Below are 144,179 nucleotides of genomic sequence, written 5' to 3'. Positions count from 1 at the left end.
CGGTGGATAAGAGAGAGAGCTAGTATCAACCAATTATCCGGCGTACGTGAGCCATGAAGCTTCCTTCCCATTACAGATCATGGCCTCATCGAATCCAATTTATCACGCATCCCTTCCTAAATTGCAGTCTTTGAGATCAAGGCATTGAGAGAGAGAGAGAAGAGGGAGGGAGAGATAGGGTCATAAGGGGAGAGGATAGGCACTAGGGGTTCAAGGTTTCGGAGCGTAAGATGTAAGGGGACAGGAGCGAAGGGAGGAGAGAGACCCTTCCCCTTGTCAGTTGCCTTAACATTCCTCTCGGCCTTCTCTCCGGCATCGTCTTCGGCCTTTTTCCTACCTCTCGACCTGAGGTTGCCAAGTCTCCCCAATTTCACCGAAGGCTAGCTCTTATTGAACTTCGCTTTTTTGTGAAAGTATCCTCGTTTCAAATATCAACCGAAAATTCATCGAAAACCTTCGGATAATTGGGGCACACCGTGAACGGTAAACTTTGCCTTATCAATCCCAACATTCCGTAAATATGAATGCAGGGCATTGAAATGCATTGCATAAGAATATTTATGAGCTTAAATTCATTATTCTTGAAATGAAAATACACAACCCTGGTAACTTTTCACTGGAAAATTATTTACTTATAAAGTACTTGAGAATGACGCCTCAGCGTCGGAACGCGCCGTACCAATAAATAATTTTTAAATAATAATTTGAAGAGTTACCAGGGTTGTGCATTTTCATTTCAACATGGATTTTTACATAGTAAATGCCGAATCGATTGAATTCATTATTCTTTATTGAAGTGTCGGAGAAAAAGATCGTCAAACAAAATTTTTGGTAAATTCGAGCTGTCAGTGCTACTTAGTGCTGATTACATGTGCCTTGATTGTATGCTAATCTTGAAAGATTGCAAAGAATCACTCTCATGTGCTCCTGAATATGTCTTACATCTTGTTGCCACGAATATGTGCTCTAATTTTTAAATGTAATTTCTATCATTGATGTGGTCTTAAGAAAAAGAGTTCCAAACAACATTTTTTGGCAAATTCGAGCTGTCAGTGCTATTTGGTACGGATGGCACGTATCTAACTGTTATCTTACTCGAGCGCAAATAATTCTTCTAATGTGATATTACATGTGTCTTACATCTTGTTGCCCCGAACATATCCTGTAATATTTCTTGCCAAAACTGTGCCAAGAGACATTGGAGCTTTAGCATTAATTTCTGGAGAGAAATTATTTCTATTGATTCTGAAGTATATAATTCTCAATTATTGATTTAATGAACACAATTGCGAATGTAGATCGTAACTATCTACCTCTAAAAGAAAGTAAAATTTCCTATTAAAATGGAAGTAAAGCAAGGTCTCCTTGGGGTAGTTTTGATCCAAACGAAAGCTTCCTAGAAGGTACTGATAAATATACGACTTGCAAACGTAAATATTTTTTTCAGAAGTTTCTTGCCAGTTTATGTCAAACTGATATCAATTCTTGAGCTACGTATCACTCCATCTTCAGGACTAATCGAAATAATTATTGCCTAACCTGCCTAAATCTGCACAACGGAATTCATGGTCTCAAGCCAACCCAGGAGTTTATGTTGAACTCAATACATGGATGCAAGGCAGAGAGGCGTTGTACGTATTGTAGGCTGAACACTTGTAGCAGTGGTTAATATTATCCGATTTGAAAAAAAATTTGTGTGCGAGATCCTTATACCATTTCGCAACTTTCCCACGCAGGGCAAATTTGATCAGGAAAAAAAACCTTTTTTCGGCCCACCCTACTGAACACCTCTCAATGCTGATTGACTTGTTTCTCCTATGACTTTCACGTTTAGATCGCTTCTTTGCTAATGAATGAGTTATAATCTGATGAATCATCTCTGAAGATCGTAGGTACTACGTTCTGATTACGTTGAAATTAATGCAATTATTCTTGGTGCACTTTCAAAATAGCATTTTTCTTACGTCTCATGCACACATAGCCTAGGTGCCGCTACGCAATTTCAGAGGAAATCCATAGTTCCTTCGTAAGTACGTGTTTAGGTTTAAGCTACTCAGTGATTTTTGAAAATGAATCGAACCATTTTGTGTAATTAATGCTCCAATTTATGTATATTTCAATATATACATCGGAATCGATGGATTTTCATGCCTTTTTAAATCATTCTAAGGGCTACTCTTAATAGTTAATTTCCCTATTCAGAGATATGTAGTTCATTAAATTGTCATATGTACTATTCAGGAATACTTGGCTATAAATCATGTTACCTACCCAAATAATTCGATAAATTAAAAATATGTTGAATTTACAGACATTTATTTATTGATTGGTTTAGAATTTATGTAAAATTACTTAGCTTTTACTTTTTCCTTAAAACTTTTAGCAAATTCCACCATGATCAACTGAAAAAATCTCTTTCCGATCAAATCGCCGTTAATTTATATGGTTTCATTCGAAAATATCTTTATGTTTTCTGGAATGCGTCTTTATTGTACTTAGTTAATGCATAGAAAAGGATTTCCAATAGCGCGAAATAAGCGAAATAGAATTTATTACGGGATACTTATATTAAAGCAGAACGTGAAATATTTTGGGGAATAGAAGAATAATTATTGGAACTAAAAAACATAAAAATTGACACGTCGTAATGGGGATGGATGGCAAATTAAGAAAAAGAATGGTCTAAACCGTTGGGGTTCAACGTTGCATTCCAGCCAATATCCCTTAGAAAAGGGCAGGTAAGCACTTGTTGAAATAGTAGGTGAAAAGTAGTAGCCGAGTTGAGAAATTTATTGACTGGATGCTTTAGACATTTTATAAATGATTTTTTTAGGATGATATAAACTTTTTCGAAATTTTTAATGGAATGTTAAAATAAAGTATGACAGAGTTTGATCCAGGCTACTTTGCCATTTAGCCATGATGAACATTTAATTTATTTTATCCAGCAATTCTTAATTACTAAACATTTTCATGTCCTTAATTTATTAAAGGAGGGGATAATAATGCGCTTTCCGATGGTAAACGCGAATCTTTACCGAACGATGTGTCTTTTGTTATATATTAACTTACTTACATTAAAATTATATTTTCAAGGTCTCAGTTGGGTATGTAAATTGTTTTATGTTATTGTAACGTATTTGATGCGTGCTTAAAAATATTTCAAATGTTTAGAAAGGATTTTACCATTGACCATTTACAAATAAAATAGTGAAGCATATTTACCTATTTAAAACATTTTATGGCTTCCTATTTGAAGTAAAAATAAGGAAAAAAATCAGCGTGAGAAAGTATCCTATTTATGACTACCTTCAGCGGTTTTCGGAATGTTGACTGTTTTAGAGCGCTTTTGAGTTTTTCGACCCCTGCTGCTTACGTGAAGTAGTTTAGTAGTAAACAAAACGCTGGACAAAAGAGGTCGGATTGTATAAGGTGTGGGTTAGGCACTAAGGTAGAACTCACAGCTATAGAAAGAGGAGGCGAACGAGCGAGTAAAAGGGGGAGACTGTGAGTTTCGCAAGAGGAGATAAAACGGTGGGACGGTATCTTTCTAAGCGGTTTTCTCTCTCCCCTTCCTCACAGCCCGCCACACGGTCTTGGGGATACATATGTGCTGGCGCTCACTGCAATACACTGATGGATCATATATTGGCTGATGGATGCACCCTTGCCCAATACGCATTTGAGTGGCCTTAGATGAGTCACTACTCGTGCCGCTAACGGTAGAGACCTTCGAATGTTACGTGGAAATGAATGAAAATCAAGGCCCGTGATTGAAATTTATACTCGACATAAATTGAAATCGAAAATTGAAATTTTCAAAGCCTTTTCTCGCGAGTGCAAATGACCCATTGCCAACGTGGGAAATAAATTATTGGTTGGGTACACGTTGACGCGCAAAATACATTTTTTAAGTGGTTAAAATTTAAGCAAAGTGGCTGCTTAGAACAAACTTCTACTCCAAGGACCGGGGACTCTATTACTCTAAGACTCTGTTATGCCCTTTTGGTGGCTAACATGTGCTTACGTTCAAATCTGAATGCCTAGTGAATACTGAATTTGTGTTGTTCGACTTCTGCTCTTTACACATGAAGTGGTAAAGTCGTAAAAAAAGGCAGATGATGAAGAGATTTTGTTAAGTGAGGGTGGTATACTTAGATAGAATACACTTCGGAGGGAATATACGCTAGAAGTTCTGATTGACTGACTACGATGAGATCTTTGCAATAATGCTGTTGTTACGAATGAAAATTTTATTTCCTTTAAATTAAATGCTCACGAGGAAGTTCATGTATCAGCATTTTCATGAAATCTCTTTCAGTACTCATCATCGTCATCATAACTCAACAATCTTAAGATTGGTTTGATGCAGCATTTCTCTCTCTCCTATCCGCTAGTCTTTTCATATCGACGTATTTATTCTCTATTACATCCTTTATAACATTTCTTATGTAACTCATTCGGGGCCTTCAACGATTGTCTTCATCAGGCCATTATGCCTCAAAATGTGGCCAACTAAGTTGTCCAGTCTTCTGCTAAGGTTTTTAGGAGGCTTCTCCTTTCTCCCACTCTTCTTAGCACTTCCTCATTACCAACTATCACTAGCGTCGATTCATTGTATCTACATCAGCATAGGTAACATTTCGAATGATTCGACTCTTGACTTCTCTTCTGCTGTAAACCCACACGTCTTGCTTTCTTCGTATTCAGGTAGCTAATTATTTCAATTTTCCATAGTAATACGGAGGTTGGTGTTTCAATTTTGGCCTGCGCAACAATTTTACGCGTTCTTGTGGTACACACTTCCTCCGAGGCAGTAGCGGACCTAGGTTTGGACCAAGCGGAGAGGAAAAACGGAGATCTGGAGAATTCCCAGTAAAAAGGGGGTTTTGGAGATTTTGGAAATTTAGGATTTTCAAGACTTCAAAATGGGTGTTTTAGGCTTATTCTTTGATAAAAAGACATTTATACTAATCACGCTTAGTAGGTTGTTTTCTGTGTACCAAAGCCTGTAAAATAGGCCCGAAGTTTAAAACTAATTTTTGTTTTAATTCGTTGTAGTAGTTAAATTTACCGGAAAATATAACTAAATCTTCTTCTTCTTCTTCCTTCCAGGATTAGGCTACTAAGCCTCTTCCGGCTCCACATCACCATCTTTTCCTTGGTCTTCCTATACTTCTCTTGCCAAATGGTTGATATTCCATTGCTTGCTTTGGAATTCTTTCATTTGGCATTCGAAGTAAATGTTCTTTCCATCTATGTTTGTATTCTTTTAATTTGTCAGTGACTGCTTGGACACCCAGTTCATCTCTTATTTGAGTGTTTCTTATTTTATCCAATATTGTGCAACCTTTAACTGATCTTAAAAATTTCATTTCTCAACTCAAGAACGGCGTTATCTATTGGTCCACATATAACTAAATACGAGGAATATTCATAAAGTAAGGGTCATAGGAAAACATTTACTCTTATGAAACTAAATTTATTGGCACTTTTATTTAGCTACAAACCTACTTTACTTTTTTACACAATCGCCTTTCACTTCTGACCATTTTTCGTACCGCTGCACCAGCTTCTTTAACCCCTCTGCATCGGAGCAAGCCGCCTGAGAGACGAGCCAATTGATAACGCCGTTCTTGAGTTCTGCTTCGGTTTCGAAGCGTTGTGCGCCGGCCCACCAATACTAATATACTTTGTACTAATATTGCAGAAAGTAACCTCTAAAAATGTCGATATTATCTAGTGCATGTTTCGACCCAATGCGGATCTATGGCAAAGGGGACTATGGCTCCCTTGGCCATAGATCCGCCATTGCTCCGAGGAACTCAGAACGTTGGAAAGCGAAGACGGGCGGGCGAGGAAAAGGGGAGAGAATCTTCTCGCTGGGAAGAGATAAAACGGTTGGTTGGTATCCTTCGGAGAGGGATTCCTTTCCTCTTATTCCCAACCCGCCACACTGACTCGGGGAACACACATGTGCTGGCGCTCTTCCCCTCCCTATCTTCTACCCTCAGAAAAAAAATAGACCCTCCTTCTCTGCCCCTCTACCTCACCCCAACCCCCGGCAGACTGCTTTACTCTTTCTCTCTCGAGTGACGAATCGCATAGCCTGGGAGTCGCTTGCTCTTTCATCATTCCACGTTTGCAGGGAGAGAGCCTTTTCGGAGTCTTCTTTTTATGGCTAAGCTGGTTGTGAAAAGGGGGAGTTTGGAGGGAGAGGACCTGAGAAGCGAAAGGGAAGCGAAAATAGGGGTTTGATGGGGTGGCGTTGGTGAACTTAGAGGGAGGGGAATGTTGTAATGGTAGCGGCGGTAAAGGAGGGAGAGGAAGGGGAGGAGGCAATATCTTCGCTCGCGATAATATGTCAGTTGTCAAGGTTTTCCTTTGCCGTTCTCCTCCTCCCCGTACAGAATTTACCCGCTCCCGCATTTAAACCCGAGAGACCCCAACAGCCATCTCATCCTATATTTCTCTTCGGGGAAACGGAACCTTTTTGGTGTGCGTTTGAAGTGGAAATTAATTATTGCAGCGAGAGTATATCTCTCCACTCGTCTGAATACCTTTGCGTAATTATTTCGGTTCCGCCAATTATCTTCTTTCTTCGTCAGTGCCTCATTACACTGACGCCACGTCTTAAACGCACAAATTCTAACATAGCCACTCACTCGGAGATCAATTATTTAACTGATAAACGAGTCCGTGGAAAATCATTTATTAAAATAATTCATTCTTATAATTAAGATCATTTGAACTTTAATTTATATTTCATTAAATAGTGACCTAAGATAGTAAAAATAATTCGTAATGTAAATTATTATGACTTAAGTCATTATAAGCACACATGATGAAAGATCACGCTGGGTCGAATTTTAATATAATATTGACACTGGTAAAATCTCTGATAAAATCTTTGTAAAGTGTATTTTTATGGAAATGCATGGATTACGATCAAGTAATCAAGCTGGGGAAATATTTTTTTCTGGACAATAAAAAACTTTATCACCTATTTTTATATTTCAAATGGTTTCGAAGAGGGAAATATTAGTCATTAATTTTTAAATGAAATAAATGAAAATTATTCATTAGTCTGGAGCAAGGTCTGGAAGGAGATTTTTCTGGGAAAAAGTAGGTGGGGATTTATTTAAATGCCTCAATTAGAAATAGTGTAAATCACTTGGAAATTGATATATCTAATAGACGATGTAGCACGGTGTGGCGGGATGGTTCTATTTAGTATTTCAAATTTTTCGTATATTTCAATCATTTGAAGCTCACTGCAGTAAGCATTTATTGATGTGAAATATAAAAATAAAGGAAATGGTTCAGTGGCATAATAACGATTGCGCCGATTCGGTTGCCAGCTTGCGAGGTTGATAGAATCCGCTTTTTTGGTCCCTCACATAAATATCTCTCTCTCGCGCCGACTTCATTCTTTGGAGCCATTTCTCCCGAAAAATAACTGCGGCAATCACAAATTCACTACGCCTCATTTACACATTATTTCTGCCAAACAACTGTGAAAATACGTAATAGCCCACTAAAATGCCTCCGTTATACATTTTATTTTATGAAAAAGAACGGAATGCGAGAGAATTGATGTCGCTGCGACTTCAAGCGATGAATAATCCTTGTTATTAAACGCAATGAACCGGAAATGAAAGAGATAAAAACAGCGGGAAAAAATAACGATGCTTCGGTTTGCTAACTCCAATCCCATCAGGAGTAAAATAATGAGGGTGGTGAAGTTATTTTTAGCATGTAGAAAAAAATATAACCCGGTCAGTTATCCGGAGTTCAAAGATTTGCGACGCACACGTATTATTTTATCTCCTTCGACCCGCAGCGTCAGTGATAACAACCGTAAAAATGCTGCAGCGTTGGCTTTCTGAGGATTGGCTAGACATTGAAACGTATGTCATTGATACGAGGTGCATTCACGTTCTAAGGCCGGCGAGTTTATTCAGTTCTAACCGACTACTCACCCGAAAACTATGGAACATGTGTTACTTCTCAATGTAATCTCCCTGCAGGCGTCCACATTTTTCACGATGTCGACGCCATGATTCTATGCCCGTTGGGAAGGAGGAGTATGCTTTGACCGCTGGAAAATTGCCTAAATTGTTTTGGTATGTTGTCACTTGTTGTTCTGCCTTCATTCTATTTCACTTAGCTTCGATGGGGTAAAGTCCTTGCCTGCCAAACCGTTGGTCGCGGGTTCGAATGCCTCCTGGGTAGGTGGTCCCTATTCAGAGCATGAGTGTTTGTGTCGTATCGCGTTAATTCCTCCGTTGTAAACGGCCTATATGTGCTGTTTACGGGGAAGTTAAAAATAAAAAAATAAATGAATTAACCCATAATTCAAAACCCATTGGCAACCTGAGTTGCCAACATTTTTGCTCGTTTTCGAAAATTCCTTTCTCCTCCAATAAGCGTTTTATAATATTAATTGTTTCTTTTCTATGCCCTCTACTCTCTCCTTTGTCAAGCAAGGTCGGCATTTTACCCTGTCATAAAACCTAACCGCATCTACGAGGGAGAGTCTGTGAAGGGCACACAAGTGGTCATTCCCGAGATTGACATTGAAGTGTTCACTTGTGCCTCTCGTGATGTATTCTGTATATTTCTGAATGTTGTTTTAGCATGCCAATACGTACACATTCGTTTAATGCCACTGTGAAAAAGTTTTGCTTTTCGTGTTTTGTACTTGTGATTTATTAAGTGTGGAACTTTGCTGGCAACTCAAGTTACCAGCAAAAAAAACATTGCTCCACTTGCATCGTGTTTAAAAAATTATATTATATTTTCCCGAAATAAGATACCTATGGAGAAGTACATTCTACATTTTGATTGAAAATATAAAAAAATTCTCTGGGCATTACTGGGGTGATATGTCGCACCCACAAACGCACTTTTGAAACATCCATAACTCCATCACCACATGTCACATGAATTTCAATTGGTGCTACACCATAAAATTCAGAAAACGAATGATTTCACGCTGTTGGTGTAAGGAAATCTTTGTTGCTTCAAGCGCCTAACACAGTTTATATTCTAGACGCTGCCAAAAGAGTTATATATCTGTCATACAGTTCAGCCATCTCTGTCACTTATTGATAAAGAGTGCGCGCTCATTTGAACCCTTTATAACCCGGAGCTGATTTTGGTAGAAATTACATTTCATGGTTTCTCATTTAAATAAAGAGAAAAAATTCCACTCTGACATGATTATTGTGGCAGCTGCATATTTCACCTTTAAAATTTACAGCACGAAAAAGCACACAGTTTAAAATTTTCCTCAATAGAGATGAAAATTTACACATTTAAGATGGTACTTAGAAGCAAAATTGGATTATAATGGATTCAAACAATACACATTTCCTATTAGTTTCCAGTCCTGAGCAAAAAAATCGGAAGCCTTAGAAGTCGCATGCACCTCTTATATTGGAGGAAAGAGAAGTGAAGATGGAATGCTCGCATTTGTCGGCTATTGACTGCCCTAACAGCGCTATATAGCGTGTCTTTCCCATTCACTCTTCGTCCCTTTCGTCTAAGAGTGCTGTGCGGAAGGAGGTTTTCCGAGGGGAGAGGTATTTTGGGGATAAAAAGAAGGGAAAGGAAGAACAGAATGGTCGAACACTAATCTCCCACTCACTTCACTTTACCTTCCCATTCCCACCACTTTATACCTCACCTCCTCTGGTGGAATCCTCCGTCGTCACGTATACCCTCCCAACGTTCTTTTCCACACCACCGATTTTTCCTCGCCCTTTCCATTCCACTCCTCTTCCCGCCCTTTCACGTTGCGTCGTCCCTGATGTATTTTTTATACTTTCTCGTCATCCCTCTTCCCCACCTTGCTTCTTCCGATATTTTCACCCTTCTTCAACCATCCTTACGTCTCGTTCTCCTTATTCTTCTCTAATCTCCCCGCTCTTATTGTTAGAAAAAGAAATTCAGTTTTTTTCATATTGATGTACGAGTCTTTTATTGCCCCTATGTCTACCTATTTTTCTTAGATATTTCACATGACTTATACCATTAATTTTAAGAAGAAGAATGTAAGAAGAGAAGTGCAAAGGCTAGCGAGAATGAAAAGTATAAAAAAGTAAGAAAAGAAGTGGTATAAGTAATAGTGAAATATCGAAGAAAACCTATAATGGAGTACCACAAAGTTAATAATGAGTTAGTGAATTTTGCCTATGTCGACTGAATTTATTGATTTATTAATTTACGGATGCTTTTAACGTTGATTTAGTGTTAGAAAAAGAAATTAAGTTTTTTCTCATATCGTTGTGTGATTCTTTTGTTACCCCTTTGTCAAAGCACACCTTGTAATTTAATACTATTTTCTGAAGGAGTTCAGACTCCTAAAACAATAAATGAATTCGTTTATTTACCCTCAGTCACTGTTGTTATACTCCCATCCAACGAATATTTCTTTAGAAGACTTAAGATTCCCTCTCGGCCGGCCGTATTTCTCTACGTTCCTGAAGTATTATTTACTCGTGACAAACTAAGTTATTATCTTGATGTTTCTACGTTTGTTATATAGATTAGAAGGTGGCTTGGTAAGCACGACTTGTGTCTCTTATGCGGATGCTACAATAAAATATAAAGCTACAGTGTGGACTTGAGGTGCTATCGGCTTGGTCCAGTAACCTAGCCTAGAATGCACGATGGAGAGAGGTTTGGTGATTAAGCTGATGGTACATTTGACTGGAAATCGGGATATTTGAAAATTAAAATGATTTATGGTGAATTTTATCCTTAGTCTTTTCAGAGAACACATTATTCAACATCTACTTCTTTTAAAAAAAAAATTGGAGAATTTTTGTTCGGTAAAAAGTAAAAAAATTGAGATGCATAATAATGTTGAAAAGAGTCTATTCTAAAGGCCATGAAAATATAAAGATGAAAACGTAAAGTTTTAAGCGAGTAATATGGACGAAAAAACATCGGGCGGATGTCATGTATTCTCGCTAGTGACTCCACTTCTTTTCTTACTTCCTTCTTCTCCCTCGCCCCTGATTCGCATCTATTTTTCACGCTATCCAGAGGGCGGAGGTGGATTTCCAGTGAAAGGAAATTCGTGGGAAGGGAGCATGGGGAAACGCAGGATGAGGTGCGAGCCCAGCGATAGCCTCAGATGTGTTTTGGAACAGGAAATAAAAGCACTTTGAAGGGAAGATTTTGGTATCGGGTGGGATCTAGGGAGAACCAAATATGTTGAATCGCCATCTTCACAAAATTTCATGGCATTTTACTCCTTGAGTAATAATTTTATCTTTTAACGTCCAATGAAAAATTTTAATGCTTTCAAATTTTGAATAAGCTACGAAGAGAATTTTATAATATAACATTTTTAATATTAGAATACAGAATTATGTAATAATTATATAATTATCTTCGTAGCTAAATAATTCCTGTGCTATAAAGAAATCCATTTTTGTGGTGTTAAAATATTTTGTGGGTTGATGGGTGACATGCTTTTCACTTGACAAGAGTGGCTTTTTTTGTCATATGGATTGAAGAGAACAAACTGCAGTGAATTTTTTAAGTCCCCTAAGAGGAGAAAAGAGTGCCAAGTAGTAGTGTTGTGTATGAGGGATGGGGGTAGCTGTTTGTTTCAAACAGAGAGGAGATTTTAGAGAGACAGATAGGTAAGAGCGATTTCTTTCTGATTTGAAAGGTCTCAGGGAGGAAATAGCTTTTATACCTTCCCGAGAAGTAAATATTCCAAGCCCTTTCCTCACCTATCCCCATTCTTGCTCCCTTCTCTCTTCCCTCCTCATTCTTCTTCCTTTCCTAATCCTCACTTGTGAGTGCCCTTTCTCTCTGTAATCCTCCATGTCCTCTATCACCGATTTTCTCTTCACTTTTTGTAGAAATTCCCCTCTTACATGTACATAAAGAATCATATCTCTTTCTATACGCACTAAAACATATCGGAGACAACCAGTGCTGGGTCCGAAATAAAGCAACCGTTAAGAGGGATGGTTGATTCATAGGGACTCACAGGGTAGTGGATCATATCTTCAGTTTGTTAATTAATTACAAACAAAAGTGCTTTTATAAATTTTGTGAAAAATTAATTTAAAATAATGGATAATTTCATGCTCAATATTCATACAGGAATAACAAGTAGTTTTTTTTTAAATGACTATGAAATTTATTTTTCTTGGTCATGCCACTTTTTGTTTATTTTTTTTCTATAAAATGTTTTAGACTTTCGAAGGACTCAACAGCTTTTTTATATTGCTCCTTGTGTAGATTTTTATACAAATGATCCTAAATTGGTCTAAATGGTGATGGTCAAAGGATTGCAATGGAAACTGGAAAGGATGCCAATAAATTCTCTCGATCGACAGTCAATTGTGGAAAATCACTCTTCTCCAAATCACTCTTAAAAACCTTTTGTGAATTTTAGTGTATCGTGTGAATAGAAACAAACCGAAACACATGCGGTTTAGGTATCGTAAATTTGATTTTACATTTGAATTTATTATATGCTTCCCATGACTGGTTTATATCTCTACTATTTCATGTATGCAGTGGGAGAGATCGCAAATTCACGACTACGTTTCATAGGATTGCACCACCGTGAAATTATTTTAACAAATGCTTAGTTGGATTTAGGTTCAGAATCAATAGTTTTACTATGTACAATTCCTTCCTTGATTTACTATGACAAACATTTCTGAAAACCCTCAGAATAAGACAGGACTACTTAATCGGCTACACCGTGAGGCCTCACGGGCTGATTAAGACTAGCTTTAACACTAGAACCGCGGACGGGACTTTTTTGTCCCATCGCCCTTTTCAAATGTTTGCCATTCATGTAATAGTGGTTTGATCCCTTTGAAATTTACTGAATTTTACTCATTTTTGATGCTCTTTCGAATGGTTGTATAGAAAATATTGTTTGATGTTTGGTTCGCGAGAAAAACGACGATTTACCTAGAACCGCGGGATGGGACTTTTTTGTCCCATCCCGCGGGGAAAACATACAATCTAATTTTTTTTGTGAACTTATTTTGTATTTAGCATAATAACAGTTTATTACGAAGAGGATTGATGGACAGATACCGTTATTCTGCTAGTTAGAAGCGCAGAAGGGAATAATCTGTGCACTGCGCCGGCCGCCTACTCACGCAGCGCCGGCCGCGTCACCTCTGCCCGGCGCGTCTGCAGGTCTGAGCTTGCTGTCAACAACACTTTTGCTGTCAAAATAAGTTTACTGTATTCCTAGTTATACTTAATTAACGATTTAAACATTACCTAAACACGTATTTTGTCCACACAAACCACCAAAAAGCCGTCAATTATACTTAAACATGACAGGATCAACGTATTTTGTCAATGGGACAAAAAAGTCCCATGCCGCGGTTTTGGTGGGGTTGTAAAGTTCAGCGGTTCTAGTGTTAAAGAAAATTGTCTACGAGGACTACTTATTGAGATCCTCATGCCATAATCATGGATCAAGTGATGAAGAAGTCAAGAGAGGAGGAATGATTAGTTGTGCCGAAACAAATTCAGGAGTGCCGACCGATGATGTGGCAAAGGAATTGCTAGCCGACCGTGAAGCGCTTGGAATTGGGTGATATCCTCAGCAAAGTTCGGGTTCGTCCCCACGGCATACCCAAACGTTTTAGTTTCCTGGTGTTTTCATTATATTTCAATTAAAAAAATTGTAACTAAAGAGTAAAAATTTTCACACGTGTATCTTGTGGAAACTTAAGGTGGAAAAATTGTAAAAGGTTAGTTCTATTGTCCATTAGAATGTAAAATACGTAATATGTAATTAAAATACTGGATTGGGAGACGATGATGAATTGTGATTTTGATGACTTGTTATTTGTCGTATGAATTACAAATGTAAGATCTTTAAAATTCATTTCAAAATTCAGTTTAGATCTAAGGTATTGCTAACAGCTGGAATATTTTAAGAGCAATTATGCACCAACAATATAGTCATGTATCGGAAAAAAACTTGCACTGAAATAAAATTATATGTTAGGTGATTCATTAGGAACTTGGAATTGATGAGATTAAGCATGGCATGCGCATATACTTATACCTTTTGTATCTTAAATGTTCCGTCAATATCAGCTTCCAAATCCAGAAACCGTCCTTCTTTTGATTGATTGAGAAATACCCCATTTCGTCCACATTTGTGTCAGATTATTTCTAAACTCATTTAAGGCATCCTAAATATCAATAGTAAAGTATACTTTAAATTTTAAAAAGCATTTGATTTTACCCTGCCCTACTGCCCATACTGAAGGATGTTGAATCATACCCGGAATTAAAATTTATTTACCTCTCCATTGAATTTTCCTCCCACATTTATGCATCCTATCTATAAAATTCTTCCTGTTAAGATTAACCATGTTCATAGAATTGATGAAAACAGAATTTTGCAGGCTGTTACTTTATAATTGTTAACCTTGAGGACTATTTAATTTGCTAGAATGACATCCTTTGTTTTGAAGTGCGTTAAAAAAAATGAGTTTTACCCATACAGAGTTCGCGAAATCGTAGCAATATTGAAACCATGGCGCAAACATAAACATTTATTTAAATTGCAACGAATCCATTATGAAGCATTGGTGTCTCAATAGGGAGCGATATCTCAAGAGGACCCCGAGATTTAAGTATCGTGTTTAACTCTTCTTCCGAACAGGCGAATAATGTTAAGAACGCCCATTACATCGGCGGCTGAACCAAAAAATTATTATGAGTCTGAAAGGAGTGCTTGTTTACGCTCCGCATCCAGGCAACTTGAGAGCTCTCTGTCATACCCTTCCCCCTTATCCCTACCTTGCATATTACATGCATAAATTCATCCTTCGCAAGCCCATCTCACTTGCTCTTACTCATCGCTTCGAATCTTTCCTGTACCTTCTCTTTTTTTTGAGTGGGAAAGGTTTGTCATTATTATAATATTTTAATATGTTCCCAAGAAATGAAAGGAGAGAGAAAAAAAGTTTACGCTTACTTTGAAGCAGGGTGAAGAAGGTGAAAGGATGAAGAACATTGATGAATGGGATGTGGGTAGGAGGGAGGGGAAGGGGAGGGTTGAATAGGTATATATGTGGTGAGGGAGGGTGAAAAAGGGGGATACGATGTGGAGGAGGGGAAAAGAAGTGAAAAGCGATGGGAGGTTCATATATATATATATATATATGTATACCTCCCATCACTTTTCACTTCTTTTTCCCTCCTCCACTTCATTTCCCCCTTTTATATACATATTTTGTTGGCATATTTGAATGAAATTTCAATGTTTATTTTTTTTTGAGTTACCTTGTGCATTGTTGGTTGCTGATTTTTAAAATATAAGTTTCTGCTTTGTGTATTTGCCTACAGAGAATACATGTGTTTTTAAGGTTCAAGCTATTAATTAATTTACATCCTTGAAAAAAACCCCGAGACTACTTTATTCTTTTCTAATATAATATTAAAAATTCATAGATAAGGAAATAAAGGGATAGGAACACACAATAGAAAAAGGACGTGGACAACGGGGCTGTGGTAGATGGAAAAAGCCAGAAATCAGAGGGTAAAAATGCCTAACTGGGACTCTAACTCACATTTTTCCCGTGTGAGATAAAAAAAGAAGTCTTATGAAGAAGAAGGCTTATGTATTTTTAAGGTTCAAGTTATTAATTAATTTCCAACCTTGAAAAACACCCCGAGAAAACATATTTTTCTAATATAATATTAACACATGATAGAACAAGGACGTGGACAATGGTGCTGTGGTAGATGGAAAAAAACAGAAATAAGAGGGTAAAAACGCATGGCTGGGAATCGAACTCACACTAGTCCCACTTTTTGTGAACTTTTGTGAGTTTTTCTTTTTATGTGTCTGTTTTTTAGTGATAGTGACTTGAACTATTAATATTATGTGCTACTTCCATCTTATTTTTCCACAAAATTGTTTGAATTCATATAATATAAATTTATTTTACCTAAGGGACACTAAATGAGGTGGGGCGAAATAGAGAGAAGAGTAGGCGAGGAGGGAGAGGAATACCCTGAAAGCAGTGGGGGGTGAGGGAGATGGGTGGAGAAGGAAGAGGTCGAGCAGGAAACGTGGGGATTTTGATGGTAATGACTTTTCATTTTACGGTCTTTTTCGCGTGTGGCTGTCGGGAGGAGGGTGGGGGACACGAGGGGAGTGGAGGGAAAGGGGTGAGGGAGGATAGAGTGGGGGTATAAGTGTGGAGATTTTCGGAAGGAGGGAAAGTAGGGACCCGAATTTAGTTTACCTCCCCCATCCCTCCCTTCATACCCTTACTGCTTCCGCTTGTCCCATCCTCCCAAATACCGAACCCTTTCCCCACCAAACCTTTCCTATACGACTCATTTTCGGCGATTCTCGTAAAGCCTTGGCCTCTTTTAAACGCTGTCATACCCCCGGATGCGCTTAAGTGAGACAGAGTGAGCCAGATAGGGATTTTTTTTATATTTTCATTGGATGGGGTGAAGGGTAAAGAGCCGTGAGAGAAAGAGGTTTTCGGTAAATGGCGTATTTTCAGTTTTGAAATGTCACCGTAACCGCTCTCCTTGGCGCTGTCTGCGCACCGGTTATCGTCATGGTTTCGCTTGGGATTTCTTAAAAAGGAGAGTCAGCTGGAAAATCGTTCGGGGGAATTCGTATCCTATCTCTCTCTTCCCTGAAATCGTACATATATCACGTGTATTTACAGTTGGATATGAAATATGTGTAAAAGATCCTTCTAATTTAGTTTGCTTCCGCATCTTTAGAATGCATATGAGTATCCTCAAAAAAACATAATTTATAATTTCAAAACTACCAGGAGGGAATCTTTATATATATCACTGCATTGCACGGAGGTATTTTTTTTTTTTTTTTTTTTTTGAGAGGAAAGATGAACTGAGGAAATGATATAGCCATGGAGCGAAGTCATGGCGTATGATTCTATTAGTGAGGATGTTATTCAGCGAGTTGAGTGCTGAATTCATCGTTTCTGAGTAGAAGCCATATGCGGTACGTGTTTCGCTCAATTCTTTATCAACTTCAAGTTAATCGTTCTGCGTTATTTAATTTTATTTTTAACTATCACTTGAGGATATGGTATCCTTGTGTAATCTTTTACGCATGTGAATTGCGAGAATTTTAAATCAGAGTCTGTCCTTTCCTCTCGATCCACTAGGAATCTACTCCCTAACATTTACAATGAACAGTTGCGAGGTATGTACGTTATATTTTTCAGTTACATTCAACTACTTGTACACATTTAAGGGGTTTTGATCGCTGATTGAATTTAAATTTCCGAGGACAACCAACGTTTCAGAGTATGTATTTACCACATGTGCTGTTATTCAGCCTTTTCTTTACTAGTGTGTATCTTTAAAGAGTTTTAATCGCCATTTGAATTAAAATCCCTGAGTATAGATAACGTTTCGATATATATTTAATTCCCATCTAAATGGCTTGTTATAATATTAATCATTCATAAATTCTGTAATGGTGAGCTAAAATTTCCTTGACGAACCGTTTCTTTATTAATATCGTATTTTTTTAAGTTACCTAATATTTGGACATACCAAGACATTAAAAAATCAATCACCACCTTTGGGGTCCTATCTTTTACATTATTATATTTTACACGGTACTAATTACTCTAGGATTCAGAAAACTTCAATTTACGTGGTTACACTTTGTCTTGTAAATCACCAGCGTTTCAACGAATGATTCGTTTATCGCCATCAAGGTGGTGTAACTGGTAGCCTATTTGACTGGTAATTACCAGTCAAATAGGCTACCAGTTACATCGGGATTATAATCGGGAGATCCGGGTTCGAATCCTGGCTAAACCAGTGATTTTTTCCATGGTGAATTTCATCCTTGGTGTATATAGCTTTGCACCTGTGTGCTTTACTGCGTACAAAGTCACTTGTTCTGTGCAGTCATTTGAATGAATAAGTTTGAATCACTCGAATCGAGTCGCCCGTTGAAATGTTGGCGATTTACAACGTTTAAACCCAGTTAAGAGACTGAGAAGACTTCACGAAAATCATTCGTTGCCCGAGAATCATACCAGGCTATAGATAATGGTTTATTTTCAGGTCACACGTAGATTCTACACGCATTCTTCTGTTATTTTTAACTAATTAATATCGTTAATATATTTGCATACATTTTACGTAATTTTCTGACTCCCTCCTTATTATTCGTGAAGTTCATCCTTTTCTTCCTCTCATGCAAGGATTATTTGCTATCTCTTCAATGGGGTTTTGAGATATAAAATAATACTTGAATAAAAAAAACAACGAAATATTAGTTGCTCTTATCAACCGAAACACGCTGTTTTTGTGCCTGAAATATCTACGGGTACTCTCTACTGAATATATAACATTCTGTATACATAACAGAATGTAAATCACATCACCTATGCACAGCAAAAAATTCTAGAATGAAATGTGATTCCTTTATTTTTATTCGAATTCTTGTAGAATAATTACTGAGGTTATATGCAGTTGGGGCTATTAGTAATCACTACATAAACGACGTTGAATTAAATGTTATATACTCCCTTCACATCAAAGCACTCTGGGATAATTTTCAGTCCCTCGTTGTACCCAAAGAATTTTAATTGTGTGACTTCGACAGCTTACTTAGTTGCAACGTAATAGATACCTGGTGATTAAACAGCGGAGTATCGCAAAACAACGTAAGCTCAGAGTTTATCTTCATTTGCCTCGCGATTAACTTTACCTTACTCATCCCTCGACTTCGCTGTGATTTGCTACTCACATTAGGTTTATATCTCAAACATAGGGATATGAATTTTCAAGCCCTGCTTTGGCTAATTAATTGTTACTGATTAACCAAAGCATTATTTAGGCGTTTAATAACGCTTTGAAAGGATGCTTAGGGAACATTTGCCATTTGCGGCATAACTGTGTTTCCCGGTCGGTAAAACCAGGGCACTAAAAGTTACTTAAATGAAGCCCTAATGGAAAGAGGAATGGAGTCCGGATGGCATATTAATAATAACAGCGGGAGTGGAGCCGGATTTTATCTCCGCTTAAGGCCGCATCCCCCGTCACCATTGCCGGGCGAGCGCTTGACGAGCGGCATATCCGACGTTTGCGGCCAACGAGCGAAATGGCCAAAATCCGATAATCGGGGGGGAGGTCTGTTCAGTGAAATCCTGGGCTATTTTAAATAATCCATAAAAGTTTTGCGGTGGTATTACTCACGGCGAATGACTCGCCTGAAACGACTGTCAAATTTCGTCCGGGAGATTCCCGCGCCACGAGTGTAATCCCAGTCTCAGAGGATTGAGTGCGAAGGATAGAATTTTTGGGGAGGGGATTCGTCCCCTTTTAACCACTCTTGCAGGCTGGCTGCTGCATCAGTTCATCCGCGTGCTCTTTTGCTATCAAGCTCGAGGCTCATGAACTTTCATTTCTTTTCAATGTTTGCTTTCCTTCCTCCTCTTGCTTTCTTGATGAATTACTCCGTATTTTTATCATAGTGACACTAAGTCAGTGTCTCATCCAGAAAACGACTATTGCATCTAATGAACTAGTTCATTCACCAATTATATTTTAAATTCTCGAGTTTGATAGAGTGTTAGGAAGAAAAAGACCTTCATTGAGGTTCATTAGAAAAAGACTCTATCAAAGAGATAGTTATTTTCCTCATAAACAATCTTTTCTTACCATATACCGATTTGTTTACATGAAATACGATGTCGACTCTGAGTGAATTATTCTAAATCTATTCTTGTATAATTCTGTCATGATTCCAGCATGCCAAAATAATGCTTTCATTTCTTTTCACTGCTTGCTTTCCTTCCTACTTTTGCTCCCTTGATGAATCATTCCGTTTTTTTTATTATCGTGGCACTAAGCCAACGTCTCATTCAGAAAACGACTCTTGCATCTATCTTATGAACTAGCTTATTAACCAATTATTTTTTTAATTGCCGATTGTTATGGACTGTGGCGAATAGTAAGACCTGTTTTCTACATCTACACATACTACCCCACGAGCAGCCTAAAAAGGCGTGTGGCAGGGGACCAGTCCTTTACATATAATAAGCAAATGCTCCAACGGAACTACGGCTAGTATTTTTTATACCTAGTTCTATCTTGTTTATTATTGTTATTTATCTCGTTCTCAGCCATCCATTCATAGAAACATCCTTTCCCTATGTCTACGCATCTTCGTCACTTTTCTCAATATCCTTGGGAAAAAAAATTTCAACCATCGTTGGCTCTCTCCTTTTTTTGTTGGTTTCCTTCAACGCTATAGAGCATGCCAAAAAATGCTTGATCATGAGCCTAAAGTGTAAGGAAAAAAATAATGATAATTATTGGGTTGATGACAATAGAATTTTCATAATGATACCTCACAAAAACTTCTATATAACTTTAGATTGAGCCTCGATTAATAAAAGAATTCGATAGAAATTTATTTTGTTATTGCTTCCCCGGCTACGCCGCTAACCAAATGCGTTTTTGAACTAACTTTATTTATAATTTTTATTTCCGATTTTTTTCAGGTCTTTGAGTGGTTACTTCCCATACCGAGGGTTGGACGTCGAATTTTGTCCTTGGTGAGTATATTTTTGATTTTTCAATTTTTTCTTGATTCGCTAGAGACCCTGGACTTCCCATGCATTGCCCTTCAAAAGGTTTTTCACTGGTCCTTGTTTTCATATCTTTGAGGGTGAATTTTATATTCAAGCGACTCGCTGAAAAACAGATAAATATGCAATTTAGTGGCATGGAATTATTGTACAGTATTGAAAAAAATTTCTGACACTCGCTGAAATTTGGGACGAGGTTTACGGGATATAACATACTATTTTGCTTAATGCTAGACGGAGCTATGGCACAATTAGGTTTCGGGAAGAAATGACTGCTATTGAACGATAGTTCAACGCTATAAATACATCGTTTGACTATAACTGCATTTGGACTAGGCTCTAAAGATGTGAAGGAATTTTCATAAGGACCTTCAGAACACTTTATGAGACTAATGATATGATGATTTCGTGATTGGTTGTTTGGTTGTTTGGGTTACCATTTCTGGGATGTCCTAGATGAACTGCCTTTGTTCAAAAATTTATGCTGGCAATTGGAGAAAACAAAAAATGTATTGGTTTGTATATTTTATGTAACCTGACATGCATGTATGTGTGTTCCATAGTAGGTTATTTGCCGTCATAATGTTTTTTTTGTTACGTTTCAATGTACTCTCTTTTCGGATCGCATGAGCCACATTTCGTTGATTGATATGAAGCGATGGAAATTTGGGAATAAATATAATGAGAGACATATCTGCAGTTTGACTATAACGAGGCACATAAACTCTTATCCATGTATTATCTAGCTAGAAGTCTGGGTAAATCATTCACGTTGTATAAAATAGAGTGATTTTCAATTTTTCAATATTTTATAGCGCCTAGTTTCGACAAAAATTCAATTTTCAAGTCTCTTAGGCATTTATGCAAGTCTCATATGTGTATTACCTATCCAGGAGTGTGGGTAAATTATTCTCGCCATGTAAAATAGAATGGTTTGTAATTTGCCAATATTTTATATTACCTAGCTTAGACAAAACTAAGCCTTGCCTCACTCCACGCTATCGGTCAAGCAGCTTGGCGGGTGGTGAAATCCTCCGCCAAAAGGAAATGGCCTCCGGTCAGTAGGGCCCTAAAATTGGTAGTGGCGAATGGGCCCAAACCTATATAAAGGAATGCTTGTCCGCGAGCGGTGAGCATTATTTTGCAAGAGCTCTTGTCGAGTGTTTGGCCGTGAGGAGAGCTGCTCCCGGGAGGCGACCAACGGCACCTTTTTTTTGACCACCGCTACCTCTTGCTGCCAGGGTAACATCCCTGTTTCCTACCTCGCCTTTTCCCCGAGTCATTAATTGGTATCGTCACCACCACAGTTCAGTAAGGTGATTTTTTTGTTATTAGATCGCTTTTGTTTGTTACTAAATTTTTGATACTCTGTTCAGCCGTGCCTTCTAATTTTTTGAGCTTTACACTTCTCCGCATCCCCCCGGGCCTCCAAGTACGTTTCAAAACTTTTAATTTTCTTGTCTCTTGAAGACTTGAAAGCGATGCAATGTAACGAAACTATTCCTAATTAAATTTTTTTATAAAAGTGGACTGGGTCTCTATGGTGACCAACTTTTCCGTAGAATTTTTTCCGGCATCTTCCGGGCTGAAGTATTTTGCACGAGCTGTAAGATTACGCAAACTATCGCAGCTAGATAGGAAGCGGAAACAGTCAGGACTCCCCCACAACCCCTGTTACCAAACAAGAACAGAATCCCTCACCCTACCTTCGCTGTAAATGGCATTCTCGATTTACCGACGGGGCATTTAGGTATCGTGGGGTCCTCGCTCGTTGGCGGTTCAGGCGAGAAATCATAGCTTGGCTAATGAGGATTGCGAGCCCATAGCTGGAATGTGTGGTTGGGGCGGAGGAGTTGGACGGCTTTGCTGCAGGAGGATTCGTGGGGGTGTGTAGAGTTAGCTTTTGACATAGCTTCGGCTCAAACGAGGAAAGAGGCGGAGAGTTGAGTGAAAGGCTGGTTGTTCCTCCGATGGGGGTGTGGGGAGACTATTGAGGAGGGACGGAAATTTAGTCGGGTTTGCCGGAGCGTGAGATGCAAAGTAATGCTTAGCATGCCCCTGTTGGGGGGGTTGATGCGACGCTGGGGTTGTCCGGGGGCTATCCATGGAGCACGCCGAGGGTTTTAAGCCGTTGGCAAGGTGGCAGGGAGGGATGTGGGATTTATTGATTGTGTTCACACTTGGCATCGTTCCCCACCTAAGGCTCGTTGACTACCCCTCGTTCTCAGCCATCCATTCATAGATAAATTCTTTCCCTATGTCTACGCACCTTCCTCACTTTTCTCAACATCATAGCCAAAATTGTTTTCAACTGTCGTCGGCTTTATTTTTATTTTTTGGTTTCCTTGACGCTTTCAGGGAAACAAATGTCTTGTATATTGGCTTTGGATAAAATTTTCATATGTAAAAAGGTCGTGGTTTAATAGGAGGTGGTGATGGTTAGTTTCCGTCACACATTCTTTCCCTATGTCTAGGCATCTTCCTCACTTTTCTCAAAATGCCTGCCAATTTTATTTTCCACCGTCATTCGCTCTCTATTTTTATTTGCTGATTTCCTTTAACCTTCCAGTGAGATAAATGACTTATTCTTGGCTTAGGGTAAAATTAGCAAATATTCATTGACGTCTTGATCTATGGAATTCGTGACGCCTTTTCATTTCATCTACCCGAATGGTATTATGGAATGAAAATATTTTGCTTTTAATAATTTTTACAAATTTTCTTTACCTTTTTCCCTTATTTTTATTTTCTAAAAAAGCGTATGTACTTTGAATTAGCTTCATTCTTGCGGTAATATATCTTCTATCATTATCTCGCCTACTTTCCTGCAGTGCATTTCATTTTCTTAGGCCAGTTATTCCCCACCATACATTTTTGTCCGTATTTCATCTGCAATTTGCGCTCTTTCCCTATCACCCCGCCTCCAGGAAAGCTGTCCTTTACTTCCAAAACTCGACCGAGACACACCAATTTCATTTCTGCCCCATCCTTCCCCTTATGCACACAAGCTAACACACTCACTCGCGTTTCACGGTACGCTGAGAATCGTCGCGGCCAATATCTCGCAGCCATGAGGCGAGCCAAGGCAGCGCTGCCGGAGGGGGTGTGTGTGTGTGCAAATTCGTTAAAGCGAGTGGCATGAACTCCACGTCCATTTTTTCAGCGTTTTGGTGGTTTGGCTGTTGACTCCTGTATTATTTTCGGTCTCCGTTCAGCTTCGGGTGAAGGCATTAAGCATAGGAATTCCAGATAGAAAATTGACTTTAGTTCGATGTCGATATCGAGCAGGGTTCTGGTTTCTACTTAACTCATGCATCTTATATAATTATTGTAATGCGCCGCCTGGATAGTTATTCATTGCCACCAGGGGCGGTCTGGGGTTATTGGGGGCCCTCGGCTTGGGCTCGTGATGAGGCCCCTTCGCGGGCCCACCACCGGAAAATTTTAGGAAAATGCGTGACCGAAAAAGGATTTTGACACTATTCTGGCTCTTAAAAACTTGATCAAATTTAATGAAAATTAGCAATTTAGTAAGAAAAAATGAAATGAAATGTGAAAATTTCGCAGCTTAAAAAATTTAATGATACATCATGGTTCTATTATATATTTAGAGAATTTGCTCCTTGAAACTGCCCTGGAATATAAAAAAAAACTTTTAGAATAGCATCACGTTCCTTTCCATCGTCTGGCACCTTTATTTTTTATATAACCTTTTTACACCTAGTATGTTGTAAATGAAACAACGTGGACTTTTATAATACGAAAATACTTTGGTTCAAGTAATCTGACTCTTTATTGATTACACCTTTGATATACGCTTCACGATAGACGCGAGCGTTGTGGGGGCCTCCTAAGCTCGGGGCCCTCGGCGATTGCTAACCTGCCGACCTGGCAAGACCGCCCATGATTGCCACAACAGATATAGCATGCGTGAAGGGTGAGCAACGATGGAATTAAAGTAAGTATTTTCCTAAAAACGTATTTGTGTTTTTAGTTGATACAGTCGCTTGCTTTGTAATTTTCTCCTCTTTTCATCATCAATGCTTGAATGCGGCTGAATGATCTGCAATTAAATAATAGGAGTAATTTGTATAATCATTGCGAAGTATTATAGGTAATATTAATTTTTATTGATGTCTACTGACGTTCATTGGATCGACGACAGCCAACCCCTGAGCCCATAATGGTGATATTGCAATGCATTTTGAAGTTGCTTGCTTTGCTGATATGTATGGCCTTCGCGCTGAGTGAGCGAGCTAGTATAATGCAGGCTTCCGCGTGAGAATGTATGCCTTGGTCTGGCCTAATGATCCGCCCCAATCCGTGTGACGTATGCAGACTCTCGCAACGGATCACCATGGACATATATGCTCTCCATCGACTTCCATCTCATAACTGTTTACCCCAATCAACAACAGCTTAGCTAGCGTGCTGGAGTTCACATATGTGCATCGGTTTATTCACACACACACCATCTTGCAACTTTTGATCGGATTTTATATATTTTGCCATGTCTTAAAAATGCAACCAATCATCGATAACTATTACTTAATAGATCAATCGGCAAAAATATTTAAAATTTTCTCGCATTCGTGTGTCTGGTTACGGTATACAATTTTTATATTAATTCACTCAGAAACAGCATTCTGAATTCCGGAAATAGTTTTTTTTACACCGTCCCACGATTCTGGAAACTATTGCCGCTACCAAATTCTTTCCGTGACGTTTCGTCATGTTTGCTTCAGAGAAAATTGTTTAACCTTTCTTTTACTAATCCTTTCGTTAATTGTCTTTAAAAAGGTTTCACCAATTACGGCCTGGTACTTAAACTTGCTACTTTTGGTTCACATAGGTTGAAAAAAATGGGTGCATTATTTAAATTAACACATAGTTGCCTGAATTTTGATTTATGTACTCTTGATTTTTATTTGCTCGAGTTCAGTGACCGGTGTAAATAAAATTCACGCAACTCATTCATACAATTATGGTGTAGAAGGGCATAGCCTATGATCTTAATCCTATCTAAGCACTTTATTTTATCTCTATTCGCTACATATGGTTATACTCAGCTTTGATTCACTGTTTAATTGGATGAGTGTAAAGGCAGCGATTTAGCCAGGCAATAATCCCATTTTTTCGTTAATTTCTCTTGCTTTGTCTATTAGATATTAAAATGTGCCAATTTTTATTCTCCGTGACTTCAGATGATGTCATCGGGAGATATTTTAGATGGAAGTGGGTCACGAAGCATCTTATTTTTTACGGAAATTAAGATGAAATTATACAGAAGACTAAAACATTTTTGAAAAATGAAATCAGTCATTGAAGGACATTGGAAGGGAGGAAGGGCAAAGAGAGGTATATGGTGAAATATATATAAAGCAGATGATTAAGGATTTAAAACAGATAAATTATGTTAACGTTAAAAGCTTGGATGTAGGAGGATTGAGGGGAGAGCAGCGTCAAACTAAGCAAAACAAACTTTGTTTTGCTTAATCATAATAATGACAAGTGTAAAACTAGATTTTAAGATCAAATCAATTCAAAATCCGAGATTATTTTGCATCAAAAATTTTCGTGTAATTTAAATACGATCATTTCAAGAATACATTGCGATTTTTAAAAAAAGCATTCTATTGATAAAAGTTATCTAATGGGTTTTATTTTCTATCCTTTATACAACGATAATGCTTTTTACAACTACAACTTCCTCCATCTCTCCCTCTCTGTCTATCTTTAAATCACTTGGAAATGCTGAGCAGGGATCATCAGGCTATACTGGACCCAGAGACGGGAGGGATGCTTCGAAAGCATGGCGTCAATGAGGGGTTGTGCGTTTTAGTGTATATGTTCTGGGGTAGTAGTTTGGCGTGGGGAACGGGAGCCGATATGTATGGCGGGATGAACGGAGAACGGGGGGCGCTTTCAGAGGGTTAGATGGAAGGTATATATGGAGACTGGCGATCTATCGCGCGATCTCTCGACGCCTGACGAAAACCCGTGATTCAAATTTGAAGTGCACCTCCATTTAAAAAACGATTCCCGGATCCCATCTTTCCATCTCTTTTTTTCTCTCCACACATTCTAATATATATATGTGTGTGGGTATTTTTTTTTATCTTCCCCCGCCTAGAACCAGAGCGTTTTATATCGTGAGGGGTGGAGGAAGGGATAAATTTTTCTCGGCGCTTCGAAACGTGGAAGAGCGTCGTATATTGGAAGGGGAGAGTCGAGTGGGAGAAAACGAGTTATTGATGGGATCGAGGCATTATCGTTGGGTGATACAAAAAAATTGTGTGCTGATTTTATTTTTATTTTTTGCTTTTTGCGTATCGGAAACATTCCGCTTCATAAGGAATCTCCTCCTCTTTAAAGAAAAAAAAAAACACAACACGGAGACGCTGGCGTCTGAATACAGTCACTTGTGTGTATTCAGAAGTTTTTATTTTTACTATTAAAAAAAAAATTATTCCGATTTTTTATTCGCGCGAGAACAGTTTGGTTCCCTGTGGCGGAGTCACACTCTCTGGCAACGCTTCTGCTGCTGCGAGGGAATATGGTCGGGATGTTATTCGTTGCGAGATGTAATCATTAAACAGCTATATTGGTTTCCGATAAAGAGTTGCCGGGAATAGTGTGAACGCACCAGTGGTTGGGGAGGGACGTCGCTTTATGAAAATGTATTAGTGCTAGAGGACGGTAAACATATTGAGGAAGAAGTAAAGTGACGACTGTATGTTTGCGATGAGGAAATATGATTAACTTGTTTACGTTTCGACACATTCCCACTAAGGACAGCGGTAAAATCATATTCAGCTGAGACTTTTTGAATGAGCGAATCGCAATTGTCTGCTGCATTACTAGAGCTATCAAGGCAATTTCCCCTGGAAGACTTACTTGTGCCAAATCGCAGGTCCGGGCTCAGTGGTATGAAGGCATTACAGTGAAAGAAAAGTATATGTATTCGTATTTTCTAAAAATTTAACTCGTACTTTTAAATTGATGAAAAAAAATTTCTACTGCCAAATATTTATTGCTAAGAGCTGCTGAATTATTAATTGTAATCAATTTCGCTATTTTTCAGAAAACGGCCTGTTTTGCATGTGGTAAATACATTGATTCGTTGTTCACGCGATGGAAAAAATATGACGAAAATAAGCATTATATTGCCGTATAAATTATATTTTTCCAAATCAGCTATTTTGCAAACTACATACATTTGTATATTATACAAATTCTCATCAACCAATACTCATGGTACTACTTTTTGAGGACGAAATTAGTTTTCTTTACAGCTATATCCGCAGAGCGACTCAAGTGCTTCGCTACATTTACGAAAATCATCTCATCACATCAACGGGCTAACCATGTTTCCATCCTCCCATTGCCAATCGTTTTACCACCATTGTGCTTGTTTCGCGATACTTACGATCATCCACTTTCAATGCGGTGTTCCGTTTTTCCATAAAAAGAAAGTTATCCCTCTCTCTTGTGTAAAAGGGAATGGTAATTATTTTTTTGCGTTAGAGGGAGAAGAAATTACGGTCGGTTAAACTGCGATGGGATGAAAAAAATGATATTTCGCGTGTCGCTCATAAAAATGAACGGGAAAACGCTTAAGAATTTGAATAGGGCCGAGGCGGCGAAACCGTGAGGGGTTGACTGGGTTGTGGGAGAGGGTGGAGGGGATGAGAGGGGGTGAATGACTGCGTCGAATGGATGGGTAGCGTGGTTTGGAAAATGGAATGGATATTACGAAGCGGGTCTCTCTCTCTTTTCACATCGTGCGCGCGGCTTGCTGGGTGAACAGGGAAGAAGAGAAAACGCGCCGTGGTAGGCGGTAATGGCTGATGGGGGGTATGTGGGAGATAGAGGGAAAGAGGAGAGAGAAAACTTTTTACTCGTAATCCCTGCACAGAATATTTAACAAAAATTTATCACATATTCGGATGCTACTCAGCCACATATGAGCATTCAATACATTTACTAGTCAATAATCGTTCCTATCGTGCATATATACCAGTATTTAGCGGGAAATTTCTTAAGCAATACAATCAAAACAAGATAAGGTAAAGTGATGCAAGAAAATCTACAGGGAAAATTATAAACTATAATAAAAGAACTCTTAGTTTATATCTTTCATGAATGGAGCTAAAAATACATAAATTATTGATGCTACTTAAGTAGCAACATTGGATTACATTGGGTTTAAGAGCATTTGCCTAAATATTCGGCTACTTTTGGAACTACGTATTTCACAATATTAAAAAAATTTCCATGCGTGTGCATGGGGTTCTTTGGACGCCTTTCAGGGGTGGGAAAGAGAGGAATATAGGGGATGGTTTGGAGAGACACGCAATGAATAAGCCATTTCCCACCCTCTTTCGATTCATCCCCCTCGTCTTTCATCCCCACGCTTCGTCTTCCCTCGTTAACGTGGCGCCATTGACTTAAGTTTTTCTTTTGTTGCGATATCTGCTTTTTTACCACCATCATGCAGTGTGAACGACAGCGTTATGGGTAATTTCTTTGCAGGTGTGTACCTGATCGGTGTTAGATGATATTTTGTCGACCCTGAAAAGCGGGGAAAATTCACTACCGCTCCATCGATTGAAGACAATTTTTAATGAAATGAAGTCATTGTATCATGCGATTAGTAGGTATTATTAAAATTTATTATCTGCTATCTTTGTTTTTGATATGCATAAAAATTACCCCAAATTTCACGTTTGTAAAACGGGGCATAAATGGAGGTTAAATTTATCACTTCGCAATGGTATTATCGATACGCGTTGGGTATTAATTAAACATTATATTATGGGAATATTTTTGTATTAACTTAACTATATTGCTAGAACCACGCGATACAGTTATCGTATGCTTTCCATTCCATGAAATAATTTATTAGCCATTTTTTTCCTCTAATTTAATAAAAACCACCCCTGCAGATTTAGAAATGTATAATTAATTCTTTCCACTTTGAAATTATATTTTCTTGCGTTTAAATATTTTGTGTTTTTTGTATAAAATTACATCTATTCTTACGATCACATCGTATTAAATGAAAAATTCCACATGTGAGAAAATTCATTCAGAAGGTGTATACAGATCAAGTTCTAGATTGGGATAATTATTTTCAGTGTTTTAAATGTGTTAAAAAGCGGATAACTACATAAGTTCGTCTCTTTCGAATCATGTACAGAATTCTGTTCTTTATACTGGTATTTACGAAGTATTCTTTGAGAAATTGACTAACGGTGGAGCTACTAACAATGATGTGAATGAATGTAATTTTACTAAACTTTTTCTATGGTACGATTTGAAATACATTGAAATATATAAACTAGAGAGAAATACTCTGACCGTGTTACAATTTCCTGAACCTTTAAAAGCTCTACTTCCATTCTTGACTACGGTACAAAAGGAAAACGGATCATAGCGACAATATAATAATTAGACCAAGTTCAACCGGTTGGAAGCAATGCAAATTATCGAAAACAATGACATGATTTGAGCTTTTTAGAATTGTATAAACAAGAAAAAAATATACTGAACGCATTATAATTTCTTGATCCTTTAGAAACTCTATTTCTATGGTAAACAGATCTTAGCGACTGCTAAAAAAATAAGACTAAGTTCAACCGGTTGGAAGCAATGCCATCTATCGAAATACAATACTCCTTTCTTCACTCTTTCCTTATTATTCCGCGTCGGCCTATCTTTTCATCTCTGTCTCTCTCTCTTTCTCTCCTTCCATTATTCCCTTCTCTTTCCTACCTTTCCTGTAATTCCACGCTCCGTTGAAGTCGACTCTTTTATCCCTGCCTCCCCCCTCCCCCTTGCCGCTCTTCCTCAAACAGGCCACTTCCGTTCGAAGCCATCCATAAGTGATGGCCGAGGAGTGAGGGGATTGAGGAGGGTGGGTTGGTTTTCCTTCGTGGCCTGGGCAACGAGGGGGGAGGGGTACGGGGAAGGGGATTTCGGGGAATTATTGGAGCAGAGTGTAGTGGTAAAATTAGGGTGAAAGGATTGCTGAAGCAGTGTTACCGAACCTAGGGAATGGTAATGCTGAGTGAGAGAAGTTGATTCGGGCGCAAGTCGTTGAAAAGGTCTCTTTTAGGAAGTAATTTGTGGAAGTTTATTGATTTATACCTCAGTTTGATACCTTTGTTGTAGTTGTAGGAGGCATGGAAATTTTCAGTGGAATGATATATGGTACTTTTTCAAGTGTTAATTCCACTTAATATCTGTGGTGAATGGGTACCTTTTCTAATTTATTTCATCAGCCAGTTTATTCTCGGTTTACAAGTCTTTCATTCTTCTTCACATATACAGGACCTGCAATTTCCTCCACGTTGTATTTTTTTTTTTTAAATATTTCCGGAAACACTTTTAATGCTTTTCCATTTATTAAGAAGCGAAGTTTAATATAACACCCTGTAGTTCAAATATTGGAGTGTTCCATATGTTATCTGGATTTTACTGTAGTAAGTTAAAAATACTTGGTTCTAGAAGTTTTTTCTATTACTTAAGTTCTTTTGGAGAACTCGAATATAGATTTTATCCGAGTGATTAGACACTAAAACGGGCAGTGTGATCGTGCTCCTTTAATGTGTAATGTTATGAATTGCATGATATTTATGGCCATATTTAAGATGCCATGTTCTATGAATGCCATGCGGGAATTGAGCGTTATTAATGGGAGGGTTTCTCTGTGGAGGACTACTCTGAAATGTAGCGCTGGTGCGGGATTACATGTAGCTATCAAATGCAGATTTGGGTCAACATCACCCTCAGTTAACGACCATGCTTGCTGTATATGCGCTTTCCCTGTTGCGATGCAGTTCGGCTGCCGAAATTATGCGTCGTTAGTTAGTCATGCCTAGCTTGCTAAAGTCGTTTAACAAAAAGGGTTTGAAAAGTTATCTTTTCTCCCCATTGTAGATGCAATTCGGTCCATTAACTATTTATTTCGTAGGAGCGCCTGAGTGGTGGGATACATTTAAATAGTGAAAAACATTTTTAACGAAGGTAATAATTTATAATGAAGGTAATTGTTTTTAAAGTGTCCCAAGAGGGAATATTGGACCAGGCTGTCGAAAAAATAAAACAAAGAGTTGGGCAAGGTTAAAAATCAGTGAATAAGGAATTTTTAAATGGTTATTTCCTAAGGTTTAAGCCTTACCCCAAATGACTGCGTAAATGATTTCACAAGTTTTATCAGTGAGCAGTATTTTTAAATAAGGCTGTCGTAGAAGCACCTAAAGAGACAATAGTTTGCATTCAGAATAATTATTCCTCTACTAATACTGCTATTCATGAATTAAATTTGTCCGTCAGAAAGTGGAGACTAATAGGACCTCTATTTCTTTGACTCTCACTGGTACGTTTCAGGGGCATGACCATTACGAGTAATTATAGTTGACTACCATATGAAACACCTTTTTTAGTTTTTAACCCTTATTAATTAGTGGCTTTTTATGTCCTCGTGTCAATATTTTAAATTGATTTTAATGTGTCCTAGTTACTTCCGAGTAATAAATTATCTAGTGCTTAAAGTTACAATCCTTAGGTATTATGTCGAAAATCGGGCCCATCACTGTCGGAAGAACGGTCAAACACATCCAGGTCGTTTTGCCCTTCTCACTCACACCCGCGTCCATAAATTTGTCCAAGCAGCTCAGCATTTCATCAATGCCCGAAGGGGAATGATGAGTTTTCCTTTCGGTGGAGCATGGAACAGACCAGAGCAGAACGTTTTGTGTGCACGAGATGGGAGGTCGGGAGAGGGGGTCGGTGGTAATGAAATGAGAGGCGAACGGAAATTCAGGTGGTAACGAGATTGTGATGTGAGGGTGCGAGCGAACCAAGTATAAGGGCCTTTCGCACAAAGGGGTTAGCTGGGAGAGGAAAGGATGCTGGGGGTTGAAGGGGCTAATATGGCGGAAGTATACGAGGGAAGGGGGAGAGGAGGTTTTATGGGAGACGAGAAAGGAAAGAGAGAAAACTATCATCCCTGGTAGGTTTCTTTGCTATTATTTTTGTCATTTTTCAAATTTCAACACCCGTCCAACCCCGAGAACCACCGGGATGAACCAAGGAAACGTTGAAAGTTTAAAAAAAAGCGCGAATTGGCATTACCCAGTCACCCGGCAAAGAGGAGAAAGGGAGATTGGAAGAAGGGTTGTTTTTGGTGGCGGTGTTTGGTGAATGGAATAAAACGTCAAAACCGAGGGAAATGGAGAGAAAAGCATAAAAGGTAGGGGGGAAGGTTAGAATGGAGAGGATGTGCGTGATGGTGTGTATACAGGAGCAGCAGAGAGAGGGGGAGTTAGTGTTATAAAGAGTTTTGTGTTTGTGGGTTTAGTTGAGTGTGTGAGTGCTGTGTGAGGGCGGTTGGTCAGTCGGAGAAAGGCGGGGAGGTTGGGGATAGCAGCAGCACCAAGCAGTGGGGATGGGTTTAACTAGTCTGGGTGGACTCGTTTGTTTATTTATTCAGCGACGGACGCGGCGAAGCGGGGAGTCAAACTGGACATGGCTTCATTACGTGCCTCCGCGAGAGTCCTACTGCCGCGCCACTCGAACGGGTGGCGCGGGGCTGGTGGGCGGGGGCGGCGAGCGGTTGGCGGTGTTGGAGAGGAGCTCGGGGATAGTGGAGGTGAGCTACGACGGCAAAAGGGATGGATGATCTGTGAGGGATGTGGAGGACGGTTAACGAGTGGCGTGGATGTGCTTCGACGGGTGATATCAAGTGGTTGAGGACATAAGAGGAGGCAGAGAATAAAAAAAGGCATAGGGAGAGATGAAGAGGTATTGAGGAAGAGGGCTAGAGTATGAGAGAGATAGATAGATTATTATATACAAATATGAGAGATAGATAGATTATTATGTTTAAAAGAAATAGATAGATTATTGTATATAAGAGAGATAGATGGATTGTTTATTTTACTGGGACATCGATCCTTAAATATAAACAGTAATATAGCAAAATAATATTTTTTCAATGCTTTAGGAAACACAGAGCAAAATAAATTTTTTATATTTAACTAATAAAAATAAAACAATAAATAAGAATAACAATTATTATCAGTACTACCACAACATATTTAAAATTGAATGCAACTATAATATTTATAGACTGCGCAAAAATGATACCCATTGGCACATCAGTACTGTGGCGTGGATGTGCTTCGACGGGTATTATCAAGCGGTTGCAAGCATAGGAGGTGGGAGAGAATAAAAAAAGCCATAGGGAGAGATGAAGAGGTGCTGAAAGAGGGAGAAAGGGGTAGAGTATTTTGAAAAAGTTGATAGATTATTTATTGTACTAGGACTTTGATCCTTAAAAACAAGCAGTGATATAAATACATTAGTTTTTTAAAGGCCCTAAAGAACACAGAACAAAATAAAAATGTTTATATTTAACAAATATAAAACATGAGTTAAAATGACAAATAATATCATTAATACGACCGTGTAAGAAAACTTAAACGGTACAATAATAATAGACTGCAAAAATGAAACTCATCGGCAGATAAAAATTTCATGAACGTATTTCTCAAATAAACACTTAGGCTGCTCTGAAAATTACTTATATCAAGCTTGAAAGTGTTTCACATTTTAGAGAGAATATGGTTTTGAGAGGAGATGATAAAGTTTGATATATTTAGTCAGGACATTGTCCCAGCTCAGATGCTCTTGTGCAGAGTTTTTATCAGTTCACATATATATTTATAGTGAGTTATTTTCATCATAATGCCGTCGATTTTAGCGTCCTAGGATTTTCTAAAAACATTTTACATTCTTGGAGTGAATTACGAGGACAAAAATAGATATAAATAAAATTGGGAGTATGAAGTAGACTTTTTAATTTTTTGTGGCGTTTATTTTTCAGGAAGATTCATCGGGTTATCCACCGGGTGATAAATTTATTGGGGAACCCGTGAAACCCAGCTACCAGAGAGGGCATGGAATTAAAACGAAAAAATACAAGAATGAAGGATAGGAGAGAGAAGAGCAGAGGTATGAGAAGGTGGAGGAGGCTTAGGCATTCAAAGAGGAGAAAAGTCTCTGAGAGAAAAAGAAGTGTAGAGAAAGGTGGGAAGAGGCAGTATAGGGAGAAGAGAAAGGGCATGCATAAAGAGAGAAAGCTTTGGAAAGAGGGAGAGAAAGAGGAAGAGAGGTCAAAAAGGAGAGGAGGATGTGCAAATACGTTTATGGAAGGGCTGGGTCGTTCCGATGGAGAAATAAATGGTGAATAGATCGCCGGTTGGTTACACTGGGACGAGGGAGCGTTTATTGGGGGAGAGAAGTGGTCGCCTGCCGTGAGTAGATGGAATTAGCGAGGTGCCGGGGACAAGTGTTGACCGTCGAAAGAGGAAAAGCATGGTTAGGGTGGGGATGTTGGTCGAGAGAGAAAGATAGAGAGAGGAAGGGAAGCTGGGGAGTTAAAAATCAAGTGAGTAAAATGGTAGAATTTTTTCTCTGCTTAAAAAATAAAAAAAAATGACCCAAGTGATACCGCTTTGCAGCAGCTGAAAGTTTTGCGGGGTCATTTGGCGTCTGCCGTTGTTATGACTACCGTATTGCTGGTGAAAATATATATCGTTTATTATTCGTGGATTTTAGCCGTTTTGCGTCGTATCTTAGTCGACGTGCCTGAGCGCATTCAGTTCATAACAGAGTTTAAAAAAAAGATCACCCACCACTCATGATTCATCAGTCGGGTTTTTGTGTGACACCATGAGTGCTGGAGCTTATTTTCTGGTGTCAAATGCTAGCTTGAACGTCGCGCAGAAAGCGATAAATGTCCCCGTTGGTGAGTTATAGAACTTAACCTAGCTTTGGCTACTGAGGATTGCCTGGGTAATTGTTATCGATCGATGGTGATTCGTCATCTGAGTTATAAATGGTTTTCAAATGTAATTTTCATCAAATTAACGTGGTTTTCTCAATGGAAAGTGGTTTAATGACAGAATTAAGTACTGTGAAAACATTTTTCACACAAAAATAGCCTCCATTGTTAGATATGCAATTTTTTACGATAGTGTAGTATTCGAAATCTCGTATTGATCACCAAATGTTTACCATAAGTAACGCACGTGATAGTTACATTTGTATTAAAAACAAAATATTTTAAGGCAAAATTCGCTATTTATCACCCACCCATCTATTAGAGTGTGGTATGCCTTACAGTTTGGACGGTCTTAAGCGTGTGCATTATTTGTGTTTGCGTGTATTGGGAGCAAGACTTTCTGTCTTTACTCATCAATCTTAATGGACGACTAGTTTATTGCTTAGGTCGGCGGATGCCTGATTTCTACTCGAATGTTCTTCTTCCCTACCTGTCACTGGCGACGGAGAAGTGGGAAATTTTCCATAGAATAAAAATAAAAATAACGAAAACCTCTACGTAATTTGGTATCATAAAATTCAAGAACATCATGAGGCTATGGATTAATGCATAGTAATAAAAGAAGTATGGGAGCATTAGAAATTGAAAAAAATAGTTTATTGGGCTCGGGGTAGAAATGATGGTTTACTTTTTTTAAGGCATTGATGCATTTATTCTTGCTCTTGGTCATAGTAGTTGGTAGCTGATCATGGTAGTTGGGTTGGAAGTATGGGGAGGAATTTTCTTTCGATCAGCAGAGGGGAAGACAAAATTTATTAGAGGATCTGCGGTAATAAATTGTAGAATCGACCAGCCTGTTTTTGCTAGACCCATCAGCCACCAAATTATTTTTGATATAAAACGTTTTTCTGGTGATCGTAGATGTAAGCTCTTATTTTTTATATTCCACCATTTTCTAGCATAAATAAGAGTAATGATCGAAAATTCTCGATAGAAATTGTTTTCTTTAATCCTTAGTCTATACTTTGCGCTATTTTCGTAAAGATGATTTTGATACATTTTGTGTGCATAGAACATTATTTCATATTTTGTATTTGCTTTTTTATGACGTCTCGAAACCTTGATGCTTGGTCAAGAATCTCAACGGGAAAAAATGTAGCATTCATTAGAGTTCGCTCAAAAATTTACACGCTCTGGAGAAATTTTTATAAAAATACCGAGTATCATAAAAACCCATTCACTACATTATAAAAAATTACCACACTAAACGTGATTCGTGGGGTCGAGTAAGAGTAAGCCATTCATTTGTATGGATATAATTTAAAATATCCTAAGCAGCATGCCGAAAATTCCTCCCTTTTTATGGTTGATGATCTTAATTTTCAAGATGTTTATAGATAATGACTATGCGCCGTAGGTATTTATGCTATTGAAGAGAAGTATTATGCCTTGAAAAAAACCCTCCCGTTAGATGTGTTTCCCCTGCTTATAATTGTGATTGAATTGAGGGAGGAAGGTGAAATTGTTACTCATAATCTTTTATGACGCTTCAATGCCTAGAACTGTTTATGCTTGTATCGCACTTGTCAGAAACTCATGTGCAAGGGGAGTTGAGTGCGACCGCATTTGGGACCGTGGCCTCCGCTAACGCTGCTGCCGCCTCGACTCGACTGGCCGTAGATCACTCACAGTTGGTCATGGCGCGTGACAACTCCGGACAGAACCGAGCTTTGGACCGTAACAAATGATAAATGACCATGAATTTCGACTCAATATGGTCGGCTGCCACCGTGAAAATGCGATCACATCCGATGGGAAAATTTGGACGCTCAAATTAATGAATGTCCGTCTAATTATCCGGGTGGCGACATTATTTAATCGTATCGCTCATATCAGTACATATTCATTACGCGCCGTTAGTGGGAATGGAGTGAATTTATGGGCATAGTGTGGATGCACAAACAGCGCAAACGAAACTCTAGTTTAATCAAGCTAAAGGAGTTGATGTCGAGCACAATTCGATTCGTAACGGCGCGGCCTGCGTGCAACTGGTGATGCATTCATTGTCGTCCCGTTCTAACTATGCTCATGAGTGACGATTTAAGTACAGTAATCATGGAATGTGTTTAAATTTTGCTTATCTATTTATTCATTGGTTGGAGATTGCAAAAATTATTGGTTATCTTTCATATTAACCCATTACAACCCGATGTTGCTTCTAAGCAACATCAAAAATGTATACATTTTACGCTGTATTCAGGAAAGATTTAAACTACGGGTTCTTTTGTGCTGTAAAGTTGAATGACGAAATATGTAGCTGCCACAAAAATTATGATTAAGGAGAAAATATTCACATTTTTACAATGAGAAGGATTGAAATTTAATTTCTCTCAGAAGCAGCCCTGGGTTATAAAGGGTTAAGAAATATATAGGTTTCATCGGTAACTTAGTATTAAAAGGAGGAAAGTATTAAAATCCATATCCCTGCGCCACACATTAATTAAATTACATATAGATTGAATCGAAGCAGACATTGTGTCGTATATATTTTATTTACCCCGTTTACATTATTAATATTAAATGGGAAATTGGCTATTTTGTTTAATGGAGTCAAGTTTTATCTGTGCTCCGTATTACCTTGCTGCGGAAATCGGCAACTAATTGCGGTACTCTGTTAGTCTACTCTCGGCCGCTTTAGGCGTTCATGGCTTAAGTTTTTCAATATAAAGAGTAGGTACCTGGCATAGTCTCATAAATTATGATATCCGCTCATTTATTGCGGTAAGACCAAAGAGGTGAGACCTCATCATTCGTATTATTATTCGCTTTACTTCTCTAACGTTGATTCACTCTATGGTACAACTGGAGATAACGTTGAGTGAAATTTCATTTCTCTCCTTGAAAATGCAAATATACTCACAAGTTTGTGTGGTTCCTTAATTTTCCTGAGAAATTCCGGGTGAACGTCAATATTTCTTTCATTATTACCTATCAAATACATTTAATCTTTTATTTTTGCATCATGAATTATCATAGCCTTTTTTATCTGATTCCCTGCTGACATGTTGACAAGAAATGCCACATATCCGCAATAATTAACATACGAACTATGCATGCACGCCTAAAGCACTCATACATACCTTTCCTTTCCTAGGAGAAATTCAGTGAAACATTTTAGTGTCGAGTGTTTTACATTCTTGACAGAAATTTTGCTCACCTCTGTAGATACATACAGAAATGTGGAGGTTTATGATTCAAATTTAATCTCGCCCTTTAACTTCCAAATTTTATTTCGATGTAATTCGGCTAGTTACAAAGTACTACGTACTCCCGTACCTCCAACAGATTCAATAAGTACGAAAAGTAGATGTGCAATGGGATCATTTCGCAAAAAAAAACAACTCAAAAACGAGTAAATACATGGTTTTAGCCGTGATAGACTTAAAAATGTTAACCATGCGAATGAAATCCGAAATAAATTGACCGAATTACTCCGGAGGATGCCCTTTTAATATGCTGAATCGTTCCCTAATTCCAGAGCCATTCATATATAGAGATGGTTTGTCCGCCCTACTAGTAATTTACGACTCTGGCGAGCATTTGTACTGAACGACGATAATTTTCATCACGTCGCAATTGTAGTAGGTACGTAAACATCCAACAAACCAGGCGGATGCGAAATTAATTTTTATTCGCACCCTTTCTCTCTCTCCTCCCTCTTAACTCCCCTTTCAAACACACTTTGCCGTCGCGGCACAATTTAGGAGCCGGCCGGAGAATCACATTAACAAACACGCTTGCACACACTCTCGCTCGTGCCAATTTCGAGATAGCATTTTAAACCGTCGCGACGTTAACCCCCCCCACCCCAAAATGGTTTTTAAAACGATCGCTTATTTGAGTGGGTAGAGTCGCCCACTCTCTCTCTCACTCTCTCTCTCTCTCACTCTCTCCCTATATGTTTCTCTCACTCTCTCCCTCTCTCTCTCACTCTCTCTTTTCAGCGTTTCTTGCGCTAAATGTGTGTGTCGCGTTTGTGTTTGGGGGCGCGCATGCGCCTTATAAGGCTTTGACTTTTCGGCAATGAGTTTAACTTTTCCAGTGTTTGCCTCCACAATGATCTCTCTTACTCCTTTAATTCTTCTTCCATCTCCCGTGGTCTAATGTGGGTGGGATGTTCTAATGAATAGTTCTCCATGTTTATTACATAAATTCATCGAGGCCTAAATCTGTGACCATTACAATATCAATCCATCCTTGTTAAATAAACATCAACAAACAATATCTCCTTGGCAACAATATTGAAGATCATGATGAGGCCATTTAAGGTCGCCATATGTTTTCCTGAACATCGCACTGCTGTTTATTATACACACCAAATCTTCTGCTTCATTTTTCAGTATATCACTTGAATTCATCGAAGCCTTATTATATGGCCATTACAATATCAATCTATCCTGATTAAGTAAACATGAACATACAAACCTTCCTTGGAAACAATGTTAAAAATAATATTAAAATATCATTTGAGGAGGCCTGCTTGGTAGGAGAAACACCAGGTGTCGGAGATAATTCAGCACTTACAACCCATCCCTAACTCCCGAGTGAAGAAAAGTGTCAGATTAACGACGTTCCTAGTTTTAAATTTTTTTTCGTTTTCTCTGGTCATCCTTCCAAATTCCCAACCCCACCTTTTCCCCAGCAAAGAGTGCGGCCTTGGGGAATTTATTTTCTTTAAACAATATTTAATATCATGTTGGTGAAATTTGCGGTAGCCACATGTTTCTCTGTACAGCGCACTGCATTTTATTATACACACCAATCCTTGCAAAAGCTTTTTCTTACATGGTCCAACAAGCCAACCGACATAAAAAAAATTCATACCCATTAAGACATTTAAGTTAACGCTACCGGATTATTTACTGCCCTTGACATAACATATGCTACTTCTATTTTTGCCAATTTTTTTCATATTTTTATGGCTCCTAAATTACTTCGCCAATTATTATTAATAAATTTGTCTTCCATTCATGACCCATCGGTGATTGACATTGCCCTCGCAGATATTTTAAACAGTCTTCATTTTTTATTAGATGCTATTAATGTGAATGGAAGCTGCCATTGTTATTTTTTTCTTCACATGGTTTTGTATGAAAAATTAAACTTTGTTTTTCCACAAGACGTCGAAGCCATGGTAGTGCACAAATAAAAATATTCTGTGGAAAAACAAAGTTTAATTCTTCATTCAAAATGAGGAAAATTCCATAAAGCCAGAAACCATCAACTTCTTCACATGGATTAATTTCCTGAAAAATAATTTTAAAAAATTATTTATCTTATCCTATCGCTCTCCGTGGGATAGTCATTAATTTCTTTCATTTTACGCATTTGTCCTCAATCCAATCGTCGATTCTCCATCCCCTACCAGCTCTTTTCATTTCTCTACCCAACCCCCTCATCCCGTTCCCTTTTGCGCTCATATCTGCTGCTTTTGCGGACAAAACACCATCGGCATTGAGAGCAGCTGCTGCCCGCAGTCAAATTGCCACCGTTCGGGTACAGCAGCACTGTCGTTCCTTGCGGAATGCCTCTTTCCCCTCCTCCTCTTTGCCGTATCCATGGCAACTACTTGCATCCAGTATTTAAGGTGGCTAGTCTGAATGACTTGGTGTACGTCATTTGAATTTACGTGAAAATTTAGAAATATACCCATCTAATTGCTACTCATCTACCAGCCTCCACTCAAAATAGGCTTTCCGGGATATATTTTCTATCATCCGGATTTCAAACCCAAAATTATTCTTAAAAAACTTGAATATTTATGTAAAGGAATTTACGTGACACTTGTCATACGAAAAAATGTTTAGAAGTATAGAAACTTTGCCCACAAAAAATGCTGATCAATGCTAGAATACGCATGTCGTTTGGACAGACATGTGATATAATGGTCTTCATGACTCAAAAATCGTTATAAAAACAAAAACTATAAATAGGCCCGTCGCTGGACATTTTTGTAAACTGTTCAGCAAGTGAATGCTGTTATTGAAGTCAAATCACGTTAGTTACATAAAATAGCGCTGTGGTCGGCTCAGAAGAAGTTCATTGCAAGTCATGACTTGCTATTACACGGATTGAATTAATTACATTTCGTTCCTTTGTATTCCATTTTTATATCGATGGATGCCGTTTGTAATGAATAATATAATGTGTTGAAATCCGGGCTTCAATAAATTTTCTCACCAAGCTACATTCTCAAAGTTTGTATTCTTTCTATGGTTGTGAAACTTCTTAAAATAAACCTCGAATTACTTTTATTTTGGCAAAGAGAATAAAAAAAACGTTAAAAAATTACTGGTTTGGAATAGCAATACATACAACGCGTAAACTTCCTTTTCAAAAATGTGATACATATGAATTTTACTAGCTTCATGAGTCACTATATGCTCAAGGAAATACTTTTTTAATGTCGGCTTTGCACATCAGTTTATTTTTTCTGTGGAATCCTCCAGATTTATTCTTTTCCGATCATTCTGCAGAATCTTTTCGTGACTGTTTCCCGAATATTTATCTTTCAGCCATAGCTCCTTTTCCAATTATTAATTACTAGCGGGCCACCTGGGGTTGCTCGAGGTGTATAGTGAGATGATAAACCCGACTCCCTCCCCCCGAAGTGTACGCTACAGTTGACACAAAATTGGAGTAAGGTGATGAGCGGAAAACGCTGAACAGCAAAACAATGGAATAACGTTTTCTGTACACCGCGCTCACCTTGTACCCCGCTCCATGACATAGAATCTTATGTGCGTGGGTACGCGCGTATACCAAAAAGGCATTAACGCATATTCCAGCATAAAGATTTGCAGCAAGAGGATTCATAGTGAGGTATAGTATCCTTTGATTTACATTTTCCCTTAGTGTCAAGAGATTTGCCAACCCAACAGGATGTCTAACCACAGATGTTGTATGACGTGACGTTGCTAACTTTAATGAGAACAAGACGCTAATAACGCATCGGATACAACAAGAAGTAGCACTGCAGGATTTGGAAACATGAGATGCATCTGTCTACTAACTATGGTTAAAAACCGTGTAGACGTATGGAAATGCATAGCGGACATACAAACAGACATCCTCTTTTGTACAGGGGAACCCGGGGTGAAACGTTGTGGCGGGACGGAAGAGGGTAAGCGATTTTTAAGTGTGAAAAAAAGCGGCAATAATTATAACTAGTCCAGGTCGGTGTTGCTTAACTTAGAAGCAATACAAATCTGGAATTGCCCCTTGCGCCGAACCTTTTCGCCCTTAAAAAATCGCTTACCCCGTTCCGCCCTGAGTTCCCCTGTGTAGATTTTCCATCTCCATCTGCACATCTTCTTCTCACTTATGCTTTCTCACTTTATGCTTTCTCACTTTATGCTTTCTCGCTTTATTCTTTTCACTGAAGCAAAACACATTTACTACCCTCCCGCAAATTCCCCTCTCTCTTCGTATTTCTTGTGAATTGCACCCATCAGATATGCATTCCTACTCGTAGAGTTTTGTCTCCTTCGACTCCTTTTAATCTGCGGTCTAATGAAATCAACAAAAATATGAGAATCATCGTCATACTCCTGTATGGAGGCGGAATTTCCATTAATGACGTCCTGCTAATTAGTTCGGTGGAGAAACGCATAGCAACAATGCCTCTCTCTCCTCTCGCCAGGTTATTTTAATCGCAGAAGCTTAGCAGAAACTCTGAACAATCCAATAGGGGGATACTTTTCCGGGGATGGAATTAATTATTGTGTAATCAAGGGAAAGATGATTAGTTCTTCGTATTACGAAGCCAGTTAAATTTCACTTGTGGAGTGAACTCCTAGACATGGTAAATAAGGAGACTTTCGTATAGAAATTACAAAATATCATTGGCAGTAGACGATATTTGTTCCAAATATCGTGCAAATTCTAAATAACACGTAACCACCATGTGGCTATTGAGGGAAAAATTTAAAATGTTTCTAATAAAGTTATATGATTTCAATAATTATTGTGAATAATAAAAACAATTAAATTTAATACTCCTTGGTTTAGCAAAGTGTTTTAATTTAAAATCGATAAGTGTGGCTTGAGAGAAGTTGTTCTCCAGGAATTATTGTAATCTCTTTACTCCCTTTCTGCTACTTTCCTATTTTGAATGACATTACTTTTTTTTAATACTTGAAATTCAAGCTACTTTTAAATGAAAATATAATTCTTTTCCGGGATTTGCATTTTCGGCAAACAGCCTATCTACACACGAAAGTTTGATGCATTGCCAGCGACAAGTTGATTTATTGATCTTCTTGCTGCCATAAGGGTTTGTTACCAGAGGAGAGAACGTCCTTGCAACGTTTTCATGAGGAATTATCAACATTTTAACATTATCTCTCGCAGGAGAATTCAATCAAAGCAAAAACAGGTACCAATCCGGATGACCCTGCTCTTCATTGTCGGCTGTAAATAGCCGTCACACCAAATCAATCCCACTCCAATCACGATCGAAAATTAGACCCTTCACGTCAGTCCGAATGGCAGGGTCTCAATCCCCGGTTTGAAAATGAGGACTGAGGTCGGACGGTACCCGAGCGATCCCCGCTAAAATAACACTCGCGCTCGCGGAGATCCATTGATATGAGCATCGCACCGCCACCTGGATTTTCCGGGCCACCCATCACTCATTTCGCGGCGGTGCAAATTCCAAACTCCGCCCGGACGGACGAGAAACCCCCCGAGGCAGCTCCAGTCCTCTTTTTCTCCCCCGTCGCAGGCACACATACATTGTGTGGAGAATCATATTTTCAACTCTCGTTACCGCTCCCGACGATGCGTTCCCATTAGCTGCATAAGCCGTCTCGCTGAGCGTCGACCAAATATCCTTCCCTTCTCTCTGTCCTCGTCCCATACCAGCTCCATACCATATAGCTTCCATCTGACTCAATGGATTGCGACTCTTCCCCCTGCCCCCTCTCCTCTACGTCACTCACACATTCCTCCTTCCCCATCCCATTTACAAAGTCCCCATTCAGCAGACCGTATACCGCGGCCATGTATACGACACGGAATCTCAAACACCCCCTGAGAGTATCCCCCAACCCTCCCGCGTACAGGATTTTTCCTCTCCATCCTTCCTACCTCGAAGTGTTCCAAAAGTACCATTTCAACCGCCTCCTCGTCAGGTCAACGCTTGCGGTCACGTCTCTCCCTTCTATTGCTTTTCATCTATTCGGGCATTCTGATTTCCACTCGCCTCCATACCATTTATCCTGAATAGCTCACGAAAATATAACCATAGCGTGGTTTGCGGCTATGGTGCACTAGCGAGGGTGAGAGGGTGACAAATCCTTGGCGGCCCTGCGGCGATTGTTTCGAGAAATAAAATTGTGGACTAATATATTGCAGATTTATTTATTTAGACATTGTCAGAACTGAATATACTGTAACTTTAAATCGTAAAAAATTGTACCGTTTTGTTTCAGTCATGAGAAATGATCACCTGAATGTTGATTATCATATTTGCATACAATCACATTTATCATATTTGGATCCCTTTGACAACATTGACTGCGGGGCCCTTTGGTAACCAGTGTGCTCCCCTCTTTATGTTTCGAAGCTCTCATATTTGCTCCATTAACTTCCTCTATCACGCGTTGTAATCCTTCCCTTTTTCGATCCTAGTAAGACTTGAGTTACCTATGGTATGGTATTTGGGGGAGGCGACCGACAGCTGAGGTCATTTGCGCCATTAGGGAAGGATAGGGATAGAAGGGTGGAGAGAAACCTGGCGTCGGCATTAGCCTGCTCTTAACGAAAGGCGCCAAGGGGACCACGGCTTAACGTCCGATCCAACGGACGGAGTGTTGCGCTTGAAAATTTCTCCACACAACATTCAAGCAGGGATCGGGTAGTCTTTGAAAATTCTCTTCCACCGCTGGGATTTGAACCCGAGCCCGCCAGGTGGGAAGTCAACACTCTAGCCACCACACCAACCCGATCCCCTTGAGTGACCTATTTTACACGATTCTGTTCGTTTCTCCATTGATATGGAGCATGCATCCCAACTCATGCAACCAATTCCATTAAACTATTTCAATTTTCCTTCGAATCTGCGGCTTAGTTAGCTAAATAAAAAATATCTGCTAGTTTCCGAAATATTCCTGTTCGCATTGGCAGAAAAGCAATTCTCTACTCCTCCACCTCCTCTTTTTTTGTAAGTTTTCCGCCTGACATTTCTACTGGCATTCCTTACATATAATTCCTTGAAATACCGTCCTGCCACAATACCCCGAACGGGTTATCAGGTCCCATTTTGACTTAAAAGATACGGAAAATATGGGCAATAATAAACTCATATGGATCACTCATATGGATGCTTATTTAATGCCAATCTGTGACATTGGGTTTCAGTGCTGCTCTAAAAATAGTTGCGAGCAGAACATGAATTAGCTCTGCCCATCCAAGTCCTACTTTCCTCTGATCACCTCGTTCCTCCATTAGGATGTAGTATGCATTCCAACTCATGCAAACAATTCGACTGCACCCTCTTTCTTCGAATCTGCGGCTTGGTTAGCTAAATTAAAATCTGCTGTTAGTACTCAAAATATTCCTGTTTGCCGCGGCAGAATAGCAAATCCATTATTCTGCTATTCTATCCTGTTGTGTAGTTATGCCACCTGACAATTTTACTGGTATTAATACGGAAAATATGGGCAGCAATGGACTCAAATTGATCACTAACTATGCTTATTAAATTCCAATCTGTGACAGTGTGTTTCAGTGTTGCTCCAAAATTCCTGTATTTTGGCACAAATTGTTTTTCGCGAAACATGAATTTGCTTTGCCCATCCAAGACCTCCTTCCCTCTGATATTCTCGCCTGCCGTCCTCTGCAAAACTCTCATTGCTAATCGCCCTCTCCAGCCCCCTAAGCGTTCTTTCCCATCCCCCTTGTAGCTTTACCGCCGCACCCACCCCTGTGCCTGTCCATAATTTCCCACACTTCCCCCACCCCACGCGCTGCGAATCGTCCCCTGCAGCAGAAGCTCCCCCTTCCCACGCCACATGCCGATTGCAGCGCCGCACCGCTCCCAACTGCCAACCCTCCTCTCCATATTTGCCGAAGCTCTCGTATCTGCTCTATTAACTTCCTCTATGACGCTTTTTAATCCTCCCTTTAACAGCCTTTTTCGATCCAAGTAAGAGTTAAGTTTTATATTTTTTACACGATTCTGTTCGTTTGTCCGTTAAGACGCAAGTAGTATGCATCTACAAAATGTATGCATATTGTTACAAAATTTTTGTTTCTGTAATAGTTCATAAATTGTCTTGTTGATATTCTTGTTTCATTGTAGCTTTTCTTGTTGCGATTTATTACTTTAAAATGTGGTTCGCCAAATATGCAATAGTGTATAAATTGCCTTTTTGATTTTGATGCATCATTGTATCTTCTCTTGTTTCGATTGTATTACCTTAAAAAATGGTCCGCTAAATGCTGGCATATTTGCAGGATATGGAAAATTATTCACTTCTAAATTTATAGAATGCTCATATGAGGCTGAGTAGCCTCCGAGTCATCATCATTAGTCAACAATCCGAAGATTGGTTTGATGCAGCTCTCCTTTCCTCTCTCCTATCCGCGAGCGTTTTCATAGCTACGCTCTGTAACAACCTTTACAACCTGTCGTAACTCATTCGGGACCGTCTTTTGCCCTTCTTCCCTTCCACCCGTCCTACGATTATTTTCATCAGGCCGTCAATACTCAATATGTGGCCAACTACATAAGTCTTATGCTTAATGTTTTTAGAAGAATTCTCTTTTCCCCTTTTCTTCTTCTCAGTTCCTCATTTTGGATGAAAAAAATTAAACTTTTTTCCACGGAATTTTTTTTTTAAACACTACCTTACCTTCCGGTGAGGAGTGCATTGATCCGTCATATTAAACTAATATACTCCTCACCAGAAGATGATGTTAAGCGTCGATACCATGGTAGTGTTTTAATAAAAATTCTGTGGAAAAACAAAGTTTCATTTTTTCTTCTAAAACGTTCAGCGAATTCCTCAAGTATCACCAGAAACCACCATTTACTCATTACTTACTAGGTCGATCCATTTTATCTATGTGGCAAATGTTTCTTCAATATTCTGTGTTGATATTACGAAATAAAATGTTTTTTCCGTCTCCTCTTCTGTCGTCAGTCGCTTCACTCATCCCACGCTCACATTTCCCTCCTACACCTCCCCCTTTTGATACTGCATCCACGGACCTCCCTCCCTCTCCGACTTGTCCGCCCGCCCAACTAGCAGCTGACGAGTGCAACCGGCAGAATTAACCGCCTCGATACAATAGGAGCTCTGGGTTGTTGGGGTTTTCGGGGGTGGGATGGAGGGGGTTGGTAAAGTTTTGGCTTTCGGAAGACAGGCTTTTAGGCGTCGGAAGAGCAGGCCTCTACTCGGGTTTCCCACTGCCTTCCCCGGCTTCCACACGGCAAAACAATGAAAATGGCTGGAGAATAGGGAGTGGAAAATTAAGATGAGTGGAATGGATGAGATAGGATGAAGCAAAACATAACGGGTGAAATCATAGTCTCGTACACGAATATTAAAAAATATCCTCAAGTCGGGCTATGAATATGGGGTCACACACCGCGCATTTAAATGGGTTTACAAAAGTCGCCACTCGCGTCGCTGACGGGCAAAGCAAATTCATACGCAAAATAAGTAATCCAAAATTTACTCCGAAGAAGTATTAACTTCCATCGGGCACTCCACAAGGACTTACAATTGTTTTTTCTCCCTAGTGACTAATATTGTCTTCCATCCACCGAGTTTTTTTTCTGTTATGCGCTAGAATATTACAAAAGAGGATCCTTAAGTCGCCCTCTAAATGTGCTGCCATACACCGCGCATTTAAATGGGTTTACAAAAGTCGCCACTCGCGTCGCTGACGGACCAATTGATCCGAGTTTCACGAGGAAATAAGGTATAATTAGGGGTATAAACCGATATTTATATACAAGATGATGTGATCTATCAAATTCATAACTTTTCAATGAGATTCCTCGTAGTCACAAATATTATACTGCGAAATATTGGAAAAAAGTAGATCGCATTGCACTCATCACTTCGCCGTGGACATTTTTGAAAACCTATTAAAATGCAACCGAAGTGGCAACAGAAATCAGCCTTAATTGGGATGGTATTGGGACCCCTCTATGCAACCCCCTTGGTCTCGTACATCCTGTGGATGATGTTTGCAATAAGTCACGAAGTTAGGTTTGGGTTTGGGGTATATATAGTATTGATAAGAGGGTTTTTCGATCGGGGAGTGTTAGTGAGGAGTGACGGGACAGCTAAACTTGGTAGAGAAATTTCTGGTGAACGCTGCGATTGATGGGCCAAAAAAATAAGCAATGACGGTGACAGATAAAAATTCATGATAAAATCGACGGAGTTAGATCGATAACATTCAAAATGGTCTTAAATGAGCAATGGTGTTGGAAGATACGGAAAGACTGTAATGTAAGAAAATATTCAGGAATGCGGCAATTATAAAAAAGTTATGAGGCGTTAAGACTACTGTTTTCAAAACGATTTCATGAAAAATTTGAAAGCCTGCAAAACGATATAGAATATGATTTGAAGAGACTGGGAGAGAAAAATGGCGGATTGAGGGTGAGCAGAGGGAGTTTTGGGTATGTTCTTTACAGACGAGGGCTCTTAGCGACCTGAAGTACAGCAATGTTGGCTGGGAGACTTAACTTTGGAAACAATCAGAAGAACATACTCATGTATGCTTGTATCTTGACCCAAAAGAAAACTCCGCGACATCATTGGCTGTGAATATCTGGGCTTATGCGCAAAGAAATTACCATCGCCGCAAAAAAAGGTAGAACGCTGAACTTTCAGCATTTGTACGCAATTCTGCCGAAGCTCCATAGGGTCGTGTCATACATCGTTTTACTTATTACTTATTCGACTTTATATAATTAATCATTAAACATTGTTTAAACATAAAAATTTAGCTTCTACGGTCGAAAGAGTGAAGATAAACACGCAAAAAACTATGAGAGACGGTCGTCTCCTTGATCTCGTCACGGGAAAAATATTTGATTGCATTGCACTGTATTTTAATAGAGAGAAAGACATCTTCGCATTAATGTAATTACAAATCACTTTTTTAAATTAAATTTGATCAATTCCTTGATTTTTAAAATGACCGAAAGGTAGATTTCAATTTTTGAGGTCAAGAAGAGTACATGAATATAAGAGTTACGTATACTATCAGTAAAACAATATTTCTAAACTTTCCGTCTAAGGAAATGTTGATATTGTTCCTCTAACTTAAAATAAACAAAAAAAGAAGAAAATATTCGTTTTGGTTGTGTACATTGCCGCGGGGTGTTTATCGTCTGCTTGATTTATTTCATAGTAGGCCAAAATTTCTCTTTTAGGCTTAGTTGTAATTATTTTCGGGTTATAGGGAGGGGGGAGGGGATATGGAGCATTGGAGGGGGGGGATTGGATATATGGAGCATTGGATCGGCATTTCGGTCAGCGTGTGTGAGGGAGAGAAAGGAATAGGCAGACCGCTTTTTTGATTGCTAAGAGAGAGAGAGAGGGAGGCAAGTGGCAAAAGAGCATTCTGACGGGGAGGAATGGGCTGAAGCGGTTTGTGGAAGCATGGGGAGCTGTTTGCAGCAGTGGCGAGCCTTAAGAGCAATCTGTGGCACTGAGAATGCCCTAAACGATTTAATTAAAATATTTGTTTTGCATACATTTTGTAGATAATAATGATTTGCAATTTTACATTCGTATAATACAATCAAATTGCTATGTTCGAAAAACAGTATCAAATTCGAGTCAATGTGATAATTTGGAGGATTAAGGCCGTTTTACACGGTACACGGAATTGCGCAGTCTGACGTACGTGTGAAGGCGCAGTCAAAATTGCGTCGTGTAAAGCGGTGAATTGCTAGAACACATGCGAGAATGCGTGGATGCGAGACGGCAAAATAGCCCCTGTTCTAATTTCGTTCATGCATTCAAGCAATTCCACACCATTTTAGAAATTAATGCAGCTCTAACCTGCGCAATTCCGTGTACCGTGTACAACGGCCTTTATACAGTGTAAACTCGTCGTAGTTATATTTTTTTGTAAAAGTGGAAAGTGCAACTCAATCTGACGTGCATGACAGACCGCTTCCATCTCGTCGACCTTGGTACCTCATGATGTATATAATACGTGTTATTTATGTAACGAAGAGATTTTACGTATGTTCCATTCCATTATCTCTCACATACTCAGAATCTCTGGCTGAAATACCAATCTAATTCTCCACACTCCCTTTCCTTTAAATTCGATGACTGTAAAAATAGCTGATTGAATCTGACTGCTGCTGGACTCCCAAATACTACTGAATGGGCACCAAACGTTGATTTAACTCGAAAAAGATTGAAAATGTGATGGTGACCAGATAAAAGATCAGCATATTATTGTAAATAACCGGTTTTTATTATACAAATCAAAAAAAGTATTCAGATTCTTTTTTAAGTGGTCAAAAGTCTAGAATAATACTATCATTCCTTAAGCTTCGTTATTGTTGCGCTGGAAGTAGAAAAGGATAGCCAATAGAGCGCTAGCACCACACCGAACGACGCGACGTTCCGCAGGAATTTTTCATTCGCAACGTATTCCTCTAGGCTCTCCAACTTCAGTTTTTCTGCCCCAGCTGAATGGACATGGCGCAATACGGATGGGTATATAGCATGACGGGGGAGTTCGGGGAATTGCTCCACGCGAGAAGTGTGGTAGAGGCATATGTATAGAGAGAGAGATACGGCGGGATAGATGTTTTGGCGGCGGCGTTGGATAGAGCGTCCACCGTGGGCAAGTGGTCCGGAGGAGGTCGAGAGAGATACGGAGAGAGACACACACGAGAGGCTGGAAATGGTGGCGGGAATGTCAGCGAGTTGGGGGGATTGTTTCGCCCGGTCAGGATGTAAAAAAAAAGAGGAACGCTCCGGGAGTAAAGGGGGTTTGAGGTGAGTGGAGGGGGGTGTTTTGTATGTAGTATGGGCTTGGAGGAGGGGATGGAAGGGATTTGAAAGCTTTTTTTTTGGTGGAGAGAAGTGTTGCCTGAGAGTATAGGAGAGTGTGTGGGTATGTCGGGCGATCATGTGTTGCACTGTGAAGCCCTGGTGTTTTCTGGCTCGAGAGCGGGCGAGTGAGAGAGAGAGGAGACCGCCAGCATCAGCTGGATTGGTGGGCGATGTTTTTATATTGTTTTTTTTCCTCCCTTCCCATCTCGTAATGTCCACCACCACCTCTCCCTCTCTCGGCGACCTCGCGCGTACCCAACTTGGGCCCACATGAGAGCATACGTACTTTTGTACCCTTTCCCCTCTCTGTTTCCAAACCCCTCCACCTTTCCACCCCTTTACAAAACCAACCTCCCTCCCATTCCGGCTCATTCCGAATGCACGGCGGTTTTACTTTGGATTATTTGCGTCACAAATTGCCAATTCGGACGCTTAAACATTTTAGATGCGCCCTTTTAGGAGGCTAATGCGGCGTAACACACGGGAATTTAGTCATCCGCAAGCATCGGTTTAAGGCCTCAATGAAAGTTAATTTCGGATTCCGATTGTTTTTTTTTGTCGATCGTTCGTTTTTATTTTGGGCAAACGTTGAATTTTTTTTTTAAATTTTGAAACGGCCAATCGTTTTCAAACGGAACACGCCGGGAAATTTTATTATTATTATTATTGTCGCAATTGGCATGTTATCCGTTTTAAAACAGCTACCATTTGGAGCCGATTCATTGAACGCGACATCTACTCTCCATAAAATTGAGCTTTAATTCCGTGACTTATCGGGAGTTGAAAACCAAGAAAGTGCGCGTGTCAAATATATAGAAAAAAAACATTTCCCAGCAATTTTTAAAATTTCTCCGCGTTAATCGTGGTCTATATAATTAGGAATTGATGATGAAAAGTTCATTTTTATTAGTCGTTTCCTAATGGGTCTTGGCTGTCTGCGCCGCATGAAAAGTTTTCTTCAACAAAATTAACTTAATCTATTTAACTGTGCGGTGTTAGGGTATGTAAAAAAAGAGGTATTTTAGGTAAAATTTAACTAACGAAGAGACTTTATCATATAATAGTCGGTCATGTTACTTGATATTGATGAATGATTGATGGGTAGACCGTATCAAAGAGTCAATTTTCAAAGTTTTGTTCAAACGTGGAGTTCAGTGTATTCCAGCAACATCCTATTATGGCATTATTGATTTTTGAGTATCAGTTTTTCTAAAAAAACATGGTAAAATAGGAAATAATTGGAAAAGATCCTTCCAATCGTGCCTAAATTAAAAAAATTGTGTTGCTATTTGTATCATTTTTCCATAATCTCAGTCGATATTCATATGAGGTTGCTTTCGATTTGTTAAAATGGACAAGCATTGTTTTTTTGCTGTTGTTTCCCACGATACGTGTGTTATGGTTATCCATTTCCATTGCATTATCATAATGAAAATCAATGTTGCTATGGCAACAAAGTGCTTAATGGTGAGCAATTGCATTACCATAAGGTTTACGAGAGCAAATAGTGTCCTCTACCTACTTCAAAGAAATCGAGTGACTAGAAAATAAAACTCAGCACGTAGCATCTGTAACTATGGGTTTTGGTACATTAGTAAGCAACGATAGCGAGTTTGAGGAACTTGATATTTCACGTTGTGATAAAATCTCTTCAAATTTTTAAAACTAAAAATGCATATTTTGCTAATTGTCATGCCTATGTGAAAGCTCAATAAAAATATATTTTGTGTAATTAGAAAAGCTTAAAATAAATCTAAAAAATAAAACATTTAATATCAAATTTCGCGTGGGATGGTTATACTGTCTTTAGAACTTTGTCTAAAAAACGAAATATGAGATAGTGAAACAGGTGTGACTGATACCGTGAACTTTGTTGCACATAATTTTGCATTTACGCGTAATATGTTATTCACCTTATTATTAGTTAAAATTTATATTCAGATACATGAACCATATCTTGGAACTACATTGATCAGAAAGCATTGAAAATAATAAACGCCTTTGCGTTTTTTCCGCTGATGAAATGAGGTAGAAATAATTTATCTGAAAATTGAAAATTCAATTGACAGCGGAATTAAAGTAATATATGGTGTCATTATGATAGGAAATACAGTTTGAATTAAATAAGAGTTTCATGTGATTCAAGTTCGATAGAAATCGGAATATTAAATGACATCGGGATGATTTATAAATATGCGTAACCACATTTTATTGTTGTTGTAATTATCACGTCGACTCTTTGTAGTATCTCGTCTCGTTCACCACAAATACCTCCAAAAGTTGAGGCATCATCGCAGTTGGCAACGCTATTTTAAAAAAGAATGGTTAAAAACCAGTATTTCGACAATTTTTCTTAAGATTCAAACGGTTTCAGTGTAGTTCGATTCCTTGACCTTTTGTCGTATCTCGTCTCGTTCACCCCAAACATTTGTATGAATTAGTCAGCGGTCGGAAGTGGGTTTCATAGAATACAAGCAGGTCACCCGACGTTGTTAGGGAAGGATAGTACACAAAGAAGAGGGATGTGCGTAGACCAAACACGTCTTGTAAACGCATACCCCAGCTTACCCTACCATACCATAAGGTTTGCATCGAGAAAATTCATTGGCAATTGTAGTATCCTTTGAGTTGTGTTTTCTCTTCGTCACTAGGTGTACCTAGCCGTCAGGTATTCCAATCGCTGGAGATGTATAATGTGACGTAAGGTATGGTAATGAAAAAACGACTTAAAGGACGAATCGAACGCTACCGAATGTAGCACTACGGGGTTTGGGGGCATGCGATGCACCTATATCCTAACTTTGGATGCAACCCCTGCAGCCCTATGAAAACGCATAGCGGACAAACAAACATCCTCTTAAATAATCTAATATACAGTGTGTCCAAAAAAGAGTGACCCGATTTTAAATTGTAATAATATTGAAACAAATGTCACTAGACAAGCGAAACAGCGCCAGATGTGATCGGCATTGTTTATAGTTTTAGAAAAATCCGCTGAATGTCACCACGAGCGCTGATGTGGAGCGTGCAGGCCTTAGACCACTGGACTAATAATCAGGTCTAACAATAAGGTGCAGCCAGTCTCGCTGAAGATGACATACAGGACCGCAAGACCAGGCTTTACACTCTTGGCCTCCTAGGTACCTTGACACAACACCATGCGATTTTTTTCCTTTTGGGGAATGTTAAACAGGGTGTTTACGTTCCTCCCTTTCCTCGTGACATTGATGAACTAAAAACAAGAATATCAGCTGCAGTAGCTTCAGTGACAGAAGACACCTTACGCTCAGTTTGGAATGAATTCAGCTATCGACTAGATGTCGTCCGCGCAACCAATGGAGGATATATTGAACATTTATGATGGGTTTTTATAAACTTTTGTCTTTTGTGAGTAATTTAGTGTACAATATGTTGATGTTAAGCCCTTCTTCCTAATAAATAATCTTATTTAAAATCGGGTCATTCTTTTTGGGACACACTGTATAAAAATTCTCGTGTCACAGTTTTTTGTAGCCAAACTTCTCCGAAACGGCTGGACCGATTCCTATGAGATTTTGTGTGCATTCAGTAGATCTGAGAATAGAACGTAAACTATTATTCATTATTCTGCAGGGCCCACGAGGCCCTTGAATGGACCCTTTTCCATAATAAATGCATGAAAATTTCGTTATAAATGCCAGCTGAGCTTTTTTCTTTTGCATATTTGAGCTAGTAATAAAGGCCACATATAGTTGAGATATAAACCATCGAAAAGAAAAATAAATAAACATTATTATTCTAGCAGTCAAATTTCGTTTTTCACGTAATTTACGGTGAATTTTGAAACAAACACTCATAAAATGGTGAAGTTTTAGCGTTTTTGGCTTACCATCCCCTTGGTGACCGTCAGCATTATTTATGCTGCTTGACATCTCTTTCTAAGTTTAGTCACAAAATAAATCCTCTGTTGTAGTCGTTAAAAAGTTAAATTAGCTTTCTCTCACCATCTAAAGTTTAGGGACTCAATCGTTTACGGTCATTATTAATACTAAGATACTTGGTGCGTGTAAAATTTTATCAAGAAGAGCTTTTGAACTCATTGGATTTTCCAGGCATGCCACCGAACCATTTAGAGCTGAAGGTTGGATCCATTTATTTAACTTGGTAGTTTGAACGTAACACGGCATTGCAGTGCCACGCGATAAGTCAATAAAAAATTGATAAAAAACGTTGTTGAATTTTTGAATGGAAAGTTCCAAGGAGAAGATGTATTGCTACCACAAATCCGTGTTATTCCGACAGTTCTGGCAGTTGAATTCAAACGGGTTTAATTTCTAATTAGATTGGCATTCACAATGATATGAATGTGTCTTAAGGCCAAACGATGTCTGTGTGCTGCTTAGATATGGGCACACCGTATTTTTCACACGGGAAATTGTACGCGGCATGTTCTCGCGTGGTAAACAATCCAGTTTGTTTCTGCTGGCCAAAGATGGGCTCACTAAAAACATCATATCATACACTCCATTGCCTAATAGACTGATAATGTTTCTGCTTTTCTAGAGGCACCGATGTGATTTGAAATTTATTGATTAGGATAATAAAAGTACAATGTATTCAAAACATGAATGTTTGGTGTTCTGTTATTTTTATAGGTCGTCATCGTTCACTGCGCACCGTTCCTATTTCAGTCATACACAAATTCCCCAAACACTTACAATAAGTTAGTTATTTTTTATATGGCTGCCAAAATATTCACTATAAATAATTTATTAAGCCAAAAAACGTTTGCCGGGTCAGCAAGTGTGCAGATACATTTCTCCTTGAAGATAATGTGGTCGACGAGTAGGCCACAGGACTTGTTCACTTTTTCCGGAGTGGACATTGACTCTCACGTGTTCGTATTCGCACAGACAAAATCACGGAGCCGCGCACTCACGCATCTGACTCTCGAACTTTTTAAACTCACTCTCTCACTCACTGGGGCAGATGCACTCTTTTTTTCCTCCCATGGCGGCATGCAGTCACCCAATCCGTGTGGCGGTAGGATGGACTCACGCGCGGCAAAACGATGCGAGTGTAATGGGAGTGGGGAAGAAGTGGTCTGATGGCGCATGGGTGGTTAGTTTGAAGGGACGATTCGGAGGCGGAGGGTAAAGTGGTCGCCAGTTTGGCAATTGAGGATCGATCGTATGTACAAACTACAACCGCGTGTGCGCCGCAATTGGAACGATGTGTAGAATGAAAACGGAATATAAAAAAGGGCAAGACATTTTTGTAAGAGGAGAGATATTTACATTATACCCCGCAATCCGCATCAATAGGAGTGTGGCGGCGGGTGTTACGACAACAGCCGTTTACAAATAATATAAGAGTATATTCTAACTAAATTACGACTAGCGTTTATTAAAGTCATTTATGGTCGTGAGAAAAACGAATTCCCTATCCGTTTAGCAAAATATCTCTCTCAAGTCATCGTTTATGTCGAACCTGGAAATATAGTGGACTTTTAAGATATGGGTTGGGACGAAGCTATGACCGAGGGATCTAGGGTATGGCTTTAATTTTTTACCTTTATCTCGAATTTTTCACTATGACTACTAATAAAAATAAAGTAAGAAGTCTTGAAAAAATAAGCTTTTGTGATAAAAGTGTATAAAATGCACTAAAAAATAAGCTTTTTACCACGTAGGTGAGTAAGAATTGGCACGCAAGCTTTACATTTCAGCGTACTTTATTGTTTTTGGATAAAGCTTGTTTTTTTTAAATATTTTACATATTTTTTATTTTAAATGTGAATATAAATACAGTTTTACAATTAATTTTTAAATAATTTCAATATTATTTTCATAAGTTTATTTTATAAGAGGTGAGGTATGAAAAAATTTCTCTTAATATGTGCGAATAGCAAAGCCTAACAGGATGGAAGAAGCGTACAGTCAACTAGTAAAGAATATTAAAAATTTTAGGGAAATAATGGACTTTTCCAGGATTCGTATATGAAGTCTTCTGGTCACTAGGCAGACGCGTTAACCGTTAACCTATGAAGGAAGAAATTATTAATACTTACCTTGAATCTGAGCGATAACTTAAAATGTTAACTTTCCAAAAAGGTGGCTATTACTGCCTCCAAAGTTCTAGAAATCATGTAAAAATCCATTTTCATTTGGTTCTAATCAGTATTGAAAATTTCAAGCCGATCCGGCAGAGAGAAGTGGGTTAAGAATCAATTACAATATTCCATCGATGAAACAGACGAAGAAATAGAGAAATAATAACAATATTATAGGGTAATTCCATTTGTGACGAAATTACCTTTAGAGAAAACTATGCAATAGGATATTTCGATAAAATTATAAAATGCAAAAAATTGCAAAACTTCTGAGCATGATCAAAAAATATTTATGAAGGTGATGTTCATATGGAAACAATATTAATTATCAAAATACCTTCTAAATATGCCCAAAATTAACATGTGACGGAATTACTGCTAGGTCAACCACCTAAGTGTGATGATTTCAAACATCTTCAAAACTCTGTCGATCGAAGTATAATTTAAACACTTTTAACAAGGCTTTGAGTAATGTTTCAAATACTGATTTCATAAAAGTCAATCACTTAGCCGTTGAAATGTCAAGATAAAATATTTCTAGCCTAAATTTTAATTTTAGAAAAAAGTTGATATTTTCGTCGAAATGCCCAGTAGGCATATTAGAATATAAGCAAAAAAAATCAGGTCGTTCATAATGACAAACGCCTCATGAATTTTCATAAAAAACTTTTGATGCTGAGACCAATGTCTTGCCCCGGCAACACATTTGCTGTTAACATGATCGAAGGATCCCATGCAGGGGATCGGGTTGGCAAGGTAGCTAGAGTATTGACACCACACAATGCGGGCCTGGGTTCAAATCTTGACGGTGGCAGAGAAAATAAAGAGGTTACCCGATCCCTGCTTGAATGTTGTGTGGAGGGCAGCATAAGCGCAACACTCCGTCCATCGGATCCCCTGGTCAGAGCCGTGGTCCCCTTAGCGCCTTTGGTTAAGGGCAGGCTGATACCGACGACGAGATTCTCTCCTCCCTTCCTTCCTTACCGTTCCCTCACGGCGAAAATGACGTAAGCTGTCGGTTATCTCCTCCAAATATCATGATATGCCAGGGTACCATAATTCCCGTGATAATATTCATTTGCTGATACAAGAGAATCAAATTTACGTTCTCACTGTATGGAATACCATTACATCGATCTCAAAGTCTTGTTTCCACGAATATTACGGAAGAGGATCCTCAAGTCGGCCTCTAAATGTGTTGTTAACCACCGCGCATTTCAATGGGTTTACAGAAGCCGCCACTGGACAAATTGATCCGACTCTCACGGGGAAATAAGGTATAATTCGGAGTATCAACCGAAATTTACATCCATAATGATTGAGTTATCCAATTAAAAGCTATTCATTGAAATTCCTTGCATTTTAAAAGACCATACGGCAAAATAATGGTAGAAAGAGGATTGCACTCATCACCGCGCCGCGGACAATTATGAAAGCCAATTAAAATGCGACTGAAGTGGCAACAGAAATCAGTCTTCTATGAGATGGAATTGGGCCTCCTGTATGCAGCCCCTAGTTTCTGTGCCTGAGGGAACAAATGAGCTCGAAGCTCAATGAGCGCAATCCGATCATAAACATTACTCCTGACATTCTCTTTGCCCTCCCGTCACTCGTCAACGCGGTGAGTCGCGTTTCAGCTTTTCTTTGTCGCGCTTCAATTCCGAAATTCTCGACCATCCCTTTCCCTTCACTCGTGGTTTCATCCCGTCTTTCTCGAAATACGTCCGTCGCGACCGGTCCAACTGGGAATGCTCGGCGATGAATTTTCGTCGCCAGCGTGCATCATGGCGCCACTTCACGCACACTAGAGTTTTCATTATTTGGAACCGAGGCGTCCGAATCATGTCACACCATAGTGTGGCACTCCTATGAAATGTACAGTGTATAAAAGAGGCGCCGACTCCATGGGGCTAGAGGGGGCCCGAGCCCCCTCAAAAATTCGTTATAGGTGTGAGGAAAAAATGTGCCAGGTTTTTCAATTTTACCCGAATTGTCCAGATATCGAGATTCGAGTTATCAGGGTTCTAATGTTGGTCACATGACTCTTCTAAAATGCTTAAAAAACTTAGAACTAACTACTTATAAAATTGCCCGGGGCAAGATCCCCCGTTTGGGCCCCCCAATATTTTTTATACGTCGGCACCCCTGTTGTAAAATATCATTAATTTGTATTTGTTCCCAGTTCCCAGTTGCTGCCTCAAATTCAACTCAAATATACAGTAAAACAGTCTGGAGTGCGCAATAACCATTGCTCCAAGCTAAGAGCTGATAAAAACGGTTTTGAACTCTGGAGCTTAAAATTTGACCACACTATTTTATGCCTAGGGAAAACCATATTTTTTCATTGATATAGTAGAGGAGGTTATAATTGTACAGGCTCGTATTATGTCCCACATTTGTTCATGAAATAAAGATCGTACTTCTAAGAATTCTTAGTGGCTATACTTGAACGTGACATCAATTTCCTCACCATGGGGGATATAATAGAAAAGTTCATCTTAATTAGAAATCACTTGCCGAAGTGATTTTGCCGCATATAATTTCACGCATGTCTGATATGTAACAAATTTTCACGAGAGATTCATCCTGTTTCTTAATGTGGGTGCTATTGTCGCGCAGAGAAATATATTTTTAAAGTTTTTGGGCTCAATTTTTATTGTGAATTCCAACTTTACACTCATACCTGTACTATCTGCCTGTTTAAATTATTTTAACAATTTGAGATTCTATATTGAGGGAAATAGGAAGGCATGTGAAGTGAGGGAAAGGACCATGTCCATCATCAGTTAGTGTTTAAGTAGTAGAACTGTCTCTATTTTCCCCCGTCTGTATTGAATCTTTTCAATATTGGCACTTTTTTCTTGATATATATTAAATGAACCTGATTTATTATTATCATGCATACTTACCAAGCATAATATATCTTGTATAAAATATGTAAGAAATTTCATGTTAAAATATAAAATCATGGTGACAAGGGGTAAGAAAGAGAGACGAATGGCACGTTGAAAGCATCAATATGGTGAGTTGAAGATGGTCAGAACACAATAATGAGCGTGTGAAAATTTGACATGATGTCAGATAATTGTTAATCTAAGCAAAAACAATAATGCAGTTAGACAATTTATACACTGGATAAGGAATAGCAAAGGTGCTTCCATCTTGTAACATATTCTCTGGAACGTTGGAGGCGTTAAAAATCTGAGAGTATATCAACGCGAATACCTATGTTCCCAAATCGTTTTTACATTTCATAATCTCAAATTTAATTTTCTTGCTTTGAATTTATCATCAATAATTTTCATTTATAGTGCCGTATCTCATCCCAAATCGCTTTACAGTGACTTGTACGTTCGCTGATCTGACATAATATAGCGCAAAGGTGCGTTCTCACTGTCCCGGGAAGCCATGTTTACCCCAACTAGCCAGTTGACAATGCAATGCGTATTTTGCGCATTTGTGTGCGTTGTGTTTGTGGTGTTAGTTTGCGTTAGCAGAAACTTAAATAATAAAACAATTGCTAAATTTTATTTAAATTGATTAATGCAAGGGTAATATGGGAAAATATTTGCAATTTGTCCACATATACTTTATTTTTATTATTTATTCTGTTTATATCAGAAATTTGTATATTTTTTGAATTCCAATAATCAATGATCTTAATATATATTTTTTCAGTTTTCTTTTCTATTCATGAAAAAATTATTTTTATTATTTTTTCGTGGACATTTAACAACAAAACACTATAACAATTGACATTTCTTGAAAGTACAGGAAGAAAAGGCATAGGGCAGACTCATAGAAGAGTTTCTTTACTATTTATTGACCCCTATCCACTGCAGCAATGTTACCTCGTTCCTATCCATTGTCTCACCTCTACCGTCATACTTCATCGCTACTGTTGCTATTTTCTTACGCTAATCGCACCAGAAAATTTAGTTCGCCGCAGCCTATTAGAAGAGAAATATCTATTCTTCCGTCTTGGAGCGGTATCGTTGGTACAGATGGCACTGGACGGGCGCGGAACCACAGTATTAATCCCAAACCGTAATACGAGAGCTAACCAGGTTTCGTCCGTACGCAATAAATCACTCAAGCCGAGGGGACTACACCAGCGCTTTCGTTAGAAGAACACAGACTGGAAAATTTTTCCGCCCCGGGAGCAATAATGTGAAAAAGTAAAAAGAATGAAGGGAGACGTGACCAAAAACGAAAGATTTTTACCGGGAGGAGAGAGAGAGAGATAGAAAAACTTCCCGAAAAAAGTCTTAGCATTCGCAAAAACCTCTGCCGCATATATATTTCATCGGGTAAAGTGCACACGTGCAGTAGCAGTCTGCTGGGCGCATCCATTCCTCAAATTCATGCAGAGTGCGCAGTAATGGGGCGGAGGATGAGGGTGGGGGAAGGGTGGGACGTTGGATGGTCGGGGATAAGGGGATTTCTAGAGGGGGGGGAACTTAGCACGGCGTCGTCGGTGCGGTGACCACGGCGATTGCATTTCAGAGGAGGACGCGAAAGATTTGGTTACGAATTGCAGGAAGGTTGGCATAATTGCTGGTGGTCGTTTGTAATGTCTCATGTATAAATTATGAAGTATATTCTAATGTAAGTATACCGGGATTAGCCACGGTGATAACTTTACGGAGCCACCCTTAATGCACAAATTGTGAGAAAATTACACAGAGAAAAAAAAATCACTTGCCTTGACCGGGATTCGAACCCCGATCTACGACCACTCGTCAGAAATTGGACGAACGCTCGACCGGAAAGTATATTTGGTACTTGGATAGGTAAAGAAGGATGATAAACAGAAGAAATACGTAAGTGCGGAAAGATAAGCTGATAGGAGGATTGAGTGGAGAGTTACGTCAAACCAACGCTAGGATTGTTGACCTGTGATGATGATTTTATCAGAGCGTTGGACAGTGGCTGCTACCATTTGCGATAGTCAGTTCGGCTGCTTTCCTACAGTGAGATTTTTTTCTCTGAAAATTATCCTTTCAGCTAGGATTGTAAAGCTACGACATAGGTTGGTTGGGTTGATATACATACATAATACATGGGTTGAAAAAATTTCGGCTTCCACATGCATCAGCCATGACAGTATTTTATTTGTTCATGTTCTTTTGTAGAGATCAATGAACCACATGAGGCCCATGCACAAGGCCGAGGAGTAACGAAGGTATCTCTCCCTCTCGGTATGAACTTGTGACGTCGTCAACTGAACTGAGACAGTGCCGTCGATTTTTTCCGTGAATAGTAATAAGTAAACGGCAGATCGGAAAACGGAAAAATACGGGACACGTTGTTATTAAAAACACCATGATATTCGACGATAAAATAAAATTGGTTGCCAGCCTGAATGGTATGGCATGGCTGAATTATAATGGGATTAAGTAAGCCCTGATGACTTCAAAGAAATGGTGTAGAAACGTCGGCTTCCCTCGAAAATTAAAATTTATTCTTGTGATAGAATACCATTTTAAATACTGCGAGTTTCAAATCAATAGCGGAGCTTTAAACCGTTATGATATTCATTACACTTAACTTAAAACTATAAATGGCACATCAAATGAAAGAGAAAATCAAAAGATTAGCTTTGTTTTGGCAATGATGCGAATGTGTACCCAATTATTACGCCACCATCCGTTAGAATGTGCAAGTAGCAAATATGATGACTAGAAAACAGAAAGTTTTTGTGTTTTACAGTTTGCAAAGACGGAATTTGTAGTTACTGTGCAACGTGCTGTTCAATGAAGTTCGTTTATGATTCTCCAGGTGATGATAACATCCGTGCCTACACTACCAGCTGACCTTTCCGAATTAAGAAACTTGACTGAAGCAGATGCAGCAACAATTACCCGAGAGACACTGATCAACTTTTGGGAAGAACTCGCATACCGTCGTCGTATATGCCGTATTACAAATGGTGCTCACGTGTAATAGGGTTTTCGTGTAAAACAGTTTGATTTGCTATTTCATTTGATGCATGACTTACTGCTGTGAGTTTAGTGTAATATCTTTTAGAAAGTGTAGAAAGCTCCCTATTCATTTTGATACACCCGTTATTTAGAAAATTGATATAGTTTCGTGAGTAAACATTTATAAAAAATCGGGCGTTCACAGCCTTTTTTAATAAATCATCGATGACGATTTTTGTCTACTTCCTCTCGTTATCACCACATTTTTTTTATTCTCGCTTTCTTGTTTGCCCTTTCAAGAAAAATCTTGCAACTCAAATTTCGCCGCCCGGTATAGCCCAATTTCTGTACATATTAATACGAGGTGCTCCTGATAAATATTTGTGATCAATCAATTCATAATGCATGAAATCATTTTTGAGATTCATTTGAATTTTGGGGAGCTAAAAGTGGGCAATTAGATAATGAATTAGCGTCGGAGGCTAGGCTAAGAATAGAGAGGCCGGAATGGCGATCGGGGGCAGAGGCGATCTAACCTTTAACCTCTCACGCGGAGCAGGTGGCGTTTTCGGAATACGTACGTACAAATACATACATACATCCGAACCTCCCCAACCCATTTCCCATTCCAGTATCCTCTCTTCCAACTCCCCTTCTCTCGGTTACAAGACCCTTACTTCGTCGTGTTTGCGGCTGTACATACGCTCCTACGGCAATTAGGCTATCCCCATACCCTTACCTCCGACACCCTTATACCCACCCCCTCTACAATCTCCAGCCCCTCCAAACAGATAGGGCTCCGCTCTGCTGCGGGTTAATACCATTAGTACCCCACGTGCTCACGTGGCGTCGCCTGAGCCGGGTGGTCTTGCTTGCTTTTGCTCAGTACACGATGGTAAGGGGGGGGAGGGACCGTGAGGAGAGGTATATGAAGTGGGAGTATAGGAGACTCCTCACCCCACCCCACCCCTCGCCCCCATTTCTCTCCGTACTCCTACCCTTACGTGGGAGCCGCGTGCGCTGCGGGAATAGGCCGTTAACCGCGCGCGTTATGAAGGCACGGTTTGTCATTAAGTGAGCGTCGTCGTGGCGCGCGGGGCAACTGGTGATTTGTCGCTACAAAGTGGGTTTTGCTCCGCTTTGCGCCGTCCCGTCCGAGACCTTTATCTATTAGAGAATTCCTCTGGGGTTTTCCGTTCTCTCGGCCTGTTACTCGATGCGGTTTTAATTATCCTCTTATCTCCGGATCCCACGCTATTTTTTTGCTCTCATTTTAAATCTACGTAGAGGAATTTACTGATTGGCCATCTAGCTGCAGTGATGACCTTCTATTCAGGATAGTTGCGCCATTTAGAATAGTTAAATAGGCACGGCTATCGCGGGTATAAAGGGTATGATTTTCTATAAATGAATAAAAAGAGCAATGAATCAAGTATACTCACTTATCTTTAGTTTTGATATCTGACCAGTGTTTTCGGACCGAATTAGATCATGAGGGTGATCATATTTGCTCTGGTGGGGGAGTAAAATACAGGAAATTATGGTCGGATACACAAAAATGAAAGAAAAGATTTGTCTTACACTATTTGCTGCACACAACCTAGATGTCAAAAGCTCTACGTCTGTTAGCAAGCGTACTTTATCATTTGAAATGTGGAGATAGCAGAAATGACCAAGAGAGCCCAATATTTGGTATCTTCCTAATATTTTAATGAAAAAAAAACCGTAAAGGTTTCCAAATTAAAATGTCTCAACATAAGGGAGAATGTGTGTGTTATCAGTGCCCTCCACATTTTCATATATCCCCTGAAAGATATCCGACCTTGGAGGCGATAAAACAAAGTTCCTGGGGGTGTCATCCTCTTGCCATTTAGAAGCAAGCCTCTTCATTTATGTCTACTCTGTTTTGTTATGGTCAGTGGCTGATATGGACATCTTTGAGGTCTCATATAACGGCAGACAGGGTATTGCTGGCATTGGGGTAGAGTTGCATACTCGCGTGAAGGCTAGATGGAGTTGTAGGTATAATGGTGATAGGAAGCTGGAGTGGGTTGAGTATGTACTCATTCTATGACATGAGAGGCATTCCTCTGCGATTTAACAAGGATGAAATTCGTTTGCGAGCCGAGAATGAAATCATGATAATAAATAGTACTTATGCTGGCTTCTGTCATTGAAATAAACTGTAAACAAACTTCCGTAAGTGTTAAAATTTGTTCGTTTAAGATGAGATAATTCTGTCAGATATCGCTTTGCAATTAAAATTATGAGAATCCGCTCTATTTCATTGGTTCTCTTAAATCTTGGCTTAGGGGTATGGAATTTCTTATGAAGTGGCACTGACTGATGGAAATGAAAACATTTTATGGCAAACGATTCGCAGTAAGAAAAACTATGAATAGGAACTTAACAGAGGTTTACTGAGGAATAAGCAACTACTTCAACTTTCTTTTGCAGAATATGAGAAAAAAATCTATGCAGTTTCATTGGCATTACTTTTTAGCTAGTTTCAGACTGTTCTTAACATATTATTAAAAAAATCTTGTTTATCTTACAAGAGGTACCGTCATGTTCTGCAATATTTACTTCAGGGATAACTTGTTTTTAAAAGGTATAGATGTATATATTGAATGAGTCGACTCCTCAATAAGATGCTTTTCGTATTTTAATTTACAATTTTTAATAGTACCTTAGGTTCAATCATCCAGTGTTTCCTGAATTATTCGCTCTTAAAATTCTATATTACAAGTGATGTGTTTAAATATTTTAGTCGGTGAGAACTGCAAGCAGTTGCTAAATACCACCGTGATGAAATATGGCAGTGCGGAAAAAGCAGTTTATCCCTGCGAAAAATGCTCAGCAGTCCATACCACCTTGTCCGGTATACTCCTCAAATTTCCATGGGGAAGAATGAAGCCCCTTCAGCTTAACTGGATAAAGCACTCGAACGGAAATTGTGGGATCTGGATTCGAACAATGGTCAAGGGGAATGTTTTATTTTACTGAGGATTTTTTGCACAATCCGTGCATTACGGGTGACTCCGTAAAGATATCACTGTGGCCAGTCTCGGTATTCTTAAATCAGTTTATCCGTGTTTACTAATCGCAGCTGAGTATCATCGTTGAGAGAACTGCTCATTTGGAACAGCTCGTCGTATGGCCAATATTGTCCCGCCATTTCCTCCTCTGTAGTACTGATCTATTCTGCAACCGGCCTTCCTTCTCCGCACACTGCGTGGATCGTCGCCGTGTCGAACATTTGCCGTTGTTTGCGGCATTCCATCAGCTCCTCGCTCGCTTGCCATTTTGGTTTTGAGCGTAAGGAGACGCCTGCATGGCGTTTGGAACGCATTCGAAGCCCACTAATCATTGCGGTGGCTAATGGGCGGACGAGGGCAAAGGAGTGACGCTAAGCAGACGTATGGGGCGATAGGGGAGAGGAGTGCATTGGATGATGCGCGGTTGAGTGCCCGGATTACTTCGGCCCTTAAATGCAACACCCAGCGGAATAGTCTGCGGAGCGAGTGCATTTGCAATCGGCGTTTCTACCTTTGCCATCTCAACAGCCGCCGTAACTGTTCATCCTTTTTGAAGATGGTTGGGAATACGTCGTTTGTTAAGTTTCCCGCCATTTCCTCCTCTGTAGTACCGATCTATTCTGCAACCTGCCTTCCTTCTCCGCACACTGCGTGGATCTTCGTCGTGTCGAACATTTATTTTCACCGTGTTGCTTTTAAAGGTGGAACTAATTTATATTAAAGGAAAAATATTCCATATCCATGATAAAAACACAATTCAACACTTAACGACCGACTATGGTTTTAACACATCGTGTCATGACAAAATGTGTTAAAACCATGAAAATAACACAATGTGTTGAAACAATTCGGTAGTTGAGTGCTGAATTAAAATTTGTGGAAATCACTATTTTTTTATATTATGGAAAAAGCGAACTTCCACAAAATCAAGCCTGAAACGATTTTATAAGAAAAATACGCTGATTTTTAAACATGCTACTGTGCATATTTGAAATCAAATGAGACAAGAAATTTAATTTATATCATCAATTAAATAGCTATTGAGGATGTATTTTTTGATAATTTTGTTCTCTAGATTTATGATTTTACTAACTTTAATGTGAAAAACATCTGTTCGATAAATGATAGGCTACGAAAGTAGTTTTAAAACAGGTGTATTCTTACAGAGGTGGTAGGCCACCTGCACCCGAGCGCGTCCAGTACGAGACTGACTGCTTTCAGGGAGAAGCCGAAGTCACCAGTCGACTCACAGTCGAGCCGCGCCGTCGACCGGTCAACTACGGCGATACAATCGATTACCTCTACCTTTTCAAACATTCCGCCCACCTCTCTTCGATACATAGAAGAGATAATTCTAAAAATTTCATGATAGCAAAGAAATACTAACAAAGCAACAAAAATATCCTGTATGAAACAAAAAACACTTTCAGATATATTGAGAATATTTAAATGTCCATTCACTGCGATGATTGATTAGAAACATTATTCAAGATTACGAGTTTTGACAGCGGTCTTATCATTACTGAATTATTGAATTTCACTTACACTTCCCTCACTAGTCCATCATCACCAGGGTACACATGTATTATCCTAGCAGGAGGAGGAAGAATCACCAGATCACCAATGTTGATTTTTGATGTCCGGTGAGTCCATTTCTGTCGCTGCTGGAGCGATTGCAGGTACTCCCTTGACCACCTTTGCCAGAAATGCTGGAACATCTGTTAAACTATTTTCCAGCGTTTTAAAACAGGTATAGTTTCATCGATTAGTGAAGGCTCTGGAATGATAAAATATGCAGAATGAATTAGAAAATGTGCAGGAGTTAAAGCTTTGTTATCAGTAGGATCATCTGTTAGGGGAATAAGGGGGCGGGAATTTAAACAGGCTTCAACTTGACAGAGGAATGTGGAAAGCTCCTCGAAGGTCAGCTTTGTATCTCCGATGGCCCGATTTATGATTTTACTAACTTTAATGTGAAAAACATCACATATTGATCAAGATTTTCTATTACATGAATTAGAGTAAAGGATAAATTTATTCTCTATGATAGCGATAAATTTCCCTGGACCGGGAATTGAACCACGGACTTTTGGCTTTCCAAAGCACTGCGAAGACCACAATGCTATCCAGGTTTCTTAATCCCAATGGAAAATTTCCGAGGTTCATCTCGAAAGGTGTTGGGCCCTTGCGGCTCATCAGGAACGGCAACGCAAGGGGGTTTAACCGTCAAAGATGCCACTTCACTGAAGAAGATCGCAGAATCATCTCTTTCAGGTTCTGAAATGATTAAAAATTTACCTAAAATTCAGTTCCTTGACCCTTCACTTTCAGACCCTTGACCTTCGGCACATAGTGCCATTATATACATCAAGATCTTCAACGATATTGATGTTAGTATGTCGCTTATTAAATTAAATGTCTGAAGAAGGCACTTCAAGATATTAATTCTGTCATGCGTATAATTGATAACTAAATTCCACAAAGGTAGGTACTACACCCGGTAATCTAACATAATTTCCACTGGAGCAAATTCTTCTGAGCAGCGAAGCGATTTACGGACCTTTGACTTTGCAGGCCATTGTGCAGATCAATACGCTAACTAAGTTCCTAGAGTCCCAGGGCAATTTAGCGAGATTCATAGCTCTAAATGTTGGACCCTGGCAGTATAACAAGGAAAAATGTTTTCCCATGACAATTATAGTGAATTTCATCTCCTTCAACGAGGAAGATTGGAAGTATATACTGACTTCTGAAAGTGACATAATTCGGTCTCGGGTATTGATAACTAAATTAAAAGCATAAATTAGATGCATGTCTTAAAACGCAGCCTCACAAGTGACACATCAACATACCAAAGGAGTTTGTAGTCAAATGTTACACGCTTCATGGATGTCAGTGTCCCCGCGGAAACTGACAGCGTTGGGCAATGGATGATTTTGTAACTGGAGAAGTCTATCCACCGAAAAAATGTTTTTTGCAAGCTTATGATTTTCATATCCGAATATGGAAGCGAAAATAAATACCATTACTACTTCGTAAATTTTAATACAAATTCAATTGGTTGCTGTGGCACCTAGTGTCGTTACATACGTCAAGATGATCATCGGCATAGATATCGCTTATTGAATTAAATGTGTGAGGAATGTATTTCGAGATTTTAATTCAGTATGGGTATTGATAACTTAATTCCACAAAGGCACGCTTGGTGATCCAACACATTTTCCACGGAAGAAAGATTTTGAATGTACGCTTTCCAGGTTCTTAGAATCTCGTGGCAATGAATCGCTAGATGTTGAACCCTTGCGGTTTGTCAAGGAAAAGTTTTTCCCACATCCCAATCAATGTGAATTTCACCGTCGTTAACGAGGCAGGTCAGAACTATGTATAGAACTTTTCGCCTTGCTGATGAATAATATCGACTTAATTCTTGCATGGGTATTTATAACTTCATTCCAGAGAGGCACGGTAATCCAGCATATTTTCCATGGGAGAAAATTATCTTCCTCCTCTTCTCCTTTTAACGACCCCGACCATTCGTTCTCTGCGCAGCGTGAAAAGATCCAAGCACGTATCCGCCATTGCCTTCTCCTCAATTCCTCCTCTATATCCTCTCAAGCATCTCCCTCAGTGCACTCAAGTACAGCCCACCTCCCTCCCTCTAGCGGAGAATCTCTGTACTACTCTGCGATTCTCTCTCTCTCTCTCAATCTACCTCATCACCCCCACCCCTCAGGGCCTCAAATATTCCGCCTCCCCCCTCCCTCCAGCTCCCGTCCCTCTCCTCTCTCGACCGCCGCCTTGGCACTTCCTGGCCGCCGCCGGCGTCGGCTTCCAGCTAGCTGCATTAGCCATCTAGTTAATGCGGAGTTCTCAGGAGATACAGGCTCGGAGCGAGTGAGGAAGGACAGTGGGGAAGATAGGGAGGAGGAGGAGGAAGGAAACGTTGCTCTTTATGGCGAGCAAAAAAAGGACACACAAAAAAATAGTCGTCTCTTGATTACGGTGGTGAGCTTGTAGACCTTAGGTACCTAAAGACCTCATAGATTTAAAGCTTGCTACACAACCTTGGTTTGGATAGAGTCGTATTCAGCGAAACAAACGTTAACGATGTGGTGAATGGAAAGTTTTTTTTTGTTGCGTCGTTATAATTGCAGTGTAGTAATTGAAATTGTCTCTGTAGGCATGTGCTATAAGTGGGAGAAATTTCAAAATTTAAAGGCATCGCTAAAATTAACTTGTGTGTGGCGTTTCAAATGGATGTTTTTTGTAAGAATCTATTCCTCACACTTTTTTTCAGGTCCACATTATCGAATGATTAATATAATTCGAGCCTTTGAATATACTGCGCGAAAGTTGCTTTTTGAGGTAATGTAGTGGCATGGTTATAGAAGCGTAAATGCGCAGCTCTGATGAATACTACGAACACTCAACGTATAATAAGGGAATGCTATTAACATATTTTCCAGGATATGTATTAATTTTATATGTATCTAACTTTTACCAAATTTGATAATTATAAATATATGTAATTCGTAAAAATAATCTTTAATCATTTAAAACTATTAATTTATTTTACGAGCATCAATAAATTTTTACAACAATCGTTTTCATGAAGAAACAAAAGGAGAATGTTTCAAGGATTTCCAGATATATAATGCAAAGAGGCGACTTTTAAAAATTTAATTCAAATTCATCCAAAAGTACACCCAATCTCGGGATAAAAGTTGTGGAAGAGACTGAAATTAGGTCAAAAAATGATTTCAATTTGTGTGTATCACAGTTATTTGTTAAAAAGGAATTGAAACAAGAAACTTGAAAAATAATCAATAAGTGTGCAAGTATTTATTTAGAAATGAGTACCGAGAGGACAATTAAAATTAAAAGTATGAAAATGCTTCGAGGAAATAAAATCATAGTGCATAGTCTTTTGTTTTCCTTTTTTTTAGTGTTATTTAGTGAGCTTAGAATTATCGAGAAGTTGATGAAACATCGACCCAAGACACGCGAGAATATTGACGCGACAAACGGCCTGCGCGCATCCGACTTAGCAAATAAAATATCAACCACCTCATCCTTTGCGAATGCTCGCAGTATTTCTCGAAATTCGTTTGTTAGAAATTATAATTGTATTAGTTAAAGGAAAACATAAAAAAAAACTATCCCGAGTTGTAATGTTTGGATCAGTTAATGAAGGAAACTTTCGAGAAGGGAATGGGACGATAATGCCCCAAGGATGAGGGGGTGAACGTTGTAAGCGGCGTTGGAAGGAGCTAAATCCCTGGCGCTGTTTATCCTCCCGACGTGAGCCCCTAACGTCTCTAAAACGGTAGTTTATAGACGCGGATGTTTGATGGGAACAAGAGCGCCTCTAACGGCAGAGGGGCAAAATACCAGTCATTAATAGCGGCATCAGGCCACTGATCATGGCCACGTCCCATCTCCGGCCGACCTACCCCTCCCCCTTCCCTATCTCCTCCCAGCCTCTCCCCGCGTACCCCTGTTTTTTCATTCCCACCCTTCCAGCCCATCTCCCTTATATCCATCCCTCCCATGAAATCCCTACCCCCCTCCTCCTTCTTGGGCTTCTCCCTCTCTCATATCCTCGATTGCAGTCACGAACTCCAGTAACCATCACAGCGGATGCATTATAACCCGTGACCGCACCGTCTAAAGGGGCGCCCGAGGTGTCGGGACGGGGATAGGGTAAACCATTAAATGGGAGGAGGATGGGTCATCGGTCGAGATTTTGAAGGGATGGACGCAGAGAAAGAGAGAGAGAGAAAGGTTTCAGGTCTTCTCTCTCTTTCTTTTCGTGAAGAAAAAAGTGGGGAATGGATAGAAGTAATTAGTATTTGCGGTATGAGCTTGGAATTGGTTTTGGGAGAAATCCATAAGGAGGGTTGTTGAAAGAAAAATTGACAAGTTACAATACGGGAGTATGTGTGCGGATCATAGGGGCCTAATTGTCCCATTGAAAGAGGTAGATAAAAAGGTGGTGAGTAGGAAGTAAGTAGGGTAGTAAGTAGGAGAAAGGAGGTGGAAAGAGAAAGGATGGTAGTAATTGATCGCAGGCTTTCCCAGCGTATAGAATCGTGGTAGGTTATTCGGGAATTCCACCGGGTCAGTTTCTCCAACTCCATCTCGGCCGACGTTTCGATGAACGAGTTGTCCATCATCATCAGGGCATGGTATTGCTCCTCACTTCTCGCTCTGATGAAGAAGCACAACTCGTATATCGAAACGTCGGTCGAGATGGTCTTGGAGAACCTAACCCGGAGGAATTCCCGAGTAACCTACCATGATAGTGGTAATTACTGTTTGCAGTATGAGTTTGGAATTGGTTTCGGGAGAAATCCAAAACGTGGTTTGTGGAAATAAAAATTGAGAAGTTGCTATATGGAAGAATGTCTGAGGATTGAAGGGGTCTTACTTTCTAGCTGAGTGAGAAATTAGAAAATTAGGATGTATTAGGGCATCGGCTCATTCAATAGGATCTTTAGTCTTATTGCTCGTCGATCTAAAATAACAAAATCTATCTTTAATTGACAATTCACGGTCATATTACACAATATTTGTTTGTGAATGTGATATGACAACCTAAAGAATCCCATCGGAAATCTTTGGACCCTGATAAAAGAAGTATCCTGGAAGTGAGAGGTGGTTCGGGGGAAGAATTGCTCCTCCTACCCTGAATATTATTTTCGCAGCAATGTGACTTAGTGTGGCGTGAACTCGGCCTCTTGCAAATCAAGTAAAAATTATAGTTAACTCACAGACTGATTGAGAATACATTCATAAAATGAATCATAATGACAACAGATAAATTCAAGATACACTCTTTTAAACAACATATCCGTTTCACTTATATACTAAAAATTAGAAAAAAGTCGGTAACCAGCCACTAATAAGTATCGGTTTCCCCACGCATGCCATAACAGAAGGAAGAGAATGTTGTAAGGGGAACGAAAAGGGGTTTGTGATGCTGGACTAATCCCAATTTCCTACCGAGATGAGAAGGGTAATTTCCATTTGGAGAACCTCTCCCCACGTCGACCCCATGTCCACTGGTCACCATCTTGTATCAAGGATCCCATCTCGAATTCACAGCTTATGGCTTCGCATAGTGCCTCCAACTTTCTCCTCCTCCGTTTAACCTACGAGCGAGATCATCTATCTCCTGTCATTACGCTGAATTCAAAGGCTACTTATCTTTCCATCTAGTCCTTTCACCTACGAACTGGTTGCATCTCAGTTTTCTCTTTGTAGGTGATTCACATTGAAGATGAAAAGAACAAGAATATAATTAAATGATTAGCCTCTTTTTCAGTGAATTAAATCACTTGTGGCCGACATCGTTTTCTAAGAAAATAATCAATATCTCCCTTCATAGTAACTTTTTCAGCACCAAAATTCTGTTGTTTAAAGAGTATTTCCTTATGGTGCGTTTATATTACTATTATATATTAATTTTTTATATTACCCACTGTTTGTGATCTTAAAACGATGAAATTCATACTCACCAATAAGGTTACTGCTTCTGCCTAAAATTTATACTGAACCTTTAAAACTTCTATTTTTAGTTGGTGCATCGAATACTTTGATATACATCTTAAGAGAAGTTTATCTATTCGTAGTCCACGACTTCTTCTTGATATAAACCTGCATAGTCTACATTTTTGTATCATTATCTTTATATTTATAAATTAATCATTTTCAAATCTAAATATTGTTTCATTATTTAATGCTAATTTTTTCATCTTGTGATAGCGGTCTGTCCCGGATAACTATTTTTTGCGTCTAATCTTCTTCAGTGGATCATGAATGAAATCAAATTGTTCTACATCTCAAGTTAAGCTCACGTTTTTACTAAGCCTTCCCCTCCGTAGCATTTTATTTTTTACAATGTTTTTCCTTATTTATGTAAAACAGTGTTCAAATTTTTGACGGTTTTCAAGTTAAGCTTTCGAATGTCTATAAGACAAAATATTTTTCTACACGAAAAGTATCACGAGTTTTGATTGATAATAAATAATATTTACCATCTAGATGCTTGAATCAACAATGTAATTAAGGTTACTCTACATTCAGCAACATGTTTCCATAGTGACAGCTTTTGGAGAAATATATTGTAATTTTATTAGCGTATCAATAGCTATGGGTGTTAGTGAAAAATAAGCGCAGCAAGTATCTTGAAATTGCAGTAAACATGACGCATTATTAAAGGAAAGATCTGATTTTGTAAGTAATTATTTGTATTATTTCCAGCGGGAGGGAATATCTGCAGTTAATTATTGTGGAAATAAGTGGCTAATATGGCATTCAATATTAACATCCTTTATTAGAACGTGTTTGATTCAAGCATTGCTTCGGATAGTGGGGATCAATATCGCAATTAGTATGTATATACGTCTAATCAGCTCCTCTTGAATGATAGTAATCCAGAGTATTCTTTATGACCTATAGATCATTAAAATAGCCTATGTTGTTCCCATCAGTTATGCTACCGTGTACACCCTTGTAGGATTGTGGGTTGCGTCAAATTGAATTTAGGGGCTCTACTGACTGAGAAATAGTGCCTAATTGGCGTGAATATATTTTTGTTTTCATATTCTTCAAATTAAATGGAATTCTTTCAAAGTGTTATTAAATTGATATTTAAAAAAATATTTTCTAATGATCTCATACAGTTATGATTGCAATGTCTTCAATAAAGTTAATAGTATTCACAATAGTCTGGAAAAAGTTAAAGTTTGCCGATGAACGAATAGTTGCGATAATTATAATTACTCAAAGTACGATGGGAAAGCCAGTAAAATATATCGAACTATTGGGCGCAGAATTTTTGTACTATATATGGTTACCTTATTGCACCTTTTGGTATATTATAGATTTACTTGAACAAGAGGAAAGATAGTATGATTGCGTGGAGGAGGAAATCAAAACAAAACTGCGGTGGGGGATTCGGCAAGAAATCGCCTATGAATAAACTCACATCTTACCTGCTGGGAAGGATACATCACTCCCAATGGTTGAGAAATTTTGAGAAAAGTGTGCTGCGCAATACTTATTTTACTAGTGGGATGTGCACATACATGCAAATGTATGCCAATTAATAATATCTTAATGGGTTTGTTCACATGAATTGTTTATGAAATATAGATTTATATATGTTTGGGTGTGTACATACGATCAAATTATTTTGCGGATTATAATCTTAATCTTTACATTATTATCAAAAAGTTAACCAATTTTTAATCTAGATATTTGTCGAAACAAGAGTCTCTTTGCTTGCAATTATTACACCAGCAGTCAATCTAGAATTATCGAAAGCCGATAGAGGGCTCTTTTCCGATACCCGATATTTAATGAATGTTGTAACCTTTGCACCGCCGTTGGAACCTTTGGCCAATGATGTGAGTATCTATGAAAATGTTGAGCAGTTGCCATGTTGTTGTACTTATCTTTCGTTAAATTTTGACCCAAGAAATTCTATCAGGATTTGTAAGAATCTAAGCTAAAATTCTCCGAATTTCGTTTACAATTCAAATTCTCAAAGACTTACTTGATTGCAATTGCCTTCATTTTTTATATGGTGGGCGGAAAAAAAAATGTTTTTCGCACCCTTTTTTCTTATGATTTCACTTTCGAGACATTTTTCCTTTTACATCATAACACGGAACTGTCACCAGACCTTTTTTCCTATGATGTAAATATCATCATTGCTATCACATAATATTTCATACATAAAAAAATGTTAATTTCGAAAATACTACCACCGAGCGATATATTCATATACTTCTTATGCAGCTTCCTTGGAATCTTCGTTGTCATTTCGGGCCATGAACTAGTTTATTTGCTTGCCTCACTTATCTATTCCTATGTATCTGGTAACAGGTTGAATTTTTTATGATAATTACTTTCACGCATTTCATTCATTTACTCAGAAAAATTGTGATGAAAAGCAGAATCCACGATACGTTACGCTAATAATAATGTATTTCATTAGGGAATAGATCATATTTAATTACTTTCAAGCATTTATTAATAAAATGAAGTTATAATCTGCATATTTATTCGTTTTCAAATTGTTGTATTTTAGTTGCCTCTTTGAGCAATGCTAACAGTTTCATGAGATCCGCTCGTGTTTATAGAATCGAGAATGATATCATTTTTATATGATTTTAAAAGCCGGAAAGGTATCAATACAAATAAAGGCTGTTAATATGAGATTAACAACCCGATTACGTTGTTGCCATAAAAACCTGTAAACGAATTAGTTGGTGATTTTTTTTACTGAAATTGGTTTTCATGCGCCATTTTAACGAGCATGTGTTTAAAAGTTTGCCGGAAGATTAATTCTGATTGCGTATTCATTGATATTTTTGTTGGAATTAAATCCAATAAGTGATGACTGTAAACGAATCACGGGTATTTCGTCGCAATATCTGTTAATCGGAATTTTTAATAGGGTGCAATAATGCAGTAAATGTTTTAATTAATTTGAAAAATAATCAAAGAGATTTCATGCCAATATGAAATTGATTTGTGATTAAAACAGCACTCAAAGCTAGTCCCAATTAACTTATTCGAGCGCTCGGCCGAACGACAAAAATGCACTATTTAAGGACGGTAATTATTATGATTTATTGATGATAAAAATAGGCAAAGTGACTCTCACTCGTATAAATTATTGTATAATTCAATCATTGTATTTTGGACATGTTTCTGCTATAATCCCGAGAGAGGAAAATAATGATGATATTAAATGTTATTGCAATGTTTTACTTTTGCTCGACTCCCTATTATTGGAAGAGAAAATCATCAAAGAGTAACTCGGTAATTTAATACGTTGCCACTTTTAATGAAACCATTACTTTTGCGTTCATAGTTTTATATTTAATGGCGTGACTAATTTAATTTCCGGATAAATACAGAAATGCAAATAAATTCTGCCGTAGCATGTTCCATCGTGAGCTAACGAGTGTAATTTGATTTCACTTGTCTCCATAAACGTTGAATTGTATTGCTTGAAACGTGCATATTAATGATACAAGCGCCTTTGATCGTTTATCATTTTAACATAAATGAAAAATGTTCCAATGCTTCCGCTGAGTGGCTACTGCGGATTTTTCATTGGAATCATAGAATTGAGTTTTAACTTATTTCTGCAAACGTAAACCGAACCTGATCACAAACTTGTTCATCACCGCATATTTCTGGGAAAGAATTTTTGTGGCGTTCAGTGTAACAAATGATGCGTGCAAGGGAATAAATTAGGGAAGCATTAAGCATAAATAACGGAATTATGGCATTTCAATCAAGAATTTTACTTCTCGCTTTATTTTGTGCGTTTTCTACTTGAATAAATTTATTTTGCGAATTCGTAAGAAATATGAAATGAACACTCACAAACGTTTCATACTTTTTGCAAATGCAAATAAATCTTCATTGCGCCTAATTTTTACGTTCTCTTTCACTATTTCCCACTTATTTTAGGCAGGAGGAGGCAATTGGTCCTGTAGCATTCTTTGCGGAATGAGTATCTGTAGGGAAAGATATACTTTCTGAACTACTATTTAGAATTACTAGCAATTACATTTAATTACAGTTAAATCTATGTTTCACATAGAATTTGATGCAAGTCACACGGATGTGAAGAGAGCTTCCCGTTTTGTGAAGGCCTCTTGACTCACAAAAATTTAAATTAGGAAATTCTGAACGAACTGCCTTTTTGAAATGAAAAACTCAAGGCAACAATTATTAAAATTTTAGTACTTCAAGTCAAATATTCACTCTAAAAATTCACACTAATATTTTGAAAGTACTAGGCGTGGCAAAGTGAGAGAGATATTGCGGGAGCAATAGTTTTAGCAATGTGCTTTATCCAAAATCCATGATTGTGTAATCATGGATAAAAAATCAAATTATGATTAAGTCACTCTGTCAACAATCAAATCAAAAATCCCTCTGCGCATGGAGTATTAATCCTTTGTATAACGTTTTTTTCCGCGCTTTTTTAATATGGTGATAGTATAATATCGTGATAGTGTGTTAGTCATGGTTTCATATTTATGTACGTAAATTATTGTAAATTTTCACGACATGTCGATCCGACAGACCTGAGTAGTAGTGAAATAAGTCATTTGATTTTCTTTGATTTCTGGTTGCTTTATATATGAATTCCCCCTGATTTTTTTTGCTTTTTTCAATAACTATATATTTTAGCAATTTTTATGATGAATTTCTTTGAAAATAATGGCGAATTCGCCTTGAAGAATCATTCCAAAGCAGTACAGTTGGTAACGAGTGGTCGCGTTATAACTTAAGTTCAGCAGTTCAATGTTCTACAAATTATATTATTCATTCTATTCGTTATCCATTCATTGCTTGGCTGGAAGAGCCCACTGCATTTGTTCCCAGTCCAAACTCTTTTTTCCGATTGCATTATAATCCCTAATAATTTTTGCATCATTTTGTAACATTGGTGAGGAGGTGGTGGTTTTGTAACTTAATTGAGGAGGTGTGAGTATAAGTGATTTTTTCTCAACAGAGTTAGGTACTGGTAATTGTCAAAAGAAATATACAAAAATTGGTTGCCAAGGGATACGAGTGAGTCTCTGCTCTGTGCTGACATAGAGTGGAAAATCAAATGCACAACTAAATATCTAGGTGATCTCGTTTGTTTTTTATACCTAATTTCTGTGCCTAAATGTGTATAGAAATGAAAAAAATCTCATGTATTCCTTGGCTTCTCACCCATTCAATCTAATAAAGTTGATGACGAGTTTTTCGCTTAATATGCTCATGCTGTTTTTCTTTCGTGAGATTGCTTTGAATTGGAACCAAAACTAAGCAATCATCAATGCTAGAGCGTAAGAATGTTAGAAAACGTTCAGCCATCGTTTAAACCGTTTTTTAACATTCCTCTGTTATCACTCTCCCATTTCAAAGATATTTCTCGTACCCTCCCTTCATTTGCCGACCGAATGTGAAAACTTTTCATCTTCCATCAATGTATTCTATACCCTTTTCTCCACTCTTGTCCGCCCACACTCTTAAAACCTCACCGAGTCGCCATTCTAAATGGATCCGCATAGCGAGGCATTAGTACTGCAGGGATTCCAGGCAGATTACCTCCCAGGGCGCCAGAGAACTTTGCGGCCGGGAAGGCGGGATGGGAATGGGATGCTTCGGCCTGGTCGGTCGGTTGATGAGTGAAGGAAGGAAGGGTGGATGAGAGAGGGATGGACGAGAGAAAATCGTCGGGAGGTCCGCTGAGAGGAGAAGTTGTGGCACGTTCCTGTTTGTGCGCGAGGGCAGATGAAAATGGCCGGAGAGGTGGAGATAATAGTGATACGGAATGGCAATCAAAGAGGTAGCAGACAAGTAATAGCCCGCTGTAATGGATATGAGAAAGGCTAGTAATGGTTGAGATGTACAGGTTCAAGCGCTTAATAGTTTGTGCGAGCCAAGATTTTTTGCATTCTATTCGGTACGGAAATTGAGTAGGACGATAACATGTGGAAAGATGAGATAATGGAAATGTTCGGAAATCCTCTAGATGGCTTCATAAGGGCAAATATCTTATAGGAACTTAACGGTTCATACGAGCTACCATTATCGAATCCATCTTCGACCAGCGTAGATAAGAATTGTGAAGCCATTTGAAGTTGATGCGTGCTAAACTACCGGAAAAAGCGTCTGATGTTGTAGCAAGAAATTGAAAATAAAAGCAAATGGTACTTCGAAAGAGGAGGTTGCCGTTTTAATGAGGTGGTAAATGAGGACGGTAGGATGTTGGCCGTCGGGATTAAGTGGAAGGAAATAAACGAAAAATCCCGCTGAAGCTGAGACAAATATTTATATTTATATGTGTGTGAGGGATCGACAAGTATTGCCTTCGAGAGAAAAGAATGGGAAGTGAAAGGGACATTTTTATTCATACTAAGTGGATGCCCATCCCCCGGATATCATAAAACTATTTCGAGAAAAATAGACGAAAGTGTCGAGAGATAAAATAATAAAAATAAATTGCCGGGGGAATGAGAGCAACCACGGGTGAAAGGATGACTTGCTTGGTATTAATATAAAATGGGAATTTAATTCGTAGACCAGATTGATTTTTCTTATGGGCAAAGCCACGACAACACACCTTCATTTTGAACAACATTATTAATTAACGGTTAATATGGTTACCAAATTGAAGTGGAAGTGAATTACTCCTTTGAAAATGAAATTCGAATAGCTCCTATTTTTTATGAATCAACGGAAAATGGCAACAAAAAATGTATTATTACACGTTATTATGAATTAGAATTGATGATAGTTACGTAATTATAATTATTAAAGTTGTTTAACATCGGAGTTAATTGAATGTAATCTAAATTTGGTGTGATTTGGCATGTATAGTGCATTAGAAGTTTCTTGTCGATAATGAGGGGAAAAATTTCGTGAATTTCGTTTTAAAAAAGGACAGAGGGCCTAGTCCCCTTTTCCTATTAGGATGGTAGTGAGGGGCAAGAGTGCGCATGGGGCAAGGATTTCTTTTCCGAAATAGTTCTCTAAATACCGGGATGATACCACTTGTAGTCAATCAGTTTCATTTACGTGACCGAATGTAGCACTGGGGTGCTTTCAATGGAAGAAAACGAACGACAAATCGTGAGTTTGTCGTATTTTTCATTTTTCCGCAACGTTTATCTACCTATTTTTATCTAAATTGCTGGCCCGCGTAATTTTTATCTGTGCGTTGGGTGTTTATTAATGTACTATGTTTGTCTAGCGTTCCTATACATTCATTCTTTGCCTCGAAAATTCATACAGTTAGCTGGTTTGCTGCTCATCATGCGATTGCGTTATAACGTATTAGGCGTTTCAAGTGGTGTTGGGGTAAGAGTCGTGGGGCAAGTGTCCACATGAGGATTCTTGCCCCATGGGCGCAAATCCTGCCCAATTTAACCCACTGATTTTTATATGACCTCACAGTTTCTGCATTAAATATCACATGTATATTGTTGATAATTCTATTGAATAAAAATGCGGAACTATAAGAGAAAAACCGATCGGAAAGATGAGGACAACAAGCTTTTGAGGACACTGAGTAGGAGCAATGGAGAGTTAGGAGCTCAACAACTCAAAGCGTTCTGAAATTCTTACGAACATCCCCTACACACGGAAACTAAACATGAATATCTCTAAAAACTGGGCAAATGATTGCGGTGCTTAGCGGTGAAAGACGAAGAATTCAGTTCACCGGAAAAAATAATTATCACTGTGGAAGTAGTGGAAAATTGTACTCAAATCCACCAATTGTTGAGTGGATAATTTGATATGAATGTAAAACATGGAGGAAAAAACCTTGTGCCACATATTCTGAAAACGGAAAATTAATATGTGGAAACTGTATTTGGACTCCTGTCCCTTAAGGGTAGGACACTTGCCCAACGTGAGATTCCTATTCCAAGATTCCTATCTGTTTTTCTCTTTATATTGATGAATGACGGGAGCTCTTTATTTTTTCAGCAGAAACGGAACACAAGTATTGTACTAAATGTAACAGTGAACATATTGTGTAAAAATAAAAGTTTTCGTTTGAACATGAATGCATACTTTTTATAATTGTTTATTAGATACGTACTATTGCCCCTCATTCCCCTACATATCTCACAACGAGGATTTTGTTTTGGGAGTCTACGATGTTTTCATCCGCATTTGAGCCTAAGAAGAGAGAGGTGAGAGAAAAAAAGAGGAATAACAGCGCTTTGACTTAGAATAAAAAAAATTAACACACTCACGAATATATGTAGAAGTTCACTATGAATGAATGAGTAGATCAACATGTTAAAACTTTATTTCTAATGGTGCGAGTCGTTTCAAAGCTAGACGCCACCAATATGCTCTCATATCTCAAATCCCTCTATTTCATCGTGCCTTACTTCTATAAATATTATTCACATTATTATAACCGACATCACCTTTCCTATATCCATTCACAACCGATCACCCCAAGCAGGAATTTTCTCCGATAGAAAGATACAGAAATCACTTTAATCTCTACATGTCATTTTCAGCGCAGTGTATCTCTTAATAGAATAAACTCACTGCATTGAGGCTTCTTAATACTCCCTTAATATTTCTCCTTCATCTCTTGTCTTGAGATTTTTTATAAGTATCATTTAACGGATCTGTACCTGGTCTGTTTCTCCCATGGAATCCTAAAAGGTGTTGAATGTTAGGGTATTCTAGGGGCCGGACCGGCAGAATTTTACCCACTTTGATTCGTATTTATCAGATGGTTCGAAAATCATTCAAAACTCTCCATTGGATCATGAGAAATATAAAATAGGGTAAAAAAAAGAAACCAAATAAATGGCCAACATAACTATGGTTCGACCAGTACTAGAATATGCTACTTCGGAGTGGGGCCCCCATTGTAAAAATGAATCTTTAAAGTTTGAAAAAGTTCTAAGTTTCAAGTTCAGCCAGGTTTACTCTAGGGAAGGATGGAAATGGGAACATTGTAACAGCTATGTTAGGGTGTTTAGGATGGTTACCTCTAAAAGTGAGAAGAACCATAAATAGGTTATGTGAGGTGTACAAAGCCTATGCGAAAAACCGGGGTTGGAAGGAAAAAAGGTCTAAAGTTGGACCCTGCTACATAAGAAGGAAAGATCATAAATTCAAAATTAAGTTAAAAAAAAACAGAAAACAGACATTTTGAGAATTCCTTTCTACATAGAAGAACAAAGGAGTGGAAAGACCTAACTGAAGTTATTTTTAACATCTTCTCCGCAAATGCGAACATTTCATGGGATAAGTGTTAATCATTTATTAGTTGATGACATAGTGGTTTAATAGGGAGTGTTAGAAATTTTGTTATTTGTGTCAATGTTCATTTGTTAGATGCATGATATTAGGATTAACACATTATTTTTTTACCATAGATGTATTTTCTGTTTATTACTTGGCTATTGGATAGGAGACTTGTTCTTTTTGTCCTGAGAGGTGAAAAACTCATTCAGACGCGACTCGAACCCGAGAACCCAGGTTGAGCAGGCGAGGACTTTACCTACCCGTACCCCTTTTTGAGGTGAACGGATAGGAAGGAGTGGGGGTAACTGATGAGAGATGCGGTATCTTAAAAGATTTCTTGTCTTTCTCATAAGCCAAAAGATATGTTTAACAGATGTATAGTCTCTACATGAGACAGAAAAAATATTCTGTAGTGAATAAAGCTATGCAACTGTATGCCGCAAACTATGAAAGATTTTCATTACACAGCTTTATTATTCATCTTTGCTCTGCTTGATAATCAGGAACTGTGTTTCTTTTCTATGATCTATTGAGCTGACTACTTGGCCTTAAACATCTGACTACCATACTTTTTTCACATAGCATACGTAACTTCCATATTCATGTACTCTAATACATCTTGGAAATCTAAATCTACCTTTCGGCCATTTAAAAAAATATCAAAGAATGAGTAAAATTCAATTTTAAAAAGATATTTTTGATGCGAAGATGTCGTTCTCTCGATAAAAATATAATGAAATGTACCAATTAAATATTTTTTCCGTGACGAGATGATGAAGACGACCGTTTCGCTGTTTTCATACATTTTCGCGTGTTCTCCTTCAGTCTTTAGACCGTAGAAGCTAAGCGTTTACGTTTAATCAGTTTTTAACGATGAATTAATAGCCCGGTCAAAATAGACATTGACCCTAGCATAAATTGCCAACAAGGTGAAAATTTCCAGGAGCGTTAGGGATACCACTCTAATGAAATCCTGAAAAGTCCCCATCGATCCCGTGTGTGCAAAACTTTTTATTTAAGGTCAAAGGTCACAAAAATGTTTTTTTTTTGGATTTTCGGCCAAACGGTTGGTTTTACGATAAAAATTGCTCAGTTCAAAATTGTAGAGCAGTTAATTTTCTACAAAATTGTCAGTATACTTTTTTATCTAAGATTTATCATTTCTGAGATAGAGCCATTCGAGCAATACGCGTGTTACGTGTCCAATAGTGTTCAGAGAGCGCAATAATATAGTTATGCATACTGAGAATACAGTTACGGGTAATTTCGAATGGCTCTATCTCAGAAGTGATAAATCTTAGAGGAAAAAGTACAATGACAATTTTGTAGAAAATTAACTGCTCTACAATTTTAAACTGAGTAATTGTTATCGTAAAACTAACCGTTTGGCCGAAAAATCCAAAAAACCCATTTTTGTGACCTTTGACCTTGAATAAAAATATTTGCACACACGGGATCGAATGGGACTTTTCAGGATTTAATTAGAGTGGTATTCCTAACGTTCCTGTAAATTTTCAGCTTGTTGGCAATTTTTGAAAGGGTACCCCCTTTTTTTGGGCTAATTTGACCGGGCTATAATGCAGTTGAATAAACAGTTAGTAAAACGATATATGACACGACCGTATAGAGCTTCGGCAGGATTTCATACAAATACTTAAAGTTCAGCGTTCTACCTTTTTTGCGGCGATAGTAGTTTATAGGTTGTAACACTACCGATCAATGTAACACTACTCACCTACTATTTATTTGGTTTCGTGTTATCTTAGGGTATAAAAAACACAATTATAAAATAACATGAACAAAATATCACTTTTACACTTTTATATTCAGAATATCATGAAATAAGACTAATTGGGCCCAATTTACAATTGATCATTATAACAAACAGATTGCATAACTTCCATTTATATTCCAATGGGCTTTTAACTCTTCCCCTTGTGTATTTATAATAATCGTTCAAGTCTACTTATCGGGTTCACTGCTCGCGTCTCCACTCGAACACTGCCGGGTGGTACAGTACTCCACAACTCCACTCTCTGCCTGATATCTTCCTCCACGATCCCTTTCTCGATCTTTCTCCATCTTTTTCTTTGCGTCCTCTCTTTTTTTCTTATTCTACCGATCTTACAAAACACGTCTGATACTAAGCTCTCTCAACCCACGACTCCCGCTTGTGTATTTCCTTTCCGCGTCCCTCACTACCATTCTTGCCTCCTCACTACCATTGTTAATTTTAAATTATTTAAACAAACAACATGGTGGCTTGTTTACATTATGTTACAAGGTTTTCCTGGATATCAGACAATTACTTAAAATTTTTTGAAAATCAGGACAGTAATCTCATCAATGAATATCTCTACCCATCCTTTTCCCCTATTCTGGCGTCCGTTTTAAAATTCATCAAGTAACTAGGTAAAAATAATAAGATATCATAATTTGCGCCTGGAGATGATGATAATTCATTGGAACCCGGGTCGCGCTCTAATAAAAAATAAGTGGTATAAGTAATTGTGTATATCCAGTAAAACTTATAATGGAATACCACAAAGTAAATCAAGAGTTAGTGAATTTTGATAGTAATTTATCCTTGCTTGAAGCTCTCGCGGGTCAATGTTGTACCTGTTGCTGATGTTTTTCGGGAGTTAAAAAGAGGAACATTGTGCCATTCGACTGGCACAACCATTGAATTCGGCTGTGGCGTAGCATTTAGCCTCGGGATACGCGAATGACTTCCAAAATGCTAAAGTAATCGCCAAAGTGATAAACTACAAGCTTCGGCTAATCCGCGAGGCGTTGGAGACAAATTAATGTGAAGAAAATTTCAACAGGGACTGTGGTTTAAAAAAATCAGCCACATTTGGGATGCTGCTCTAAAATTATGCAAAAGCAAATGAAAACTCCTTCACACACTCCCCTTTCAACCTCCATGTAATAATAATGGGTGCTTTCCAATCACCTTGCGCCGATTAGCTCACATCGCAACGGATTAAAACACACTAGCGAACACTGAAACAGACGATTGGAACGCAATGGCGCTGGTGTGTTTACAAATGGTGGACCGATTGGCGGCATAAGTTGAATGTTCAAATGACCTATCGCTTATGAAGTGGCCTTCGCCACATGAATAATGAAGTTGGATGATAATTGTTCGTCTATTTCAGTTTGTGTTTAGTAAAAGCCCTAGTGAGTATTAATTGAAAGGAATTAAAGAAAAAGGGAAAGGGAAAATAATGGAATTATGGATACTTAACAATTACCTCTCCCATAACGCTACAGTACCGGTAGATATACTTTATTTCGCAATTCTGTATTGATATATTTATACAACTTACATTCATATCACGCAGATAAAACGTAAAATATGTTAACGCCGTATAATAAATCTTCTTCTATAGTAAGTTTGCTGTACTGAATTACAATTAATAGAATGCAATTAACACCACATGAAGGTTAGAGGAAATTTTGTTTATAATACGCTAATATGTCTATGTAAGCTAATGAAATAAATCTGCTTAGAATCCAAGCAATATATCATTTTAGTTTAGCTTAAATTTTGATTTAGTTTAGCTTAATTTTTTTTGGAGAGGACAATTACTCGAGAAAACCTAGTAGCCTCCTCTTGCTATCGTCCTTTGTTCATGTAATATCAGTCATTTATGTTTGAAAAATAATAGACTACATTTCCCAAATTACGAGTTTGATTAAACTTATCTAAGACATATTATCTAAGACATATAGACCAAACTTAACTTAAACTTATCTAAGACATATAGACCAAATTATTGTTTATTATTCTAAAATGACCATCATATTTACCTTTGAGATGGTGGAATTCATTTTCCGTCAGCAATACATTTTCCCGCCATCACAAGTTTTGTCAAGACGAACAACGGTGCTGGATGTGTTTTCATCTGTTTAGCGTAGATGACGTCACAGCTGCGATTGGAACACGCTCTGAGCTAATCAGTTTAAAACATATCAAGCAGATACGCGATTGGAAAGCACCCAGTAATAGATGCCTTTGTTTGGGCGAGGTTGAGACTAATTAGTCCCTCTTCCACCTAACCCCACGTTAGCGTCATAGGAAACATATTTGAAACGGTAAAAAAACGTTAAATTGCAAAAATATACAAAATAAACTGTTAGTGAAATGCTAAACAAGATAAAAAAGTAAAGGAGGAAATTTTACGTAAAAAAAGATTTCTATTTGTGGGAAAAACATGAGGCTGAGGGTGTAGTATCCTTCACCGAAAAAACTCACTGCAGGAAAACGCCCGCACAAGAAGGGGGGCGTGAAAAACCTGCGAAAACCTACTGAGTGAAAACTAATGCCATATTACATGTAAATACCCTACACAGAAAGACTATCCTCATTCTCTAAGAAAGAGTGATCAGCAACGGTCACGAAACGTCGGAAAAAACCGAACAAATAAATCTGACTAGTTCTGCAATTAACATTACATCTTTAGATACGAAGAGATAATTGATGGGAGATGGAGAGAGGTATATATACAGAGAGAGAAAGAGGGAGAATAGCTTTGGATGAAGGACCACGGAAAGGGGATTTCTCTTTGAGCACGCCGAGGCCTGGTGGTAGTGCAAGGAAACAGGGGCGACAGGGTTGGGTGGGTGGCAGCAGTGAGCGCGTGGAGGAAAGGGGAGAAGGTGGGGGCATCATGATGTTCATCGCAGCAGCAGCGGTGTCTGGGGAGAGGAGAGAGGCTGGGTCCGGAGTCTAAAGCCGGAAGGGGCCTATGATGCCTCGGCGGTTGTTCGGCAGGAAGCTGTTTGCGAGTGCAGAACTCTCCTACCCTCTCCCACCCCCCATCCGAATCTCCCATTCCAATCATGCATTGCCTCCTCGTGCTCCACCCCACCCCCTCCCTCCCTTCACCCCCTCCTCCCCTCATCTTTTCGCCCACGCTCGCTTAGTCTCACATCGGTGGCGTAGGAGTTTGGGTGCTCTCCCATGAGGTTTTCCCTCTTGGAACGTCTAGTAACGGTGGTGCATAGGATACCCATGCGATATCGACCCTATATTCCACATATTCGACCCCTATTTGATCGCAATACCGAAAAAAGATATCCTGGACCTTCTAAAGGGCTCATTTACCTGTTTTATTTTATTGGCATTTATGGCAGCGTTTTAAAAATGAAGAGAGCCTTATAATAATAATAATAATATAATAATAATTTTGAGTCCTCATAATACAAGCAATACATGAAATATGTGTGCAAGTGTGTGCTCTCCCATTGCGTTTTTTCTATTGGATCGTCTAGTGATGGTGGTGCATAGGCTACGCATTCGATATCGACCCCCATTAAATCTCACTGCGGATCCAAACATCCTGGAACCTTCCAAACTCTCTCTTTCTTTCTCTTTCGGCTCTTTCAGCAAATTTCTTTTATTGCCAATAATGATAAAGTTAAAAAAATGAAGAGACCTTAAATTAATAATAATTTTGAATCCTCATAATAAAAATAATATATAAAATATGCATTAACAAAGATTTGGAATTAGACACCATTTGAGATTTTCGTCTGGCCTTAGGGTTGCCGACTGAATCATTAAAAAAAAAATTATAAATATATTTTCCGTACCTCGATCCGTTGCCTGCTTCTCGAGCTATCCGCAGCGAAATATCGATGGTCTTAACCATTTCGTAGGTGATGCGAAGTTGATGACGTCACGAACTAATACTGAGCGAGTTACCGCTTCTCAGCAATTCCTCGGCGTTGTGCATGGAACTCATTTGGTTCGCTGTTGTTCATAATCTTGCTAGGCATTGTTTTCTTCAGACAGCGGCACTCTCTGAACGCGTTAATGAAAAAAAACTGACTATGACGTCACTAACTCATGAAAAAGGGTGGAAAATTTCGCGTTCTTTAATTTTAAAATAGCGATAGAATGGCTTTATGAGGATTATTTTTTGTGGTTAACACCCTACTTTGAATACAATTATCGAAATATTTGAATTAATTGTGATTTGAGGCCTTAGCGAGCTACCCCACTATCGTTCTTTGCGTTTCCTGATCGCCCGGTCCACGGTAGGGCTGTCTCTATGTCAGAGCTTAAAGGATAACCAAGAGAGATATTTTGTCGAACGGATGGAGCTGTAATTTGCTTTTTCCTTGAACGACAAAACACTCTAAAAATGCTATGTTGAACCCAGGCAGTCAAATCTCTCACAAAGGTAACCTAATTATTTTCGTATCCTCGAACATATTGATGGCTGATGTCCCAACACGCCTATTCACGGGTTTGCGATGTGATGTATAGATGTCACTTTGACTTAAATTTTCCGTTGCAACCGGATGTTAACTCCCCGAATTTTGGGGGTTAATATTAATTGTGTGCGGACGCTTAAAATGAAAAATGCAAAATCTGAACTTATTTATTTAGGGGCTTTTTCATTTGCAGCTATAATTCATTTCAAACATCGAGAACGAGAAGGTGGACGTGGAATTCGTAGGATTGGGTTCCATTCAGAAGTGCCTGGAGATCTTCACAATAGGGGACCACCACTTCGATCAAATTGGCTCTGAGTTACTCACGCGTTGATGGTATTTCCCTTATCCACCTAAAAGATTTTTTGTCATCCTCATAACACGTAAGATACCTTTAACAAATCTGCATCTAAACCTATATAATACTCCGCAAGCCGCCTAAAAGGCGTGTGGTATGGGGTGTTAGGACATCAGGCGTTTGCACATAAAAAAATTAAGTGCTCTAACGAAGTTGGTACTAGCGTTTATTAACGTCCAATATCGTTCGGGGGAAAAACGAATTCCCATATCTATCCGTTCGGCAAAACATCTCTCTTAATTTATCGCTTCTATCGGATCTGGAAATATAGTGTGGCTCTAATATTATGTTCTCTGTGTCGCTCTTCAAGATATCCATTCTCAATTGTTCAAGCAATCTAAGCCGAGTCTCCAGCGGTTCCCAGCCCAATTTGCCTAACATCTGGGTAACACTATCTGTACGCCCGTAGCAGTTTTTGACGAAACGCGCAGCCTTCCTTTGTATTGTATTCAGTTCGCGGATTAAGTCTTTCTGCTCCGGATCCCATACGCTCGCTGCATATTCAATATGCGGTCTTACGAGTGCGAAATAGCACCTTTCTTTTACTTCCTCATCCGAAAATATTCACACAATACGTTTTACGAACCCTAATTTCTTCAGGGCTATGCCGCAAATATTCTTTATATGTGTTCCCTACGAGAGGTTCGAGGTTATCATAACTCCCAGGTACTTCACTTCGTCTGTTGCCTTCATGCTAATACCATCCACTGCACAAGCATGGTTATAGTTGGGCGAATTCCGCAAGAAATGTACCGTTATGCATTTGCTCAGATTAACTTCGAGTCCTCACTCTTGGCTCCAGAATATATAGTCTCGCTACGTAACAGGAAAATTATGTTTGCTGTTTTCATTTGGAGGAAATAGTATGCTGTGTTGTACGACAAACCATGAAAAATTTTCAATACTCAGCTTTATTGCAGATCTTTATCCTGCAGGATGATCAGGAACTGTGGAGTTTTCTCATGCTCTCTTGAGCTTACTACCCCGTATAAAATCTCTGACTAGTTCTGTCATTCACATTATAACTTGAAATTTTCTCATCAATGGCCATTTTTTATTTGAGATGTGTTTTTCCTTAATCGCCAAGTTATCGAGACCAAGATTGTTTTCATAGCAAGAATTTATATTCTGCTGACTTTATTTCTTGATTTCAAAATTACCTTTTGGATAGGTAATAGGGTTTTTAATTTTCATTTATACACGTATTTTTTGTATAAGCTTCATCATGCAATCGGTGTTCTCTTATGTAACGCAGAAACCACAAAGCACTTTTATTTTTATTTTGGACCGTGTTCCCGTAAGGATGGATACAACATTTTTAAGATGAATTCTTAAAAAAGAGAAATAAATCTATTGTCTATGAAACAAATTATCTGGGATAACTACAAAACAGGACCTGATATAGAACAGGAAATGATATGATAGGAACTAGGCTCATTATAAAAATTTAATAGTTTACTTATGTAAATTGGTAACGTATATTTCCCGTCCCCATGGTCATCCTAATGATGCTTTCTTGGGACTGCGATCCATCCTAGTAATAAATATGGCATTTATTCTTAAGACATTTCGAACGTTAAATCAGTTGTCTTGTTAAAACGACTCATAAATTCAACCATTTATTTCAACATTTCTTTATCATTGTTTTTTATGCATAGACATGCAGCCTTAGTAGAAACTGTGTTAATTGGCGAATTTTCTAATACGATTCAAGATAAGATAAAATGTAAACCTAATTTATTGTAGCCGTGAGTCAAAGAAGTTCAGTTTCAACACAGGCGTTTTGAACGTTTCATATTGCTATGCTCGGGTCACCCTCTTTAAGTCCGATAAGATTTCTTTCAATAGGTATTGATACTACATTATGAATGGGGTAAGGTATACCTTCGACAACCCAAAAAATCGGTGTACGGACAGGGAGGCACAATCTGTTCACCACTGCAGGCGCAACATCAAATTGATATAGTCAAATATTCCCATTATATCCGACTCAGTTACTTCCTCGTCGAATTTCGACGCAGTCGGAGAGAGATGTGGAGTTAGGATCTCTATGGTTATGCGAAGGAAGTAAAGAGTTGGGGAGAAGGGAAGGGGTTAGGAGTGGCCATGCGGTGCTTGTATGTATATATATAAAATGGGCAAACCACGGGAGGAAGGAACGTGTGTGTGTGTGTTTGGAAGGGGGAAGGTCGAGGAAAATGGGAATATTTGCCTTGGATGACAGGTGGCTCTGTTTTTCGGAGGAGAGAGGGATGTTTGTTGGGATTGAGTTGGGATTATTTTACGGAGCTCCGACCCTCTCTTTTTCCCTCCGGTGGATAGTTTTTCCGCCCACGCCCACCTCTCGCTCTCTGCGCTTCAATTGTTCCCTCCCCCTCCGAAACTTCCCTCTCAATCTCCATGGCCAACTCCACAATCTGAGGAGAGTATTCATTCATTTCTCATCCTCTCCACCCTTTTTCTTCCTCCCTCTCGTTTCCGAAAATATCCTCTCGCGTATGACTTAGCATGTGATCCCCTTGTTTGTACTCCCTTTTGCGGAGAAAAATTGATATTTCTCTCTTTCTTTCTGTGTCCTCTTCGGATTGTTTTCCTCGCTTTAATTTTTCGTTCGAGTCGCCCTTCGCACGAAGTCGGCGTCTATTTTGATACGAAACATTTCCCATAAGGTCGTGTTTTATCTTTTTTTTGTCGTGCCCCGGGGAAATTTTGCGACGTGTTATTGAAAGTGATTTTTTTAAAACGACAATCGGCTGCTATACACGAGGATTCTTGCGCTGCTTATCTATCTCAAGCAAGTGGGAGTGAATTGTCGGCTTCGATTTTTGTGCTTAATGTGTATAATCCATGAGCTACCATAACTGTCGCTTTATTTGCTAATCTTTAAGCCGCGTGCAGCATTTTTAAATAATGCCATTGTGAGACTACTAAACTCTGTTAAATCAATGTCTTTGCGTCATGAAAAACATTTCAGTGAGTATTAGTGAACCTGACTCAAAAATTAAAATAAATTGGTATAAATTTGAGCATACGATTTTATACTGCAGTAATAAAGGAGTAAGCTGGGTTTGTAGAGTCATTTGAAATTTTTAACTGCCTCAATTAAATTTGTAACGGCTGTAAGCTTCCCACCCATTCAACAGTTCTTTACCATTAAACAGCCACCCCTCCTTGACTCTCAATCTTAACCTCTAACCTAAATTATAACCTTCGCGCAAATGTTACCATGAAAACCGCCCAAACACCTTTTTCCGTTACTCATAGGTGTATTTTTTTCCAATTTGTACCACTTCTTCCGCATTTGAGTGCATGTATAAGGGTATTGAACAAAAGAGAGTGATCCCTGATGATGACATGCCATGCCACAATTCTAAGCTGGATTCAGATGAGCCGAGATCTATCGTGTTCATATTTTCATTGACGCATAATTAAGCAGTACCCAGAGTAACGCTGGAGGCGGTGTACTATTCAATTAGTATTTCCAATGAGCTTATGGTCGTTACTTAGGTGCACAAGAGCTTCAACTTTGATCAATCGACGTCACGCATGTGATTGACTGTACAATATTCTTCTCCATCATAATTTGTGGGAAAAAGGCCTTATCTCTTAAGTGAAAACTCTCCCGCTTTAAAAGGGCTGAAGAAGACTTAACTTAATAGCGCGAGACGCTTCCGGCGTGTTTGGATTCGTGGAAGATCCTAAGTTGCGTAGGTACATGTATTAGTTTCCCAAGCGTTTTATAATGGTTCAATTTCGGTGTCCAAAAATAACCTCTTGCCTCATTAGAGATTCTGACCATAATTTATCAATTTGAAAGTCCCTCCACCTCCTCCTCATCCCCTTGGTGTTCAAATTCTCTCTCTCTTGCTTAGGGCGCACGAGCACCACATCTTCCTTCCGTTGTTAGATCCCTCCAGGGGATTCGCTGTGGAAGTAATTAATCGGTTGAAGAGCCCAGTGAGAGTGAGAGGTCGTCTTGGAACAGGTTTTACGGCGGGACTGTGTGAGGACGGAGAGCAGGGGAAGGAGGTTTAAGGTGAAGGATCCCGGTCCAAGGCGGGGAAGGAAATGGAGGACCATTATACGGATTGGGAGGCTGATGGAGCAAAAAAAAGTATATATGAAGGGGGGGAGGGGAAAAGAAGTGAACGCCTTCATACCGTCAATATAGCCGTTCTAACGTTCTCTTGGCTTAAATTAAATTAAAAAGAAGACCTTTGTGCTTTCACATTAATATTTATTCACGACCATGGTTTCAACGTTAGACGTCATCATCAGGTGAACTCTACAGAGGTCCATCACATCCTTTTATACCAGGCTAGGAGGGGTAGGGAGGAAGGTAACGGATTGGACCTACTTACCTTCCTCCCTACCCCTCCTAGCCTGGTATAAAATGTTGTGATGGATCTCTGTAGAGTTCACCTGATGATGACGTCTAACGTTGAAACCATGGTCGTGAATAAATATTAATGTGAAAGCACAAAGGTCTTCTTTTTAATTTAATTATGAATCGCTTTCACCAAGTTACGCCTCAAACAATCAGTTCTCTTGGCTCTCAATTGAGTTCCACGCGATAAACCTGGGAAGCAGCTTCGTGAAGAAACAATATGGCATAGTCTACAAGTCAAATATTACTTTTTAATTTTCTAAAAGAATAAGTTGAATTCATTTTAGTTACTATAAATTTGTCTGTGTGTTTTAGGACCAAAATCATTTAATCATCTTGGAAGATGAGGAAGTGACAGTGCCGGATACAGATGGGGCACAAGGGGCTCGCGCCCCCCCCCCTTTGCGCGCGCGCCCGTCCGTATTGCCATTGCAGACCATTGCAGTAACACAATTACAACTTTTTTATGTCATGAGATGAAATTGTTTTGTATATGTGTGTAATAAATTTAATTAATTTTTTGATTATTTTAAATTAGGATTTCAATCAAACTTGATTATTTTTATTAGGATGAAATTAAAGGTAACTCGAGATATCTTTTGTGCCCCCCCCCCCCTCGAGTTTTTCTGTATCCGCTACTGGGAAGTGATGAACCACTACACTATGAAATGTAATGTGAAGGTTTTGAAAAGTAGCATTCATTACTTTACCAGCTAAGTCTATTACCTGTATTTTTGTGTACTGTGGGATTGATTTGTTTTTATAGTTTAGCGGTTTCAAGGAGTGTTAGTACGATTTTTTAGTCTATCCCCTTCTAAAAAGCAAAATTTTTACTTCTCGACATTTTTATGAATTATAAGTCTGAATAATATACCTACATTACTTATTATGCCTATGCTAAGATTTCTCCTCCAAGACGATAATACTCTGCCATATGATTGCATACTGAAATCAAATATGCTCAATTAACTTTCCACTGAGGTTAATTAAACTGCCTTTAGTCGACCCAAAAACCATCATGTTGTGAAATTACATATTTACTTAGTATCTAATAGTTCACGTTTCAACAGCACAACAATTTTTCCATATATCAATTAGCTGAAATATAAGAATTTGTATCCTACTAATATTTGATTACTATAATTTAGTATCAAATTATAAATTCTGTCTTTTTTTAGAATTTTTATACTCCCATATGACACCATACAGTTTTGGCACAGGCATCGGCTTGATAGGGATATTATGTTACAGTGAGAAAAATGCGCCAATTTTTGCATCACTACAATTGATTCATCGATTCAACTTTCTCATTCTCTGACTCTCTATTCAAACTGATGGATTTCCAGATTATGTAATGAAAAAAACATTTGAGAAAGGCATTGAAATGGAAGGAAAGCAAACAGAGATGATTGAAGTAGGTAGTGACTGTCGACCAGATACTTATCTCTTGGTGAGAGTATACATTTGAAGAGGGAGCTTTTCCGAGCGAGGGAATGTGTGTGTGTGTGAGTTGATCTTCGCGAGTCGCGATCTCTGGGAATAATAATACGGAGGCGGACGGTTGGGGGAAAAAAAATGCGTCGGTGTATTCGGAAATTGGTCGAGCGATGGGAGGGAGAAAGAGAGCGGTGAGTTAAGGAGAGGGGAGTGGAGGGTCAATGAAACGAGTGAGATGTAAATTTGATGGATCTCTGAGAAGGGTGCGATAATGGAAGGCGATGGAAAAAAGATGTCGATTCCATGTGAAAAGTGTAACATTTCGAATGAATTTTAAAAAAAAAGCTCGCGGAACCGGATAAAAGGTTGAGAGATATCGAGGGAATTTTTGCGTGAAATGTATGGGAATTTGAGTGGGTATGTGATTATTATGCCTAAAAAAAACGAAAAAAGTGGGAATCGGGAGCAAAAACATTCCGTCGGGAGATGCATGTAGACTTGGGACGAGTGAAATGTGGATACAATGAAACGGAACGGAAATGTGATGATGCTTCTTAGCAATTGAAATGAACTGGATGTGAGAGCACTGAATTTAGTGTTATGTCCTACTCATTGGAATTTTTACCGAGACCTATCGATAGGGATATAAGTGGGAAAACTGATATAGCTTTTTTAAGGTATTTCAATGGTATGCATAAATAAAGATACTTTTTTTACTTAGTTGGCCATCGCAGAAAGTTAGCTAAAGAATAAAAAGAAAATACTCGCGTTCAAATTTAAGTAGCATGCTGATAGTAGATATTAAGAGAATGGTCGTGAAATATTTAAGTTGTTGTTTTTACAACCGAATTCATCAGGTATGATAGTGTAGATTTATGATTTTTCTCAGCTTCGTATGTAAATTTTAGAAAACATATATAAGTACTGTACAAGTCCACTGACGAGTTGTCTTTAAGCCAATACTTTATAATTATTATTATTATTATTTTGGTGTTGCTGGGTTGATGGTAAAATTGACGTCAAATTGAAACTGCTTTAATGCCGCTATAACAAGAAATCTGTAAGTCAGTCAACATAACTTGGGTCCCCATACCCTGACCGTGTATATTTACGTGCCTGTGGCTTAGTCCGTGATGAGCTCTACCCCCGATTATACAAACCAACCTTTGCATTACGCTACTGAGTGTTAGACCATATTTACTGCTCACTTCTTCACGCTACACTTTTTATGAATATTAGAGTCGTGGAACTTAAATGTCATTTCATTATCTCGAAAATTGACTTCATCCTTGACCCTGTAATCCCTTGTCATATAATAATATCAAAGATATCATCCTCATACTCTTCAAAAACCAATCATATCAATTTGATATTTCTTCATCAATTTAAGGAGTAAGAGGACAAAGTCCTAAAATGACTCCAGAGGGAAAGAGGGAGAGAGAGAAAAAAGGAATTATGGAGAGGAAACGAATGATCTCGGGTGAGGATTGAAAGACCATTGTCCCTAGCGATTTTTTTTGTAGGAAGGAGAAGATATAGGTGCTCATGGCTTATATGACTCGCCCAAAAGAGTTCCCCCTCAGTACCCTTTTTGACCCATTCCGGCCGGAAACTCATCATTCCCGAGCGTGTTCCTTCAAATCCAAAAAACGATTGCCGAATAAAAACAAAAAGAATGTGCCGGAAAGATCCATTCCAGTCATCCCTCCTACTTTCCCCTCTCCTCCACACATTTACCTTATACATACTTCCCCTTTCTCTTCTCGATTTCGGCCTCATGTCCATCCATCAGCCCCCCCGCTTCATCCGAAGCCATAAATGTGGATTCATTTTTTTTCTCCCTGCAGAAGAGACCCCATTTCTCTCGCCCTCCCATCCATTTCTCCATATCTTTTGTTTTCCCTCTCCTCTCATCATATTTGTCCGCCCTCAGAAAATATCCGCGCCGAGAAACCAACCGCTTTGCTTTCGAGTTTATGCTTTCGCTTACGGATTCGCTCTTTACCTCGTGCGGAAAATGGAATAGGAATCGTTTTATTTAGTTTTTTTCGAAAAATATATCCTATCCTCTTCCCATTATTTATTTCAAATCTTCTAATTTTTTTCTTTGTCCATCATCTACATCTTATTCTTATGCTTTTTTAATTTATGCTTCCCACAAACCATGAAGTTCTAACTTGAATTCGTACCTCATTGTAACCGGAAATTATTGATCACAACGATGAGCTAGTTAATGCTTACCTAATTACTTCTGGCATGTGCCACCTGGCATTAGTACGAGCATATTCGTATCTTCAATAGAGGTCTTCCGCAGTAATTCGTTTTTATTTCTATAGTAACCTGTGTTTGATCGTGTGTAATAAGTAACCAGCTCATGTAGACTGTTGTGTATTGTTAGATGATAATGTGGGAATTAATTGGTTGAATCATTTGTCCAATATTTTCTTCTTAAAAACAGAATGTCGAAAAACCCTTTTCTTTCACAACCTTCATTTACAATCAGCGGAAATATCAGAATTCTATATCGACGGAAGTGTACCTACTTAAACGGGAATCGCGCATGGTTCACGTGCTCTGTTATTTGCTAATCTACTTATGAGAGCGCTAAAGCAAATAATGAAGCGAGTTGCCCTTGTTTCCGTCCGAGCCAGGCTCTCTCATCGACTTGGGTAAAACGCTCTGGGGGATTTTCATAATCATACTCCTCCTCCGATAGCTTTTAACGACTCCCTCGCCATTCTCGCTATAACTACCCCCTCCCATCATCCAACTTTATCGCTAATTTTCCTCGTAATTTCGTTTCACTCCGTCTCTTCAGGGCTTAACTCTTTCTCATCCACAACGGGTAGGGCACATCATCATTTCGCTCTTTATTCCTCTCTCTCTCTCTCTCTCTCTCCACTCCTCTCGTACTTTGTGCCCCTCAAAAAACCTCTTCGCTTCGGTCTCCTTTGTGACTAATAGGCGATCCCCGTGGAAAGAGTTTAGTGTGGCGAAGGTCGGACGGGTGGTTTTATTATTTTTTTATTAAAGCGCTTTCGAAGGGATGTTTGGGGATGAGGAGGCTATGTAGTGCCCGGACTACGATGGGCTTTTCGATTCATTTTAATGATTCGAGTCAGACATTTTGGGTCATACGAATGAATCGTTCTTTTATAATGATCAAAATGGAGATAATGAACGAATGTGTATGCAGGATTTTCTCGCCTCGGTTCTAAGATTACGTATTGGATATAAATCAATACTTTTATGCATGTACAGGGTGTTTCAGTAGGTTTTACCATTTTTTTATCAAAGCGCTTTCGTAGGGACGTGTGGGGTGAGGAGGCTACACAGTGCTGGGACTTCAGACGGGCTTCTCGATTCATTTCTCTGATTCGAGTCATAAGTTTTGGTTCATACGAATGCTCTTTCAAACCGTTTAAAATTAACATACACGTGTTTAGGATTTTCTCGCGCGTGTTCTAAGAGTCCTTATGAGATATACTTATGTATACAAATTGCTTGATATTCCTTGGTGAGGTATTTACCACGTAAGTATATTACCCAGGTTGTGAAAGACTGAATAAAAGATACTCATATGACATAAATTTTCGGTTGCACTACAAACTTCCTCAGAGTTAGGAATAAGAGTCCAGGGGTTTAAGAGTTGGGAACTCTTGTTCTTAACTCTGAGGAAGTTTGTAGTGCAACCGAAAATTTATGTCATAAGAGTCTCTTTTATTCAGTCTGGTTAATATTTGTGGTTTTCCTGGATATCACACAATTATATATACCACTTATTTTTTTATCAGAGCGCGACCCGGGTTACAATGAATTATCATCATCTTCAGGCGACAAATAAAATTCTCCTCAAATACTCAACTAATAAAGACCAGTTTGAAGAAAATAATGGTTGGAAAAGTAAACTACACGCTAAAAAAAGTCTCCGCAACTTCCAGTTGAGAATTTATTAGCGCATTTTTGAGAGAAACATGTAAAGTTTCTACAGGGTAATCGTTTAACTTTTATCTCTTTCTCTTCAATTATCAGCATCAAAATTTGATAATTCATTGAAACCCGGGTCACGCTCTGATAAAAAATAAGTGGTATAAGTAATTGTCTGATATCCAGAAAAACTTATAATGGAATACCACAAAGTAAATTAAGAATTAGTGAAATATTTGTGGTACTTTTAAGCGTTTTTTAATTAATCAAGGTATCTACTTAAGACATAGGATAGTTTTTGAACTCTATATTGACGTTGCTATCTCGCTTGCTGTCAACTTTAATTATGTGGAAGGTCCTCTCAACTAATTGTCTCTGAATGTCGAGTGGAGCCGCTTTGAGCTGTCGTGAACTCGCGTAAATGAACTGTCGCAATCTCCTAATATTCGCAACTATTAAAGACCAGATTGAAGAAAATAATGGTTAGAAAAGTGAACCACACACTAAAAAAAGTCTCCGCAACTTCCAGCAGAGAATTCATTGGCGCATTTTTGAGAGAAACATGCAAAATTGCTACAAGGGTAATCGTTCAATTTTTATATCTTTCTCTTCAATTATCAGTATCAAAATTTGCCTGAATATTATTTCTGCTCTTTTTCATGATTCCATACTTGAAATTCTCCAAATATCTTAATTAAAATAATAAATATTCTTCCGCTCTCCTCGCGTTTGGCCCAGAATCCTAATAGTGGGATATATCCATGGAACACCCTTTTTCCGCGTAATTGGGGCTGCCGTCCCATCATCTGACGATTCTTCCTGAAGTGCATGATAGAATTCAAGAATTCAACCGTTTGATATATTCATCATAGTATTGCAATCTGAAGATTACTCTAATATATCCCTACATTTATCAATTTCCAATGCTATTTCCTTGTTCTTCTTCCATGCGCCCTTCTCCGGAGTAAAAAGGACAGAAATTAGAAGTACTCATCTGTAGGTCTTCCTCGAACGACTATCACTTCAATTTTTCCCTAACTGCCATTTTATAAGACATGGTCCATCCACCGGGTCCTTCTTTGGCGTTCCCATTTAAGTTTTTCATTTCCTTCCCTAACCACTTGCAACGATTTGCGTGAATGAATAATGAAATTGAGTCGGTCGCAATGAACGATCCACTCATGAACGACACAGCTCTCTAGTCGGGATTCTCTTTCGCCGCATTTTTATTATTACGGCATAGGAAGAGGATTCTCTCGTCTCTCCCGCGGGAAAAGGGGAAGGAAAAAGAGAGAGGATGGGAAGGTAGCTAAACGGTTCCTCCCTCCGACCTTTTTCTCCCCCTACTTCACGGGGCTGATGGGAAGAGTTTTATTTTAGTGGTGGGCTGGGAGAAGGGAATGAATGGGTGTTCAAAAGGATTTGGGATTGTATGGGATAGGTTGTTTGCTTTGTGGGATGGACTGGTGAATGGGCGGTGGGCCATTATGAACCTTATTGCCGATCCTTCTTCATCTTCTTGTGCGATGATGTAGAGGCTTAGTTACTTCGTCTCAATTACCGTTCGTTTTAAGTAAGCGGGTGCATGAGCTCAAAGTAATATGCTAGCATTTGCAGATGGAAATATTTTGAGAGTATTAAATTACTATTTTGCAATCACTGTATGTACATTCTGTACATATATGTGAATGCAATTTCAATGTTCATTTCTCTGAGCCACCATGTGCATTGTTGGTAGTTCATTGTTTTAATATCAGAGTTAGTTTTTGAATCCTACAACGAAGAACACATGTTCTTTTAAGGTTGACATTACTAATTGAATTCCATCCAGCTTGAGAATCAACATAAGACAATACATTCATGCCTCGAAAATCGTACTTCAAATGAATTTATTTTTCCCAAATCGATTGATGATTCATGAAATGAGTCGTTGCGTGTTATTTTAACCAACGGACTCTTGGAAGTTATACATTCAGTTTATAAATACATGCTATAATATTAGCCTTTAGTTTTTGTACGCTATCCTGTTGGAGTAGAATGTAATTCGAAGAATAAGAAGGTGGAGCTCTTATTTCGCTGTATGTATTCGACTTTCGTGAGGATTGTAAGGCAAGAAAGCTGTTATTCTTCGTTAAACATTTATGCAGGTACTCGTCACGTTAAATAAAAACTTTTGAGCTATATCGCCGCGTCAATTTTTGTGTGGCCCCAACGTTTCCCGACCTATTCTAGTCACTTTCTTAAGGTATTCCGAACCCCTTGAGAATGTGACCAGCATCGGTCGGGAAACGTTGGGGCCACCCAAAAATTGACGCGGCGATATGGCCCTAAAATTTTCTTTAACGAGAAAGCTGCTGTATATTATATTAGTTAGTTAAAACGGTAATAACTGGTCTATGAGAATCTGTATAATTAAGCACGTCCAAATACAGGGTTCATGAAACAAATTGAAACGGAATGGCACATTTTTGGGCTCACTTTCTCGTGGCGCTGGAAGCAACTCTAATAGATTTTATCTTACATTTTTTCCCTCTGTACGCGATGGGTACAAAGATAATAATGATTCGAAGGACCATGCGGTTTATGATAATTGAAATTGCAATACTTCGGTTTGATGATATATTACAAAAAAGGGAGAACTCTCCCGTTCAACCGTTCTACAAGGCGACCAAAAGCTGACTGCCTACCCTCGCGCCGGAACACGTTGGGGCAGTTACAAAATTTGACTTATTCAATCAGCACAAATTTGACTTACTCTGTAAATAAAAGAAGAACGAATTGAATTGGTGGAAATTCAAATTGGATTACAAAGACTTCAAACACCCTCTATAAACAATATTTTGTTTGATACTGACGTGCAAAGGCATCATGCATGATAGAAAAAATTGTTTTTCGATACATTTTTTTTTGGCAAGGTTCTCAATTTTATTAGATTCTTTGTAATCATATTTTACGTATTATATATCTCTGAGAAGAAGATCTGTGCGTTCCCCAGTTATTGATGGGGTAATTTACATCATTTAGAATAACAATGAATGCTAGCACTATCCAAACTAGATCGCATTTCAGTTTTATAAAGCTAACTTGGTGAATTATATTATTTTTTTTCTTTTATCCTGCGATATCAAAAATAATAGCACAGGTGCAAAATTTCTCATGATTGTATATTTATCAAGGAAATTCTCTAGTGAACCGAATTTCGCCTCATATTAGGGTGGCTGGAGTATCGTAATTTTACATTCTTAATCCTCAGATTCAAAATAGATTAAGCAAGCTTAATATCAGGAGTGTCGTACAGAGTGAGTACAAAGAGCATTTTACTGTTTGAGATGAGACCGTTTACATTACAGCTTGCTTTATCCGTACGCCACATCATTCCACTTAAAATGTTTACATTCGTATGCGGTGCTCGGATGATAGAATAAAAATCATGGGAGAAAGGGTTATATAATGGCTATTCTAATAGCAAAACTGAACGAATAACTATCGAGCAATAATTTTTTTTACACATTCATTTATGGTGAGGAAGTATTCACGAGGAATGAGTGAATTCGTATTAAGATTGATAGATGGGTTGACTGATATTAGATATTGATATATCGTCTTATAGCATAGAACTGATCGGGAGGTTAGGGCTTCAGCCGTCTGAGTGGAGCAGTTTAAACGACTTGGTGTACTTTGTATTTGACATTCGTACTGTGTCTGATTGTGCTCATTCCATTTTGAAGTGGATATTGTGTTGCCTCCTTTTTGATGCTCCGATCATGGCAGATCATGCTCTTATATGTAACATGTCGTCAACATTTTTCGTTGCCACAGTTAATCAACGGCGTTCAGTCTAATGCAGGTGGTCGATGAAGGACGTGACTCTCCAAGGCAGTGACTTCATCTTGATATGGGTCGTGTAAAGTCTTTGAAATGCTTGAAGGTATTGTTAGAAAGGAAGATAATTTGGTATAGGTGAGATAAATGTCGTGAAAGCTTCCAGTAGGAGAAATAGATGTAATTACTCGAGAAATACTAATATCTCGAGATCACGAGTGATGAAGGCATGTGGAAAAGTTGAAGCGAATCAAGATCCGGCTTTATTCATGGTGCATGCGTGGCTTTAATTACATCATAGGTTTTAAAATAACTCGCAAAACACTTAGCTCCAATAAATTTATCGTATGTGCCTAATAATCAACAGCTTAGCAATGACACCTAGTTGACGAATAGGTTGTCAGTGAAAGGTATTTCTTTTGCTCCTGTGTCCTATCCGATGTCAGGCTTAAACTGAATGTGTCAGTTCTATTTTAACGAGCGTGGTACTTAGTGAAGTTTTATTATAGGATTTTTGCGAATAACTGGCTGTTAGCATATGACTGGAACTATCCTGCATAGAATAGTGGAACAGATTTTTGTCTCATTTCGATTGACATAATTTCATTCCTCTGGTAAATTCTCGAAATTTTTTTCGTTGATAATACAGTTTTATATCTTACAGTTTTTGGTTGCTTATGTAACGGCAGCTTTTAGGAATCCTTGCATGTCAAGATAAAACGCCCCACATATTTCGCTGTTCAGTACCAATGCAATTCCGAAAATCTGAAAGAGCCTCTGCTGCAACGGGGAAGAAGTCTGGTTTCACTAAAAAAATCAGCTCAATTTCTCATATGCTCTCTCGTACCCCATTTAGGTCTGCGAATTCTTTGTGAACGAATTCCGGGCCACATATTTGTGCCTCACTTTATAGTATTACAGTACAGAGAATATCCGGAATGATATCCTCAATTCTTGCAAGAATTCGGCTATTTTGCGTTCTTCTTGCGTTAAACGGATGAGATCAAACAAAAGCCGAGAGGAATTGCTAAGTATGACGAAGCCAATGAACTTCCCTTGTATCCACAAGCAGGAAACCCGTAGCAGTAGATTGGAGAAAAAAGTTTATTTTTATACCATTCCATAGAAATGGAGTTGTATCATGACTATTCATCAGTATTATGTATCACAATAGTTATACGTTAGAACTGCAGAAAATTTAATAGCACTGAATCTCTTTTATCAACCTTAAATCAAACTTAACTTGAGATTACGGATTGTGGAAGATAACATATAGTATCCGGTGTCAAAGCTTCAGCGAGTCATTGGCAGGTGTTCTTGATGAGCGAAATTTAATTGGGAAAAGACTCCTTGAATAGAAACAAGACATCCTTAATTCTTGCCGAATAATTTTTGAAGGGATATATTGCCAATGCGCAAGAAGCACTGAGAGCAGTATCGGAAGACCTAGTTTGGAGTATGGGTTGATTTGAATGATTTATCTTTTTGGAGAACTTTTGCGTCTCTATGTTTAATATTTAATGAATGATGGAAGTCCTGGAGAAAGTAAAAAGATAGCTCCTGAGCGAGCAAATATACTAATATATATGAAAATGTATACAGCTGATTTTATTCTGTGATATTATGAGGGTTTTGATCGACCTTATTAGATTTTATGAGGAAACGAGGCGTCCGTGACCCAAATGGAGTAATTTTCTATTATCCCTTTACCTTCATTACATTTAGCTTTTTCTTCTCTTTTTGAGGGTGCGTTATCCGTTGGAGATATCTGTGATGCTACTTTATTTAACATCAATCAGAAAGTGAACAAACACTCGGCAAAGGTTAATTGGATTAATGAAAAAACTCTTGGTTAATTTATATGAGCAAGACTTAACTTCTGAGCAAATCATACAAAGAAGGCTGGCAAGAAAATAAGTGCACACCACCTATTTCTGGTTATGATAAGAAAGAAAGTTCTATGCATGCATGTTTAGACCATCTCTTACTGAGAATATAAAAGGAATCCCAAAATTCCTGCACTGAAATCGTACACTTGAGTAAAAGCCTTCTCTGGGCAAAATACCTTAACGAAAAAGCACAAATGATGATAGAAACCAGTATAAATTTAGGAATCTAATAAAAGCCTTGAAAATGGAAATTAGTTTCCTAAATGTTGGCAAGTATGTTTTTTTTTAGATTAGAGGACCTAAACTCTGGGTTTTCATAGATGGTTAGTATATTATATAAATTTTCAATTATTATATAATATCAATAAATAATGTTTTACACATTCCATATAAATAAAGATGTGTCAGGGAAATCATGTATGATGGTGAAGACATTTACTTGTATCTCCAATAAAAATCCTATTTCTTGAATAAAGAATATATCCATGGATAGCAAAAAGATTCTTCTCCTTTTTTGCACCAAGCATTTTTGATGCAAAGCTATTGTTTTGAAATCCGAATTCTGGTGCTAATTTGACTTCCTATGGGCTGATTAAGGGGGAGTGGCACGGGGGCACATGACCCCCCCAGACGCCGAAAAAATAGACGAAATTTTTAAAACAAATATTTATAAATTTTGTATTTTAATATAAAATTTATAAATATTTACATAACAATAACTGATATATTAAAATTAAGGGTGTATATCTTTGAGTAATGGTTGCATGTAGTTTTTAATCCCAAACATGAGACGACCGTTTACCCGTCAGACACTGGTGACCCCCTCCAAAAAATCCTGGATCTGCCCGAGACTTCCCAAAGCCTTGGGTATAATTAACTTCTTTTGAATCAACTCCGGCAATAAAATTTTATCATTTCAATTTAATCCGCCAAAAGTTTTTGATGGAACAGTCACTGGCCGATATAGATATTAAAATGATTTTTCTGTCGGTCGATAAGATAATGATCTAGCCAATAATGATGGAAAGTGCTCGAACGCATGTGCTTTTTTTGCTCTCACGATACATTCGCAGCCATTTGACGTCAGAACCGTGTATTTCTTTTGTAGCAAACTGGAATTTCATCAGGCTGCATTCCCGTCTCTCATTTCAGTGGAAAAAACAAGAGTTTAGTTTACCCTTATCGCCGCAAAGGCTATGGTGGCGCCGCCAGTGCACGCGGGCGGCGGGATTTCCTCCTCGAAGCGATGCGATTGAACAATGAGAGTGTAATAAAACGATCCTTTAAGCGCCATTTATCATCTCCGCCACTCCTTTTCCTTGCCTCGGAGAGCGGATCGATTGGTTCAAAGAAATTTCTCCGCTTTTCTCTTTTATTTCCAACATCTCTCGCGAGCTGGAGAGGAAAGAATTTCAATCACATGGCGTGGTTATCAATCTGGACCGGTTCTGAAAGCGTCCTTATGGGAGAGGCTTCGAGGCCATATCTCTCAAAAAAGAATGACAAAGGAAAGTTCTTATGCCGTGAAGTGGCTTTTCATCAGTTCTATCGTTTGTCTAGTCTAATTATTTATGGTGGACTGGCTCGAAGCCGACTATTTTATTATTAGGACTTAACGCGATCGAAGTTTACATCGCTCACTGCCAAAGATTTCGTCGGGAGTAATATATTTCACGTATGTGGTGACGTTGCCGTGTGATGATAAGACTAAAATAAATGTTCCTTGTCGGGCCTCGCCGCCGTCTGCTGCTAGCAACGTTAAATGGAGGAATCTCCATTGTTCGAAGATATTTCATTCGATAGATAATTCTTTAACTAACCTTTGTGAGCGATTTTTACTTCGTAATGAAAGTATAGGATGAAAGTAATCCCGGCTGTGGCAGAGAATTTTCTGAGATTGCCCGATCCCTGCTCGAGTGTTGTCTGGAGGACATTTCAAGTGCAACACTCCGTCCGTCGGATGGGACGTCAAGCCGTGGTCCCCTTGGCGCCTTTCGTAAAGAGTAGGTTAATGCCGACGCCGAATTTCTCTCCACGCCCTTCCCTCATGGCGCAAATAACCTTAGTTGTCGGTCGCCTCCTCCAAATACCATACCATACCTACAAATTTCGTTGTTTCAAAATTTCTAATTCTACATTCGTAGACAAAACAAAAAAATTGTAATTAAATGTAAATAATAACTTGTAATATTACACTTCTAAAGAAAGTTAAGGAAAGTGCGTTCCGGCACTGCTAATTTTTCCATGACGTCTCTGGATGAAAGTGAGGTATGGGACTTATAGCCTTGCAAAATATTTTCTCATTTTATACCTTAAAGAATGTGTCGGTAGTCACACACAAACTATAGGAGAATTATTTCGATCCAATATCAATTCTTACTGAACCATGTCTTATTAAACCTTTTGTAATTGGCTGTTCTGGCATTTTTAAGGAGCTGCATCCTCTGTTAGCTAACTTCATATTCAAGTTTCAAAATGCGCAGAATCTTACGACCTGTTTTAGACTTTTTAATTTTATTTCCTGTAACCATTTGTATCTGTTACAGCAATTGAATCTACGGTTGGCAATTATTCAGAGATAGATATTCTGCAGGGAATGAAATCTTAAAATGTCAATCATTGTTGTGACTTGAAATATTTTATTACTACTAATGGGAAAGGTAAAATCATTTTTACGTTCCTTAAATTTAATGAGCTACAAAATAAAACCCTCGGTAAATTGTATCTGCCCCCACCTCCCATCATCATGAATCACCCTAATGATACTGTCAGGGGAAATTGTCCTTGTGAGAGCTAATAGTTATTTATTTAAGTCGCTAGAGAGCCATGATACTAACCATGAAATTTTCAGCCATTGCTATCATTTTCTTTAGGCAATGATTTATATTTGATTTAATTTAGGTGAGAAGTCGAGGAAAATTACGAAGGATAATGGAGAATTTTAAGATCTAAAAGAACGATAGAGAAATTTAACGTTTAAGAAAAATTTAGACATAGTGGGATCAAGTATAAAAGATAAATTAGACGAGATTGCTGTTATGAATCAATTGAGTAACAAATATCTTCTGATCAAAGAAAGTCAGGTGATATTTTTCACTTAACAAAAGCAAAAAAGCAGCGTAGTGTCATGTTTACAACAAATTACAAAAAAGTGATTTTAAATTTACCGAAGGAACAGCACTTGATGCTAAAGAAAACTGCACTGGCCTATTTCAAAATAAGAGATATTTATATTCACCTAAGGAGCACCATTGCACACTAAAAAAAACATTTTTGGCACAACGACAAAACCCATCTAAGCGTAGCTGAAAATATGCTGTAAGTGAAGAGCTTTTTTCCTACTTAGTGACTAATTTTGTTTATTATTAATTAGAAACAAAGTTTATCCTCATCGCCAAACATTATAGTTTGTCTTTCATTGGATCCCTGACCGATTTTAAGAGCTTCAGGCAATAATTTCGTCGTTGTCCATCAGTCTCTCGCGATAAAGTTTTTATATTCACTAAAGGAGCACCAGTGGCGTAGGTCCATGGCGTCTGAGCCCCCCCACCCGAAATATAAAAACTCAACAATTTTTCTTCATAAAAGAAAACGAAATATTGAAAAATGAATTTACAAAATATTTATAAAACAAATGAATTTTTTTGGATTATGAAAAGTGTTAAAATTAGTTTAAAACCCATTACTTAGTACCCCGTTTTTCAAAAATTTCCCCCTCTAGTTTAGGACACCCCCAAACGAAATTCCTGGCTACGCCCCTGTGGAGCACAATTACATACTATATATAACCATTCCTGAAACAACATCCAAAAATTTGTAAGTGTAGCTGAATCATGAAGTGTAGCTGAAGCTGTATGCTGCCCGCCCAGACCTATCCACCTGATTAATTACCAATTTTGTTTATGAGTAATTGGTAAGACAGTTTACCCTCAATTCCAAACAGATTTGTTTGTCTCTCTTCGGATGCCTAACAGATTTTAAGAGCTTCAGGCGACGATTTCGTGGCTGTCCACCCGCCAATCTCCCTCCCCTTCCTCTAATACGTACATACTGCTCCTCCGTCCCCCATTCCATCGCACGTTCCCCCTCCCTCTCCCTATTGTTCCCTCCCCCACCCGGCCCTTGCATCGCCGCCTTCCTCCCCCTCCCTTCCCACCCTCCCCATTCCGGCAATGTTTGAGTTTGCGCCTGGATGAGTCAAACACACATACAGATTGGCAATAAGGTGAGGCAGGAGTGGGGGGACGGGAGTCGGCCAAGATCGATATATCTCATTAAGTCAATTAACGATCCATTCCCAGCACACCGCTCGCCTCTCTCTCTCTCTCTCCTCCTCCTCCGACTCTTGCCTCCATTATGACCTTAAACTCCCACCCCCGCGCGCTTTTCCTCACCAATCACCATCACCTCCTCCACCTGCCCCCCCTATCATCTTATTATCTCTTCCTCATCGTATAAACGAGTGGGAAGCTATTCGATGTTGAGAATTGTATTTCAGTACATTCTATTTTTATATAATAATACAGCAATAGTATTTAGTAGCGGATAAAGAAAAAAACTCAAGAGGGGGGACGCCAAATATTTCTTGAGAACTTTTATCGGAATGAAAAATAAGTCGCATGCAAAGTTTGAGAAAGTTTCATTTAAGCTGATTATACAGATATACAAGATAATGCTATCTTATGACATAAAAAAGTTGCAATTGTGGTTCTGCCATGTTAGGCTATGCAGGTGGCCCCGCAAGGGGGGGCATGTGCGCCTCCCATATGTATCCATCACTGGCAGTATTCCCTCTACTACCTCTGCTGATAAGAGAATTGAGTGGAGAGCTGCGTCAAAACAATCTTAGGAGTGTTAACCAGTGATGATGAATACAGCAGTTATTAATTATTATATCTTATTCCGGGACGATAAACAACTTCTAATAAGGCCCCTTTGAAAATAGCATAAAAATGTATTGCGAAGATTCACTCCATTAAAGCAAACTTGTGATAAAATACCGTGATAAATCACCAGATATGTAACCAATATAATGAGATGTATCGTTATATTAGATTGGGAGATAATTTATTGGATGATATATCGTGATATTGGGTATTTATAGGACGATAAACCGCGGTATCGGGTACTTATCAGACGATAAATCGTTATACTTCATCAGATAGTGCCTAGCATCGGATGAAGTGTCGCGATATTTTAATCGAGCACGATATTTTTGTTTTTGTAATCAGGCGATACATCAGAATTTTTTTATGACAAACATTTCTCAAAATTTAACTTTTTAATAATTGTTTTTGATCTCAGTTTCTCAAAACTTAACATCGGTTACTCGGAATTTATTAATAATTGTATACTTTTGGATGTATCGATGCAACTCCCAGACCAAGCAAATTATATTCTTTCATTCCCCTTCATCTATTTATGTACCGCTCAGATCCATCCACCATATCTCCCTTTCAAACGTTCTTCACTCATTTGTATTCTCTCTACTACTCCTACCACCTCTGCACTACTGATTCCCGAAGAGACTGAAACCCACCGCCATGAAACCTACCCCCACGAATATTAGAAAATATTAATATTATTAATAATATTTTCAAATATTCTCAAGTCGGCCTCTAAATGTGAGGTCAACCACCGCGAATTTATATGGTGTTAAAGAAACGTTTACACATGATGATGTGATCTATCAAATTTATTACTTTTCAATGCGATTCCTTGCAGTTAAAAACATTGTTATGCGAAATATAGTTAAAAAAAAGTGTATCGCATTGCACTCATCACAGCGCCGCGGGAATGTTTGAAAACCTATAAAAATGCGACCGATTTGGCAACAGAAATCAGCCTTCTATGAGATAGAATCATGGAACTGGGCCTCTTCTATGCAGTCCTCTTAGATTACTTTTTCATTTTATGCAATTTTTATTTTTAATTTATAATGCTAAATATAATGAAAAAGTAGATCGCATTGCACTCATCTCCGCGCCGCGGATATTTTTGAAAACCGATTAAAATGCGACCGAAGTGGAAACCGAATTCAGCCTACTATGTGATGGAACTGGGCCTCCTCTACGAAGTCTCCTTGCCCACCTCTCAAGAGTCCACATAGCTATAGTCTCACGAAGCCTTTCTCTGTCCCTTTTCTGACGGTGATAGCCACAGGAGGCCACTCAAAGACTTGACTGGCCCAACAAGGTGCCAGGAAGGAGACATTATGTTGAAGTTATTTCGGGTTTCCCACCGGATAAGGTTCTCCATCTCTGCCGACGTTTCGATGGTCGTGTCGTCCCTGATGACGATGGACGACACGACCATCGAAACGTCGGCAGAGATGGAGAACCTTATCCGGTGGGAAAGCCGAAATAACTTCAACAACATCATACGCCGGGAAAACCTCAGATCTTTCTTGAAGGAGACATTATATTAATTCTAAATGGACAATTAGACGAACTAACATTCCCCCGAACCATAAAGGACTTTAATAAATGCCAGTCGTAATTTCGTCAGAGCATTTCCTTTTATGTGCAAATGGCTGGTTTCCTATGGCTGCCTCACGCCTTTTAGGTGGCTTGCGGGGTTGTATGTAGATTTATGAAGTACCTATTTCTGTATTTAAGCTCAATAACTAAACAAATACCATGTAAAAGAGTCCAGCCCCAGGGGAGGAGGTGGGTCGGATTGAGGCCTCACCTGGGCCTGGTAAAACAAACAGCAAATCAAGTCCCCTCTCTTGAATCCTCCTCTGCAGATATTACCCTTCTCCTCCTCCTCCCATTCCTCCCCAAGGGGGTCGCAAAAACCCCATTGACCCCCCAGCAATTATTCTCCTCCTCTCCGTCCATCAGTCTCTTTCGTCACTCAGTCACTCGCCACCACCCCGCACAACTCTCCCAATAAGCGTGCTTTTACACACCCATCCCCCCTCTATCCCTTCCCCCCCCCATGGTACTTACTTCCTTCCCTTTCCCCTTTTGCCCACCTGATTCATGTGTACATCCGAGAAGCTGCATTCCCTTCGTCGTTTGGGAATGATAACAATTGGCCCGTGCGCCAATGGAGAGGAAAATGTCAGCGAAACGACCGAGTTATGCTTCCATCAAAGCGATAGATTGCTTTGGTGAGCTTATCATTCGGGGATATGCGAAACGGTTGTTAGGGCCCTTCTCATCTGACTTAACATCAGTTTAATGACGACAGTAGCAAAAATTATGAAAAAATTATCCTCGACGGAATGTTTTGTACTTGATTCTCTCCCCACCTTCTCTCGACTTTATATGTCACCTCAAATATGGAGTTCCGCAACTATTTTGTATACTTACTGTTCACCTATGACATATGTATTTGTTACGTCATAATTTTTTAAAAACATAACTGTCTTCACCTTATCAAAAAAATGAGCATAAAAAGATTTTACTGAGGAATGAAACAGTCTTCATAATAGGATATATGATTTGAAATTTCAAATTATTATCAATATTCACTGATCATGTACGAGGACTTCATTGAAAGCAAGCTTACACTATATCTTATATATTTAAAGTTGTGTAAGTTCACTGGTAACTTCCTTTTTGACTTGGTGCTTCAATGAGCTAGTTCTCCAGTTCTATATCACTGTCGATTTTGATATAGCTTTAAGTATAAAGGAACCAATTTTTCCGTTCTCTGAGGGATTTTTATCGGTACGTCGCGACGTCGCCTGCTTCTTGAGCTGCTTGCGGCGGAAATATACGACGTTTACCTTTTCACAGATAAGTTGATGACGTCACGAAATCTTGACAAGCTTATCTCCGCTTCTCAACTACCTCACCCTCGCGCACTGGTTTCGCGTGGTTCCATATTATTTACAACCTTGTGATCGATTCCCTTATTAAAAAGTAAATATCTCCCTAAAAGAGTAAATGAACATTGAACTCTAATTCCATCACCAACTCATTAAAAGTGGGGAGCAAATTACGCGTTTTATTATTTCTAATTTACGAGTGACTTCGTCGCAACTCATCACTTACTTCCATGTACATAATTATTTTGATGAATAGCGTTTTCGGGACTTGGTAAGCGACCCTCCTCAACTAAGTTGTTGAGGAAATAAATATCCCTTGATTGGCGTTCACCTTTACGAAATATGCGTTTATTTTTGCTATTGTGGCTCTCTTATCCTGCAGTAAGTGTCGTATTTGAACAATTTGTGTGAGAATAAGTTTCAATCATGCGAGAAATGTCTAAATTTATTAGTAAAGCATTCGGGAAGATATCCATCGGAAATTCTATACTTAACTTCCTCCTTAAATTGATAGCCATTGATGCTAATTCAAACACCATGCTAACAAGTGTCTCATTGATCCCAGCCATAACGAAGAGTGCCTACAGTAATGTATCTGAAAAATATATTCCTCGCTTCAAAGTTTTCAGTTGACAGAAATTGCGACGCTCCAATTACACAAAAACAATTTATTTCTATGCATAATCGCTTCGCTTGCTCGAATGTGAATTTACTCGCCCTCGGGAAATGACGCAATACCTATGCAAGGTAGCTAGTTATGATTGGATTAGGTTAGGTAACCTTAATACGAAACGGATGTTCGATATCGACATTCCCAGCCTGCTAAATGGCTCCAATGACGTTCGTATAATCAATTAGCCTTAACCAAATGAACAACTGTTTGTGTGCCCACCTCTCTCGCGCGTTCGCTACCTCTCTCTATCTCTCATTATCCGACTTGCTTTTGTTCTTACCCGCTCTCCCTATCTCTCTCTCTGCGCCGAAAGCATTATCCTGATTTCACGGCGTCCATAATATCCGCACTCTCACATCCACGGCCATGCTTTCATTGTTAATCACGCGATTACGGCCAATGGTGATGGATTCGTTCTCGTTGCCTTGGCGGGAAGGAGGAAATGGCGAATGATTGGGAATCGATTGTGTTTTTTTTTCTCCTTCTCTCGTCGTCCTCATCGCCAATCACCTCCCCTTCCCCCTTCACCAAAAACCGAGTTCGTTTGATAATGGGCACATCGATGAGAACAGTCCGCAGCTTCGCTTGGCTTTTGTCGAAAGAATCAAAGCTCTCCCTAGTTTCGTCCAAGATAGATAGGCGCCGCCACCGTCACTCGCACACGATTATCTCTTACGAGACCGAAATGGTTTCCCTCAGCGAGATCCTCTTTTGTTTGTCCAGGCTTTTGGGGACGGGGAGGGTCTCCCCCTCCCCACTCACCCCACTTTCAAACGCGTGATTTACGCATTCGTGTACACGCCGCTTGCACTTCTTTTATTTTTTTTTAGCCGCTGTGATTCAGTTGAATCGAAGCGAGAGGCCGCATACAAGACCGTTTGTGTCACAAAATCTACAAAGATATGGGCTAACCGACTTCCTCTCCTCTATTTATTCCGATCCTGAGTATCGCCCATTCAATCACCGTTATTTATAGCCTTGATGTCGATTAGTTCTCTTGAAATACCGACTCCGTTGTTTCAAATATGCCCCGAGATAATGTTTACACCCAATTCAAATCGTGCACTTTGGTTTCGCTAATTAATTCCATTGTCTTTTCATTTGCGATTAAAGAGATTGCACACATGAGATTCTTGCGAGAATAATATGGTTTTGGTGATAATACTACTTTCGGAGAATTTTAAGGTAGGTACTATACTTGGTGAAACGGATATTGTTAGTCCTTAAATGATTCAATGAAATTATGTCATCTCGGTAATATTTATAACTAAGATCTTCATAAAATGAAGTTTTGGTGTATAAAAAGTGTCACCTAGTAACAGTCCTAATATATATTTCTGGAAATTATAATTCAGCTGGAGGATTTTCGAGATTATTACGCAAAGTTATTTTACTAACATTTTCATGTAAATCTGTAATTAAAAAGTGTGGTTTATCATGTAAAATTCTGGAGCTTTGCGGAGAAATGTTTATCGGTAGTATAAATCAGGTCCTGAATCCTAATTTACATTGACCCAATTTATTTCGTGTCCTTTTGCACTATTTCATGTCATAGGATATGTATATCTCTAAGGATATCGTTGCAATTATTGCCTTCTTTTCTCATTTAACATGTAAGTTAATTTATTAAAATCATTGTGTTGAGAGAAATCGCTTTTAATGGAAACTCTAGAAGTTTCGAGTTTATACAGGCTATTATGGGTAAATAAAACACGCATATTGGCTGTAATATTTCCACTATTCTGATAGTTAAGGAAAATATTCCATTTAATTATGTGATAGTTTTTGGAATAAGTGTAAAAATATGAGCGCCGGTTAAGCGCATTATCTCATTGAACTTTAAGTATCAAAAATCATTAACCAAATTTTATCCTTACACTTATACGTGTGGATCTCTCTACGCTCTGCTCAATGCTAATGATGCTGATCTCAATGAATGTGAGTGCACGAGATATTAGTCCTTAAATCTACTTTTAAAGAGAATAATACCTTGGGAAATTTCACAATGAATTGTCTAATTTTCTTGAAATTTCTTGTTCAAATATTTACAGTTATCCTGTGAATCTCATTTCATCATCTATTTTAAAATTTCAATCATATAAATGACTTTACTTCCGTAGCTTTTTTATGAGTCGGCATGTCTTTTTATGATACTTTGAATATATATGCACGTAATGTGGTACCTATTAAGCTGTCAGCCGATGCACGCATCCAATTGAAATGACGATGCTGGGATATGTCTCTCTCTCTCTGTGGTTGCAAAAAAAACGTGTAATAAGATAGGAGGAAGAAATTTATCCTCTTGAAGACCACGGTAAGTCCGAGTCAGGGTAACGGAGTGAAAGGAGGCAACGTTTAACGAGAGAATTGCTGGCCTTAATTCCTCCCTTACGTTCTTGAAGGCGTCGTTTTTTAGGATAATAATACTCCTCAATTACTGGATTCATGGGTGGCAATCGTCGAAAAAATAAGTTATTAACATTTAAAACAGATTTCTTTGAATTCTTCCGGGATATTGCTTTAATGTATGTCACATAATTACGTCACGTTAAAATGATGCGCTGTTGAAAGTGATGTTTTTATTTACAATTGATGTTTAGGGATGTTTACGTTAATTTTTAATGAAATCCCTTATTTTATTATAATTGGGCTGTTTGGATTGTGAATATAAAATCTCAAAATGCGATGTCATATGATTTTTATTCAAGATGGTAAGTCTTTCAAAAACGGCACCGATTAACCATAAAATATAGATTGGAATGTTTTATACTTCTACTCAATATCCATAGTTGGGCCATGAAGACTACCTGATGTGATGGAGTTCCATCTTGTGCCTACTTTAAATATATCCACATGAGTACAGGTAATCACCCTTGTTTTTAAAAGTAACAGTACGCCAATATGTTGAAAAAATTAGTTTGTTTTATCAGTGATGCATTTTATTACTCAATACGCTGCATGGAGTAAATTCTAAAACAAGGAAGGTAATTGCTTTGGAGAAAAATAATTCCCATCCTCCGTAAATTGTCAGTGGCATGTGCTCATTTCCTGGCGTCTTTATGCACTGGATTTACTGTGTGTTTATATCACTGTCAATTCAAGCTGTTCATATTAAACTCTTTCTCACGGATATTTTCTCTCCTGCTGCGATGCCATAAGAACGAGATTGTGATGAGCATGAAAAAAATTCCGAGCTCAGGAGGAAGATTGAAGTTGCCGATTCAATTTACGTCGACCGGTTAATTCTCAGCGCTGACCCCGTGAAAAATCTCTTTGGAAGACCGCTCATCCCCTTCTAATCTTCCTCTTTAACCCCTCATTTCAGCTAAGTTCTCACTCATGCCTGCATTCAGATCACTTCTATACATATTGACCTTTCCGCAATGAGTGGGACCCTTCAATTTTTTGTCATCTCCCCAGCCGTTATAGGCACAACACTTCAGAATGTTTGTAAAAAGAGGAAAAGGTGAAAGGTTTATGTTGGGTTTCAGGGGCGCAGCTAGGAATTACGGGTTTGTATTATCGTTATTTTGGTTATCTTACAGCAAATAATTTTTTCATCATTTAAAAATTTGATCCCTTTTAGTACTCTATTCCTCTTACATTCTTTGAAAATGTCCGCTCAAAACATTTTTTCTACGTATATAATCACCGTTATTTTCTGTCTTCCATCACTGGAAAGAATGCACAAAAGGATTGTATTTTCGTTATAATTGTTATATGAGATTTCTCAGGGTCTATTTGCTCTCATTACCGGGAGAAACGAAGAAGACACAGCGAGAACTTAAGAAAATTTGTATTTATTTTGAAGCTATGACCACAATTATGAATTTTTATAGAGGCCTTTATCATTTATAACCTGATTACATGCATTGTACTTTGAAAAGAGTTTTAAATTTTGAAACAGTTTGGAAATACATACCATTGTAATAGTTATGGTAATGTCCTTCTTATTGATATGATACTTAGTGTGATACTATTTTCTACTTGATATGACACCTACTTCCTCACTTATACTTCGTTTTCACCTGGATCGTTGCTCCAATCCCCCTGTTGTTTTGTTCTTCTCATTTTCTCTCCTTCACGCTTAATTTGGCATGTAAATACGGCGGCCTACATAAATTGAGTAAACATGGTGAAGATTTCTCTTTCTGGAAGGCGTTCAGCGGGTAACCGATGTTATAAATTGATCACTAAAATATATGCTACCTGAATATCTACACTTCTTTTGATCGTTTGGTCTAATTGAAAATGACAGTTGACCGTCAATGCCGGTTGTCGAGCTATTTTTAGACGAAGTATGGAAAAGGACGAACAGAATTGATTCCATCAGAATGAAATTACTACTGATATCCATTAAGTCACTTCACAAGTGAAATCGTGAGTTAGGTTTCATCTATTCCCGTGGTTGCATGATTATCTGACTTTACGAAGTTCATATTAGTTTTTCGCATCGTTGCTGTACAAGCCATCCTTCTGCAGCCAACAACTCTACCTATTTAGCTACCACGTACCCCCTTGGGTTATAAAGTCATTTATAAGTACGATATTGGATACGTAGTTGTTATTATTAAACAAATCGACCATGTGATCGGGTGGTAACATAAGCTCAAAATAATACATAGTGCAAAATACAAAATTATATGCGATAAATTCAAAGATATAATGATCATGTTATCCCGTTGTAACGAACAGCACCAAGATACATATAATCCAGAACACGAAGTATAAAAAGCAAAATCCAAAAATATAAAACAAATACGCATAAGAACGAACCATACACAAGAGCCCTCAAAATTAAATTATTATTACTATTTATTTAGCCTCGTCATTAAAATCCGACCATTAATTGGAAGGGCCACAATATTTATTCGGTTAAATCATTCCAATCATCAATCCACCAATTTAGGAAGGAAGTAGTATGATGAATTGTGATATCTTAGTGGTAAATACGAACTCCGATCTTATTAAAACTCATCTACCCGAAGAGGAAATGCATTTCACCCGGGTTGAAATTTACCAGAACGCCAAATCTTCATGGGGAATAAATGAGCGAGCGTCAACCATGACGCCTTTATTGTCGAAGATTTATAATATCGGTTACCCGCTTAACACTCCGCTTCCCATAGAGACAATCTTCACATTCTATCTAGGCCGCCTTATTTAAATGCGTATTTAAGCGTAGGGGAGAGAATATGTACTGAATGAAGCAATTGGGAGATTGGGGCAATGATCCAGGTGAAAACGGAAGGGCAAGTATTTGCTTTCAATCTGACTTCATGATCGGTATCGACTCTTCTACGGATCCAATGCTCACCTTCAGGAAACGAATTTTCAACTAAAACTTTCAACTATGCGATTCATTATCAAGCTACAAAAGCTATGCGATCCCCATTACCAAAGGTGCTATCGGTGGCATTTTAATGATATTTGAAGCCAACATTCTAATGTATTATTCCCACATATATTGCGTCATAGATTGTTTTCTGCACTGAATCTCTTATAATATTTATTGTTACCTATGATATCTATTATTTTATATATTCCCAGTTAAACTAATAAGTTAATATCAAGACAAGTTATTTGGGGATGGAATGCTTATCGTTAAGCATTTGAGTATGGGCTATTATGATGGAATTTTGCTGCATTAAATACTACTCAGGTGGGCTATATTGTAAGGTATTTTAGAATGTTACCAATTTTTTATTTAAATATGATTGTGGCGTGGTGCCATAAAATTGCGAGTGAAAAAATGTTTTACTTATTGCGCAGTTTCAGGCGCATAAAAATAAATTCTTTTGCAATTAATGAATTCGTTACAAGTACATATTTTATTTCAATAGCAGTGTTGAAGTCACATTTAAAATTTTGTTGAGAATTGTATCTCCTCTTACTATAAAGTCTGTGACCGAAGTAATTCCTTCCTTTTCTTTTCAGCTAAATGAGACCCTGCGACATTTCCATAGGATTTATTCGAGCATGACGCGTTTCGTTGTTACCATAGCAGTGTCAAGATCACGCGTTTTGTTGTAACAGCAAAACGCAACGTGTTCGAATAAATCTTGTGGAGTATTGCGAAGTCGCATTTAGCCTTCTCCATCAGACTTTTTTCCTCTACATTGCCATCCTTTAAGCTATTCAATAATAATAATAATAATGTGCTTAATAATGGTGACATGAACAATTTTGCAAAAATATTGATTGTTTTTTGCGAAGTAAATTTTATGGCTCACGTCCATAATTATGGACAAGTATGCAAATTAGGAGGTTAAAATTCCCTGGAAGTCATGTCCATTTTAATGAACACTGTGATTGAAAGGGTTAACTAATATTTAGAACTCCCCCGATATCGCGTCGCATATAAAAAAATACCTCTCTATTCAGCTTCTCGGACGCATCGTTATGTACCAATCACGTCCCGGCATGTGGAATGTCGTTCAAATGGTTTCGTGAAGCTCTCCTTTCAGTGAGAGAGAGTATTAGTGAAGAAACGGGGACGAGAGATAGCTCGCTAATTAGTCCCGAAGGAGGTAGGTGGTGCACGCCTCATCAAGGGCTTGTCGGAAGGCAGGTGAGCCATACATAAGCACGCGGTGGCTAACTTGGGAGAATTTACTCTGGATGCGGCACGACTAGTCGGCGGAGAAGCGGCGATTCTCCCACTCCCCCGGTGCAAGGTGCGTAACCAAAGCCACGACACAGTCTCGCCACCTTTATATCTCTCAATCACCCATAATTCCCCCGGAGACGCGGAGAGGAGGCGGTCGCCAGCACTTGAAATGCGAGACGTGCTCTGCTCCCATTTGCCATTTAGACGTCAGCTGCGTGCGACCGTATTTCAACGCTCTACCTGCTGCCTACCTTCTCTCCTCATCTCTCATTGTCCTCACCTCACACTTTCCTCTCGTTCCCGCGATCAATCGTCTTCTTTTGTTTTCCTTTTTGGTCTTGTCCAAGCATTAGCATAACCCTAGCGTTTCTGTCTTAGCCGAACAGGTGCATTTCCGCATAGAGCTCTGGCTTAATTTATGTTTATTACTTCGATATATATCTGTTCAGTTTATAATCTAATTATATCTATTTTATAGCTACGGATGGTTATCCGTAGTTATGAAATCATGTATAAGATACTTTTTCCTCTTAGCAGGCTGTGGAGAAATATCATATCTTTTTAATACACTTTTCGTAAATATTACATTGTTCGGTGAAAAACAAATTTGCACGTACCAATATGCAGATAAAATTATAAAACAAAGTCTAAAAAATTCTTTAAAAACATTTCGATCATTCTGAGGTAGGGAAAATTATGAGGCAAAATAAAGTGGTTGAAGAGTACGTCAAAGTATTACACGTATCACAGATATCTAAAAGATATATTTTTAAAATTTTCATCCGGCAGATAAAGTGTTTATGTCACCTAGAATCCTTTTAATAAATATGACATTTACTAATGATTGACCAAATACGTTCATTTGGGTAAACTTTATTCTCTATACATTTCGTTAACGGTTGTAATCGGATACTTATTTCTTCAAATGTGGAATTAAAGTTTAAAATATGAACAAGTATAAAAAATCCGGGCATATAGAGGTTTTTGTGTATAATTCTTTCATTTTATTGATATTATTTTCTTCATCAGTCAATATTTTATTCATATTTTTATAATTTTCACTACTATTTTATGTCTGGCAATGTGAGTAACACCTTTATGCCCACGCTGTCACTTTGCGCAAAATATTCCATTTTTTTGATGGGATATTGAATCGAAGATTCCCTCGATTTCTGCAGAAACTGTGGAATAGAAATTCCAATGCCAGTCGTTCAGATTTTGTACACTGGTGTGTGTTAAATTAATTATTTAGGTAGCATGAGTCCCTAGATACAGGTTATAAAATTGAAATTACAATTTATGAGGATGAAAGCTGAACTTAATTACCTACTAAGTATAGGAAAAGTTTAATAACTAAAAGTAGGATGATTTTTTCAACTCCACCAAAAAAATGAAAGTAATTCAGTATTCGATACCCATTACCTAATATATAGTCATTTGATTGATCAAAGTCATCGAAATTCAACGAAAGAATCAATTGAGAAAGTTAAGATAAGGTATTGCAAAGGAGGAAGAATTCGATACTAAGATTTTATTTGTAAGGGATTGGAATATTCGACCAATTTCAGTACAAAGCTTGGGTTCGAGATTCGATCGAACCCACGAATTAGAAATTCAATCCGTTACTATTCAATCATTCTTTTTGCAAGCGTCTTTGGCTTTTCCCTCTATTAGTCATCGCGTCGTTAAACTTCCTTGTTCTAGTAAAGGGAGAGAGAATTTCACCTCATGGCCTGAGGAATTGATCAGGTCACGCACGCACATGCCCTTGAAGGCTGAGCAAAGAGTGGATGCATCTATGGCAAGAGTTTATTGGCATTCCCGCAAAGTCACGGAATCGAAATTGGCTCAGTGGAAAGACATTCGCTTGTGCCAACTTGCTTCTCCTCAGAAATTAAATTTAACGTGGAATCGTTTCACGGAAGTGATGTCTTTGCCCTTGCTGTTCTCAATCCTATTGTGAATTTTCCATTGGCATTTTAAATTACAGCTGCAGCTCTCCTTCAAGGCATATTTCTAAACGGTAAGAGTGAAAGGACATTTACTTTGTTGGAATATTAATGATATTTAGGATAATGGATGCATGATTTGCTGTAGATTCTGTGGCTTCAATTCTAGTTTGAGAACAGTAATACGTGGAGTCAATTTTTGTTTAAATTAAATTTGCTGATAGTTTTGAAACAAAATAAATACACACTCAAAACTGCTATCCTTAAAGTTTTCCACGCTAAGCCACAAATTTGTTTTTGCCCTCCCAAAATTTGTTTCACCCACCTATTTTCTTGTGAGATTACTATCTATACCAATGGGTGTGAGAGGCTTGTAGACAGGTAACAAAATACTATATGAATTCTTATTGGCTACTTGTTTCGGAATATCCTTATGCTCGTTTATCATATTTTATATGATCATTGAATAAAAAAATAAAATTCCATATTTTCCACCGTTGTTTCTACATGATTTATGAAAGGAAACGATCTTTGTGGCGATCACTGATTATTTGATTGCCAGGGAAGTCAATGAAAAAAGTATGTTACTTTTTGTACTCGCATCTTTGCATACCTACTCTTCTCTCCGTAAATGAAAGTTTCTAATCTCAATGCATATAATTAGGTCTTAGATATTAATTTCCTCGAGAAGTGATTTAACTGTCTCTCGCAAATTGCTCGGAAACTAATTTTGCCGGTGTCTCAAGCGTTAAACCTATAATTGAAAGTACACGTCGCATGCTTTCAATTTGGAAACCCAAGCACTTTCGTCGATTGCCAAAGAACAAAACTCAAGTTGCCGTCCTTTCCTTTCCTCGGAGGAAATGCGTGATTTTGAGCGGTCCGTATCCTTTCTCGTGATGCGGATTGAGTGTGTGTGTAAAAGGACTATGCCGCTCCATCGTCGCTATAGAGAGAGAGCGTTGGGCCACTAATCCCATCATCCTTTTAAGGAGAGAGAAGAGAGCCTTTGTAAATGACCGCCTTGTGCTGCCCCGTATTACGGAACCCTTTTGCGATAGGACCCGGAGAGCGTGGGTGGCCGCCCTGCGGGACGAGTGCAAAAGGTCAAAAGGAGGAGAAGAGATTGTTTGAGATGGGTGTCCTTACGGGGAGACGCCGGACATCTGTGAGCGCTCGCACCGTTAACGATATCGGCGGTGGTCAAATAGGGTAGTTTCCTTCATCAAAGAAAACGAAAGGCATTGATTGCGATTCGTTACCCACCATTAGTGTATTCATAATACACAAATTATTTGGTTTTTGAAATACCGGTTTTGACGAATGGCAAGGGTCAAATTTTATCCTCATTTGAAAAAGGCCAGATTGGCGCCCATGCGATTCCACTCCACGTGACGACACAGGGACCTAGTTTCTACACGAGAGGATAGGAGTTATGCATCGTCTGAGGTTACCAATGCATTCAAGAGGCACAGAGCTCAGGGAAACATGTCTTAATAATCACCTATTAAAACTGGCTTAGGTCGGAAAGTTTTCTTCGTTTGATAAAGTATTAATAAACATTTTTTAAGCCAAGCGCTACCAGCCAGCAAGGTACTCAGCTACCCGCTAGCATCCTGCGTCCTATCAGAGCTCAGAGCCTCGATCAAGGTCACCTCACAAGGCGGGAGGGGGAACCAGAAATGCGTCGCACGAACTTTTTCCCATCATTCCTACTTACGCGTCGCGTTTTCGCGCGCTTGAAATTTTTCACTTTTCATTCAATCGCGAAAAATAGATGTCGTCATTTAAAAATCTAAAAGCGTGAAATACGTACTCCAGGAGTAACAATCTTTCGATTTAGGCAATAAAAAAATACTAGGAAACCACCCTATTAAGGACTGGATGATTTTGGGAACGGAAGAGAAAGGAGGAGCACCAATCGGATCCCAAAGTGGTGTCTCCCATTCTATCATCGCCGAGGGACGAACAGGGGGGACACATCCCAATCTATATTTGGTGTTTCTACCCCAGATATGCAGTTTTTATACTTAAATTAACTTTAACTGCTCTAAATTTACTCAAATTTAGAAAATTTTATTTATTTATTTCATCACCAAAAACGGCACAAAGGTTTTTGCATTGGCTGTTCCTCAAATAAATAATACCTAAAATATAACAAACATTAGCACAGTACATAAAAACTAACAGAAAACAAAATTTTTAAACATAGGACTAATTTCAACACTTAACTGTAATGAGAAGTAATTTAAAAAAAACCCAATGGATCCCCCCGAATAATGTCCCCTCCATTAAATAATACCGTATGACTCTCATGAATTCTTGATGCTTGCACGAAAAATTGGCACTAGTCATCTTTTGTCGCCATATTTGCTTCTCGATCAATGGGTGTCATTTGGGGGTGCGAAAAAAGTAGGAAATTGCAAATTGTCGAGAGTCGTCGAACGATAGTCAAACTGAGAGGGGCAGAGGTAAGAAAAATTTCGATTCTCATTTGAATGAGAAATGATTTAACTTGAGTACTCGTCTCAAGCTTGCTTGTCGGCCAGCAGCTGAGCTAATTCGCCTCATTGATGGTGACAGAAACAGGGATTGGATCGAGCCTGTCTTTAAGGATATGTATCACTTTCGATCAACCGGTATTTTTTTTCGTGGCATATTACTCCGTTAGAACTAATGCTATCATCTTGAAATAATCAGGGTGGTAGAGAAGACCCTGGGCAACTTTTCCGTTACCTCAACTTTTACGAGTTTGCCTCGTTATATTCTCATATTTAAAGTATTTTTGTATGAGGTAGAGAAAAACTTGGACGGCGGTCTATCCTATATGCCCCAAAAATTCGCGATGATGAAATGCGTTTAAAAAGGTAAATAAATAACCTAAAAATAGCATGATGATTACTTCAGATGAATCAATACGCCCTCTTAATGATTGACTCATCGATTTGCCAATGGAGAAGCATTAAATAAAAATAAGACATGAAACAAATTATAAATTAATTAAATTAATAAGTAAGGCGAAGAAGCGACCTCCTTCATAGCTGGAATTGGTGTATTGGTATTCGAAAAACGCTGCCAATGGAATTTGTAACCCCAACTTTCTCGATGGGAAGCCACTTTACAGACCCAATGGTGATTCCTCCTATCCCCTGCATGCACGAGGGTAATCACCTAGGTATCACGACCGGTGCGATGGTATTCGAACCCACGACCTCGCGCTGGGAGGCCAATTTCCAGCTACCACAACAGCGCCGCTCAGACCGGGATATAAAAAGAGTTAATTGCTCTCTCCCGGCTGAAACATGCGCGGCGATATAGAAGAGACGGTGTATCTGGGGGGATCATATGGGTGGGTGGGTGAGATGAGTGTGAAGGTGGACCCAATAGATGGAGGAAGGGAGAGGGTGAGCAAATAACCTTTACGCTTGGCGACGCAGCATAAAAAACACCTCTGGTCTCCTCACTTAGCCTATCCTTAGACTGTAAAAAAGTTAAGTTGGAAATACCAAATCCTGATGAAATTTTCAAACTTTTCCCTTTGTTGTTGTAACATTGAATTTTTTACGTAACAACTAGGTAACCCGTGCAAAAATTTCACTTTTTCAGGAATAAATAAAAATAAATATCAGGGAATGTATACGTAAAGGGAACGGTGTAATTGAGCTTTAAATTGAGAAGAAGGTGTATCATTAAGTACTTTATTTAAACTCGTTTTCTTGAAAAAATATACAAACATATGAATTCAATACAGCAGTAACTAGGAATATGCTTTGGGGGTATGAGGGGGAAACGCGGAGGCAGAGATGCGGATGCCATAAGGTTGAGGAAGGAAATAATGCACGAGAAAAAAAGATTTGATAAAAACTATCAGACCGGTGTGATAGATCGATCGCCTAAAGTTGACTCCGATTTCATCGATTCCAAGAAGATAAATAATTTAAATATGGACTATAAGAATAGAGATATGGCACTATTCCACAGGTTTATTGGGAGTGCGACGCGTATTTACCTTTTTGGTATTTGGGGGGTATGAGGGGGTTAGTGGGGGTTACCCCCCAGGAAACGGGGTGTTCAGGAAATATTGAAAAATAACATGCGTGAAAATGCATTTTACATAATTTTGGCACTTAAAACTTAACTTTAAGCAGATGCAGTTATTATACATATATCAAATTCAGACAAGATTTTGAAATATTTTTTTTAAATTTCTCTGAGGCTTTAGGGATACATTCCCTAATCCACTGCAATACAGGCAAGAGACTTTGGTACCAGTGGGAACAAACATGACGTCTGTTACTGAATAATGGCATGCAATTCATTATTGCTTGTTTGGTAACGATTACCAAATTACCTCATCAGAGAGGATGGAGTCGAATAATCTCTCACCCGCCATCCGTATTACGACAGACTACACTATCATTCCAATCGATTCCCGATTCAATCGATTCTTATTCATTGTAACAGGAGGGATATTGATTTGTCAGTAGCATTAGCTGTCATTATTATTTTAGAATTGAATGGAATAAAATAAGAAAGACTATTTAATGGTCCAAAAAATATATTCATTAAAAATAGCCAGTTAATATTATATTATTATATCCTTAGGTTTATTAAAATAATATACACTTAAAATGTTTCAAACAAATTGTTATCTTAATAGGGTAGTTTCCTTCATCAAAGAAAACGAAAGTCATTGATTGCGATTCGTTACCCACCATTACTGTATTCATAATATATAAATTATTTCGTTTTAGAAATACCGGTTTAGACGAATGGCAATGGTCCATTTTTATCCTCATTTGAAAAGGGCCAGATTGGCGCCCATGCGATGCCACTCCACGTGACGTCACAAGGACCTAGTTTCTATACGAGAAGATAGGAGTTATACGTCGTCTGAGGTTACCAATGCATGCATGAGGCGCAGAGCTCAGGGAAACATGTCTTAATAATCACTTATTAAAACTGGCTGAGGTCGGAAAGTTTTCTTCATTTGATAAGGTATTAATAGTCCTTATTTAAGCCAAGCGCTACCAGCCAGCAGGGTACTCAGCTACCCGCTAGTAGCCTGCGTCGTACCAGCGCTCAACTCGCCTCAAGGTCACCTCACAAGGCGGCAGCGGGAACCAGAAATACGTCACACGGAGAGATTTCCCGACATTCATACTTACGCGTCGCGTTTTCGCGCGCTTGAAATTTTTCACTTTTCATTTAATCGCGAAAAATAGATATCGTCATTTAAAAATCTAAAAGCGTGAAACACGTACTCCAGGAGTAATAATCTTTCGATTTAGGCAATAAAAAATAATATGAAACCACCCTATTATGTACAGTCCACTGTGGCTCACGTGTGTGGAGGCCTTCAAATCCCAAGCTTATAGTCCATAAAAATAACAGAAACAGGCGAAATATCGTGGAATGGCATCCTGTAAGTATTAAAAGAATAGAGAGATGCTTATAGTCCATAAAAATAACAGACACAGGCGAAATATCGTGGAATGGCATCCTGTCACTTTTCGTGACGTGACGTCACTTTTCGTCACTATCGTGGAATGGCACTTTTCCACAATTTTTTTTTGGATATTCCCCACTCCTTGCCATACTTTCCCAAAGCTTACTACCCAATGACGCATCCCCTTCCAAAACTTCCCCTTCCACCTGCCATCCATCCGTTCTGTATAAATACAGCTACGTGACCAACTAATCCTCATTGTACTTGATAATGACCTAACGGTCGAAACGCGTGGTGCTTTAAATAAACCTGTGAAAAAGTGCCATATCTCTATTCTTTTAATACGTATAGTCCATGTCAAAATTATTTATCTTCTTGGAATCAATGAAATCGGAATCAAACAAAAAAATAAATATCCTGCGGCTGCGGCAAAATGCCAATGGCGATACCAGTAGAACATAACTAATTCATTTTCCCCAAACTTTTTTGGTTACATCACATAGAAAATATTGGAAGATAAAAGTGGCACGGGAGAAAAATTGATACACTTTAGGCGATCGATCTATCACAACGGTTTGATAGTTTTATCAAATCTTTTTTTTCCCGGGTATTATTTCCACCCTCAGCCTTATGGCATCCCCGCATCTCTTCCTCCGCGTTTCCTCTGCAACCTACCCGATACGCTAGCCTTCGGAGAATGGCAATTACGGGAGGCGTGAATCTTTGAGGGGTGATTAGTGAGGAATTTTTGAGTCGACGGAGGTAATTCAGCTCTGTTAGAGCATGAGAAGCGGTCACGGTTCCCTTGCGATCTGAAAGCTGAGTTAAAAATGAGATCAGAATGGTCGGGACAAGTTTTCCCAATCCGTTGGGCCAGGTTCGTATCGCAAGGTTAATGGGGACAGAGATTTTAGCCGGAAATTTATAGTCTCTCGCCAATTTCGTTGCGAGGGATGGTATTTTTATCCCAAAATGTTTTTAATTCGTATTTCGCCACCTAGAAATTATTTACAGTGAATCTCATTGAGTAAATAGAGGATTTGAAGCAATACTTTATGGAGGGAAATTGCTATGAAATTCCTTCAAGTACTAAAATTTAGTTAAAAAATTATAGGAACAGAACCTCTTATTCTCTAACCGGTGTTAAAGTGTGTTATTTAGTTTTTAAGCTATTTTCAAAGGTTATAAACAAGTTTCTAGGAAAGAAAATTTCTCTGCACATTCAGTGGATTACCAACATGTATGCCATCTCCCATTTTTATACGTTCCTACTTTCCCTATATTTTCTAACCTCTCCTAAACCCTCCATTAACCAACCCTTCGTAAAATTCGTTGTCTCGGGCTAGACATCATGGAATCGAATTAATACTATAATAAAAGATAAAATTTTGTAATCCCTCATGCATTTATTAATGAACGAGCTATGTGTCGACGTGACACGCCAGCATCTGGAACATTTGTATAGAAGACAGAGAATGTAACCCTTTATAACTTCAATCACTGCAATCGCAGGCTGTTCGTTGCCTTGTCACCCTTATTCTACACTTACTTGTAATTTTTTGTTTTAAATATGGCGGTAATGACCATTTCCAGACATAAAATTAATCGCCAACTTGTGGAATTTTTCGTAATATCCATTCCCATTCTTAATATTTCGCCCAGCGAGTGGCTGTTTAAATGTAGGGATGAGTCGATCCTAAATGTCACATCTCGATTCCACCGATTCTCGGGCTCGGAATCAGAATCGATAATTGATCGCCTAAATTCGATTCCGATTTCATCGAATCCAAGAAGATAAATATTTTGAACATGGACTATAAGGTTGGGGTGTGAAGGCCGCCACACACTTCAACCATAGTGAACTGTACATTATTAAGATAACAATTTATGTTTGAAACATTTAAAGTGTGTATTATTTTATTAAGGCTATGGATATAATAATATAACATTAATTGGCTTTTTTTAATGAATATATTTTTTGGGCCACTTAATTGTCTTTCTTATTTTATACCATTCAATTATAAAATATTAATGACAGCTAATGCTAATGACAAATCAATATTCCTCCTGTTAGTATGAATAAGAATCGATGGAATCGGGAATCGATTTGATAGAATCGGAATCGAAAAAAAGTGGAATCGACTAATCCCTATTAAAATGAATCAATCTGAAATCTATCTCACCTCTTCTTATACTTATCTTTCGCAGGGAGTTGGTGAACGTCGACTTTAAGTTTCCCTCTGCCCTATTATCCACTCCGCTGCTAAAGTTTTCTCCATACCGCTCATCCAGCGATCCTTGACGGCGGAGGAAGGGGTCTTAATTGCAGGTCGCCTCACATAGTAACCGACCCATCGTCCGGGCGGCAAAGGTAGAGAGAAAGAGCGACACGAATGTGTGCTCGTGTGTGTGTGAAAGGGGTTTGAAATTGGAGGTGGGGATAGGAGGAGGGGGCGGGGGTTAGAGGTTAAAAGCGCCGGGCAGATGTTTAGAATGGTTACAAGGAGGGCGTGATAACGCGTTGATAGAGGCGAGTGGTAGTGTGTGTGTGTGGGGGGTGTGATATCTAATGGGGACGAGTCAATGAGGGCGATGTGTTGTTGTGCGGCCGAGAGTGCACACGGGTTCAGGGAGTATGAGGCCGAGAGTGCGCGGCTAAAGAATGGCTGAAAGGGGTAATTTGGGAAGAAGAGGGAAGGTGAGGGTGGAAGCGGTCAGTGGCGCAGCGAGGGGGGGTTTTGAGGGATAAGTGCTCCGAGAAATTGTTAAGTTTAATCCATTTTACCTAATTGGAATGATATTATTAAATAAATGGTGTAAGGATTAATAAAATATTCCTCAGAAATCCGTAAAACTCACCATTTTGCAACATTTATCTTAAAATTCCGCAATTTATTAACCTCGCACCTACCGCTTATCCTGATGGGTATTCCTTACCCCCACACACCCCGGTATTAATTGCACCGAACCCCCGCGCCTTAACTCCTAGCTGCGCCCCTTCAAGGTCGTGCGGTCGGTGGTGAGGAACAGTTATGGAAGGTGAGTTTTATTTTCATATGGGTATTTACAACGTGGAATGAAATAATAGCATACGCTTTATCATAAAATAGTTTTTTTTATCACTTATTCCTAACAAAATGAAAGTACTTGTCTAATTCTCAACAATTGTTTATTTTCACCGACACAGGTTTCGGCAGATAATGCCATTTTTAAGGTGCTATGTGCCTTGAAAATTGCATCATGTGCCGAAAGCTGGGTCGTTAGAAATAAAGAAGTGTGGAAATAGAAAAACTCTTTCATTACGTTAAATATGAAACATTTCCTCCGCTTTACACCGGAAAATGTATCAATCTTTTATAGACCCATTACTTTATCTTATTTTTACCTGGTGAGGCATGTTGTCTAAACTTTTATGTTTAAATTATTCATCAGGAAGAAAAGCTGATACATTATCTATTCTTAATAACAGTTTTTTATCGAAAATATTTGAAAACATGATGCGAAATTGTTGCAAGAAGTATATTATTTGAATAATCTGACGTCCGTAAAATAGCATGTCAACACTCTGTGATCCCGAATACGTAAATATCGGGGACTAGATTCATTGCATAGCCAATAAAGGAGCTGAAGAAATTATGCCATATAATTCGAAATGAATTAAAAGTGTCGTAAAAATTATAATCAGTCATTTAAATTCAGCTTCTTGTTCCAGATATATTTTTAGCATTTCAAAGTAAATTTTCAATATGATACAGTCTATGGAACCTTTTACATGCGAATAATATGGGCTCTTCCGGTTTTTGAATCGTCAGGACGAAGCACGCCAAGGCTCGATGGGCTTAGGTGGAGCGAATCAGAGTTAGAGGGTGGAAGGGGGAGATGAGCGGTGGGTTATAATGGAGGCAGTAAAGTCGGAAGGGAAGGAAGATTGGCTTTTAACGGAGAATGAGGGAGCGAACGGGTTGAGGTGGTGAAGAGAGGCGGGGAAAAAGGCAGTGAGGTCAAAACTGTATCCCCCCCACCTTACCTCACACCCTTTAAATACCCTTTCTCTCTCTCCCATGCTAAGGTTCCCGCAGGGAAGGAGGGAGGGTAAAGACTGGGAAAAGGTGTGTATCATTAATGACTGGCCATCAGAGGAGGCCGTTTAACGGCACCGGCCGGTTTATCTCTTCCTCACACCGCGTTAAGTTCTCATTCCGCACCCTCCTCTCCTCCCCCTACCTAACCATCCCCTCTCCTCTTCCCCTTCGACCGTTTTATCCCCTTTCGTGACTTTGCAACTCTTCTCCTTTCCCCGTAAGTCTCTCCATCAACATCTCCTCCTCCGCCTCCTTCCGTCACTGTTTTATTGCTCGTTATATCTTTCTCTTCCCATCTTTCTCCCTCGTTCCTCCAATGCTCGTGACTGTGCACTCTTCTCCGTCCTCAAGTTCGTATTTCCTTCGAATACCTCCTTCAGAAGGGTAGCCAGAAATTTTGTTCGGGCGGGGGATGACGGGGGAGGGGGGGGAGGGAGGGTTGAGGGTCCAAAACCAAGAGTGGTAATTAAAAAAACAGGGTATTAAATAAAAGGTTTCAAACTAATGTTAATGCTTTACATAAACGAAATCTTATTTTTATAAATAATTTGTCAAAGAAATCTTGTGTAATTTCATTAATTTTCAATAATTTTTTCAATTATAATTTTTTTGTTTTCTTTTATGAAGGAGAGTAATTTTTTTAAATATTTCTTCAATGACAGTCAAAATAAATTTTTATTTAACTTTTATGCGTTATGAAAATTGAAGCAGAAAGTTTTCATAAAAATTCGACTAGAGAAAATTATAATTAAAAGAAGAGAATTTGATAGCTTCGTATTAGTTTTTGCTCAGGTCTCACTTTTCATCTAACGTCTTTCATGGAATTGAAATGGGTACATTTCAATTCCATGAAAATCTCAAAGTATGCTCTCCTAATTTATCTTCATCGACTGAGAGCCAAAATATGCCACTCCCTGATATTTTTTTCGGGAATCCGGCGGTTTAAAAATAGCATTTTCATAAAATCTCGTAGGGGGACATTATTCTAAGCCATTCTAAAAACATTGATTCATCATAAAATATACCTACTTGTCGCTTTGACACAAACTGTGACATCGACTCCATTAAAGTTTTATTAGAATCTTGATAGAAATGAAAACTAATTCTTTGCATGACCAATTTGTGAATTATTGTTTCATCGATGCTGCATTTGAAGTCAAATCGCATTAGTCACACGGATATGCCTCTACCGTCGGCTCAATTTGCTGAATGAAGTTTTAAAATCCGTGTGTGTAACTAATAAGTTTGCCCTATTTTTGCTTTTTCAACCTGTTGGGTGTTATTCACTATGGCGACATAACACAAACATATCATTCCCGCAATTTTTTTTATTGTTCCATCACTAATCTTGAATCCGGATACAGGAAAAAAATATTTGTGGTTTTGTGAGGGCGACAGAATTTTGAGAGAAGAGTCATTTTTATTTTTTTGCTAGTTTTCTCGGTAGCTAAAAGTGCCTTAAAAAGAAAATTTTGGAAGCCTTCAAGTCATCATTTCTTCAATGACAGTCAAAATAAATTTTTATTTAGCTTTTATGCGTTATGAAAATTGAAGCAGAAAGTTTTCATAAAAATTCGACTAGAGAAAATTATAATCAAAAGATGAGAATTTGATAGCCTCGTATTATTTTTTGCTGAGGTCTCACTTTTTATCTAACGTCTTATCGTTTTCGGGAGGGATGTAATGTTATGTGGCTCATCCTTGACAACAATTCGAATTAATACGAAGAGCAAACAGCTCTTCCTATCCATAAAGAATCCGTAGTTTTGAGTATTTCTTGTTTTTTATTTTATAATATATGAATCACGGTTGGCTCTCTTTGATGCCGAATAAAACATTCTTACAGCTACATTCCTTCATTTAATCACTTTATTTAGGGTTGTTGATCTTTCCCCAACCGAAGCTTCATTGTGTGAAATGTATGCAGCATATAATCCTGAAAGGTTTAAAGTTGGCAGGATACATGCGCTATAAAAATCAATTACGTCGAGGCGTTCTTTACTCGACGTAATGTAGGCTATTTATAGGATAGGGCTACCACCTACGAGGAGGAAAGCCGTCGTCGAGGGCGCAAGAGATCGGGCACTGATTAAATTTCTCTCTCGCCTCATTTTTAGTTCATTGAAGAGAGCTCATCCGCTTCATTGGGTTAAGGGGAAAAAGGAAAACTTTCGCAATGTACGGCCGCAATCGAAAAGCTCCCGCTGCCCTGGACTCTAATATCTCCCTCTTTTCTCCTCGCTGCCGCCAGCAGACAGCCAGCTATGGGTACTTATCCCTTCGTCCGAAACACTCAAGAAGCATCGTCCATTTATTTCGTCTCCGACGCGCTCATCGCGAATGCTGTCTTATCACTAGATCTACATTCCTGTGCGAATTATTTTTTACTATATTCTCAGCAAAATGCGATGTCCATAGATTGCACTATCAAAATTGAATCTGAAGTATCATGGCATGCGAGAAGTCTACCAATATAGTTTTTAATTAACAAAATAAAGATGTTTTTCGTGCTGAATTTTGAAAAACAATTTGTTTTTTTTTTTCAGCGAAGTAGGTAGATATCGTATAGAAGGTAAAACCTTGTACCATATTTAGAACATGATTTTCCATGTAAAATAAATAAATAAAATCTGAAATAATAATTAGGTTAAGTCCAAAAATTTGAGATGCTGTAAAATGTTTAAAATGGTCCACTTCATATACTCTGAACAGTTTAAGCTGACAGCATTACTTTGAAATAAGTAATACGTAGCGAAAAAGGAACTATCTGGTGCGAATAATGAATCATTTAGTTTTTCTCCATTCATTGTCCCCTAGACCGCTAATAACCACCCACTGTTTGTAGGAGGTGACCGACAGCTACGGTCTTTTGCCACATCTGGGAAGTGTGGAGTTGAGAGGGTGGAGAGAAACCTGGCGTCAGCATCAAGCCACTCTTAACTAAAGGCGCCAAGGGGACAACAGCTTAACTTCCTTTCCGACGAGCGGAATGATGCACCAGAAGTTCCCTCTATATAAATTCAAGCAAGGAATGGACAACCCCTGCAAAATGTCTGCCACCGCCGGTATTGGAAGCCGTGCTCATAGAGAGTGTAACCAACACTCGACCACTACACCAGCCCGATCCCCATATCACTTAATATCCCGTTCGACGGTCTTGAACTTACACTCAACCAATTATAACCTAATGTTGCTCCTAATTAACATCAAAAATGCATATATTTTCTGCTCTATCAAGGAAATATTGAAACAACAAGTTCTTTTGTGCTGTAAAGCTTAATGGCGAAATATGTAGCTGCCACAATAATTATGATGGAGTAGAAAATTTGCTCATTTTTGAAATGTAAAGTCTTGAGATGTAATATCTCCTAGAAGCAACTTTGGGTTAGAAAGCGTTAAAGTGCAGAGGCATAGCCAGGATTTTGAAATGGGGTGGTTTACCGGAGATTTCGGGGCCTTTCCGGGGTGCATGGAAAACACCCAAGATCACAGGGGGGGTCCGGGGATTTTTAATATTGAAAACGTGAATTTTAGGACTAAAATAAGTAACTTTGTACGAGTATTTATTGAAGTAAAACATTTTTTGGATTTATTGAGGCCATTTTACTCGTTTATGGCGCCTATTTTTAAGGTTCAAGGGGAAGGGGCCAATGTTAAGGCCGCTATACACGGCGAATGATTTCATTCGCATGATCATTCAGCATGATTATGCGCATGATCATTCACCGTGTATAACGGAACAATTCGCGAATGAACTTTAATGTGCATGATCATTCAGTGAAAATTAGAACATGTTCTATTTTGCTCGCATGATCCTATGAATGATCATTCGCGTGATCATTCACCGTGTACAGTGGCCTTTAAAGTGTCCTCCACAAAGCTCTTGATTAGGGTTTGAGTAGTAACCAGGTAGAAAAATCTCCACCACAGCCGAGGTTTGAACTCGGGCCCACTGGGTGGGCAGCCAACACTAACGCCCCAACCAGTTCCCCTCATCGCCTGCTCTACGTACCATGTTCAGTTAGCAACCACTTCGCTCTCGCTCTGACTTCCCACGACTAGCATCCCCGCGTGCCCAGCCGTTCACATACGCCCTCCCTCCCCGCTCCTCCGCCGGCCAGTCCCTTTCTATCGCTCCTCACCCGCGGCCCTTTCGTGATCTTCGCTCACGGCCAATCTCACCGCATTGATTGCCTCCCTCATCCCCTCGGGTACCTCTCTCTCCCCTGACTGCCACCCTGACCTTCCATTTCTCTCCTCCCGTTCTTACAGCTTCTCTTGGATTCGATAAATTCTTTTTCCAGCTGATATCAATTCCATTTCCCTTTCGCGGTAATCGTACTGATCTGCGCGAATTCTCGTCAGTATCATTTACTATCCCTCTGACTGTGTGGTGTTAAACCGGTGGCGTAGCCAGGGGGGGGGCAGAGGGGTCCGGACCCCCTCCGAAATATAAAAATACAATTATTTTCTTTCATAAAATAAAACAAAATTCTGAAAATCATGAATTTATAAAAAAATTTCTTTAACAAGTGAAGTTTTTCGACTAAGAACAGTGTTAAAATTAGTTTAAAACCCATTACTTAGTACCCTGTTTTTCAAAAAAATTTACCCCCTGGTTTTGGACCCCCCCCACGAACGAAAATTTTGGCTACGCCACTGTGTCAAACATTTCCTTACGAGCTTTCTTGATGATTCCTCCCTTTGGTCATCATTACATTATTGTTGCCACCGGTTGAGTCAGTGGAGGGTTCTGGATGTTAATAATCGGAATTTGGTTCTTGTCGATCTTTGAGGAAATCGTTGAGAGTATTAAGAAATCTCGTTATTAATATTTACCAATAAATTTATCCGGTATCATTATGAGGAAATTGTGCATAACTTAACTACGTCGCAATAAAAAAATAAGTTCGTTTCCTTTATATTTTATCATTTAAAACAATTCCTGACCTAGTTTTTACTCTTTTCTTAGCTTGAAAATTACAATGCTAGTCTTAAATTTGTTCTCTTGTGATATAACATAAAATCTTAACTGCAACATTATAAATAATATCACTACTCCATTATACCTCTTTCACTATGTCCACAAATTTACGAATACACGAAGATTCGCATCGCAATGCTTCCGCCACTATATTAGTTTCCTTCCGCTTTTTTCAATAATTTCACTTCCCTGTCTTGCCTCCTCCTCTATTCTCAGGTGTTTGTTTTAATAGCCGTCGTTTTAGTTTTACGAACCAGTTCGCGCGAGCGCGTGCTCTTGTTTTGATCTGCGTTCTATCTCGTTCCCGTTACCTTCTCGAAATGTTCTTTGCTCGCGATTCCGCTCACCTGTAAAAGAACTCCACTCGCATTACACTCTTCTTTTATTTCGGTCGTTAGTTTTTCGTATTTTGCTAGTTTTATTATCATCCACTCGGTTACGTCGTTATTTTTACGGCAGTATATGTTTACGGCTCCAGGATTAGGTTACGAGGAGTTATTTATTTAAGTTTCTACTTCGCCATCCACCTTCCTTGTCATTTCTTCGCTAATTTAACGGAGTGAGTTTTTGTTCGTACGCAACTCGGTGCATTGGAAAGTAGACTGAATGGATTGCTGTGTCTATTTTGTATTGGGAGCTTATTGAGGTCCAGATGGTATCTTGGTTTTTTTATTTTAACGTATACTAATCATAATTTTATGCCATTCATTTTCTTGTAGTTAGTTTTCGCTTCATTTAAAAGATTCTTAGTTTTTCTCGTGCTTATCAAAAAACAACAATCTGCGTAGCGCGATGACCCTTTAGATTTTCTCCCAAAAAATAACTTTTCATTCTTAAATTCTGGATTATCTAGGGCCTGAAGTGAATGGCATGCTGCGTAAACAACATATATGTTTTAGACTATAGACATATAAGTAAACAATTATTTTCGTTCAGTTAAATTGCACTCCAGCTTATGAAAATATTTCAAGGAAGCGAATTAGCTAATATACATGTAATGTGCAATAATATCGTCGCATTTAATTTTTTAATTTTTAGGTAAAAAAATTGCATTTTATTGTTGCATAAAATTTTCGCTAATGCGTGGTTAAAATTTATTTTCATATGCATGTGTTACGCCCGGTAAATGGTGGAGAAAATAACTTTTTGTTTACACAGTGATTATGCCTAAGAATTGAAAACTTCCGCCGTTTGATTTGTATTATTTAATATAAATTAATCATATGTTTACCGCGTAAATTTTATGTATTTATTTCGCCATATTAAGGTAACATTTTGTTGAATAAGAGCCTGGAAAATTTAAAATTGAGTAAATTAAGGATTTTTATTAAAACGAGGATAATTAATTAGGATACTGAATTTTCCTCGTTCGTAGTAGCTATTATAAAACCTTGTTATATTGCGTAATTAAGCTTTCTCTTACTACCGTTTTACGATAAATTACATTTGATAAACTTACCGTTTTTTAAATACTTTTTTCTATCTTTATTTATTTCATAATGTGGACTTCATTAACACTATTTCTTCATGGAAAAAAGAGTGATGGTATTTTTTCTCCAAGTGTTTTTCCATGATGTGATTAATTTTTCATAGCATACTTATGAAATTAGGTAAACTTATTGAATGAATGCTAAAATATAAAGAAGACTCTCCTTTTAGTACGAAATTATTTTGAAATGTTAGTACTTACTTAAAATTGTTTATGCCCAATGGAAAAAATAGCCCAACCGCTAGTGAAGAGCTTGGACTGTGTTTTATGAGGGTAAACGTCAGACCTGATTAGCTCGAGAAACGATCCGAGACGTTGATTAGGATTTATACTCTTCTATAAGTGGTAATGGTTGGGTGATCAAAATGTCGGTAACCAGCCTAATTGGCGGTGATAGGTCTCAGCTCAGAGTTGCCTCGTTGTGATCGTCCAGATAATTGATCCCTCCTCCTTATCCGAACACCTTCTTCGATCTTTAAAGTTGTCTTATTAAATTTCTGTGCTTGTAGCGCTGGTCACGTTTATTGATTTTCAGAACTTTAGAATTAAAGCGAACTTTTATTCATTACTGTATCGTTAATGAGAATTTCTATTCACGAAGAAATTTTTTACATGAAATAACCATGCGAAATTCGAAATATTTATGTCATGAATGGGCTCCTCAGGTAAATTTACGTAATGTGCACATTTACATTGCAAATTGTAGACTTTTGAAGAGTAGTTTTTGGTATCAAAACTACCTCTTCCAAATATTTAACTTCCTGGCATGCCTTCAAATTTTTAATTTTCCTACATGTGTCCTCGTAACCTTCGACCATGTTATCAGTGGATGCGTTGAAAAGGCAAACTATTGGTTCCAAAATCGAAAAGTTTTCATCTGTAGTCATGAATAGTCACTCGGACCACTAGCGTCATATACGTTATGAGTTGCAAACTAATAATCAGATAAATATGGAACAAAAAACACGCTTCTTACAAAAACAGTATGAAATTCCAAAAAAGGAAAAAAATAAGCATTTCATCACTCCGAGGTTAAGGGTGAGTGATGATTAGGTTAAATAGCCTAGAAGAGGCTGATGTATGATGATTGGAACGCAATATTAATATCTAAGCATTAATCAACACCAGCGTTTTCTTCTTCGAGTGATAGAAAGATAATTTATTCTAGTTTTTAGTGCATTTTTCCTTTTTTTGGGGAAGAATGTTTTTTATCTTATTTTAATTCATTTTTAATATCTAATTTTAGTAGTGTATCATTTCATCGATTTAACCGGAGCTGTCAATAAAAATTCTGCCAACAAATCGTAAATTGCACCATCTTTTTAGAAAAAATATTTTTCCTCGTGGAAATTTAGTTAATTAATAAGAGCCCTCTGTAAGAAATTTTCAAATGGCTGATAATTGAAAATAGTACTGCCAACAGAAGTGAGCCATGCATGATAGGCTCAAGGTTCGAGATGAAAGAGAGAGAAGGAAAGAGAGTGAGAGAACATGCGTCACTTGGACGCCGGGCTTGAACAGTCAAGTGTCTCCCACGGAATGTGTTCCTACGAGAAGAAAATGAATGGGACAAACTGTATAAATATCCGGCCCCAAGAATGAGCGACGCCTTTTATTTGGTGGTTCCCGATGTGGGATGTTGGTATCGCATCAGTCCTCGACGCCGACGTTCCTCCTCCGCTTCATCACCTCCAGTCAGACTGCTCATCGCCTCCAGTCAGACTGATCATCGCCTCCGGACAGGCTGGCTATCGCCTCCAGTCAGCCAGTAAGTTTGAAATCCTCCATTTTTGCTCTCCTCATCTCTATCATCATAACAATTGTTTTGCTAATTAAAAAGGCGTGTTTAGTTACGCTGTAATTTTTATTTTGCCTTCGTACTGCCACTACCCCTCCACTTCCGCCGCGAATGTTGGCGATAGCATAGAAGCAAGCAACTGTGTAAAAATTTCCGATCCGGTTTAAATCAATTGCAAGATTTCATCGTTGAAAAGGACGAAGCAAATTGAGAAAAGGCGTTCGAGAATCGTGTTGAGATCCTCGCGTGAAAATATAAACTCTATGACGGTAGTAGCCCGGGTAAATGTTGAGACCAATTACTGCAGTGGAAAAAGTTATAGAGGCATTAGGGTGTTGCTTGTTTTTTTATATTTTTCTCGGATTTTTTATTTCTACCGTTTAAAATATGCTATGGGGTGCAGAAATGATATTATAAAAACTTCAGCCCGATTGTTTTGACATTTAGAGGTCGCTCCAAAAGCATAAATGCAATAACATTAATTTTTTATAAATTTTAGGAAATTGCATCATTTTCAGGGATAACGTACAACGTTACAGACCTTCGGAACCAGAATTTGCTCCATTTTTACGTCCATTCAACAGTTTTCCAGGAATACAATACTTTTCCGCGAGTTACAGCCGCGCGTCACACCCATGACGGCGAACTTGTCGCCGGCAGGCCGCATTCACGGTCAGCATATTTTATGAGGAAGAAATAAAAAACCTGAGAAAAAATAAGAAATGAGCAACACCCTAAGGAGTACTTAGGTGATTTTATACTTACTGCTAATGTGACAGAAAGGTAGGAGGAAAGTAGCGAGAAAGATCGGGCGTAGTATTTGGTCAGAGAAACTCTCCCCTCCCTCTCCACCCGCTTGCCACCCTGCCCTCAAAAATCGTGAGTGACGGTGTAGCCGCGGAGTCATGTTACTCAAAAGGGCAGCGAGGAACACCGATTTCAAATTTGCCACTATCCCGATCCCCCTGCCCCGGCAGTGAGAACATCTGACTAACGCGAGCGTCGGATGGATGGAATGAATCGGGAGAGGGCGTTCCCTCACGCAGGGAGGGGCAGGTAACCATGGTCAAACGGGGCTCTCTCGCAGTCGCACACGATAGCGCGGCGGCAATTAACAGGGCGTGGTCCAATTCGATTGCATTTGTGCAGTTTGCACGCAGGGGAGGTGGGGTGTTGCGGGCGGGCAGGAAGGGGTAGAACGGTGCCTTTTTATCGCACCCGAAATGGCATATACTAGGAGACAGAATTTAGGAGGCCCAATTCCATCACCTAGAGCAGGGGTCTCCAATTTACTAGGCCACGAGGGCCACATTCCAAGTTCCGAATCGCCCCGCGGGCCGGATAGCAAATTTGCCGATGACTGAAGTATTCGATACCAATGTCTACTGAAGAATCCGGTGGCGTATTTCTTATTTACGAACAGTTGAAGGCGAATTCGACGTGCAGTAAGGCGCTGCAATGCTTCAAGCGGCTTCTCACAGAGTTAAACGAGCGAGAATCGCGTGCTACTTGAAACGAGTGCGCGGGCCGGGTCCGGCCCGCGGGCCGTATTTTGGAGACCACTGACCCAGAGGACTGATTTCAGTTTCCACTTTGGTCGCATTGTAATCGATTTTCAAAAATGTCCGCAGCGCGGTGATGCGTTCAATGCGATCCACTTTTCTTGCCCAGTATTTTGCAATACAATGTTTGCATTCACGAGGAATAGCGTGGGAAAGTTATGAATATGATAGATCATATCACCATGGTCATAAATTTCCTAACACACACCTAATTATACCTTATTTCCCAGTGAAACTCAAGGAAGCACAATTTTATCCTAATGAAGGCTGATTTCTGTTGCCACTTCGGTCGCATTTTAATCGGTTTTTAAAAATGTTCGCGGCGCAGTCAACTTTTTTCCAATATTTTGCATTATGACGTTTGTAATTTATTGGAATAGCATTTAAAAGTCTTGAATTATAAATAGCATCATCATGTACATATATTCCGATTAATACCCCTAATTATACCTTATTTCCGGGTGAAACTCGGATCAATCTGTCCGTCAGCGACGCGAGTGGCGACTTTTGTAAACACATTTAAATGCGCGGTGTGTCACAACATATTTCGAGGCCGACTAGATGATCCTCTTTTGTTGTAGTCTTGGGCATATTAGTAAAACAACGCGGTGGGTGGAAGAAAAATTAGTCACTAGGGGGAAAAAACAATTGGGCGTAAATTTTGGATGACTTATTTCGCGTATGATTTATTTCCCCATTTTATGGGGGTGAGTGGCCAAGGGGTACAAGTCATTATTTTTTCTAAACAGAGTTAGATACAGAAATTGATATATGAAATATAAAAAAAGCTTTGTTGCCAAGGGATACGAGTTAGTCTCTGTTCTGCGCTGGAATCGAGTGGAAAATGAAATGCGATACTAAATGTCACGTTTATCTCGTTTGTTTTCTTTACCTAATTTCTGTACATAACTGTATTTAGAAAAACAACTCCTGTATCCCTTAGCTTCTTATGCCCTCTTTTTATAAATTATTATGAAATGGCGTTTTAAAAATATTTATACTAATAATTTGAAATTTATAAACTGTCATACACTTCAATATTAGAAAGAAAAATGCGTTTCAATAAAAATACAAATAACTACTTATAGCTATTTAAGGCCTAGGCTTTTGAAAACTCACAATTAAATTTTTAAACTAAAATTTCAGCTATTTAAAAAATGCTTGTTTAATAATTTTCATTTGAATCTATGCTTAACTTATTTTTATAGTATTTACATGGTAAAATATAATAGTAACGATAAAAAAAAAAGCAAATAGAAAATTTTCAAAATGAATAATATATCTTCTCTGTGGCATAAGAAACATAGGTGTTCCAGGTTTCATTGAGCTACTCATTTACCTGATTTGAAAGTATGATTCAATGCTATTTATTTATCCAGTTATATCAAAAAGAATTAGAATTTGCTAAGAAGGTCTTCGCATTGCATGGCGGAAAAAATAATAATTCTATTTCCGTCTACTACCACCTTGCTTGTATTTGTTTCGAACAAGGGTACCTTATGGTACCCTGATGGTATCATGAAGTAGAAATTCCAACTCTCAAGAAATGGAAAGAGGATATTCTTTCACAAGAGGAAAACAGTATGACATGACATTATGAATTGACAGAATAAGAAACTTCCCAACGTACGCAAACTATTTTCAATGTTATAAGGATATTATTTCATTATATGGAGAACAAAGTGTCCTTGACATTGAAATTAAAAATTCAATTTTGCAAATTTGCAATCATGCGAAATTTTTAAGTTTTATTTTTAATCTATCCTTGTTTTAATGGTGGAATGATTTTGTTCAGATATTTCCTTTCCTATGAGGATTTTGTAGATAAAAGTCTTATTCAGCCTTAACCCATCTCAATTCCTTGGTAAACATATTTTATTCTGAAACTTGACAGTGATTTATTCATCATAAATCCCATCGCAGATTCTCGTCGTTGACGACTTAGGGGAATCATGATTTTCCCTACGCTAAAATTCGTGATTCTAATTGATTTTATAATACAATAAGATTTCTTAGATTAATGCATTACTACGCCACATGTTTATCCTGTATTAGAGAATCATCTAGGGTACAAAGTAGTGTTGAATGAATTTCAATTGGAACATTAAGTGGAAGAAGAGTCATAAATGATAAACACTTTCTGCATGATGTAATTAATAAAGGTAATTGTATGGAATTGGCTGGAAAAGTGAACTTTTTTGATCCAGCAAAAAAATGCAGCTCTAAAAATGACGTTCTATGCAAGAAGTGTAAATATAAATTATTGTATGACTTATATAGTCGCAGTTATA

This window comes from Ischnura elegans, chromosome 3 (genome assembly GCF_921293095.1).
Source record: "Ischnura elegans chromosome 3, ioIscEleg1.1, whole genome shotgun sequence".
Taxonomy (NCBI): Eukaryota; Metazoa; Arthropoda; class Insecta; order Odonata; family Coenagrionidae; genus Ischnura; species Ischnura elegans.
The sequence above is the reverse complement of the archived record's forward strand: the minus strand, read 5'-3'. Positions refer to the sequence as shown.